The 117,012-nt window shown below is 35.4% G+C and overlaps 1 protein-coding gene across 7 annotated transcripts; it reads right to left on the bottom strand.

The window, feature by feature from the left end:
* Window positions 1-38,722: 38,722 nt before the first annotated feature.
* On the bottom strand, window positions 38,723-107,573 carry LOC110644048 (DNA (cytosine-5)-methyltransferase CMT2). 7 transcript variants are annotated; one of them, XM_058141043.1, is made up of 22 exons: window positions 107,349-107,573; window positions 106,524-107,057; window positions 100,272-100,306; window positions 100,043-100,145; window positions 74,139-74,243; window positions 73,928-74,047; window positions 73,680-73,773; window positions 69,170-69,369; window positions 68,991-69,056; window positions 68,645-68,899; window positions 45,652-45,710; window positions 45,508-45,574; window positions 45,088-45,417; window positions 44,575-44,646; window positions 44,400-44,489; window positions 44,230-44,317; window positions 43,083-43,201; window positions 42,906-43,010; window positions 41,706-41,749; window positions 41,563-41,632; window positions 41,378-41,481; window positions 38,723-39,159 (listed from the first exon to the last, which is right to left on the bottom strand). In XM_058141043.1, exons 2-22 carry the CDS (start codon window positions 107,028-107,030, stop codon window positions 38,985-38,987), a joined length of 2,808 nt encoding a protein of 935 aa, XP_057997026.1. In that variant the 5' UTR covers window positions 107,031-107,057; window positions 107,349-107,573; the 3' UTR covers window positions 38,723-38,984. The 7 variants fall into 7 exon arrangements, with proteins under 7 accessions (XP_057997026.1, XP_057997024.1, XP_057997025.1 ...); XM_058141041.1 differs by having other exon boundaries at window positions 69,164-69,369; window positions 107,349-107,572; XM_058141042.1 differs by having other exon boundaries at window positions 44,403-44,489; window positions 69,164-69,369; window positions 107,349-107,572.
* Window positions 107,574-117,012: the final 9,439 nt, after the last annotated feature.

Genomic DNA, 117,012 nt, shown 5'->3' with positions numbered 1-117,012 from the left:
TCCTTTGGAAATGCATCAGGAAATTCTCTTACCATAGGAACTAATTTTGGTCCACCTTTGTTTTCCATAACTTCTTTAACATGTGCTATAAACCCTCTACATCCTTTTTGAAGTATCTTTCTGGCTTGCATGGCTGAAATCATACCTTCTACAAGTATTACTTGATCTCCTTAGAACACTGCAATTAACCCATCTTATCCTCTAAACTCTACTATCTTGCTTTTAGAGTCTAGGGTAGCATAATTGGCTGAGAGCCAATCCATTCCTAGAATAACATCAAACTTTGTCAACTCTTGAACTACTAAGTTAGCTAGAAAACACCTCTCCTCAATCATCACTAGACAAGCGCAACAGATCATTTATGTTACCAAAGGGTCACACTTCAGTCCACTAACAAGTAACAAACATTATAAACTTGAGACTACCAATCCTAATCTTAGGTAACAAAAGAGTGTGATGCACCCGGATCAATCAAAGCATGTACATTAAAAGTACCTATGCGAAACTCACTTAACACTGCAGTGTTGGAGGTATTTGCTTCCTATTGTGTCAAGGTAAAGATCTGAGCCTATGCTATTGAATCCCTCCCTTGTGAATCTACTGTGGAGGATGAAGATCCTCATCCTCTATCTTTTCTCTTTACTAAAGAGGTAAAAGTTTGTCTCACTACCAATTGAGCCATATTGCCTGACCCTACCTGTTGAGAAGCTACCCTTTCCATATTGGTACACTTATTTGACATGTGTCCCTCCTGACCACATCTATAGCACTTAGAGGTTTTGAACCTATAAGGTCCTTGATGAGGTTTCCCACATCTAACATGACTATAAGTATCTGAACCTGAACTAGATCTACTTCCCATCTTGAGGCCTGACTTCATTCTATTCTAAAACTTATTCTTCTTTTATTTCTTGCCAAACTTTCCTCATTTTTCCCTTTTAGTCCCAAATGCAGAAATAGCCTTGGTCATGTGACTGAACCTCCTAGCATTTATAGCCTTTAGAATGGTGGACTATTCAGCATTAGTACTTTTCAAATCTAGACTCCCTTCAATGATAACCCTAGCTTCCATCTTCCTTATTGCATCTGCTATCGAATGGAAGCTATGGTTTCAATAGCTAAAATCAAGGAAGAGCATTTAGAGTACAGCCTTTGGGTGTACCTCTTAGCCTTCTTTCTATTAGTATCATACTCCTGTCTTACATACTACAGAAGATCCACAAACTTGTCTATGTGCTCATTCGTACTCATACTAACTGTCTATCTAAACTACTTAAGGTAAATTCCCCCACAAATCGAGAACAGGTCATGTTATCGACCTTATCAATAACATAAGCCTTGTACCACTCTTTTGCCTTCTTACATTTCAAGGTAAAGTTGACCATCTGAATGGCCCTACTATCACTGGCACCCAACCCATCTGCTATCATTTTTACCGCCTTCACATACTCAAAAGGATCATCTCCTTCCTTATATTTAGGTGCATCCAATGTCAAGTAATTCATCATCTTTGCCTTACCTCTAGCACTTGTCCTATTCTCTTGTGTCGGAACTGTTAGGGCTACAAGAGGTGGTGGTGGTGCTTGCTCTCCTATAACTCCTTCCATGGGGTTCTAAGTTCCCATGGTGGTTAAAGAGCTATGGGGATATTGTTAAGGAGTATACGTAGGATACAAGTTAAACTATGGAAAGTAAGGTGGGAAAGTATGAAGGAGGGATACTGGGGGTAGCCCACAAACCTGAGGTTTCCAAAACTTCCCTGTTATGGATAACCATATCCAAACCCATAGTCAACCCCTTGTTGAGGTGGGGACACAAATTCTGATTCATCTTGTCACACCTTACCCCTCTGTAAGGCATAACATGATCCCGTAAAATACCTAATGACTACCGAACTTCACCTACTGATAACTCATTAAGTACCCTATAAGGGATTTTAAAACAATTTTCTTACTTTTATAAGTGGTGAGCATTTTCTAATAGGTATCAAACATTTAATTAGAGTTTGAAAACTAGTTAAAATTTTTGTCCCATTTTATTTTTTTGCAAATTTTATAAAAATTTCGGTAGAGTGCCATTTGTATTTTGAGAAAATAGTTCTTCAAATACCTGTAAAAAGCACTTCCAATTATTTATCAATTCCACAACAATCCTCCCAACCAATTTCTACATCATTTCTCAATTTCCAAAAATTCAAATCCACAATGTAACACCCCATTTGTATAACCTGGTATATTTCATTATTCCGGTGACCGGTGTCGGTCCGGACAATTAAAGAGATTAGAACCACACTCAAGACAACTAGAGAAGCTATAAACACAAATAATTAGTAATGTCCAATTAGTTAAGTATAAACAAGAAAAACAGAACAGAAGAAGTTAAACTAGCCGAGAGTCACAGCGATGGGTGACCTTCTCGGGAATGACTGCGAAGTCATTTTATACTCAAATTTCGAACTGTAAAATGTGACGCCACGGTCCTTAGGACCCTTATGAACATAGTGAAAAAGAGAAAATCACGAAAAAGAACTGTTAAGCCAGTCAAATAATTAGGTCAGGGAGCCGAAAGAAATATTGGATTATTTGCAAACCGGGATGAACCGGCGAGGGGCAATTTGGTCAATTGACCCCGAGAGCTGACTCCTGACCTAACTGTCAAATAAAATCGAAGAAAAGAAAATTTTGAAATCGATAATTAAATTAAAGAACTAATAGAAAAATATAAAAAAAAGAGAGAAAAATGAAAAAGTAAAAAGAGTAGTGATATCATCAAGGTGACATCACCTATGAGGTCATAAATAATTTTCATTTACTTAATATTTTGACTAAGTCAATTAAAGGTTAAATATCCAAAATAAAGAAAAGAAAAAAATCATTTCCCTCATCTTCCTCAAGCTAGCCGAAACCCTCTCCCTCATCTCACCATTAGTGAAACCCCATTAAAGCTTGTTTTAAGCTTTTAAACACCCATTTGATCTTACCTTACCCCAAATTCACCCATAAAAACTTGTTTTAGTCACTTGAAAAGGAGATTGATCATCAAAGAAAGAAGAAAAGAGGAGAGAAACTAGAGAATTCAAATTCAAGTGAGGTAAGCACATCCATTTGTAAGTTTGAGATTTAGTAGCTGTGTTTATAGCTTGATTAACTTGTAATATGTTTAAAATGAAATAAAAAAAAAAATTTGTGAGGGACCAATACTGAAATTTCGGCCAGCCATGGATGTATGAGAGTTTGATGTATTTTGAATGAATTAAAGGTATTAGTAAGCTTGTATGAGTATGGTAGTAAGATGGAAATGCATAAATGTAGTTAAATACAATAATTTAGTAACTTAGGGTTTAGAGACCAAAAATGTGAGAAACTTGTAAATGGTGTCTTTGACCTAATGTGAAGTGAAAAATGGTCATTTGTGACCAAATGAGGTGTGTTAGAAGTGTTGGAATTAAAAGCCAATTCGGATTGGATAAGGTCATGCTGCCAGCAGCATTACCAAATTTCCTTTGAGGGACCAAAAGTGAAATTTTATAAGTCCATTTGGTATGAGACCAATTGGGAATGAAAATAGGCACTAAATGGCACAATTTTCATTAAGGAACCATGCCCAAAAACTGACCAAAACCTAGTGAACCAATTGACCAAAGTTGGTTAAGAGCAGTCTGCCACTGCACAAACTGACCAAATGAACAGTATTTGTTCATTTGGTCATAACTCGAGCTAGGCAGGTCAAAATGACCTGAAATTTTACCAATTATTAGATAAGATATAGATCTAAAACTTTCATGAAGAACACCAACCCAAATTATGCCATTAACCTAATCAAATTATTGAGCAAAGTTGAGTTACTAAACCTGCAAAACTGCAGAATTGCCATTTGAACAGTAAAGTTTCAATGGCTATAACTCTCTCTAGAAAACTCCGATTTAGGTGAATCTTAAACCGATGGAAACCTAAGACATAGTAGAACATTTTGTATGAAGGAAATTAGACCAAATTATGGACTTAACTTGATCAAATTATTGAACAAATTTGGATAAAAAATCTGCCAGAACCAAAATAGCAGTATGAACAGTGCACGTGAACAGTAACTGTATTTTGGCTATAACTTGAGCTACAAAACTCCAATTGGAGTGATTCAAAAAGGAGAATAAACTTAAGACAATAGGAAACATTTTCTATGAAGAAAGTTTTGCCAAATTCCAACAGTAAAATGACCAATAAAACAGTACAACTAGGGACACCAAAACTGAAAATTTGGCAATTTTGCCTAAAAGACCTAAGTTTTGAGAAAATGACCAAAACCAACAAATTTAGTGATCAAAATGTGGTATGTGGGTGAAGTTGGAATTCCCATACCTATTAAGCCTTAGAAAGTTAACAATTTGACTTGAATAGTATAGTGAATAGTAACCCCGAAACACAAAATTTCAAGAACGTCGAGTTTAGCACGTTAGAGCTAGGTAAAAGTGAAGCTAAATTTATTTTGGATTTATGTTAAGTTCTAGCACCAAAACATTATGAAATTGTGTGTTTCAGTTGAAAAAAATACCGAGAAAGAACCCGAGGAACCGAGTCAAGGCCAAGAGGCGACTCGCTTGAGGTTTGTGCACAACGTATACTTTTTATAATTATCTTCTGCATACTGTTTTGAATAATGTGAAATATTGAATTATGGCATTCTTATGATGTTTGATTTAAATTGTGAGAGTTATTGTGTATATTTGAAATGACAATGTTTAGCAAATTGTTAAGATAAGTTTTGAAACCACAGTGTCATGACCATATGTTTGAACACCTCACTAGCACGACTAGTGGGGGTAATAATTTTCGAATTTTGATTCCTTCTCTGGAAAAGTGTTGAGGTGTGCCAGTAGAAGAGGATTTGAATGGATATCCACATATTTGAGCTAGCTAGCCTTGTGATGTGATTTCTCTTTAGCCTTTGGCTATTGAGATTCTATTTGTTTCGAATGGCATGATCTGACTGTGGGTTTTATGAAATGTGATTTGATACTTCAAAATGAAATTGTTTGGGATTAAAACCTCATAAATTATGTTTTGTGTTTAACTCGCATGCTCAGTTCAAATTTTAAATAAATGTGATTTAATTTTTGCATAAAGATTATTTTAGTATGTTGTGCACCACTGAGTCCTAGTACTCAGTGATAGCTTCTATTGTTGTCGTGAATCTGAGAGACTAGAGGAGCAGCGTGAGTCACGAGGTGTGAGGAGCTATCAGCTTAAAGTCTTCGGGTATAATTTATACCCTAACTGTAAATATTTCTTTTGATGTATATATTGCACATAAATGTATGGACATGTAAAAATGGGTCTTGACCAGTTTGTATAAAGTTGTAATATATATTGTAGTTTGAAATTCTCTTAATGTAAATTTTATAATGATGTATCTAAATTGTTTTGTTTCTAATGAAATATGAATGAAATGGATTGCTAGTATTTTGATGATCATTGAATAGTGGATTTGAAGTTTGAAAGTTGACAAATGTGTTGAGAAATTGATTGAGATTGAGTATGAAATTGAAGCAGTTGTTGAGAAAATTTTTAGAAGTGCCTTTTTACAGGTATTTGAAGAATTGGTTTCTCAAAATACAGACAGAACTCTGTCAAAATTTTTATAAAATTTGCGTAAAAATAAAATGGGCCAAAAATATTAACTAGTTTTAATTTTAACTAAATGTTTTAAGTACTTATTAGAAAATGCTCACCACTTGTCAAAAATAAGAAAATTGTTTTAAAATCCGTTGTAGGGTACTTAATGAGTTATCGGTAGGTGAAGTTCGGTAGTTCATTAGGTATTCTATGAGATCATGTTATCCCTTACAGAGGGGTAAGGTGTGACATGTTTTAGTGGTATCAGAGCAAAATTTTGAAGTATGTTTTAACTTGTGAATTTGTGTTTTTCTTTGTTAAGCACAACTGCTCAATGTCCATAATTGTTACATACAGTGCATTACATCATGAATATGAACTAACGGAGGGAAATCTCCTTGTGTTACTTGTTTAGGAGATACCCTAACTTCAGCCTGAAATGGAAGAAGGGGATCGCTCAGTTGAGCAGTCTGTTGAAGCTGAGGCACAAGGGGAAGCCCCAGCTTTACCAAATTTTAGTGGGTCACAGACCCCACAAATGCCGCGATTTCTGCCGCAGTTCGCCTGAGATGGCTGCGATGTTTCAACAAATGGTAGGGTATGCTGCTCAAGCTCCACCCCAAACACCTATGGCACAACCACGCCTCGGCCGGACAATATGATAAATTATCAAGTATGGGGTTGCAGAATTTAAAGTCTGATGGACCCTTTAGAGGCGAAGCAATGGCTTGAAAGAATGGGCCAGTATTTAAAAGGCTGCCGCCAAGATGAATCAAGCTTGAGTATTCTATGTCTCTCTGCAGGGGATGCGTATGATTGGTGGAAGACCATCCCCACGGCTTATTTGAACCACGATCTTGACTTGGGATGACTTCATCGAGAGTTGGATAGAAATACATCCCGGATGCATATGTTGATCGAAGTTACAAGAGTTTCGAGTCTAAAACAAGGCAACGTAGCGGTGTGAGTATGAGAGGGAGTTCTCCCGCTTAAGTCATTATGCTGGGAGTCTCCTTACTACCAGCAAGGCAAGATGCAAGAGATTTGAGACGGGTTTGAAGCCCAGCATAAGGATGCAAGTTATGGGATTCAGACACAACAACTTCTCAGAGCTTATGTCTCAAGCACTTGAACTGGAGAGAATTGAATCAGAAGCAACCCCAGTGAAAGAGAAATCAGAAAAAGTTGAGAAATCAGAAAAAGACAAGGGGAAAAAATCAGTTGAGCAGTGCAGTGCTACCTGCGGAAAGAAAAAGAAGTTTAGTGGACCCAGAAGTCAAGGTGGAAGATTTGGTAGGGCAGATTTTTTGGACGAGACCCTAGGTCCAGTCGGTCGGCGAGGGTCCACATTCTGCCCGCCCCTGTGAGACTTGTGGCAAGATTCATGGGGAGGAATGCTATTGGGCCACTGGAGCCTGTTTTAACTGTGGAGGCAAGGGCCATCTAGCAAGAGACTGCACTAGTGCTCCGTCTCCGAGATACGGTCCAACTCCTACTACTGCCGAGGGATTTATTCAGAGTCCTGCTCCCAGAGGTTCACAGTCTGTTGGCAGAGGAAGAGGCAGAGGTAGAGGCACTTTGCTTGAGCGATCGAGGCACGATTGGTCAATCAGCACAAGGAAGTGCTTCAGCTAGAGTTTACACGATGAGACAGCGAGAAGAGGCTGAGACTTCCGATGTGGTAGCTGGTACATTCTCTATCTCTGATAAAAAAGTATTTGTATTGTTTGATCCGGGTTCAACCCATTCATATGTTAGTGCTAGCATAGTCAGTTCACTTGCTATTCCATGTGTACAAATGGGTTTTGAAGTGCTAGTAACTAGTCCATTAGGACAAGAGGTCCGGGTCAACAGAATCTATAGAGACTGTCCTTTGGTGATCCGAGGATATGTTTTCCTGTCAGACTTGATTGAAATGCCCTTCAGAGAGTATGATATTATCTTGGGCATGGATTGGTTAGCCAGGCATCATGCTATGATTGACTGTAGACTGAAGACAGTCACTTTTGGTCTCCCTTTGTATGGTGATGTGGTAATACATGGGGAGAGGCATTTACTGCCATCAAACATCATTTCGGCTGCACTAGCCAGAAGGATGATCAGAAAGGGGTGTGAAGCATACTTGGCACATGTGATAGACACCCAAGTGGGGAGTCCAGCACTAAGGGACATCCCTACTGTATGTGACTTTTCGGATGTGTTTCCTGATGAATTGCCAGGATTACCTCCAGAAAGAGAGGTGCAGTTTGAAATTGATGTTATGCCTGGTGTGGACCCAATCTCCATAACACCATATAGAATGGCACCAGCAGAATTGAAAGAGTTGAAAGTGCAGTTGCAAGAATTGCTTGACAAGGGCTTTATCCGCCCTAGTGTGTCACCTTGGGGAGCGCCAGTGTTGTTTGTAAAGAAGAAAGATGGCACTCTCCGTTTGTGTATTGATTATCGACAGTTGAATAAGGTGACAATAAAGAATAGATATCCATTGCCCCACATTGATGACTTGTTTGATCAGTTGAGGGGTGCAGCTGTGTTCTCCAAAATTGACCTGAGATCAGGTTATTATCAGCTGAAAGTACAAGAGCAGAGTATTGCTAAAACTGCCTTCAGAACCCGCTATGGCCATTATGAGTTCTTGGTCATGCCATTCGGGTTAACTAATGCTCCGGCTGCTTTTATGGATCTGATGAACACTATCTTCAAACCATACCTCGATCAGTTTGTTGTGGTATTTATTGATGATATATTGGTCTATTCGAGGAATGCAGAAGAGCATGATAAACATCTGCGGATTGTACTGCAGACTTTGAGGGAGAAACAACTATACGCCAAATTGTCGAAATGTGAATTTTGGCTGAAAGAAATATCTTTCTTGGGGCATGTAGTATCAGAAGAGAGCATCAAGGTAGATCCAAGTAAGATTGAAGCTGTCCTTAATTGGAGGCTACCCAGAAATGTCACAGAGATTTACAGTTTTCTGGGTTTAGCTGGATACTACCGTTGATTTGTGAAGGGATTCTCCATGTTGGCATTTCCATTGACCAAGCTGCTCCGAAAAGATGTGAAATTTCAGTGGACGAATAAATGACAACAAAGTTTTGATGAATTGAAAAGATGTTTGACTGAAGCTCTAGTTCTGAATTTACCTACTCCGGGTAAAGAACACACAGTATATAGTGATGCTTCTCACAATGGGTTAGGCTGTGTACTGATGCAAGATCGAAATGTCATTGCCTATGCATCACGCCAGCTAAAACCGCATGAGAGGAATTATCCGACACATGATTTGGAGCTTGCAGTTATAGTGTTTGCTCTTAAGATCTGGAGACACTATTTGTATGGAGAAAAGTGTTACATCTACACAGATCATAAGAGTTTGAAGTATTTGGGCACCCAGAAAGAGCTGAATTTGAGACAGAGGAGATGGCTAGAGTTGATAAAAGATTATGATTGTCTGATAGACTATCAGCCAGGGAAAGCTAATGTTTTGGCTGACGCCTTAAGTCGCAAGACTATGGCAAGTCTACGGATTACTCCTTTGTCTTTGGTGCATGAGTTAAGATCATTGCATGCCAGCTTAGAGATTAATGATGATGGGCAGACAGCAGTTGCCTGGCATGTACAGCCAGTGTTGATTGATCAGATCAGAATGGCTGCTCAGAATGATTAGAAATATCAGAGACTGTTGGAAGAAGTCCAGCAGGGCAAGAAACCAGAATTCTCAATAAGAGATGATGGTCTATTGCTACACCAGGGTAGAATGTGTGTTCTTAATGATGTTGATTTGAGGTAGATCATTTTGAAGGAAGCATATGAGTCTCCTTTTGCCATGCACCCTGGTGGTACAAAAATGTATAGAGGGTTAAAGGAGCATTACTGGTGGATGGGTATGAAAAGAGATGTGGCGAAGTTTGTTTTCAAATGCCTAACTTGTCAGCAAGTAAAGGCAGAGCACCAAGTACCAACTGGGTTGTTACATACACTACCAGTGGCAGAATGGAAATGGGAGAGAATAACTATGGATTTTGTGATGGGACTTCCGAGGACACAGAAGAGTCATGATGCAGTATGGGTCATTGTCGACAGACTGACTAAGTCTGCTCATTTTCTGCCAGTCTGAATGGACTACAGTTTAGACAGATTGGCCAGGTTGTACATCGATGAGATTGTGAGACTTCATGGAGTTCCAGTATCCATTGTATCAGACAGAGATCCTAGGTTCACTTCTAGATTCTGGGGTAGTCTTCAGAGAGCCCTAGGAACTAGATTGAACTTCAGTACTGCATTCCACCCATAGACAGATGGCCAGTCTGAGAGGATAATTTAGATCTTGGAGGACATGCTACGGGCTTGTGTGATTGAGTTTGAGGGCAGTTGGGATACACACTTGCCTTTGATTGAGTTTGCTTATAACAACAGCTACCAATCAAGCATTGGGATGCCTCCATATGAAGCTTTGTATGGTATAAAATGTAGAACCCCTTTGTGTTGGGATGACGTGGGTGAAAGAAAGATGATTGGACCCAAAATTGTTCAGCAGACTGAGGAGAAGATCAGGGTGATCAGAGATCGACTTAAGACTGCATCAAACCGTCAGAAGTCCTACATTGATTTGAAGAGAAGAGATATTGAGTATGCAGTGGGTGACCGAGTGTTCCTCAAGGTTTCTCCTTGGAAGAGAATTATGAGATTCGGCAGAAAGGGGAAACTAAGTCCTCGTTTTATTGGGCCATATGAGGTTCTGGAAAGAGTGAGTCCTTTGGCTTATCGTTTGGCACTACCTCCAGAGTTGGAGAAGATACATAATGTCTTCCATGTGTCTATGTTGAGGAGGTATCGATCAGACCCATCTCATGTACTACCAGTAGAAGAAATTGAAGTGAATCCAGACCTCACATATGAAGAAGAACCCATAGAGATTCTGGCTTATGAGGTGAAGCAGCTACGAAACAAGCAGATACCGTTGGTAAAAGTGCTGTGGAACCATCATTCGGGCCAGGAGGCTACTTGGGAATGAGAGGAGGACATGAGGAGACAGCACCCACAGCTGTTCAGAGATTGATACCAGGTAAAATTTCGAGACGAAATTTATTTAAGGGGGGGGGGGGAGAGAATTGTAACACCCCATTTGTATAGCCTGGTATATTTCATTATTCCGGTGACCGGTGTCGATGCGGACAATTAAAGAGATTAGAACCACACTCAAGACAACTAGAGAAGCTATAAACACAAATAATTAGTAATGTCCAATTAGTTAAGTATAAACAAGAAAAACAGAACAGAAGAAGTTAAACTAGCCGAGAGTCACAACGATGGGTGACCTTCTCAGGAATGACTGTGAAGTCATTTTAAACTCAAATTTTGAACCGTAAAATGTGACGCCGCGGTCCTTAGGACCCTTATGAACATAGTGAAAAAGAGAAAATCATGAAAAAGAACTGTTAAGCCAGTCAAATAATTAGGTCAGGGAGCCAGAAGAAATATTGGATTATTTGCAAACCGGGATGAACCGGCGAGGGGCAATTTGGTCAATTGACCCCGAGAGCTGACTCCTGACCTAACTGTCAAATAAAATTGGAGGAAAGCAAATTTCGAAATCGATAATTAAATAAAAAAACTAATAGAAAAATATGAAAAAAAAAAGAGAGAGAAATGAAAAAGTAAAAAGAGTAGTGATATCATCAAGGTGACATCACCTATGAGGTCATAAATAATTTTCATTTACTTAATATTTTGACTAAGTCAATTAAAGGTTAAATATCTAAAATAAAGAAAAGAAAAAAATCATTTCCCTCATCTTCCTCAAGCTAGCCGAAACCCTCTCCCTCATCTCACCATTAGTGAAACCCCATTAAAGCTTATTTCAAGCTTTTAAACACCCATTTGATCTTACCTTACCCCAAATTCACCCATAAAAACTTGTTTTAGTCACTTGAAAAGGAGATTGATCATCAAAGAAAGAAGAAAAGAGGAGAGAAACTAGAGAATTCAAATTCAAGTGAGGTAAGCACATCCATTTGTAAGTTTGAGATTTAGTAGCTGTGTTTATAGCTTGATTAACTTGTAATATGTTTAAAATGAAATAAAAAAAAAATTTGTGAGGGACCATTACTGAAATTTCGGCCAGCCATGGATGTATGAGAGTTTGATGTATTTTGAATGAATTAAAGGTATTAGTAAGCTTGTATGAGTATGGTAGTAAGATGGAAATGCATAAATGTAGTTAAATACAATAATTTAGTAACTTAGGGTTTAGAGACCAAAAATGTGAGAAACTTGTAAATGGTGTCTTTGACCTAATGTGAAGTGAAAAATGGTCATTTGTGACCAAATGAGGTGTGTTAGAAGTGTTGGAATTAAAAGCCAATTCGGATTGGATAAGGTCATGCTGCCAGCAGCATTACCAAATTTCCTTTGAGGGACCAAAAGTGAAATTTTATAAGTCCATTTGGTATGAGACCAATTGGGAATGAAAATAGGCACTAAATGACACAATTTTCATTAAGGAACCATGCCCAAAAACTGACCAAAACCTAGTGAACCAATTGACCAAAGTTGGTTAAGAGCAGTCTGCCACTGCACAAACTGACCAAATGAACAGTATTTGTTCATTTGGTCATAACTCGAGCTAGGCAGGTCAAAATGACCTGAAATTTTACCAATTATTAGATAAGATATAGATCTAAAACTTTCATGAAGAACACCAACCCAAATTATGCCATTAACCTAATCAAATTATTGAGCAAAGTTGAGTTACTGAACCTGCAAAACTGCAGAATTGCCATTTGAACAGTAAAGTTTCAATGGCTATAACTCTCTCTAGAAAACTCCGATTTAGGTGAATCTTAAACCGATGGAAACCTAAGACATAGTAGAACATTTTGTATGAAGGAAATTAGACCAAATTATGGACTTAACTTGATCAAATTATTGAACAAATTTGGATAAAAAATCTGCCAGAACCAAAATAGCAGTATGAACAGTGCATGTGAACAGTAACTGTATTTTGGCTATAACTTGAGCTACAAAACTCCAATTGGAGTGATTCAAAAAGGAGAATAAACTTAAGACAATAGGAAACATTTTCTATGAAGAAAGTTTTGCCAAATTCCAACAGTAAAATGATCAATGAAACAGTACAATTAGGGACACCAAAACTAAAAATTTGGCAATTTTGCCTAAAAGACCTAAGTTTTGAGAAAATGACCAAAACCAACAAATTTAGTGACCAAAATGTGGTATGTGGGTGAAGTTGGAATTCCCATACCTATTAAGCCTTAGAAAGTCAACAATTTGACTTGAATAGTGTAGTGAATAGTAACCCTGAAACACAAAATTTCAAGAACGTCGAATTTAGCATGTTAGAGCTAGGTAAAAGTGAAGCTAAATTTATTTTGGATTTATGTTAAGTTCTAGTACCGAAACATTATGAAATTGTGTGTTTCAGTTGAAAAAAATACCGGAAAAGAATCCGAGGAACCGAGTCAAGGCCAAGAGGTGACTCGCTTGAGGTTTGTGCACAACGTATACTTTTTATAATTATCTTCTGCATACTGTTTTGAATAATGTGAAATATTGAATTATGGCATTCTTATGATGTTTGATTTAAATTGTGAAAGTTATTGTGTATATTTGAAATGACAATGTTTAGCAAATTGTTAAGATAAGTTTTGAAACCATAGTGTCATGACCATATATTTGAACACCTCACTAGCACGACTAGTGGGGTAATTAGTTTCGAATTTTGATTCCTTCTCTGGAGAAGTGTTGAGGTGTGCCAGTAGAAGAGGATTTGAATGGATATCCATATATTTGAGCTAGCTAGCCTTGTGATGTGATTTCTCTTTAGCCTCTGGCTATTGAGATTCCATTTGTTTCGAATGGCATGATCTAACTGTGGGTTTTATGAAATGTGATTTGATACTTCAAAATGAAATTGTTTGGGATTAAAACCTCATAAATTATGTTTTGTGTTTAACTCGCATGCTCAGTTCAAATTTTGAATAAATGTGATTTAATTTTTGCATAAAGATTATTTTAGTATGTTGTGCACCACTGAGTCCTAGTACTCAGCGATAGCTTCTATTGCTGTCGCTGGTACAGAGACTAAAGGAGCAGCAGACTGAGCTGCTAAGGTGTGAGGAGCTATCAGCTTAAAGTCTTCGGGTATAATTTATACCCTAACTGTAAATATTTCTTTTGATGTATATATTGCACATAAATGTATGGACATGTAAAAATGGGTCTTGAGCAGTTTGTATAAAGTTGTAATATATATTGTAGTTTGAAATTCTCTTAATGTAAATTTTGTAATGATGTATCTAAATTGTTTTGTTTCTAATGAAATATGAATGAAATGGATTGCTAGTATTTTGATGATCATTGAATAGTGGATTTGAAGTTTGAAAGTTAATAAATATGTTGAGAAATTGATTGAGATTGAGTATGAAATTAAAGCAGTTGTTGAGAAAATTTTTAGAAGTGCCTTTTTACAGGTATTTGAAGAACTAGTTTCTCAAAATACAGACAGAACTCTGTCAAAATTTTTATAAAATTTGCGTAAAAATAAAATGGGCCAAAAATATTAACTAGTTTTAATTTTAACTAAATGTTTTAAGTACTTATTAGAAAATGCTCACCACTTGTCAAAAATAAGAAAATTGTTTTAAAATCCGTTGTAGGGTACTTAATGAGTTATCGGTAGGTGAAGTTCAGTAGTTCATTAGGTATTCTACGGGATCATGTTATGCCTTACAGAGGGGTAAGGTGTGACACACAATTTCCAAATCAAATGTCATCCAAAATATTACTAATTACTTTCATTCAAATTAAAATAAAATACTTCCATTCATATGTAATTAAATGTAAAACAATTTATATACATCATACTAAAAATTTATATTAGGAAAATCCAAACTAAAATTTATTACAAACTTTATACAAACTATACAAGACCAGTTTTACATGTCCTTACCTTACATACATTACATACATCAAAATAAATTTTTACAGTCAGGGTATAAAATATATCCGATAACTTCAAAGCAGGTAGCTCCTCAATCCTCAGCAGCTCAATCTGCTGCTCCTCTAATCTCTAAATCTGAGAAAGCAATAACAGCCATCGCTGAGTGCTAGGACTCAGTGGTGCACAACATACTAAAAATAAACTTTATGCGGAATTTAAATCACATTTATTCAAAATTTAATTTGAACATGAGCAATACATTCAAAACATGACTTATGAAATTTTAATCCAAACAATTTCATTTCAAAAGTCTCAAACACATTTCATAAAAATACACAGTTATATCATGCCATTCGAAACAAATATAATCTCAATAGCCAGAGGCTAAGGAGAAGTCACATCACAAGCCTAGGTAGCTCAAATATATGGGAACCCATTCTTTTTCTTCTTCTACTGGCACACACCTTAACACTTCAGCCAGAGAAGGAATCAAATTTCAAAACTGATTTCCCCCACTAGTCATGCTAGTGAGGTGTTCAAATATATGGTCATGACACTGTGGTTTCAAAACTTATCTTAACAATTTACTAAACATTTATTGCCATTTCAAATATACACAAATAAACTTTCAACAATTCAAAGCAAAAGCATAATACACGTTTCATGCACTTTGTAAATGAACTTTAAAGCATGTTGATGTTGTGCACAAACCTTAAGCGAGTCGCCTCTTGGCCTTGACTCGATCCCTCGGGTTCTTTCCCGGTGTTCTTTTCAACTGAAACACACAGTTTCACAGTATTTCAGTATAACTTATCATAAATCCAAAATAAATTCAAATTCACTTATACCTAGCCTTAACATGCTAAAATTGACGTACTTTAAAATTTGTGTTTCGGGATTACTATTCACGATACTATTCAAGTCAATTTGTTGACTTTCTAAGGCTTAATAGGTATGGGAATTCCAACTTCACCCACATACCACATTTTGGTTACTAAATTTTTTGGTTTTGGTTGTTTACTCAAATTCTAAGTCTTTTAGGCAAAATTACAAATTTTCAGTTTTGATGTCTTAAGTTGCACTGTTCCATTGGTCATTTTACTGTTAGAATTTGGCAAAATTTTCTTCATAGAAAATGTTCCCTATTGTCTTAACTTTATTCTCCTTTTTGAATCACTCCAATTGGAGTTTTTTAGCTCAAGTTATAATCATTTGAATAATGACTGCCGGATTGGACTTAACCCAGATTTCTGGGCACCAAACTGGTTCTGGCAGTTTTAGGTCACCAATTTTGGGTGGCCAAATGACTTGATTAAGGGCATAATTTGGACTTATTTTCTCCATGAAAGTTATAGGTCTATATCTCAGCTTTCCACTGGTAAAATTTCAAGTCATTTAGACCTGCCTAGCCCAAGTTATGGCTAAATGAACAAACACTATTCATTTGGTCATTTTTGTACAGGTCAGATTGCCTAATCCGGATTTGGTCAATTTGTTTACTAGGTTTTAGTCACTTTTTGGGCATGATTCCTAAATAAAAAATGTTCCATTTTGTGTCTATTTTCATTCTCAATTGGCCTCACACCAATTGGACTTGTAAATTTTCAGTTTTGGTCCCTAAAAGGGATCTTGGTCCTGCTGCCTGCAGCATGATCCTAAGCAATCCAAATTTGCATTTGGTTCCAACACTTCTAACATACTCTAATTGGTCACAAATGACCATTTCTCACCTCAAACCAAGTCCAACACACCATTTAACACATTCTCACATTTTTGTCTCCAAACCCTAGGTGCCAAAACCCTAGTTATACAATTCATCATAATTCCATGAAATTTGAGTTCACTTATCATTCTAACCATAATTACCACATTATTTAAGCTCTAATTCATGTTTAGTTTAACTAAACACTATCAAATCCAACACCCTAATAAGCTGGCGAAAATTTAACTTTGTCCCCCAACACTTGTTCTCATTTCATTTAAAGTTTATTTCCAAGTTCAATAAGTTAAAAATGCAAAAATCAAACTAAAAGTGTCAAGTTTGCTTACTAACATTTCTTAGAACTTCAAATCCTTCAATTCTCTATCTTTTGCCCTTTCTTTCCTCTTTCAATCTTCTTCTTAAGTTGAGGTAACAAGCTTTGATGAGGCGTTTATAGAAAATATTAGGGTTAAGTGAGGGAATTCAAGCTTGAGTGCAAGTTTCAATGGAGTTTTGTAATGGAGAGGGAGAGAGAGATGAGAGATGGCAAGGATGAAGATGAAGACTTTTATTTTTTTTTTCTCTCTTTTCTTTTCTTTTTTATGTCTTAGGAAGACCAAAATTTAAATAAAATAAATTTTAATTATAATAATTATTGCATCATGCATGAGGTCATGCATGATGTCATCACTTTTTACTTTTCCTTTTTCCTTTTTTTTTTCTATTTATTTTTCCCTAGTTCTTTAATTTAATTTTCACTTTTGACATTTTCGTTTCTCTGATTTTATTTGACAGTTAGGTTAGGAGTCAGCCCTCGAGGTTAATTGACCAAATTGCCCATCGTCAGTTCGACTCGGTTTGAAAATAATTCAATATTTCTTACGGATCCCTAACCTAATTATTTGACTGGATTAACAATTCTTTTTCATGATTTTCTCTTTTCCACTGTGTTCGTAATAGTCCTGAGGATTGCGGCGTCACATTTTACTGTTTGAAATTCGAGTTTAAATCGACTTCGCAATCGTTCCCGAGAAGGTCACTCATCGTTGTGACTCTCTGCTCATTTAACTTCTTGTGTTATGTTTTTCTTATTTATACTTAACTAATTAATAATTACTAATTATTTGTGTTTAGGGCTTATCTAGTTATCTTAGATATGGTTCTAATCCCCTTAATTTTTCGAACAGACACCGATCACCAGAATAGTAAAATATACCGGGCTATGCAAATAGGGGTGTTACACATCTCCTCCCTTAACAAAACTGTCTTCTCCCACTCTTCCCATGCTTGATGACTTAAGATTCTCATACTGTTGTGAAAGATCATGAGAATCCCTTCGTGCATCTACTAACATTCTAGGTGCACTGGAGGTTTCCCTACTAACCTCAAAAGACCTTCTAGGACCTTTTAAGGATTCTCCCCTTTCACTTTTGCTTGCTCTCTCCCTGGCAACAGGGTTGGTTGGTAGTGCTCTAACGCCCTCATTCTTGGGTGGGGCACTAATCAACCTAGCGGACTGTCTTGAACCTCGCATTTTCTAAAAGTAAATAAGAAGTGTTAAGCACACATAAAGTTCATATGGAGTCACATTAACACACAACATATCATCAAACATAGCATACATATAATATACAACATGTAACAAATAGGGACTCAACCATACTGGTCATGTATTTCCTTAACTGTGCTGGTGTCCATAATTCTTTTTTATACTTATCCTATCCCCTTACTAGCATCTAGCCCTACTCATCTAACCTAGAGCTTTGATACTAACTTTGTAATGACCCTAACTGGGGGTTGTTATCGGTCCAGGGATCGGGTCAGCTTGAGCCTGTGGAACCTATAGCAAGCCTAAAAACCTGTTAAACATGGACATAAGCCTCTATCTCACAATCCAAGCATACTAAAAAAAATTACACTTTAGTTTTCTCATTCATAATTAACATAAAATTGGTTCAAAATTTCAACCTTCACATATATAAAATCACTAAAGTGTGATTAGTTCATACATACATTCTCACATAAGGATTTAGCTTAAATTTAAACCATTCATAATTACATCACTTAAGATACAACATCTATCAAAACTTGAATACCAACACAGTAACTATTCCTTTATATATTACATGTCCACTAAATATACAACATATATATGAAAACTCTATAACTACTCCTACAGCTCAACTCCATGGAACACTTCTATTCCTACACTCCTGCACTTGGGGTTAGGGGAAAAGGATGAGCTTACACAAGCTCAGTGAGTAAACTAAACAACATAAATTAATTATATCATTCATTTCATACATATGCAATGCATCATCCAAATGAGTTTTCACATCATAAACATTTCACATAAGATTTTGTCACCAGTGATTCCCTAGATCCAATATGCTCGACTCATATAGAGGCTCCTCAGGACTTTCACTTAATATATCCAATGTGCTCAATTCCTACAGAGGCTTCTCAAGACTTGCACTTAAAAGTAGTGCACCAGGAGCTTATTAGGCCTCATCTCATCTTACCACCATAGATCATGCATAATCACATCATAAACATAGCATATACATAACATAGTGGGAGTCAACGGGCCATCCAAATTCCATCATGGATCAACAATAACTATGCAAAATACAACAGATTCATGTTCTAAATACATACACCCTAGCAAACCATGAAATGATGCATGTGGATGATCATGAATTATATTTAAAGAATTTTACATTTATTAGTGTTAGAGTTACTCACCTCTTATAACCTATCAACCACCTAACATGAATGGTAGCTAGCCTCAAATCTTTAGCTTTCTGAATCCCCCAAGTCCGATCCTATAAACATTATAACCTAAGGAGTTATTCGAAACTCTAGAACTCCATACACACATCAAATATCTTGCTCTAGGCCCTTAAAAACCATAAAGTCATGTTTTGGAACCTTGAAAAAGAAGGGAGAGTAAGCCTGGCAGAACCCATTTCAGCTATCGAAGTTTCAGACTTTGACTATCGAAGTCTCAGGCTTTGACTGGCCTTTTAGTTTAGTATCTACTGCAGCTACCAAAGTCTTGGACTTCGGCAGCTGAATCTAAAAATTTTCCAAATTTTCCTGAGAAACTGCATACTTTGGTTGTCGAAATAATGATTTTCAATAGCCAAACCTGAGAATTTCTAGAATTCGCAAGTTGAAAACTTATAGAATCCACTCCCATCAACACCCAAACTCACCCCAAGTTTCCAAAGCCTAATCCAAACATTCCAACATCTATTTAAGACCTTAGACAACTTGAAAACTTCTTTCAAACTAACATGCATTCAAAGGGAACCTAAATTTAAGGTTTAAGCAACTTTAACATACACAAAATCAAGAAATCCTTAGATTTAAAAAAGGAAGTTAATCATTAAAGGTCTATAAATACTTAAACTTGATAAAAATAAAGAACAATCCTTCATTTAGCATCCAAATGTCAAGACTCAACATAAAAACACAAGAGGGACTTTCGGCTGTTGGAAGTCATAGTTCTAGCTACTGGAGTCCATTCTGCCTAAAAAGATATTTGAACAGTTAAAAGGGACTTCGATTGTTGAAAGTCCATGCTTCAGTTGTCAAAGTTCATTCTGCCCAAAACATCCTTAAAAACCTTTCTTTGGTCAAAACCATTAAAACTTTTTCATTCTTAAATGCATTTTGAATACATCACACATACATAGACATATACACTTTTATCCTCATTCCCTTATCAGTGGAATCTTTGAATTTGCCATAATATTCCATCTATGACAGAAATTTCAACATTAGGAAATGGTGGGTGTTACAAGCATAATTATACGAATACATAATTTCTTAATGACTTACTGAGAACATCTTACATGAACATTCATGAACATTTATGAATCTACTAGTATTACATGAGTTACCATATAACATGCCAAAGTCCTCCAAGATTCTGGTGCATCTGCTACCTGTAAAACTTGTGTTGGTTTGGGGGAAGGGAGGGGAGGGGCAAGGCTCGGGGGTGGGGGGGTGGGGTAGGGTAGGGGGAGGCAGAGGGAGTGAGTGAGCTAGGAAGCTCAATAAGAATAAAACATTTATAATAATTATATTTTTCTTTTATCACATACACATGAGTGTAACATTCATATGAATGCAATGAATATCAAACATTTGCAAACTTGGTAGTCATGTCAGTGGTGACTCTTTTATAAACAAATGTGCCTTGCTCATATAGAAGCTCCTCGGGACTTCCTCTTACTATAATCAATGTTCTCGGCTTATATAGAAGTTCTTTAGGACTTTCTTTTTGAACATGACATGTGTCATATACCAAGAGCTTCGTATGGTCTTCACCTTTCCTTTTGGATTCGAAACATACATAATATAACATCACATGATCTCATATATTATTTAAAAGTTAGTGGGTCCATAATCTACCTCACATTATAGACATTATGCAATTACAACAAAGTATGATTCTAATGCATTACACTATAATATCAATGCATTTCATAATGCACGATTATGCTTAAAGCAATAATTTCAATAAATAAAGGCATTTGAAATTCAATTAAGTAGTTTATACTTATCTCTTGTAGAACTCATCAATATTCTTAGCCCCTGTTCTGATAGGTAGACTTTAACTTCAATGCACGTTTCCTAGAGTGCTTTGAGATCGTACTAACTTAGGGCCCAACTTCCTTAGACCTTGATCTCTAACTTTGAACAAGTGGTGAATCAACAAGACACATGAATTCTATACTTTGGATTCCTTAAAAACATATTAAGAACATTAACCTTCAATTTTAGTATATTGTAGATCATAAGAACAAGTTTTGGAGCTCTAAAAATAAGAGGAAAAGTAAGCAAGCAGAAGCAACTTTGGCTGCCAAAGTTCAAAACGTAAAATGCCCCTGAGAAATAAAAGTGACTTAGGCAGCCAAAATCCCCACTTTGGATTATCAAACTTGGAAATTTTTAGGTTCCCTAACTCAATAGTCCAGTAGTCCATCTAGCTCCAAACAACTCAAATTCAAACTCTTTTGCTCCAAAACATATTTTAACCATGTAAACACATATTCATCCTACTTATTGACTTAGTTAAACTCACTAAAAGACACATGCATCCAAGTTTTCATCATAACCCATAAGAAATTCAAATCTCATTAAAACCTAAAGCAATTGAAATCATTTAAATTCTAGTAAACAACTCAACTCTCACAAGCTATAGATATACACATGTAACCCACAAAGAAATTTCGAAAAGTCACATGCATTCATGACCTAGCAAAAGCCATGTGAAGTTTGCACATTATCCATTTTAGTTAAAACTCATATGGTACATCTCTCTTTAAAGTTGAAACAACACATTTTCATTTTCACAAATAGACATCATTTGGAATTAAATTAGAACAATCCACATAAAAACTTACATGCATGATTCACTCCATTAAACCCATATAAAATGGGGCATTTTTTATTTACATTAAAACCCATTTAACCTATTTTCATTTTAGAAATTAAAATCATGCACTTTGATTTACTCAAACACATCATTTAAAAAAAAGGGAAATTTTCATTTCAATACTATACATGCAAAAAGGAAGGTGCTTTCCTCTTGAAACTTTGACTCCGACACACTAAAACCATGAATTGTGTTATTCTAAGTCCCACTCAAATTTAGCACAAAAGGATCATTTAATTTGATCAAGATTTAATTTAAAAAGAGAAAAAATTGAAAGGGAGTAGAACTTTGGGTTCTTAACCACACCTGAACAAAGGAAATTGGAGAGTTTTTCTCAAACTTCCATTTGTTCTAGCCCATTTATACCCACGGTGAAAAAAGGACTTTGGTAGCTGAAAGTCCTACTATCCCTAAAAGAAATTCTTTGCCTTCAACTTTAATTCCAACACTCTGAACCCCTAACTTAACACTTAAAACACACTCAGCTCTTACCACCATATCTACATGTCCTTGAAACCTTAGGTTTCACTGGAATTCTTGCACACAATAGAAATTCCAACCTCTGAAACTTGGTGGATGTTACATATAAAAAGAAACACAATTCAACTATATTGAATCTTTTCAGGTTTTTATGGATTATGAAATAAAATAACAAACAAAAAAAAACAAAGAATCAAGATAAAACTTGCAAGAATCCTTTGATAAGTGTAAGACGCCACAAAGAAAACAAGCAAGCGTTGAATATGGTTGTCCTTTGATAAGTGAGATCACACCACAAAGAAGTCCTAAACTCAAGGTAGATGCCATACCTAAAGGTGATAAATCATGATAATTTTGCCACAATCAAAGAGGTTGATAAGAAATAAAATTTTACAGCATAAAGCCATTTTCATTAACATTCTCCAACTTAACTATTACCATGAAGAGTCTCTCCTATTTATACTACTTATACACTAATACTAAATAAGAAATAACTCAGAACTAATTAGGAATAAAGCAATCTAAATAGGAATAAAAGCTATAACAAATCTAGAAAATAAATAAGGAAGAAATAAAACTTGGTCAATAAGGAAGGCAAGTCAGTGCTGACCAAGTTGACTCCTAACCTAAATAAGAAGAAAAAAAAGTCAATAAAAAACACTAAAATTTCCTATATATGAGCTATTAAAAGTGAAGAAATAATAGCATATTATAGGCCATGAATTTTAAGATAGTAAATGCCCAATCTTTTCCCATTTTCCCCAGTCCTAACTTGCCAAACATGTCATATTGAACTATATTTTTATCTTCCTAAGTAATTGGCTCCCCAAATAGTGCATCATTGTTCAATGGTGTTTTAGGGTCCATCATGAGGCACATTGTTCTTGATGATGAAAAGTTTATGTCCAATCCAACTCAATAAAAATTACTTTCAACTTCCTTGGAGCATGGAATTTCCACTACTAGATGAATTGATTGGGACCTTAAAAATAGCTACTATCTCAATAGAAATTTTAGATGTTCACCATGTTACACAACAAAATATTTTAAATTTTAATTCTTATTACATTTCAGATATAGATTTTAGCTCCAAGTAATAAGATGATCATGTTGAGGAGCTTCAAAATGAGAATCTAAAACCACAAAACAATGAGACACACCTGTCACTCATGCCATATGTACCAATGATGACCAAATAGGTGATAATGTTGTTGTCTTGATGTATCCCTAGCAAGAACTATGTCCTCTTTCCTATATGAGTGCTTATGTGTGCAACCTCACTTTGGTAGATACTCCTGCTAAGCCTTAAATAGCTCTTAAGGAACTTTGCTAGATAGATGCCCTGATTAAGGAGCTCCAAGCTCTTCAAGCAATAACATTTGGCCCTTGGTGCCTCGTTTATCAAATGTTAATGCGGTTGGCTCTAAGTGGTTCTATTGGATAAAACATTATGAAGATGATTCCATCGAACAATATAAACCTTAGCTTTTTGCTCATGGTTTCACACAAGTTTCTAGTATCAACTATGATAAAACTTATAGCCTTATCATGCGTCATCCCACCATCCGCCTTGTAATTTCTCTATCCATATCTCTCAATTGGAGCATACGGTAGCTTAATATGAAAAATGTCTTTTTACGTGGCAATCTTAAGGAAACAGTGTATATGGAAACACACCTCCCCCCCCCCCCCCTCCAATTTGTTGATCCTTATAAGCCAAATCACGTGTATCTCCTTCATAAATCCCTTTATTGTCTTTAACAAGCCCTTCTTGCATGGTTTGATTAACTCTCTCACTTCTTACTACATTTTGGGCTTTATTATCGTAAGGTAAAGTCTTCCCTCATTTTTTTTTTTATCAACATTCAACTCATTTATGCTAAAGATATTTTAGTAATAAGATACAAAATATTTTTTGTCAAGACTCTTATTAAAAAATTAGGCTTTGAGTTTGTTATTGAAGACTTAAGAGCTTTATACTATTTCTTGGAGTTTGAAAATAAACTATTTAATGGAGGAGTATTTATCTCATAAGCCAAGTATATTACAAATTTGCTATCCAGAATAGGAATGATTAATAGCAAACTTTATGTAGCTCCAATGGCTTTCAAGGACAAGCTTCAAGCTTTAGATGCTATACACATGGATGCTACCCATTATAGGATTTTAGTAGGTGCTCTTCAATACCTAACCTTTGCTTGACCCAATATAACTTATGCCATGAATAAGGTGTGCCAATTTTTGGATAATCCTCCCATGGTGCATCTTAATACTCTTAGGCGGGTCCTTGGGTATCTCAAGGGTAAATGACACTAGCCTACATTTTGTCTTTAAAATTCCTCAGTCTATATATGCTTTCTCTGATACCGCCTAGTAGGGTGCCCAATAACTCAAAGGAGCACCACTGGACTTTGTGCAATTTTAAAGGCAAATTGCATCTCTCGGAATTCTAAAATGAAACCTCAAATTGCTCATTCTAAGTCAGAAGTTAAGCATCATTCTATGGCTTTTACAATAGCATAACTCACTTGGCTCACTTTAATCTTAGTACTTTACACATGTTTGCTAATCCCTTCTTTCATAACTAAACCAAGCATATTGAAACAAACTATCATTTTGTTCATAAGAAGGTTACCATGGGCTCACTTATTATTTGATATGTGCCATCTTTGCCCTAACTTACTGATCTCTTCCCCAAATCCTTACCACGAGTTCCATTCCTTTTTCTTCAAAGCAAGTTGGGACTTCATTCCCTTTCTAACTTGGGGTGGGGGGGCATGACTGGGAATTTATCTTAATAAAGGAAGACGTAGATGAATATTTTTGCCATTGTAGTAAATTTAGAATTATAGGGTCAAGCTAAAATTATGCCCATGTATTCTCATATGTTTTTTTTTTTTTTTGGCTTTAATCTCTTCTTTGTAATCTTCCGATTCATATGTTGCATCCATCATACACACGCACATATCAAACTTCTTCTAAATATTTAAAAAAAAAATGAATAATCCTAAATACAAGGTTGAACACTGCATAAAACATAATGATAAGCAGAATAATTTTATTCAATAAACACTTATACACTCACCCAGACACAAAGACACACGTAAATATACAAGAAACATCCCACTTGCTAATTTTTCTCCAACAATTATCACACAACATTATTTAATAGTTTATCTTGAACCATTATCACTACTTTAAAGATAATAGTGGACAAAACTAAGGATGCATGAAGCTTTAATTATAGTGATTTTTCTTTGCATACTTGCTAACTTTCAAGAATTGAGCAATATGATTGTTGGGAAACTATAAACCAACATTGTTACTCTTTAATGTGCTATTTTTTATTGTTGGCAAACTCAAAGATTTCCTTGTTCTAGTTATCCTCTTCTACGGTGATTACAAAGAAAATAAAAGTTAAAATTTCAAGAGAAGTTTGAAAGAATTTGAGAAGGGAAATATATTTTCACTGTGTTGAATAAAGAGCCTTTTTTTTTTAACTTGATTAACATATGATTATTATGAGCCAATCCAACATAATTTGTTGATTGATTATGTCTTATTGATTTTAGGATTGTGTTTATTTTTGTGTTTTTTTAGAAAATGGTTAGTGTCATTGATTAGAGAGAGATAAATGGTAAATAAGACAAGGTAGATGGTGAAGTTATTTTGATAATTTTTTATTTTAAAAAAAATTCTAGCTTAGCATATTAACTCGAGACTAGTTATTATAGGTAATTTCTACTCATTGTTCCTCAACTTTTAGGGTTGTTTCAATTCCATCCTTTAACTTTAATTTGTTAAAAAAAATCCTAGACTTTAATCTCATTTCATAAAAAATCTTTTTAACCTAATACAAAAGGTTTATCGGTTAAAAATAAATGAATTTACCTATATACCCTTCTCAAAACCTTTTTCATCTTATTCCTATTACTTCCTCCATTATCTTCAGCTATTCTCCCTCTTTCTCCTTTCTCTCTGTCTTGTGAAATATTCTTTATCCCTTGTGCATAGGTGTTTGCTCTATCTAAACGCCTTGCCCATATCAGTTAGTTGTCAAGCCTCCTCAATCACCTTTTCCCTCCAATCACCTTATAGCAAATATGTCCTAAATATGATACATATGGCTTTTATGTGTAACTATTTCCCCTTCTTCAAGCTTTCTATTCTTATAAAAGGAGTAGCAAATCAAATAGAGAATCAACATATGTGTAACACCCACTATTTTTCAATGTCAGAATTTCTGTCATTGATGGAATATTCTGGCAGAATTCAAGATTCCATAGATAGGAGAATGGTGGTGGAAAGTGTATGTATATGTATATATATGTTTATATGATGTGTTAAAAATATATTTAAGAATGCAAATGTTTCAAATGATTTGACCAAGAAAAGTTTTTAAGCGCTATTTTGTTTAAGCACAAGGAACTTTGATAGCTGAAGAATGAACTTTTGATAGATGAAGTCCCTTTATTATTCAAATACCCTTTCTGGCCAGAATGGACTTTGGCAATGGAAAGCTAGGCTTTCGGTAGCTGAAAGTCCCCTCGATAGTAGGGGTACAAATAATCCACTTGGTTTGATTTTTTTCAAAGAAAGTCAAATCTCCTCTCCCTCTCTGCATCACTATTGCATGCAATAGAGTGATTAAGTCTTTGGTAGGGAATTTGAGTGTTTGAAGACATGGAATCCTTGGGATACTTTAAGATTAATGGTAAATTGAAGACTTCATTCATCAATTCTCTTCTTTCTCAAGCTCAAAGAGAAAAGAGATAATTCTTCTTTTCTTTTTAATCTTTTAGAAAGAATCCAAGCATGTTTATGGGTGTTAGGTTGCAAGGCTTGAATTGCATGCAAGGTTGAGAAGTTTTAATCTTGGTATGGTTGAGTGAGAGTTAATGCATATATGCTTAGGGGTATGTTTTGCATGTTGGTTTTGGTGTTTTGATGCTAAATAAGGTGTTGTTCTTGATTTTTGTCAAGTTTAAGTGTTTATGGGTCTTAAATGGCTACTTTCCTTAGTTGAACCTAAGGATTTCTTGTTCATATTGTGTTTGAAGTTGGAAACAACTTTGAAGTCTTGTTCATGATGAATGCATGTGAACTTTGAGCATGAATTTGAGTTGTTTTAGGCCCTAGTTATGTGTTTTGATGTTGGGATTGTGTTTTAGAGCTTGGACTTAAGTTTTGGTGTGGTTAGGAGTTCAATTTTATAGGTTTTGAACTTGGAAATTCTAGAAATTCCCAGGTTTGGCTATTGAAAAACCATTATTTTGGCAGCCAAAGTCATGCATTTTTTCAAGAAAATCTAGAAAATTTTTAGGTTTTACAATCGAAGTAGCTACTACCCAAAAGGGGCAGCCAATGTTTAAGGTTTTAGCAACTAAACATAATTTTGCCACCCTTATTACTTCTTTAGTTTTAAGGCTCCAAAACATGATTTAACTGTCTAAAAGGACCTAGAATTGTCTGTTTAATATATGTATAGAGTTTTAAAGTTTCAAATAACTCTTTAGGTTCTAATGTTTATAGTATCAGACTTGAGAGATTCAAGAAGCTAAGGATCCAAGGCTAGCTACCATTCGAGTAAGGTGTCTGAGAGGCTACAAGAGGCGAGTAATACTAATCTTAATGAATGTAATTTATTTAAATTAAAATCATGATCATTCGCAGGCATCGTTTATTAGGGTGTATGTATCTATAATACGAATATGTTGCATTATTGCATATTTGTTGTTGATGCTTGATAGACCTTGGATGACTCACTGGCCTCCCCCATATTATGGATATGTTATGTATTATGATATGATCATGCATAATATGTGGTGATAAGACCAAGTGAGGCCTAATAAACCCCTAGCTCACTGTTTATTTAAGCAAAAGTCCTTAAAAGCCTCTTTATGAGCTAGGCACATTAGATATGTTACTTATTTAAGCGGATATTCTGAGAAGCTTCTATATGAGTTGGGCACATTAGATTTAGGAGACCACTGTGACAAGTCCATCTTATGTGAAATTTTTCTGATGTGAAAATTCATTTAAATGATGCATTGCATATGTATGAAATGAAAAAGATAATTTATGCATGTTTAGTTAGTTTACTCATTGAGCTTTTAGAAGTTTACCCCTTTCCCCTAACCCTAGATGCAGGGATAGATGAGTCCTTTTAGAAAGTGAACAGCAGGAGCAGATATAGAACTCCTTATGATTGTTGTATGTTAGTTTGGACATGTAAATTTTAAATGGATAGTTACTGTGTTAAACTTTAAAATAATTGTTTAATGTATTGCTTAAGTTTGAGATATGTAAGTATGATGTCCAAATCTATAAGCAGACTCATTATCTACATATGCATGTGTGATGGAATTACACTTTAATACTCATGTATGAGATTTAAAGGTTCAATTTCTGAATCAGTTTTATTATCAAATGTTTATGTAAAAATGTCAAAACTAAAGGGTAATCATTTTTTTTAGTTGCTTGGATTGTGGATTTTATGAAATAAGTTTATGTTTAACAGGTCTTTTGGCTTGCTATAAGTTCTAATAGCCTTAAAATAACCTAATCCCTAACATTAGTAACGACTCTGGTTTGGGTCTTTACAAAGTTGGTATCAGAACTCTAGGATAGATGAGTGGACCTAGATGCTAGTAAAGAGTTAGGATAAGAATGAAAAGAAAGTATGTTAACCAACAAAGTTAGGAAAATACGTGTCCATTAGGGTTGTGTCCCTGTATGCTATGTGATGTATGTATGTTTTATGCTACGTTGATGAGATGTTTTGTGTTTATGTGACTCCACTTAAATTTCATGTATGCTTACCACTTCTTATTTGCTTTCAAAAGATGTGAGGTTTTAGAAGGTCCACAAGGTTGATCGATGCCTCACTCGAGAATAAGAATATTGGAGAATTACCCACTAACCCTATTGCTAAGGAAAAAGTAGACTAAAGTGGAAGGGAAGAATCCTTGAGGGGCCCTAGAAGGTTTTTTTGAGGTCAACAGAGAGACCTCCAGTGCACCTAGAATGTCAGTATATTGATAATAGGTTTCTCATAGCTTTTCACAATAGCATGAGACCCTTGAGCCTTCTAGTATAGGAAAGATGGGAGAAGATAGTTTTGTGGAAGGAGAAGATGAGTCAGAGTTTGTATCTCCTCCTCAATAAGGATCGGAGTATGGGTTTAGGTATTATTATCCATAACAAGGAAGTTTTGGAAGTTATCCCCAATATCCTTCTTTTATGCCCTATCCACCTTATTTCCCACTGTTTAACCCATATCCCATGTATCCTCCCCAACAATACCCCTCAAGTTCTTCAACCACCATGGGAACTTAGAACCCCATGGAGGGAGTTATAGGGAAGCAAGTACCACTACCACCCCTTATAGCCCCTGTAATTCTAACATAAGAAACTGGGACAAGTGGTAGAGGTAAGGCCAAGATGATAGATTACTTTAAGTTGGATGCACCTAAATACAAAAAACGAGACGATCCTTTTGAGTATGTTAAGGTGGTCAAGATGATAATTGAGGAATTACGTGCCAGTAATAGTAGAGCCATTTAGATGGCTGGCTTTACCTTGAAATGTAAAAAGGTGAAGGAATGGCATAAGGCTCATGTTGTTAATAGGGTTGACAGCATAACCTAGTCTCAGTTTGTGATGGAATTTACCAAGTAGACTTTTCCTGAAAGTTCTAGGGATTTGAAGGTGGTGGAGTTTGAACAATTAAGGCAAACCACTAGTATGAGTATGGATGAATACACGAACAAGTTTGTGAATCTCTTACAGTATGTGAGGTAGGAGTATGATACTGATAAGAAGAAAGCCAAGAGGTACACCTAGTGGTTGCACTCTAGATATTTTTCTTTGATTTTAACTGCTGAGACCCACAGCTTCCATTCGATAATAGATATTGCAAAGAAGATGGAAGGGGGCTATCATTGAAGGAAGTCTAGATCTAAAATGTACTAAGGCTGAATAGTGCTCTCTTTCGAAAGTTATAGATGTAGGGAGGTTCAGTCACCTGACCAAGATTGTTTTCTTTCTCAGAGCTAAAAAGGAGAAAGGAGGAAAGTTTAGTAAGAAACAAAAGAAGAATAAGTTCTGAAGCAAAATCAAGTCTAGCCTTAAGATGGGAAGTAGATCTAGTTCAAGTTCAGACACTTTTAGTTGTGTTAGGTGTGGGAAACCTCACAGAGGACCTTGAGGGTTTAGAACTTAAGAGTGCTATATAGGCAAGGGAGTGTCCCAATATGGAAAGAGCAGCTTATTAAAAATAAGCAGGGTCAGGCAGTGTGGCCCCACCAGCAGTGAGAAAAACCCCTATGGGTCCCTCTTCAGGAAGGGGACAAGATAAAGGACAAGGTTCTTTTTCCTTCATGACAGGCTTACAAGGGAGGGGTTCAATGGCACTAGATCTTCACTATGACATAATAGGAAGCCAACACCTCAAACACTATGGTGTTAGGTAACCTTTATATAGGAAGCTTCAATGTGCATGCTTGGATTGATCTGAGTGCATCACACTCTTTTGTTAACCCTGATACAATCTTAAGTTTAGGCTTGATAGTTTCAAGTTTAGAATGTCTGTTGCTTGTTAAAGGACTGAAGTGTGATCCTTCAGTGATGAAAATAAACTATTACTCCTGTCTTGTGATGGTTGAGTACAAATGTTTTCCAGTTAACTGGGTGGTCCTAGAATTAATGGATTTTAATGTCATTCTAGGGATGGGTTGGCTCTCAGCCAATTATGCTACCTTAGACAGCAGGAATAAAGTTATGAAGTTTAAGGGACAGGATGGGTCAAAGGTAGTGTTCTAAGGAGATCAAGTACTAGCTATGAAGCAGATGATCTCTGCTATGCAAGCTAAAAAAATGCTCTGGAAGGGATGTAGATGGTTTTTAACACATGTTAAAGAGGTTGTTGAGAACAGAAGTGGATCGAGAACAGTTCCTATACTAAAAGTTTTCAGATGTTTTTCTAGAGGAACTACCTAAGTTGCCACTTGAGAGGGAGACAGATTTTGAAATTGATCTAGTGCCTAACACTAGACAAATATCTATCCCTCCTTACAAGATGGCTCCTATAGAGTTAAAAAGTTAAAGGAACAACTGTAGGATTTAGTGGATAAAGGGCTCATCAGACCAAGTACCTCTCCTTAGGGTGCTCCTGTGTTGTTTGTGAAGAAGAAAAATGGATCCTTAAGGCTATGCATTGACTATAGACAGTTGAATAAATTAACTACAAAGAATAAGTACCATTTTCCCCATTTTGATGACTTGTTTGATCAACTAACTGGAGCTAATTATTTTTCTAAGATAGAGTTGAGATTCGGATACTAGTAGTTGAGGATTAAGGAGTCAGACATTTTGAAAACTGCCTTCTAGACTAGATGCAGGCATTATGAGTTCTGGTGATGTTATTTTGGGTTAACTAATACACTAGCTACATTTATGGATCTCATGAATTGAGTATTTAAGCCTTATCTGAATCGCTTTATGATCGTTTTTATTGATAACATATTATTGTATTCCAGAAGTGACGAAGAACATGTGCAACATCTAAGAGTAGTCCTTCAGACCCTAAAAGAGCATCAGTTGTATGTTAAGTTTTTAAAGTGTGAGTTTTGGCTGAAGAGAATATCTTTCTTAGGGCATGTGGTGTCCGAAAATATTATCAAAGTGGACCCTAAAAAGGTGAAAGCTATAGCAAATTAGTTAAGGCCAACCACAGTGATGGAGATCAAGAGTTTCCTAGGCTTGGCTAGCTATTATAGAAGATTTATGCCTAATTTTTCAAAAATAGCTGCTTCAATGACTAGGTTAACTTAGAAGAACAAGAAGTTTGAATGGAATGATCAGTGTGAGGAGGGCTTCCAGAAGTTAAAGAGTGTCTGATCATAGCACCAATGCTGGCTTTGCCTTCAGGCAATAAACATTTAACTGTTTACTATGATGCCTCCAGAGTTTAGGGTGTGTTCTCATGCAAAATGGTAGAGTAATAGCTTATACTTTGAGGCAGTTGACAATATATGAAGCTAATTATCTCACTCATGACTTAGAGATGGCGGCTATAATCTTTGCCTTGGAGATGTAGAGACACTATCTATATAGGGCTAAATATGAAATCTTCACATACTATAAGAGTCTCCAGTACATCTTCAATCAGAAAGAGTTAAATCTTAGACAGAGGAGATGGGTAAAACTGCTCAGTGATTATAATTGTACCATCCAGTATAATCCGAAGAACACAAATATTATTGCAGATGCCCTCAGTTGGAAATCATTTGGCAGTTTGGCTCATATATTCGTAGAAAGGCAGTTTATCTTGAAGGAGATATACCAGCTAATTGGAGAGAGGTTATAATTGGAGTTATCAGCTAAGGGTATCTTGATAGCTTAGATAAAAGCGGTACCAATGTACTTGAGATAAGTGGTAAAGAAACAGAATGAAGACCCTGAATTGGTAAGGATAGCTGAAGCAGTGTAGAAGGATTAGAACCTTGATGGGATGGGAAAGAAGTGTTAAGATATGGCAGTAGGTTTTGTGTAGTAGATAACATCAGACTCAAGGGAGACATTATAAGAGAAGCACATAATACTAGGTATAGCATACACCTCAAAGCCACCAAAATGTATCAAGATCTAAAGAAGGTGTATTGGTGGCTTTCCATGAAGAAAGAGATTGCATAATTTGTGTCTACTTGTGAAATCTATCAGAGAGTGAAGCTAGAACATCAAAAGTCGATAGGAATGCTTAACCTACTATCTATTCTAGAATGGAAATGGATTACCAGTAGCCTTTAACAAACATGACTTGATGTGGGTTATAATGGATAGATTGATCAAGACTGCTCACTTAATTCCTATTAGAGCTAACTATTCTATGGTAAGTTGGCTTAGGTGTACATGGCAAATATAGTAAGATTGCATGGAGCTCTAGTGATGATAGTTTCTGATAAAGGACTGTAGTTCACATCAAGATTTGGGCACTATCTTTAGAATGAGTTAGGCACCAGGTTGGACTTCAGCACAACTTTTCATCCTCATATAGATGGGTAGTTAAAAAGAATCATACAGACCTTGGAGGATATGCTGAGACTATGTGTAATTGACTTTGGAGGGTCATAGAAAAAGTACCTTCCTTTAGTTGAGTTTGCATACAACAATAACTATCACTCTAGCATCAGAATGGCACCGTATGAAGCTTTATATGGAAGGAAATATAGGTTTCTTGTGTTTTGGGAAGAATTAGGTGAAAAGGCTTTAGTAGGGACGAAGTTGGTGGAAATCACCAATCAAGCTATGCCTCTAACCAAGGTAAGATTGAAGATAGCAACCAGTAGACAGAAGAGCTACCTAGATCTCCATAAAAGAGAAGTGGTTTTCGAGGAGAGGGATATGGTGCTTCTAAAGGTATCTCTAATTAAAGGTGTTATCTAGTTTGGGAGGAGAGGCAAACTAGCTCCGAGTTATAATGGACCATATGAAGTATTACAAAGGGTTGAAAATGTATCTTATAAGCTAGCTTTGCCACCAAAAATGGAGAGAATCCATCCGATTTTTCATATTTTTATGCTACGAAAGTTCGTGTCAGATCCAAACAAGGTTATAAGTGAACCACACATGGAAATTTTAGAGGATCTTTCTTATGTCCAACAACCTATCAGGATTGTTAGCACACAAAAAAAGAGGCTAAGAAACAATGAGATACCTATGGTTAAAATTCTGTGGAATCACCATAACATGGAAGAATGCACTTAGAAACTTATGATTCCATATTACAGCAATATCCTCACTTGTTCTAGGTATGTTTTGCTATGTTTGTCTATGATATGCTATATGCATTCATGTTGCTATATGAGTATTTTAATATTTGAGGACAAATGGTCCTAAGGGTGGAGAATGTAAAACCCATTATTTTCCAGTATTAGAATTTTTATCATCGATGGAATATTCTGGTGGAATTCAATATTCAATAGAAAAGGAATGGTGGTGGAAAGTGCATGTATATGCATATATACGTATGTATGAGGTGTTAAAAATGTATTTAAAAATGAAAATATTTTAAATGATTTGGCTAAAAAAACTTTTCAAGTGCTATTTTTTTTTGGCAGAAGGAACTTCAGCAACTGAAGAATGAACTTTCGGCAGCTGAAGTTACTATTAAAATACCCTTTTTGGACAGAATAGACTCTCGCAGCCGAAAGTTGGGCTTCCGACAGCTGAAAGTCTTCTTAACAGCAGGGGTGTAAATAGCCTACTTGGTTTGATTTTTTCAAAGAAAGTCAAATCTCTCTCCCTCTCTGCATCACTATTATATGCAATAGAGTCATTAAGTCTTTGGTAGGGAATTTGAGTTTTTGAAGACTTGGAATGCTTGGGATACTTCAAGATCAAGGGTCAATTGAAGATTTCATTCATCAATTCTCTCCTTTCTCAAGCTTAAAGGAAAAGAGGTAATTCTTTTATTCTTTTTGATATTTTAGAGAGGATCCAAGCATGTTTATGGGTGTTAGGTTGTAAGGCTTAAAGTGCATGTGAGGTTGAGAAGTTTTAATCTTGGTATAGTTGAGTGAGAGTTAATGCATACATGCTTAAAGCTATGTTTTGCATGTTGGTTTTGGTGTTTTGATGCTAAAAAAGGTGTTGTTCTTGGTTTTTATCAAGTTTAAGTGTTTATGGGCATTAAATGGCTAGTTTCCTTAGTTGAACCTAAAGATTTCTTATTGATGTTGCATTTGAAGTTGGAAACAACTTTGAATTCTTGTTCATGATGAATGCATGCAGACTTTGAGCTTGAATTCAAGTTGTTTTAGGCCCTAGTTATGTGTTTTGATATTGGGATTATGTTTTAGAGCTTGTACTTAAGTTTTGGTGAGGTTGAGAGTTTGATTATGTAGGTTTTTAACTTAAAAATTTTCAAAATTCTGAGGCTCGACTATCGAAGACCATTATTTCGGCAGCCAAAGTCATGCAGTTTCTCAAGAAAATCTAAAAATTTCTAAGTTTGGCCATCGCAGTCGCTACTGGACTAAAAGAACTTTTAAGACTCCAGACTTCGACAGCCGTAATAGCTATTGCCCGAAAGGTGGCAATCAATATTCAAGGCTTGGGCAAATGAAGTCGAAGACTTTGGCAACAGAACTTGAGTTTTCTAGCCTTATTTCTCCTTTAGTTCTAAGGCTCCAAAACATGATTTAACCATCCAAAAGGACGTAGAATTGTCTGTTTGATGTATGTATAGAGCTTTAGAGCTTCAAATAACTCCTTAGGTTTTGAAATTTATAAGATAAGACTTAAGGAATTTGGAAAGTTTAGGATCCAAGGGTAGCTACCATTTAAGTAAGGGTCTAATAGGCTACAAGAGGTGAGTAATACTAACATTAACAAATGTAATTTATTTAAATTGAAATCATGATGATCCACAAGCATCATTTCATTGTTATTAGGGTGTATGTATCTAAAACATGAATATGTTGCATTGTTGCATATGTTGTTGATGCTTGATGGACCTTGGATTACCCATTGGCCTCCCCCATGTTATGGATATGTTATATATTATGATATGAACATGCATGATATGTGGTGATAAGACCAAGTGAGATTTAATAAACCCCTAGCTCATTGTTTATCTAAGCAGAAGTCCTGAAGAACCTTTGTATGAGCCGAGCACACTAGATATGTTACTTATTTTAGCAGAAGTCCTGAGGAGCCTTTATATGAGTCGGATACATTAGATATGTTACTTATTTAAGCGGAAGTTCTGAGGAGCCTCTGTATAAGCTGGGCATATTGGATTTTGAAGATCACTGATGACAAGTCTATCTTATGTAAAATGTTTATAATGTGAAAATTCGTTTGAATGATGCATTGCATATGTATGAAATGAGAAAGATAATTTATGTATGTTTGGTTAGTTTACTCACTTAGCTTTTAAAAGCTTACCTATTTCTCCTAACCCCAGATATAGGGATGCAGGGATTGATGAGTCCTTTTGGAGAGTGAGCAGCAAGGGCGGATATAGAACTCCTTACAATTTTTGTATGTTTAGTTTGGACATAAAAAATTTTAAATAGATAGTTACTATACTGGAATTCAGAATAGCTATTTAATGTATTGTTTAAGTTTGAGAGATATATATATATATATATGATGTCCAAATTTATAAGCAGACTCATTAGCTATATATGTATGTATGATGGAATTATAATTTAATACTCATGTATGAGATTTAAAGGTTCAATTTTTGAACCAGTTTTATCATCAAATGTTTATGTACAGATATGAAAACTACAGTGTAATCATTTTTTTGAGTTGCTTGAATTGTGGATTTTATTAAATAAGTTCATGTTCAACGGGTCTTCAACCTTGCTATGAGTTCTAGCATTTTTAAACTGACCCGATCCTTAATGTCAGTAATGACCTGATTTAAGGTCATTATAATATGATAGTATAAACTCTTATTTTCCCACTTTATCTTTTTAATATTCGGTTAAATTCTCAAGCCAAAAATTTTTTCCTCATTATCTTTGGTCTCCTCAAGTTGCTAGAACTCATCCCAACACTTATAAAACAATAATCTTTTCAAACTTGGGTAGAAATTCACTACACTGAAAAGATCAATATTTTCCTTTTTTTTTATTTAATTGTTTGTATTGTTTTGATATTGAAAACTAGAATGGAGTTGGTACTGAGAGAGGCGAAGATGAGAAGGACTCGTGCACAAAGACTGTTGAAATACTTGATTTTTGATTTTTTTTTCATGATTTTTAGTTTTTAATTTATAGTAAAAAAATTTTCAATTTCAATTAAATTTCTTAAATTTTTTTTAGTGGTAAACCTTTTTCTTATAGTTTTTTTTTTTTTCAATTATTAGATTGGTTTATAAATTTAATCATTTAATTTTTCAAATAAGGTTTTGACTTAACTATGATTTTCGAAAGGGAAAGGGAGAGATAAAAAAAAATATATTATGGAAATTTCTTATTAATTTTAACGAAGAAAATTTTGTCAAAATTTAGAGATTATTTTTTAAATTATTTGATATCAAATTATTTAGTTGAATGAACCAATTAAACATTTGATGATAAGAATGTGAAAGATTAAAAAAAAAAAGATAATTTTTCTTTTAGTAATCTAGAAACTTGCTATAAAATATATTAAAGAGATTTTTTTAAATTTAGGGATAACAAGTAAAATTTACCTAAGTTTTGTACATGTGTTTCAAGTTCAGGGAATGCAGATCTTCTCCTATACCATCTCAACAGAATATTCGAGCCATTGGAAAACATTCAAAAATAGAATTAGAATATTACTTTTTTTATTCCTTAAAAAAAAGAATATTACTTTTGTTGTAAAAAATAATGCAAATTGTAGATATGCTTTCATGATATTTTGTACGGACCTGTAATGACTAGAATTCAACATATGAGTTCTTGTACCTTACCTCTATTTGTTTATGGATAAATGAATGGTATTTTTAAGGGGTTTTATAAATTTTATTCTACATTATATTTTCATTCTTAGATTTTCAAAAAATTATTTATTTATTATATTATATTTTAATTTCTAAATTTTTAAAAATTAATAATTTAATCCCTTCAACTTTGATATATAAAATAATTTACTCTCCATAATTTTAATATTTACAATAATTTTATCTATTAACATAAAAATTAAAATATTCTATATTTTAAAATACAAGAATTAAAGTATAATATAATACAAAATCTAAATACTAAAAAATTAATTTATAAAAATTCAGAAATTAAAATACAATATAATGTAAAATCTAATTAAATAATTAATTTCTCAAAATTCAAAAACTAAAATGAAACATAAAGCAATATTCAAGGATCCAATTATAAATTTCCTTATTTTTAATGTTTGAAATGAGATAAGTTTGATCACGTTTCAATGAATGGGTTAAAGAATTTCTCTTCAGGTTTGTAAAAACAAGTATGCAAAGTCCCCCTTTTTTTTCCTTAATGACGCTGCCCCCTATGGGAAGACTGGCGCTTTGTGAGGCAGCGGCAGTGCCTTACTGCCCACTAGCAGAGAAGAAGGCCAAAACTCCCATCTTAAGAATTTTTTTCTAAATTTCTGCCGCCTCCTTAACCTGGCAGTGGGATACCCATCACATGCCATTAGGCTACGCTGCTGCTTTTCTCTTGTGCTTCTTTCTTGCTGCTAACTTACCTAGTGGTGGGAAGTACAAAAACACAAATTACCTTGCATAAATATATTTTTCTGGTACAGTTAATATATTAGTGTAATTTTAATATATAAATTATTATTGAAATTTAAATAAAAATATATATTATTGTATTTGCTTTTTTATTTTATTAAAATAAATTATATAATATATATAATTTACAATAATAACTAATTAAACCTTAATCTCAAACAAATATATGTAATGGAAGGGCCAATATTTACATATATTTTTAGAAAGTCAAGGACTATGCAACTCACTTTTGAAACACAAGTATACAAACATGAATTTTGTTCAATGGTAAGAAAAAATTTTAAAAATACACCGTTGTATAAACAACAGTTTTATTATGATAATTAATCATGATAGATTCTATATGAATCCCATCATAATCAACTATCATAGTGTATTTATTCTAAATTTTGCTCAAAGAGCTTCAACAAATGAAACTAAGGAGCTGCCTCAATGACAACAGACCAGTATACAAATTTAAGAAATCAAGCAGTGACATGGTTAAGTTGAAAAAGATAAGATAAATGGTAGGCTGCATGAAGAAAATTCTAGTTAGTCTTATGGAACAGTGATTTAGTTAATTGGAGATTAGTTGAATGAGAGAACTTAGGAGGGAGTTCCATCAGTGGTTCATCCCCACTGAGTTTCTGAAATGCCATCCCCAATGCATATCCTAAGGCTCGACCTACAGGAACAGCAACAGCATTCCCAATTTGACGGTACCTGCACAAAGCATTACAAAATGACCAAAGAGAAATTAAGATACAGAGAATTTACATTCAAGTCAATAATAACAAAGAGTTTTGAAAGGGATTTTTGTACTTCCAGAATACCATTAACTCAAATGGAAATATAATATGGGTTGCAAAAATACAATCCTATCCCAGTAAATAGTACCACCATTACCCTCTCTCTCTCTCTCTCTCTCTCACGCGCGCGCGCACTATTAGTTCCTCTCATTTTTCCTTGCAAAAACTCATGTCTTCTCTTTCCATCCCAACACCAATATTGATAACTTTTACCATCCCAAATTGCTTCAAAATTGCAAGCCCAATCTCTAAAAATAAATCACAACATTTTCCACTTATTTTTCTTTTACATGCACACACAACACAACGTCCAACATTTTTTTTACTTGTTTAATTGCTAAGAAAATACAGGGAAACAAAAAAAAAGGAGGTTTGTTTGGTTAACAAAAACATAGGAGAACAAAAAAAATAAATGCTTCGTCAGAGTTGTTTAGTTACTCAGAAAATGCAAGGATGTTTGGTTAAAAACATATATATATATAGAGAGAGAGAGAGAGAGAGAGAGAGAGAGAGAGAGAGAACGAAAAAAAAAAAATTAAATGCTTTGTCAGAGTTGTTTGGTTAATGGGAAAATGTGAGAAAAAACAAAAGTTTTTTAGGTTACAAAGAAAATGAAAGAGCAAAAAATCAAGTGATAATTTTTTATTGGATTTACTTTCCAAGTATTTTTCAGTTGGTAAAGATGGGAAGAGAAGAAATTAATCTTTTGCATGAAAAAGAAGGGTAACAAAAAGAGAAAGATGGGAAGTGTGTATATTTTAGAGTTCCAATAAATACAACAAAAACAGCTAATAGAAATAGATTTTTTTTGTTTACACTTAATCGTAAATAAAATAACATAAAATAAAATACTAAAATAACAAAAATGAAAAGGTTTAGACACCAATGGTATAATTATCCCTTGATTTTCAAGTATTTTGGCGCGAGAACATAAGGTTCTATATCACATGATGGTGACAAGATAGAAGATATGTTAGAGGATGAGGCAAATATTGAGGAGGATAAGATTGAGGATTTACATAACGAAGATAATGATGATTTTTTCTCTTATTCAAAGGGTGCATTTGGATTGCGTTTAAAGAATTAGGGGGTTAACAAGAGTAATGATTAAGGGTGTAACAATTAAGGAGGTAAAAAATTATTATAGAATTAACAATTAAGTGTGTTTTATCCAAATTGAACAAAACAAGGTGAATACATATATATATATATATATATATATATATATATATATATATATATGGGCATAATTTTAGCTTGACCCTATAATTCTAGATTTACAACAATTATTGAGATATCCCAAGTCGTATAATAAGAATACAATTCCCAAGTCTAATAGGAATATACTACTCTGTATATATATCGGTAGAAGTTGAATGAAATACACATGTTTTAACTCTCAAAATCATAGTCTTTCTTCTTCTTTCTGAAACTCTTTCAACAATGGCAGAAAAAATAATTTTAAAAAGTTCAAAATTTATTTTGTAATTTGTAGTTCTTATAACTAAAGCATGTCAATTTTAACTTTTAAACTAATTTTTATACCCTCGAACTGAAATATTTAAATAGAGTTTTCTCAACATGTGGAAGTATATTATATATATTTGTTTTATTTTTTTTTTCTTACTATTTCTTCTATCATATAACATTACTACATTAGAATTTCATATCTTTCACCAAAAGCAAACTGGAATTGGTTGAATTGATCCTAATAATTTACCTATAAATTTTTTGAACTTGGTAACTTCATCATAGTTTAATATCACCTATATCTCTAATAATTTGACTTATTCTAATAAATATTTTATTAAACCTATGACACTTGACTCCACTCCCTTCTCCAATCTGATTACCAGATCAGTTTTAAATAATGAGAGGCAAACCTGCAGAACAACTTTGATTCTAAACATTGACACTATGTGTGCAATCACCTATTTGTTCATGAGTTCTAATCCTCTATAAAATTCTGGGAGAGCATGTGCTGATACTTGACAAGTCAATAGAGCAACTTTTTGCAGGAAGAAACCCTTTAAGATGCTTACTCAGTAGCCACTGTGGGGGGTGGTGTGGGGGAGAGGGAGAAGAGGAGAGGGGGGAGCAAACAATCATATTTCAGATAAGAACTTCCAAACCTTTCTTTAACTGTTCCAGAGAATCTATAGTAATCAGGAAAACCTTGCAGCCTTGCACATTCTCTTATAGTGAGGACCCTATCCTGCTCTGGATGTATCACTGCCTATAAACGATCAACAACTGACAACAATGTTCAGGACATATCACATATCATGATAATCCAAAAACAAGAGCGAGGACGGACCTGGCTGTGAAGATCTGGGTATGTCACCACAGTTGACACTGTCTCGTCCCACCATAATCTTGCATAAGGCCTACACTTTATAGATTAAATTATAAGGAAAACAAAATATGCAATACAGCAGCAGAAGGAATTATTTGACAAACCTTTTTGACTTTCCTTGTACAAAAGTGAAGGCAAAATCTGGTACCTACAAGTGAATAAAATAGAACTTAAATTGGTTTCACTTAATATAGCCTCATTTAGCATGACCAAAATATGAACAGAGCCATCTAAAATGGCCACAATTACCACCTCTTTCAACTAGTTCAACCAATTTCAATTCATTTCATTTATGCCCATCCTAACTTATTTTAGTTCATCATTTTTACTTTCTTCAGTTTTGTAAGAAACTTGATACTTTAAACTTAGTTAATACAGCAACACATTACAACTAATTTCATTGTGCTTTTGCCCCTGCACTAGCAAGGAGATGACTGAACTCCTTTTGTTTTTCAATTTCTTGTTATTTTAATAGATATTTCAAAAATGGCCGTAGATTAATATATTCCATTTAAATGATCAAATCCAAGATACCCATCTAGAAAGCAATTGCAAGTTCGGAGTCAGACATCATCTAAGATAAGGTTAAACATACAAACAGGAAAATCAAGTTCTACCGCAATTAAATAACATCCATGGACAAAAGAAGCTCAGTACACAGCAAGCATGGCACCCAAACTACACAGGTAATCCCCAGAGATAATGAGGAACATTAAAGGATGATGTCAGGTTAATGATTGTTAAAAGGGCTTACAGGTAGGTCTGCTTAGGTGACAAAGAAATGGAAGATGACATAAAAGTTGCTTCTTCCAGATTTCAATTGACAAAGTAATTATAAGGAACCTACACGTGCGTTGGTTCAAATACATATTAAAGGTGATGAGGGCCACATACAGTCTCAGGCATAAGCTTGAAGTGACTGCACTGTGTCTGGGGCTGGCTGCAAAAAGGGATAAAGGATCTATTCATTTTATTCCACCGTCATGGGCAAGATATTCCAGGACAGAATACAGCAATGCAGTCCCAATTTTTTGTTGTTAGGAAGAGTTAGCAGGTACAAAGAGGAAAATTGGTGAAGGATAGTTGTTATGACATTATTTTTAAATCTAAATACAAGGATGGTGTGGCTGGCTTGTTTCTCACACTAGAGTTAATTTCATGGCAGCAATCTTGAAGTGCAGGACCAACAAATCTGCAATTACATTGAAGCTTATATGGAGATTATAATCTCAATCTATGGCATGTTTATTTATTGAGAAAAAAACAGACAATTTTTCCTAGGTGGAATATAACAGAGCACTCACCAGTGGCTTTCCAGATGGCAACAGCACTTGCTCCTTTGTTGGATCCCGCCGGACAACATTATCTCCTCCTACAACTATGCCAGGGAGGTCCCTGAAATTCGCTCCCTGAAAATATTCTAGGTAAGAAAGAAAGCAAAGTAAAAATACTCAACATAGAAAATGTCATATCTATCCAACCTTTCTTTTAGGAATTTGGCAAACTCGAGCATAGTCATCTTCATTCAATGTGTATGGACGATGGTCATATAGTAAATTCTTTATTTTTTTAGTGCCTTCCCGTGACAAACCAGTCATCTCTAGACACACACACACACACACGCATGCACCCACAAAGCAGAACAGAAAAAGTGGTCAGTATTTGACTCCATGATCTCTCTCTCTCTCTCTCCGTCAAGTCTCAACACTTGCCTATTTTTAAAATAATTAAAAGTAGAAGTCAATCAGAATACAAGGGCCAAAATACAGAGAGCATCAGTTTTGCAAAATAGTATGAAGAAGAATGCCAAGAAGTTAATATCAAAGGATTGATATTAGTAAAGCCATTTTCTAAAAAATTATAGTAGGTAAACCTTAAGTTCTAGTATGTAATTCTGTTTTCTTTTGCTTGGAAATAAAAAATATAAGCCAACACAAATTCTAGTCTAAGCAAGCATACTACATAGGCTACAGTAACTAAGTAGCAAAGAAACTGTAATGGACATTTTTGATGACTTAACCCTTAAGGGGAAAAAAACAACTAGAAAAACAATGGATGACGGAAGTATAATGTGGCGGACATGTAGCAAGCAAGAATCGGATAAATTTGACCTAATGTCACTCACTAATGTCCACAACTGCATGGAAAGCACTCCAAGCCATAAGAACTGTTTTCCTTTAGTTCATTTTAAAAGGGATTAAACTCTATGTGAAATAAGCATTAGTTGGCCACATTAAAATCAGAACTCATGCATATGGGGACAAGAATAATTAAAAAATGATATCAAGAGCTGTATGTAACTAAAGAAAGACTCTGTAATTAAGACCAACAAAAGGAGATTTACATAACAGATGTTTGAAACTTTGTCTTTCCCTTATTATTGATAAATAATTGCACAATTTAAGCATAACCGAGGCATGGTTTGATGTGCTCAGGATCTAACAAGTGGCTCAACAGGACAACTAGAGTTTCATTAACCAAATGTAGAAAGCTGCAGTAGAAAAGGCAAGGTCTTTTTTTTAATTAACTTTTAATTTGGGACTTCTTTTTCTTTTTCTTTTAACTGAAACAAATGAAGAAATATTAGGTTTGCTAAATTTTGCAATAAAAGAAAAATAAGTCAACTACCATATTTTGTTGACCTTATAAACCTTTGAAACTCGGTTTCTGGAGGCTTTTCATAAGTTATTTCCTCACGGGTCTCATGGCTTGTGACCTATAATGTCAAGCTTGAGACTATGGTAAAATTGCATTAAAACAGTAAAAGCAATAAAACAAAGCATGGAGTATGGTCAGACTACATATGGAAGATCGGAAATGGCATCTTGAAGAACTGAGGCCTTTTCTAGTTCATGAGGTTGGTCTTCATTATAGGCAACAGTATTCCGCTGCAATACCAACATCAAACTAATCATATAGGCATATAATGCATGTTAAAATCATCTTGCAAACTTGCTTAAAGAAAATTGATACCTCAAACTCAGGTGGCGGCCAATATCTGACAATAACATCATGAGTAGGAAGTGGAAATTGGGGTAGTTTCTGCTGGAGAAAAAGATGAAACAAGGAAAAGAAAAAAGAATAGAGACTTGGGTAATCCATAAAAAGATATTCCTTTAAAGTTAACTTGTTCAACAGATGAATATTATTAATATTTGGTGAAGGTGTTAAGCATATAGTATTACTTTTTCATTCTCTCCTTTGATGAGCAGGGGGGGATGTATTAGTTAAGGGCCATAAGAGCATTGCCAAACATATACAAGTAGGAATCATTTATGAGACAAAAAGTCAACCAAGTCTGAAGCATATTGTGTATTTGAGCATATAGCATTACTTATACAACATAAAAGTCAAAGCTACTTTTCTTTTATTTTTGCATAAGAAATAGAGTTCCTAGTTAAATTTTAAAATTTTGGCACCAGAAATGGTCAAGCAGCCCCTAAAAGTTTGATTATGTTAATGGAAGCCAAGTAATTAGAAACTTGCCTCACTAGCATGAGCTCCCCATAAGAAAACACGCAACCGGAATTGTGGAAGACCATAACAGCCAGCTGCAATGGTTCCAAGCCTTGCTTGGTATTTCATATGTACCAAACGACTTAAAGCGTATCTTGCAAAAGAAGCTTTATCAAATCTAAGAATGTCGACAACATTTTCCATCAATACAAATTTAGGCTTCAAGAACTGCACTATGTCCATGAAGACAACAATCTGACGATTTCTTTCATCAGCAAGTGGAGAATTGACATTTCTGTAGCGATTATAGCCACTAATCCCTTGGCATGGAGGTCCACCACAAATTACATCAACATCACCCTGAAATAGGTCAATAACTTAGGAGAATTTTCAACAAAAATAAAAAAAAAAAGCACGCAACCTGCTTAAAACATCAATAAGAAAACTCACGGGAAATGGCAAGATCTTGGACTTGAAGCCATGCCTTACAAAATTCCTTATGCATTCTTGGCAGTGGCTAAAAAAATTTTGATGTCAATAAGTAATAGTGCAACAACTCAATAAAAAATGTTAGTAAAATTGCAGGGAGCATACCTTAAGCCTTCAATTGGTTCCCATGTATCTTCACTTGTACCATAACCCTTCCAATGAACCTAACAGACCAGCAACAAGTAAAAACTCACTTCATCAAACTACAATATCTACCAAAAAAGAATATGAATCATTTAAAATAACATAAAAGCAAACATGTTAAATTTAATTTGAGCAAGTAAATTTTTCAATATGTTAATGACCACCATAGGTCCTCTTAGGTGGTTACAATTGGCACAGGACTAACGCCCAAATGTAGTGATGGATATTGAGCTAAAGGTTATTATAAATGGTTAAGGATAATTCGTTTCATCCAGTCATGGGGGAACAGATTAATAGAGTGTGGAACTCAGCATATATGACTAACAGATATAAATAACGATTTATGCACACAATAATACTATTAGCCAGAACCACTGCCAATTGAAAGTATGGTGTTCTGGACATACACCAGCAGAAAGTACAAATTACATAAAAAAAAAAAAAAAAAAGAAAAACTAAAATACAACATGATAGTTAATTTATAAGATACATAGCATTAAATGCAAAAGCATTTGTGTGATGAGTATGCTTTATTCATGATATACAAATATTTAAAATTAATGTAGTTTATATGTTGTTTTCGGTAAATTTGTGTCTTATGGGCATGCCAAATATGTGTTGCTGTCATAAATATGCATGAGTTTGTGTTGTCTATTTACAAGCAACTACAACCTCAAGGTACCTTACCTTTGGTTAGGGTAGTCAAAGGAAAGAGCTTGGCGCAAAGACCTATGTAAGCCTTGCGAAGGTCTTCACTGAACTATAAAATCCAATGAATGCTTGTAGAACCTATGGAAGCTCTATAAAAATCTTCACTAACCTTTTTATAGGCATTATGGTACAATTCTATAAAAATCCTATACAAAGTCTAATTCGTAAAACCTATAAACAAAAACACAATAATAATTTTTCCTATGTACAATTAGAATACAATTTGGCGTAGAATTTATCTAGCTTGTCATATCCTTTCCCCGTAGCAAGACTCCTATTCCCTCATAGAATGAAAGACATTATACAACTCAACTCAACTAAGCCTTTATCCCAAGAATTTAGGGTCGGCTATATGGATTCTCTTTCTCCATTCTAAACGATTTTGGGTTAAATCCTCGGAAATGTGTAATGCTTCTAGGTCATGTTGTACTACTATTCTCCAAGTCAGCTTAGGTCTACCCCTTCTTTTCTTTCTATCCTCTAACCTAATGTGCTCTACTTGTCTAACTGGAGCCTCCGTATATCTACGCTTCACATGACCAAACCACTTCAATCTTCCTTCTCTCAACTTATCCTCAATTGGCATCACTCCTACCTTTTCTCTAATAGTCTCATTACGGACTTTATCTAGTCTAGTATGACTACTCATCCACCTTAACATTCTCATCTCCGCAACTCTTATCTTAGACACATACGACTCCTTCAGTGCCCAACACTCACTACATATAACATGGTCGGTCGTATGGATGTACGGTAAAATTTTCTTTTCAACTTATTGGGAATTTTGCGATCACATAAAACTCTCGTGGCACTTCTCCACTTTAACCATCCGGCTTTAATCCTATGACTAACATCTTCCTCACATCCCACATCTACTTGAAGGATTGAGCCAAGATATTTAAAATGATTACTTTGGGGCAGTACCACTCCATCCAAACTAACTCCTTACCTATCACCAGTTCGGCCTTCACTGAACATGCAATGCATGTATTCTGTTTTCGTTCTACTTAACTTAAAACCTTTGACTCTAGAGTACTTCTCCAAAGCTCCAACTTTCTATTGACTCCTTCTCACATCTCATCTATCAGAACTATATCATCTGCAAACATCATGCATCAAGGGATACTCTCTTATATATGTTTTGTCAATTCATCTAAAACTAATGTAAAAAGGTAAGGGCTTATAGCTGAACCTTAGTGTAATCCAATTGAGATAGGAAAATCTCTTGTGTCCCCTCCCACTATGCGCACAATAGTAGTTGCTCCTTCATACATATCTTTCAACACTTGTATGTACCTAATAGATACCCTCTTTTGTTCTAACATTCTCCATAAGACATCTCTTGGAACACTATCATAAGTCTTCTCCAAATCGATAAAAACCATGTGTAAATCTTTCTTCACATCTCTATTTTTCTCCATCAAGCTTCTAATGAGAAAGATCGCTTCCATAGTTGAACGACCATGCATGAAGTCAAATTAATTGGGAAAGATAGAAGTGTCATGACGTAGTCGATGTTCCACAACTCTCTCCCACAACTTCATAGTATGACTCATGAGTTTAATTTCCCTGTAACTTGAGCAACTCTGTATATCTCTCTTATTTTTAAAAATAGGTACTAAAATACTCCTCCATTCATCAGGCATTTTCTTTTAGTTTAAAATCTTATTAAACAATTTAGTTAACCATGCCACTCCCATATCTCCCAAACACTTCCACACTTCAATTAGTATTCCATTGGGTCCACAGGCGTTACCCACTTTCATTCTCTTATGTGCTTCCTTTACTTCTAAAGATCTAATCTTTCTAGTATAATTCACATTCTTTTCTATTGCTCTGTAGTCTATATTCACGTTATTACCACTTTGACTATTGTTAAAGAGATCATCAAAATAATTTCTCTATCTTTCTTTAATATCCTCATCTTTCATCAACATTTTTCCTTCTTTATCCTTAATGTACCTAACTTGATTGAGATCTTGATATTTCTTTTCTCTCCTCGCTAATATATATATATCTTTCTCCCCTTCTTTAGTTCTAAGTTTCTCATATAACTTTTCAAAGGCCTGCGCTCTTGCTTGACTAACTGCCTTCTTTGCCTTTTTCTTTGCTATCTTGTACTGTTCATATGTCTCATTATTATCACACTTAGGTAATTTCTTATACCATTCCCTCTTTCTCTTCACTGCCTTTTGTACTTCCTCATTCCACCACCATCTCTCTTTTGAGGGTGGTCCATGTCCTCTAGACTCTTCAAGTACTTTCTAGCTACTTCTCTAATCTTTGATGCCATCTGTATCCACATATCATTGGCCTCCACAACTAGCTTCCATGCTTCGGACTCGATAAGCTCATTTTTGAACTTCACTTGCTTTACTCCTTTCAACTCCCACCACTATATAATGAAAGACATTATATTTGAGGGATCTTTCTTTGTATTTCTTGATGATAAAAATGATATACAAGGCTCCTATTTATATACAAATAATCAAATAGGAAACTAAAAAATAAAAAGCTAATTACAATGAGCTAATTATACCCCTTATGTTGGTTCATGAATATTACACAAGCCCAACTTACAAACTAAAGTGTGAATACTTTGCTACTTAGACCCTTTGTAAATACATCAGCCAACTACTCCTTTTAAGTCACATAAGTCATAGTCAATTAAACATCTACAATCCTCTCCTTTATGAAATGCTGATTAATCTCTGTGTTAGGTTTTGTCATGTTGAACTAGATTTTGGACATATTAATAGCAGCTTTGTTGTCACAAAACAAAAATAAACTATTGGTCTCTGACAACCTCAACTTCTCCATCAACTTCCATAACCACAACACCTGACATATGCCTTGTGTGATAGCCCTATATTCTGCTTCTACACTTGATCTAACTATCACATTTTGTTTCTTACTTCTCCAAGTAACTAGATTACCACCAATAAAGGTTCAATAACCTGATGCAGACCTCCTATCATCAAGATATAAAGGCTAATCTGCATCTATAAAATCTTTTATCTAGAGATAACCATTTTTTAAAAAAAGATGTCATTTTCTATGTGCAGATTTTAGATACTTCAAAATGCAGAAAACAGCTTTTAAGTGAGGTGCTCGAGAACCATGCATATATTTACTCACTAGACTCACTACATAAGCTATGTCTGGTCCAGCTTGCAAGAGAAAAATTAATCTCCCAACCAACCTCTGATATCTTCCTAAGTCAACTAATTCTCCAACTCCTACTTTCAGTTTATGATTTCAATAATAGATTCTGCAAGTTTACAATCCAACATGCCTATTTCTTCTACGAGATCTAAAATATACTTCCTTTGAGAAATGAAGATTCTTGTGTCTGATCTGGCAACCTCTATCCCAAGGAAGTACTATTGGAATCCCTTATTTGTTATACTAGCAGATTATTAGGATTTTATTTGATTATTCTTTTCTATTGTATTATTATTTCCTATTTATTTTAATTTCCTTGTTAGGATAAATCACTTGTATACAAATAGGAGCATGTACAAAGAATTTTATATATGAAAAATATAGAAATTTCTCTTAAATACATTAGTTTCAACATGGTATCAGAGCTTTCAATTCATTAGGGTGGGCTTTAGTATTGTTCATACACACTGTTCACACGTACTATTCATGGATTTGTTTATGCGCACTGTTCACTGTAATTGTTCATTTTACTGTTCATAGCATGTGAATCTTTTCTCTCGCTTTTTCCACCGTTCCTCGTGTGTGCGCTTCTACCCAACCGTTGTCCTTAACCCGACCACAAGCAAACATGTTTAAAACAGTGGATTATTCTGAAAGAATAAATGATATTAGAATTTTTTCCAATAAAGAAATTCAATCCCTAACGCGTTTTCTATCTCGGCTTGAATCTCAATCTTCCACAATTGGCTCTTCAAATTTTATAAAATTAGGTAATACTTTTCTTGCCAATCTTGACAAATCTTATTGGGTTATAGAATCTAGAGCAAACAAATATATGACAAGCTCTTCAAATAAAATTTCCACCTATTCTCCATGCTCCGGAAAAAAAAAAAAAAGTCCATATAGTGAACGGTTCCTTAACCACAATTTCTAATACAGGTTCTATTACATACACTCCTAATATCATCTCTCTTTAGTCCTTCATGTTTCTAGCCTTTCCTATTAATCTTTTATCTGTCAGATCCATTGCCCAAACCCTTAGTTGCAAAATTGAATTTTTTCCTACTCATTGCATATTTCAAGATTTGAAAACAGGAAAACTATTAGAATCCGTTAATTAGCATAAATTAGTTGTAAATTAGAATGTAATTTGGAATCATTATATTTATTGACTATTATTAGTTTCCTATTTAATTCTAGCCTTTGTATATAAATTAGAATCAATGTAAATCAGTTTTGAGAGTGAAAAAAATATAAAAATAAATTCTCCAATTCTCTGTTTTCTATAAGGTATCAAACTTGTGCCAAAATTTTTTGGCGTAAACAATATAATTCTAGGTAGTTTTTTTTTTTTTTTTTGTGGGTCGAGCTTCTACGCCATTCTAGGGAGGGAGGTGACTGTCGCCATTCTAGGGAGGGAGGTGACTGTCACCACCCACCTGAGGAGGAATGACATCAGCAGGTCTGCCTACACCATAAGTTCCGCCGTCGCCTCGTGAAGTGTGTGAGCTCACGCTCCTCCAGAAGTTTTGCGCTGTTCCTTACACGCCGACACGTGCACCCTTTTCCCAGTCATTTTTCCAGCCGTGACCCTTGTTGATGACATTCCCTGTCCGGCGCGCCTCTGACCAACGTGTTTCCCACACCTGGTTTGCGCATTTATTTTTTGGGTACCTTCCGTTGTCCAGTTTTTTGCTTTCTGTCTCAATACCTATTGCTTTAATTGAAGATGACTGATGGAAAGAAGGAAGCTTCTGAAACAAAAGCTAGATTTGTTGGCAATAATCCCCCTTTACAAATTAGTCCTGTAAAGTTGGATGGAACTAATTATTTGGCATTTTTACAAATTAGTCCTCTTTACAATAATCCCTCGCAATCCACTACAGTTGCTCCTTCTAACTTTGTCAACTCAGGTATTGCTTTTCTTGCCCATCTTAATAATTCATTTTGAGTCATAGATTTTGGAGCAAACAAGCATATAACAGGTTCTTAAAATAAATTTATATTATATTCTCCATGTTCAAGCAAAGAAAAAGTCCGCACTACGGATGGATCTTTATCTAATGTTTCTGGAACAGGTTCTATTAAACGCACTCCTACTATAAGTTTTAGTTCTGTTTTACAAGTGCCTAGCTTTCCTATTAACCATCTGTCTATCAGTTCTATCACATAAGCTCTTAACTGCAAAATTGAATTTTTTTTCTACTCACCGTGTATTTCAAGAGTTGATAACAGGGAGAACGATTGGCAATGGTAAACTGCAAGATGGGCTATATCTAGTGAATGATTGTGTTGGTCAAGCTATGTTGGGACAGTCTATGGGTGCTGAAGAAGAAATTATCTAGTGGCATAGGAGACTTGAACATCCTTCATTTACTGCTTTAGAGAAACTTTATCGTCTTTTGTTTAAGCAATGCAAAACTAAATTGCTAGTATGTGATGCTTATGAGTTTGCCAAACATACTAGACAATCTTATCTTGCAATAAATAATTAAGCTTCAGTTTTTTTTATTACTATCTATTCTGATGTGTGGGAGCCTACTCAAACTGTGTCTTTATCGGGTTATAGATGGTTTGTTACCTTTATTGATTGTTGCAGTAAGTTAACTTCCGTATATTTGATGAAATGAAAAAATGAAGTATTTTCATATTTTCAGCAGTTTCACAAAATGATTAGCACCCAGTTTGATGCCCATATTAAAATTCTGAGAATTGATAATGACACAGAATACATGAATGGAGTCTTTCAAGAGTATTTGAAGTCACAAGAAATTTTACATCAGACTAGATGTATTAACACTAGTGCTCAAAATGGGGTGTCTGAAAAAAAAAAGCCACTTACTTGAGGCTGCTAGGTCTCTTATGTTTACAATGAATATTCTCAAACCTTACTATGGGAATGCTATTCTTGCTGTTGCATATCTTATTAACAAGATTCTACCCCGGACTTTGGAATTTAAGAGTCCTTTAGAGGTTTTGTAGGTAAAAATTCATATACTGTCCTTCCAAAGGTCTTTGGTTATGTTTGCTTTGTTCATCTGCTTAATAGTGGGAAGTTAGAACCTCGGGCCCTTAAGTGTGTCTTTGTTGGTTATTCCAGTACTCAAAAGGGGTATAGGTTTTACCACCCTCCAACACGGAAATATTTTGTGAGCATGGATGTTACCTTCAGGGAATCTGAATCTTATTTCCATCCACCTCTTCAGAGGGAGCATAGGAAGGGAGAGGTGTCTTTCCTTTCTTCTTCGTGCTCTCTCAATCTTCAACTTCGGGGAAGAATTTGAGTTTAGAACCTATACCTAACAATGATACTCAGGGGGAGTCACCTAAATCTCGAGGGAGACTGAATAGGCCAGGTTTGAGAATCCATACTTGGCGAAACAAGACAAATATAGCCATCGAGTAGGAGATTGTTGATCAACCAGAATCCTTGGATTCAATTCCTGGACATCTTGAGGTATGTGATGAGTCTCCTTTGGTTCCTTATGAGTCTAATTTTGATTCTTAGTTTATTCTTCCTTCTTCTGATAATGATTTTGATATTCCTATTGCTCTTAGAAAAGGTGCTAGAACCTGTACTAAACATCCCATCTCTAATTTCATTTCCTATGATTCTCAGTCTCCATCCTACGGAGCCTTTCTATTATCTGTTTCCTCTATTTCTATCTTAGAGGATTTGAAGAAAACATGTCTTAATCCAAAATAGAAGGCAGTCATAGTGGAGGGGATGAAAGCTCTGGCAAAGAATGAGAGATAGGAACTTATTACTCTCCCACTGGAAAAGAAGCCAATTGGATGCAAGTGGGTGTTCACTGTAAAACATAGAGCAAACGGTTCAATTGAGAGATATAAGGTCAGGCTGATAGCAAAGGGCTTCACACAAACGTATGGGGTAGATTACCAGAAAACCTTTGCTCCTATTGCTAAAATGAATGCCATCAAAATTTTACAGTTATGTGCAGCAAATCTTGAGTAAGACTTGTAGCAGTTTGATGTAAAAAATGCCTTTCTATATGGTGACTTGGAAGAAGAAGTGTATATGGAAATTCCTCCAGGGTTTGAGGATGAGAAGACTAGAGGGAAAGTTTACAGACTGAACAAAGCACTGTACGGTAAAATAGTCACCTAGGGCATGGTTTGACAGGTTCAGTAAGGCGATGGTTTCCTTTGGATACTGCTAAAGCAATGCTGATCACACCTTGTTTATAAAATCCCATAAGGGTAAGATCACACTGCTTATTATCTATGTGGATGATATTATGGTAACTGGTGAAGATAGGGAAGAAATGGCTCATCTAAAGGAACGCCAGCACAGGAGTTTGAAATCAAAGATTTGGCAGACTAAAGTACTTTCTTGGAATAGAGGTTGCCAGATCAGATAAAGGAATCTTTATTTCTCAAAATAAGTACATACTGGATCTGTTGGAGGAAACAGAAATGCTAAGTTATAAACTAGTAGAGTCTCCCATTGAGGCAAATCACAAATTGCAAGTTAGAGTTGGGGAATCAATGGATTTAGAGAGATATCGAAGGTTGGTTGCCAGACTGATTTATCTTTCACACACTAGACCAAACATAGCATCTGCAGTGGGTCAGTGAGCAAGTACATGCATAATCCTCATGAATCTTATTTGAAGACTGTTTTCTGCATCTTGCAATACTTAAAATCTGGACTTGAGAAAGAACTTATTTTCTCAAAGCATAGTCATCTTCAGATTAAGGCCATTACAGATGCAGATTAGCCTGGCTCTCTTGATAATAGGAGATCGACATCTGGATACTGTGCTTTTGTTGGTGGTAATCAAGTCACCTGTAGAAGCAAGAAACAAAATGTGATTGCTAGATCTGGAGAAGCAAGAAGCAAGAACCAAGAAGCAAGAAGTAAGAAGCAAAATCCAGAGCAATGGCTTAAGGTATTTGTGAGCTATTATGGTTACAGAAGTTGATGGAGGAATTGAAACTGCTGGAAGCTAGTGATTTATCCTTGTTCTGTGAAAACAAAGCTGCCATCAGTATAGTTCACAATCTAGTTCAGCATGAGCGGACCAAGTATATAGAGAATGACAGACACTTCATAAAAGAAAAAATTGTCAATGGTTTCTTAAGTGTCTCTTTCGTAGGTTTGAAACACCAGTTAGCTGATGTGTTCGCTAAGGGATTAAGTTGTAAGGTATTTCATACCATAATTTGCAAGTTGGGCATATGCAACATGCATGAACCAACTTGAGGGGGAGTGTTAGAATCGCTTAATTAGTGTAAATTAGCTGTAAATTAGAATGTAATTAGGAATCATTGTATTTATTGGCTATTATTAGTTTCCTATTTAGTTCTAGCCTTTGTATATAAATTAGAATCATTGTAAATCAATTTTGAGAGTGAAAAAAAAAATATATGAAGAAATTTGCCAATTCTATATTTTCGACAGAAACTGATTGGTAGTGGTAGATTGTGAGATTGTTTATATTTTCTACATGACGGTTGTAATTCCTCAAATCCCAAAGCAAACCAAGCTTTGTTAGGACAGTCTATAAGTGTTAATAAGGAGATTATTCAGTGGCATAGGAGATTAGGACATCCATCTTTTCTCGCTTTAAAAAATTTATATCCTAATTTATTTAGAAGTTGCAACTCAAATTTACTAGTTTGTGATACTTGTGAATTTCCTAAACGTACAAGACAGTCTTATCCTTCAACAGATAATAGAAGTTTGGCCCCTTTAATGATTATTCATTTTGATATATGGGACCTACCCAAATTACTTCTTTGTCTGGGGATAGATGGTTTGTCACATTTATTGACCGTTGCATCAAGTTGACATGGGTTTATTTAATGAGAGCAAAAAGTGAAGTTTTTTCTTGCTTTCAGCAGTTTCATAAAATGATTTGCATACAGTTTGATGCTAAGGTTAAAATCTTAAGAACTAATAATGGCACGGAATATGTTAAAGGTGTTTTTCATGCTTATTTGGATTGAAATAGTATATTCCATAAAGCTAGTTGTGTCAATACTAGTGATCAAAATGGGATATCTAAAAGAAAAAATTGACATTAATTAGAGGTAGCTTGATCTCTTATGTTTACTATGAATTTTCCTACACCTTATTAGGGGGATGCAATTCTTGCTGTAACATATCTTATCAATAGAATGCCTCTGAGAACACTAAACTTTAAGAGCCCTTTAGAGGTTTTACAAGGCCATATTTCTTATACTGTCCCTCCAAAAATTTTTAGATTTGTCTGTTTTGTCCACAAAACAAATATTGAGAAGTTAGAATCTAGAGCTCTTAAATGTATATGTGTAGGTTATTCTGGTACTTAAAAGGGCTATAAATGTTATCATCCTCCTGCTACGAAATATTTTATTAGTATGAATATTACCTTTAGAGAATCTAAGCCTTATTTTTCTATCAAGTCATCTCCTCAAGGGGAGCATGAGGAGGAAAAGAAAGAGGTGTTTTTTCCTAATCAGGCTATTAGGCTTAGGTCACACTTTGGTAATGAGCCATCTTACCAGAATCAACCACCTCAGATGGAGACTATTAGGCTTGAGTCACACCTTAATAATGAGTCATCTAATTAGGACTAACCACCTCCTCAAACCCCAAAAAAATTAAATAAATTGGATTTGAGAACTTACATGCATCGGAATAAAAGAGATACAGTCATTGAACTTGATACACCTAATCAACCAGCATCCCATGAATCAATTCCTAAAGAATGTGGTAAGTATCCTTTATTTCCTAAAGATCCTATTTCTATTTCTTAGTTGAATACTACTATTGATGTTCTTAATGTTCCATTGCTCTTCAAAAAATTGTCAAGGCTTTTACTAAACACTCTATTTCTAATTTTATTTTCTATGACTCATTGTCTCCTTTCTATAGAGCTTTTATCTTATCTGTTTCTATACCACAAGGTTGGAAAGAAGCATGTCTTGACCCAAAATGGAAGGTAACTATGGTAGAGGATATAAGAACTTTGGCAAAAAATAAGACATGGGATCTTGTTTCTCTTCTATTGAGAAAGAAACCAATGGGATGCAAGTGGTTGTTCATAGTTAAACATAATACAAATGGTTCCATTAAAAGGTATAAGGCCAAGTTAGTGGCTAAAGGCTTAACTCAAGACATATGCAGTGGATTATTAGGAAACTTTTTCCCCTATTACAAAAATGAATACCATCAGAATCTTGTTGTCATGTGCAGCAAATCTTGAGTGGGACCTATAGCAATTTGATGTAAAAAATGCTTTTTTGTATGGAGACTTAAAGGAGGAAGTATATATAGAAATTTATCCAGGATTTAATAATGATAAAACCAAAGGGAAAGTTTACAAGTTGAAAAAGGCATTGTATAGTCTGAAGCAGTCACCTAAAGCACGCTTTGATAGATTCAGTAAGGCCATGATATATTTTGGATATTGTCATAGCAATGCAGATCATACTCTATTTATGAAACACTATAGAGGTAAAATCACCTTATTATTTATGTTGATGACATAATTATAACAGGAAATGATAAGGAGGAAATTACTTATCTAAAGAAACTCTTGGCTTAAGAGTTTAAGATTAAAGATTTGGGTAAATTAAGATACTTCCTTGGGATAGAGGTTGCTAGATTAGACAAAGGAATCTTCATTTCTAAGAAGAAGTATATTTTAGACCTCCAAGAAGAAACAGGAATGTTGGGTTTTAAACCTACAAAATCACCTATTGAAACTAATCACAGATTTACAAGCAATAGTTGGGGAATCAGTTGACTTAGGGAAATATCAAAGGTTGGTTGGGAGATTGATTTATATCTCACATACTAGACCTAACATAGCTTATGTGGTGAGTCTATTGAGCCAGTATATGTATGATCCTAGAGAAGCTCACTTATAAGCTATTTTCCGTATTTTGAGATATATGAAATCTGCATCTGGAAAAGGACTTCTTTTTCAAGGCATAGCCATCTCCCTATAAAAATCTTTATAGATGCAGATTGAGTTGAATCTCTTGATGATAAAAGGTCTACAACGGGTTATTGAACCTTTGTTGGTGGTAACCTAGTCACTTGAAAAGTAAAAAAGTAAAATGTGACAGCTAGATCTAGTGCAAAAGCATAATACAGGGCTATAGTACAGGCATTTGTGAGTTATTATGCTTACAAAAATTGATGAAAGAAATGAAGCTATCAGAGATAAACAATTTATCCTTATTGTGTGATAACAAGGCTGCCATCAACATAGTACACAATCCAATCCAACATGATCGGTCCAAGCATATAGAGATCGATCGACACTTCATAAAAGAAAAAATAGTGTATGGAATTTTGAGAGTCTCTTTAAAAGAACAGTTGGCCAACGTGTTTACTAAGGGCTTAAGCAGTAATTTGTTTCATACTCTAGTCTGCAAGTTAGGCATGTGTGATATACATGAACCAACTTAAGGGAGAGTGTTGGAATCCCTGATTTGTTGTGATAGCAGATTATTATGATCTTATTTGACTATTCTTTCATATTATACTATTATTTTCTATTTATCTTAGTTTCCTTGTTAGGATAAATCACTTGTATAAAATAGGAGCTTGTACAGAGAATTTTATATATGAAAAACACAAAGATTTCTTTCAAATACATTAGTTTCAGTAAGTACCTTAATCTACCTAAGTCTTTAATCTCAAACTCCAGAGCAAAGAGTTCTTTTAGATGAGCAATCTCTTCCTTATCATCTCTTGTCACAAGTACGTCATCAACATAAACAATAAGCAGCATGATCTTACCTCTATAGTGTTTCATAAATAAAGTATCATGATAGTATCCAAAGGAGATCATAGCCTTATTGAATCTGTCAACCATGCTCTGGGTGAGTCCTACAAATCATACAAAGTCTTTTTAAGCCTACAAACTTTCCCTTTGGTTCTATCATCATCAAACTCTGGGTGAATTTCCATGTACACCTCCTCCTCTAAGTCTCCATGCAGGAAAGCATTCTTTACATCAAATTGTTGTAAGTCCCGTTCAAGATTTGTTGTACATGACAGCAAGATTCTGATGGTATTTATCTATGAAACAGGGGCAAAAGTCTCCTGATAATCCATCTCATATGTCTAAGTAAAACCTTTAGCCACTAACCTAACCTTATACCTTCCAATGGAACCATCTGCCTTATATTTTATTGTGAACACCCACTTGCATCCCACTGGTCTCTTTCCCAATGGAAAAGAAATAAGATCCCACATCTCATTTTTTAATAGCTATCTTCTATATTGGATCAAGGCATGCTTCCTTCTGTTATAGAAGTCTTTCCCCATAAGAAGTTGACCCTTATAGGATATCCTTATTAGAAAAGGATTCCTAATCAATGTAGAATTTCAGTCCATGTAGAACTCCACATTAGTGTAGGAGACAATTGTATATATACATATCTATGTATAACATCTTTTGAATGAAGTGAAAAACACCTTCTCTCACATGGTATCAGAGCATGGTCCGTAACCTTGTTTTCCTTGTTCCTGAGAATTTTTTTCCGTTCCCCCATTTTCTTTCAAACCACTATAACTTAGGAGAACCCACTAGGGTTACTATGGTGTCTCACAGCCAACCTCAAGAGGTGACCCAGATGTCGACCGGCCATCCCTGAAAGTCCGGTGACTGAACTTGGAGTGAATGGCCTCTACGCGCCACTTTTGGTTTCTGGTTCATGTTCCACACGTTGGCACATGACTGCGCGTGTGGTGTTCTCCAACAATGTTTGGTGGTCAGACCACTTCTCCCGACGTCACCTTAACTTGGTGGTTCCATCCCTATAGGTTGTGTTGGGTTTTGAGGCTTCGTTCCTGATGGTGCTTGAAAATCTTATTTTTCGAGTTACTGTTTCAAAGGGATCTACTAACTGGAGGCAGTTTTTGGGTTATTTGTGGACTGTGGATATTTGAAGTACAATGGCTAAGGGTGAGACCAAGTCTATAATTCCTAATTAGTTCCGATGATGACAAAAATCACCAAACACAAACTCAATGACTTGAAATACTTGGAATGGAGCAAGACAGTTCGGATTTATTTGCAAAGCATTGATAAAGATGATCATCTCACATATGATCCACCGAATGATGATGCCAAACAAGCTTGGTTGAGGGAAGATGCCCATTTGTTCTTACAGCTTTGAAATTCAATTCACGATGAGATAATGAGTCTTATTAATCATTGTGAGTATGTTAAGGAATTGATGGATTATTTAGAATTTTTATACTTTGGCAAAGGCAATATTTCTCGCATATACGATGTTTGCAAAGGATTTTATCGACCTGAGAAACAGGACAAGACTCTTACAACATATTTTATGAAATTTAAATGTATTTATGAAAAGCTTAATGTTTTATTACCATTCAGTCCTGATATGAAGGTGCAATAAGCTCAACGTGAATAAATAGCTGTTATAAGTTTTCTTGCTCGTTTACCCTTAGAATATGAGACTGTTAAATCTTAGATTATCTCTAATTCTAAGATTTTTCCTCTTGGCATGATACCTTTACACATGTCCTTTGTATAGAAAGCACTCAATTCTCACAACCCACTAATGGTGCTCTTCTTAGTAGGAATATGAGTGGGCAACAAGGAAATAAAGGAGGATATAGAGGAGGGGTTACTAACAACAGAAATAATCAATGTAATGTGGAGGCTAGTTCTAATTAGAACTCTCAATGAGTCATTTGTTATTATTGCCATAAGCCTGGACACACAAAACATAATTGTTCAAAACTTCATAGAAAAAATCAACGATCCCATGTGGTAAATATGGTAGCAGAAGATTTTACAGTGTCTTCCTCCTCTGAGAAAACTATCTCAGTGTCTGCAGAAGAATTTGTAGAGTTCTCCCAATATCAGGCATCTCTAAAGCCTACTAATTCCTCAATCTCTACTATCACTAAGTCAGGTAAATCCACTACATGCCTTATATCCTCTTCGACCAAATGAGTCATTGATTCTGGTGCTACAGATCATATGACAGGTAATTCTAATCTTTCATCTGATTTCTAATCTTTTATCTGATTTCCAATCTTTTATTCTCCCTTCTATAGTTACTTTAGTAATGGATCTACTTCGTGTGTCATGGGTTTTGGAACTACGAATCCAACATCATCCATATCCTTTACATCTATCTTATGTCTACCTAACTTCTCTTTTAATTTACTTTCTGTTAGTAAACTCACTCGAAATTTAAATTATTCTATTTCTTTTTTTCCCTGACCATTGCTTGTTTCAAGATCTTACAACAAAGAAGATTATTGCTAAAGGACGTGAGTCAGGTAGTCTCGACATCCTTTATAGACATGAGCCGTGATCTCTTGTTTGCTCTAGTATCTTAACTCCTCTTGAAGTTAATTATGGATTGAGACATCCTTCCTTATCTACCTTGAAGAAATTATGTCCTCCGTTTCAGTCTTTGTTAGTACTAAAATGTGAGTCATGTCAGTTTGCTAAGCATCATCGTTTACCTTCTATGCCTAGAGTCAATAAATGAGTTTCGTCCCCTTTTGAATTAGTTCATTTTTTATTTTTCGAGTCCTTGTTCTAGTACTTCTAAAATTAGATTTAGATATTTTGTTACTTTTGTGGTCTATTACTCTCGTGTTACATGGTTATATTTAATGAATAATCATTTTGAGTTATTTTTTATCTTTAATGCTTTCTATGTTGAAATTAAAACTCAGTTTAATACTTTTATATGCATGTTAAGAAGTGATAATGCTAAAGAGTTTTTTTTTTTTTAGCACTTTCATACCTATACGAATCAAAATGGTATTTTTCACCAGTCATCCTGTGTTGATACACCATCCCAAAATGGTGTTATCGAAAGACAAAATCTACATCTTCTTGAGGTAGCTAAGGCCCTTCTTTTCCAAATGAAGATACCTATACATATACATTTTTTGGCTAATGCAGTTTCTACAGCATGTTTTCTAATTAATCGCATGCTATCTTCTGTCCTTGATGGGAACATTCCCTATACTATTTTGTTTCCATCTAAATCGTTGTTTCCTATTGAACCCTATATTTTTTGTTGTACTTGTTTTACGTGTGATGTTCGTCCACAGGTTTCTAAATTGGATCCAAAGTCTCTTAAACGTGTTTTTGTTGGATATTCTTGGCTCTAAAAAGAATACAAGTATTTCTCTCCAACTCTTAATTGTTATATTATTTCTGCTAATATTAAGTTTTTTGAGTCTATTCTATTATTTCCTCAAACATCTGTGTATGAGAATCATGGGGAGGAAGATGATCTTTTGGTATATAATGTCAAACAGAATCCTCCTCCTCCTCCTCCTCCTTTTGTAATGTCAAACAGAATCCTCCTCCTCCTCCTCCTCCTCCTCCTCCTTCTGTACCAGTCACAGTCAGACCTCCTGTTGTTCATGTTTATTCAAGGAGATTGAAGACTTCGGACTCGGATCCTCCACCAGCTTCTTCATTGAAAGATCCAATTACTACCACAGGTCATGATCCTACTCTAGATCTTCTCATTGCTCTTCGCAAAGGTAAACGTGCATATACTTACCCTATTTCTTCTTTTGTTTCTTATGATCATTTGTCTTCTCCTTCTCGATATTTTGTTACTTCTTTAGATTCTATAAATATCCCTAAAACAATCATTAAGACATTATCTCATCCTAGGTAGTATGCCGCTATGAAAGAGGAAATGGAGGCCTTAGATACAAATGGTACATTGAAACTGATGCCTTTGCCTACTAATAAGAAAGCTATTAGTTGCAAAAAGATTTTTACAATGAAGTTGAATCCTAATGGTTCTATAGCCAGATTAAAAACAAGTCATGTAGTGGATTTACCTGACTCAGCGATCGCAGTGATAGGGGAACTGGTAGGCTTTAGAGATGCCATTAGAGATGCCTGATACTGGGAAAACTGTGCAAAATCCTCTGCAGATACCAAAACAGTTTTCTCAGAGGAAGATACTGTAGAATCCTCTGCTGCCATATTTGCCATCTGTGATCGCTGATTTTTTTTCTGAAGTTGCGGACAATTATATTTTGTATGGCCAGGTTCATGACAATAATAACAAATGACTCCTCTTGAGTCCTGATTAGAACTAGCCTCTCCATTACGCTGATTACTTCTGTTGCCTGTAATTCCTCCTCTACTTCCTCTTCTATTACCCTGTTGTCCATTTGGATTACGGCTAATAAGAGCACTACTGGCAGGCTGTGAAGATTGGGTACTCTCTGTACGAAGGACCCGTGTGAATGTTTCATGCAAAGAGGAAATCTCAGAACTGGAAAGAATCTGAGATTTAGCAGTCTCATACTCTGAAGGAAGGCCTGCAAGAAAACTCATAACAGCCAGTTGCTCCCGTTGGGCCTGCTGAACTTTCACATCAGAACTAAAAGGCAACAATACATTAAGTTCCTCATATACCCATTTAAAATCCATAAAATAAGCCGTGAGAGACTTATTCTCTTTCTCAGCACGGTAGAATGCCTTACAAACATCATAAATACGGGAGATATTCCCTTTACCAGAATACAAAAAATCTAAGTAATCCATCAATTCCTTAACAAATTCACAGTGATTAATTAAACTAATTACCTCACTGTGAATCGAGTTCCGAAGCTGCAAAAACAACCGAGCATCCTCTCTTAGCCAAGTTTGTTGTGTATCATCAGTAGGTGGATCTTTAGTAAGGTGATCATCCTTATCAATGCTACGCAAATAGACCCTAACAGTCTTACTCCACTCCAGGTAATTCGAACCATTAAGTTTGTGTTCCGTGATCTTGGTCATCATCGGAATCACATCAGAAATAACATTCTTATTGTCTGCCATTTGTTGAGACAAAGAAAACTAACCGAAACGCTAATCCAAAGTGCTGACAGCAACAAAATAATCCAAAATCACAAATCAAGCAAATACCGAAATAGGATATGAGAGCCAAACCTCAGAAGTCCTTTAATGGTGCACTGGATCAGGCAACAGCACACAGTGGTGGAATGAGGGGATTGAGGCGACGCTGGCAATGTTGATCGGAGTCGAAACGGCCGATCGGCGGCTAAGGTCTCTCCTGAGTTGGGTGGTGAGAACAAATAGTCACCCTAGAGAGATGACCTGCTCTGATACCATGTAGAAAGAGATGATTCTCATTGATTTCAATTAATCTGTACATGGGTATTTATATACAATTGATTCCTATAATTGTGTTATACTAATTAGGAAGAAATCCTAAATAAGAAATCCTAAATAGGAATACAGAATACAGAATATACACAGAAATAATATAATGATTGACTTTCCATAACAGCTACATATAATTGGCCTTTGCACCAATTAGATATCAAGAATGCTTTTTTTCATGGTAATCTTCAGGATGAGGTGTATATGGAGCAACCACCAGAATTTATTACTCAAGGAGAGTTGGGAAAAGTTTGCAGACTTCAAAAGTCTCTTTATGGCTTGAAACAAAGTCCTCGGGCTTGGTTTGGGAGATTCAGTGAAGCAATACAGGATTTTGATATGCAAAAGAGTAAGTGCGATCATTCGGTGTTCTATAAGCAATTTAAGGCTGGCCTAATTCTACTAGTAGTGTATGTTGATGATATTGTTATCAATAGGAATGACTCTGCAAGTATTTCAACCCTTAAATACTTCCTTCAGACCCAGTTTCAAACAAAAGACTTAGGCCTACTTAAGTATCTCTTAGGTATCGAAGTTATGAGAAGTAAGAAAGGCATCTTATTGTCTCAGCGAAAGTATGTTATTGATCTACTAGCAGAAACGGGGAAATTAGGTGCTAAGTCTTGCAATGCACCAATGACCCCAAATTTGTAGCTTGGAATAGAGGATAATTAAGTTGTTTGAAGATCTAGAAAAATACAGGAGTTTGATAAGTAAATTCAACTATCTTACAGTAACTCGTCCTAATATTATGCACCCAGTCAATGCGATAAGTCAGTTTATGTCTCCCCCAACCATTGCTCATTAAGAAGCTTTAGGATAAATCTTGAGTTATTTGAAGGAAGCTCTAGGGCGAGACTTATTATATAGTAATCATGGGCATTTGAATTTTGAGTGTTTTTCAGATACAAACTGGGCAAGTTCCAAGGCTGATAGATGGTCAACTATCGGATATTATGTCTTTGTTAGAGGTAATTTTGTATCTTGGAGAAGTAAGAAGCAGAGCGTAGTCTCTCGATCTAGTGCTGAATCAGAACACCGAGCTATGGCATAATCAGTGTGTGAGATAATGTGAACACTTCAATTATTAGATGAGGTTGGCCCTAAGAGCAATGAGAACATCGAAATCATTAATAGTAGAACTAGAATCAAACTCAGAAACATAATTAGAATCATCAAGAATTAAAGAAGACTCACCACATTCTACAAGAACTAATTCCAGGGATGCTGGTTGATCGGGTGTATCAAGCTCAATGGTTGTATCTACCTTATTCCGACATATGTAGGTTCTCAAATTCAATATATTCAATCTCCCTAGGGTTTGAGGAGGTAGTTGGTCTTGGTTAGATGCCTCATTACTAAGGCATGACCCAAGTCTAACAATCTCCCCTTGAAGCCCTAATAGCCTAGTTATGAAAAGGATATCTTCCTCTTTTTCCTTATACTCCCCTTGAAGAGGTGACTTGATAGGGAAATTGATAAGAATATGGAGTCTTCTAGAGTAGATGGTAACAGAAAGGATAAGGTTTGTTGAGATAATATTGGGGTGGAAGCATGCAACAGAAAAGCTGGCAAAAAGGGACACAAATTAGTATAAAGAGGAAAAGGGGGGAATGAAGGGACGCATCTGGAAATGCAACAATTTCTCTAGTTAGAGGGGCAGAGTATTCTACACAGGGATCTTCCCTAGGAGCTGATTCAGCCATTGTTCTTGTTCTTTTAGTTTCTTTTTCAGAATTTGTAAGTGAGCTAAGTAGGGAGTGAGAGAGACTGATTGTAAAGGCATTCTGTCATTTTCCCTTGCAATACTAACTACAGTTCTTCTTCTCCATTTAAGTATTTTATATTTTTATTGCTCCTAACTCTATCAATTGGTCCGACCTGCCATATACTCAAACCACCATGGAGAATAGAATAGAGAAGACAGAGAGCTGATTAGAAAAGATAAAGAGGAGAATGGTTTCCCTAGCGGAAAATCTAACAATCCTTTGTAATAAGCAAGAACAGAGATTCAACAAGATAAAGAACATGCTCACCTCTTTGATTCACGGCATCACAATAGCAGACAAACAAAAACTTTTCAATCAATCTCAACATGCCACATTGATTAGTGATGCTTCTGCCACCAGACCTACAACTAGAGCTTTGCCCTTTACTGAAACTTCATTGCCAGCAACGAAGGATTTCATTTCCAGATTCAAAGGAGTAAACCCAATGAGATGGATTGTGCATGCAAAGCACTATTTCAAAATCTTTGGTACTGAAGATTTATTTTATCTTGGTTACTGATTTTGCGGGCTTCAGCAATGAATTCCTCACCTATCATGGGAACACTTACAAAAGGACTTTCTCCAACAACTTGGGGCCTTTATAGCCATCACTTCTTATGACAATCTTAGGGATGACCATCAGATGCACTTGAAAAAGGAAATTGTTGAATATACCAACTCCAACACAAAGCAGTAAAGGGAGTTCACCATTGTACTCTCCCTACATTATTCTACGTTGGATTCACGTGAGGACCCAAGGAGAGAACTGAAATTGCATGTCAGCACAGAAGAAGAGCACACGATCAATTTCACTGAACAGATAAACCGAGACCTCCAAGGTGTTATGCAAGTGAGAGCAGTGCATTGCCTGGTGTATGGTATACTTGTGCGGATAACAAAGGATGCAGATGGTTTTGGGCTGAGAAATGATCATGGGATATGGCTTGTTGTTCTTAAAGGACAACAACTGCAAGTTGGCCACTATGCTCCAGCCCATGGCATTTTGAAGACCCTCTAATGCAGAATAGGAAGATGATATTCCTAATACAATTTAGGAATTATATTCCATGTAAAATTATGAAATTTAAGAGTTTTATTCTTTAGGAATTTTATTTATATTAAGTCTATTATTTAGGAATTTTATTATTTCGTAATTTCTTTTGGTTTAATTTAGTATTCCTAATTATAATTGAATTAAGGATATAAAATCCTAATATGATTGGGATTCCTTATTCTATAAATAAGACCTAGGGTTGCTATTGTTATTGGACAAGCTTTGTTATGACAATTGTTATGAGATCAATAATATCTTGAGAATTAGTTCTCTCTTTCAAGGATTGATCCTTGATTTTTCCTAATTCTTTATTTTTCTTTGTTTGTTCTACATCAATTTTAGTATTAGAGCCCAACTTTAATCTAAAGCTTCCACAAACATTGAAACCTTCTACTGCCACCTTCTTCACCTCGAAATTCCTTAGTTACTGTTAAAAAAAAAAAATTTACAAAACCAGAAACAGCACAACCCATCGGGCACTCCCACCCCCCACTATACACCACCATCCCGCCATCAAACCCAAGCACTGCCACCTCCAATCCACCGGCAACATCCAGGCGACACTTTCGACTCCTTTCCGATCACCAGCAACTTCCCGGAAAAGATCTGACCGGGTCAGATCTTGACCCGAATCTAGACCTGCAAGTTTTTCAGATTTCTCTAACATCTGACCCTCCTCAGCCCTCCTCCAATCACTGATCTTCCCATCTCTATTGTCGAAACTGTTGTCCGTCTTCCAACTACAAAAATCCATTGGGTTAGGTCAAGGAATCTGCTGCATTTTTTTTTTTTTCTAATGAAAATGACTCCTAAATTACTAAAATTTCAGTTTTCTTCAATGAGTTAAGCTTCCTTAATTTGAAATCATAATGTGGACTGAAAGATTACAAGATCATATTGATAATTTTAAGGTACAAGATGAGTTATGGGATGCAATTCAAAAAATACAAGACGAAATTGATGATTATTGTTATGGGATAAAAACAATCCCAAAGACATGGTTTGGAAAGTTTAATATTGTTATCCAACAATTTGGGATGACCCGAAGTGAAGCTGATCATTTACTATTTTCTCGTCACACTTCTCATCATAAGAACATCTATTTGGTGATTTATGTCGATGATATTGTCATAACAAGCAATGATTGTGATGGCATTGCTTAATTAAAACAACCCTTGTTCAGTAACTTTCAAACTAAAGACATAGGTAAATTGAAGTATTTTCTTGGAATCAAATTAGCACAATCTAGTATTGGAGCTACAATCTCACAAAGGAAATATGCGGCAGATATATTGGAGGAAACTAGTATGTTGGACTGCATACGTGTGGATGCTTCCATGAATCCAAATGTCAAACTAATTCCTAGGCAAAGGGAGCCACTGATAAATCCTAGATGATAACAAAGACTTGTTGGGAAACTCAATTATCTAACAATCACCCAACTTCTTCAAGAACTAAAGCATAGGGATATCAATTACATGAAGTTGATCTGTGAAAATTAAGTAGCTTTAACTATCACTTCTAATCTAGTTTTTTCACGAAAGGACAAAACACATAAAGGTGGATTATGACTTTATCAGATAAGATTGAGTTAGGATGTATGGCCACTAGTTTCATCAACTCAAACAACCAATTAGAAAATATCATACTACATCTCTGATATTTCATCGAATTGATTACATTTTTAACAAGCTAAGATCATATGATTTGTATAGTCTAGATTGAGGGGGAGTGTTAGACTACTGGCTGTATGATTAATGTAATCATGTGAGTGATTGTGCGCCATAATCATGTAAGTGATGGTGTGTTATGAATATGCAATTGATTGTAACCTTCTATACTTAATTTATCTCTAAGCGTATAACCCAAGATGCTTGAGCGAATAATCAAGTAATTCATTCCAATTCTCTTCCTTTTCATCTTCTTCTTCTTCTGTATTTTTACAGGAATGGCATATTGATTAGTTTAGAGACATCACTAGTGGCAAAAATAAAATAATATATTTCTCAAATCATCAAGCTTTTAAAACTTATATTTTCAATTTCACCATCTAGTAAATAGATAAAAAAATGTCATTTTTCATGAGGTACCTTAAATTTCAATCCACGTTTTCCTGTCTCATTAGGATCGCCATAACAAATATCAACAAGTCTTGAAACTTCATATTCACCGGGGGGGATATCATCATCCTTTGGAGAACTTTTATTTTCATTTTCATTGGCTATTGTCGAAGTCATTGATCTTAATCGATAGATACCTTCTACGTCCTTGACTACATATTTTTTGCATAGCTTTTCCCATTCCTTCAACAGTTCAAGAAAATCCTCAGCGGCTTCATTTCTAACCTATAAAAAAAGCATAATGCCATTTTATATAATTCCAAGCATTCAAAAAAGAAATCAAATAAACATGCAAACTTATTTTTTATATACTCACATGTGTTTCCGGATGATTTAGCTTCAAGCTTTCACATGCGGACTTATCACTATCGAGGGCCCATCTCTAAAATTAAGTGTAGAAACTAAGAAATAGGAAACTAAAGAATAAACTGGAAGTAGCTTTAAGATGAAAACCAGGAAATGAAACTTTTCATATTTCAAAGAAAGTACCGTTACAAGATCAATACAGGCAAGTTTGGCACCCAGGCATAACCCTGTTGACATTCCCCCACAACCAGAAAAAAGATCTAATAGGGCCAATTCTGCTTTGTAACTTTCACAATTGGCCATATTTTCCAATGAAGTATTACTAGATGTTTTGGAAAAAGGCTCAGCTGCATTGCGTGTCAATGAATTATGTATGTTGAACGACTCATCTGAAGACAGAGAAAATCATAAATGAATGAGTTCCAAGACACGTTGCGATATTTCCTCAAAGTTATTTGTTATGTATGCTTTCTAGAACCGATTGTAAGCTTATGAAATAACAAGACCATTCCCAAAAATGCAAAAGCAACATAAATATCATGAAGTTATAGAAAAGGGAGATTGTCAACAGATTACTTGCATTCAAGAAATAAGAGATGAAATAAATAAACTAGGCTTTTCAAATTGGGTATTATAAATTATTTCTTTCCATGTCATTTTAGGTCTCACCATTTTGCTCCTTACTCTTTCCATCACTAATTTATCACATTTTCGCATAGGAGCATTTGCTTTATGGCCATAATAATATTACTAAAACATGGATAAATATCCTAATGGTAATTTAACTTATCACTGCATTTCATTTTATTAAACAACTTTAATTTTTCATAATTAGGCCTATTTTCTTTTCAATTTTGATGCTTCACTAAACTTATTGCCCTCATTATTATGAGAAGTTCAATGACAATTAACAAATACATATGTTATTTTGATTGCCTTTAGAATTTTACCTTTTTTTTTTATTCCTACACCCTACATGAAGCATAGATCCATTGAAATCTGATGTAGTAATTATTAGAACCTTTTTCCATAACAATTTTTTTTTTCAATCATATGATGTAGGATCATCTAATGAGTTGTGCTATTTGATCAAGGACATAAATTTATATATTATCATAAAGATGTTATTTATTAGGTATTAAGTTTTTGTAAAACTATTTGAAAAGTTGATTAGCAATGACTTAAGATTTTATAACTTGTTTCATCGATCGCATACATTTTATTTTTAATCAGTTTTTGTAAGTAAATTGTCAAAAAACCACTCAACATAAAAGCTCAAACTTATAGATAAGGGCTCCAAGAATAGTTACATATCTCTAATGCACTTTGCATATGAATGCCCATTAGACATGAAACATGAATAAGCACATATTCACGGATAAATTTTGACAACTATCTCTAAACTTATCTAGTTGTAACATTGCAGTCCCTCAACCTAAAAATGTAACATAATACCCCATCAACTTTCAAATTTTGCACAGTAAAATTCCTCTAACCTCCCATTATCAGTTTTTCAGTTAGATGCTGACCTAGATAGTTCTAGCATGGAGCTTAGTCAGTATTTCTCTTTTCTCTCTCAAGCCATATGTAAATTGAATCATTCTTCTCTTTGTAGACAAAATAATTTTTCACATGTAGAGAGAATAATTTTACACTTTGCATAAGAGAGGAGAGAGAAATGTTGACTAAGCATCATGTGGGAGCTATTCACGTCAGTTTTTAACTGGACAATCAATAACTGAAAGTCAGAGGGATTTTATTGTGCAAAATTTGAAAGTTTAGAGGGTTTCATGTTACATTTTAAAGTTGAAGCACTGTGGTGTTACAACCATATAAGTTCAGAAACAGTTGTTGAAAGTTATCCACATACTCACTTTAGCTTGTGTTGAAACATTTATTTAATAAATGGAGCCAATCGGGAGTCAAACTTTAGACCTTTTGATTAGAGAGGCTCTAATTCAGTGTTGGAATTCTTGAGCCCAAGTTGGAGCACAAAACAGCCCCGCGATTATAATTGGGCTTCGACTTGGCACACCTCCACCAAAATGGCCTAAGCCAATTTTGGATTGGCTGTCTTGAACCTTATATGGCCCTTAAATTTTTTTTTTTTTTTTCCTTTTCTTGCCAATGTACAACAAGTAACATTCTAACATAAAGAAAGAAATAAAAAAACAAGAATAAAAATGAAAGAGCATAATTTAAGGAAAGGACAAAGCAAGGTGAGGTGTGGTTAGTTGAGGAATTTTGTTTCCCAATAAGGGTGAGGAGGATGGCGGAAAAATTTTATGCCCCTCTAAGGCCTAGGGTGAGGTTGAGCTGGATGCTCTAAGGAGTGGACTAGGGAAAGGAATGACAAAACCCGCCCCCACCCTCGACCTAGCCCATTACAATTCTCAAAGGTCTTATCAAACACTTTGGCGGTCTACTATAGCACTATCAAAACATTAATGCTAAAAATTTAAGGAAAAGGAACTAAAGTAGCAGTAGCAGTGAAGAAACAATGTTAGCTAAACTGATAAGAAACAAAGATCCCTATAACCTACCATAACCATTTTTTTATTGATGAAAGATAACGGTAAATCAAGTAGTGTCTATACCTCTTAAATTTTGCTATTTTATTATCTAAACTTTTATTTTAAGCAATCAAGTCTCCGAATGAAAAGTTATAGTTGACAGAATTTACCTGCTAAATACTATAATGAACCATTTTATCCTTAATAAATAACATCACTCCTATATTGTGTGTCATGGAAAAGAGGTTGTTGCAGTCATTACATAATGGTTGCAGCCTACTGTTACTGATGCAGTCAAGGAACTCAACTAGGCAAATTTTTTAGAAAATTTTGCAAAATGTATGAAACTAATAGCTATTAGTAGAATCAACTAAAAAAAGAGATTCAAGTAACTAAAAGCATAAATACATTAAATAAAAACCTTAAATCCAATGATTTATATTCTTTAATTAACAATTATCTTCACTAACTAGCATGAAACAGACTCAACTCAACTCAACTAATCCTTTATCCTAAAAATTTGGGGTCGGCTATATGGATTCGCTTTCTCCACTCTAAACGATTTTGGGTTAAATTCTCATAAATGTGTAATACTTCTAGGTCATGTTGTACTGCTCTCCTCCAAGTCAATTTAGGTCTACCCCTTTTTTTTCTTTCTATCCGCTAACCTAATGTGCTCTACTTGTCTAACTGGAGCCTCCGTATGTCTACGCTTCACATGACCAAACCATCTCAATCTCCCTTCTCTCAACTTATCTTCAATTGGCACCACTCCTACCTTTTCTCTAATACTCTCATTATGGACTTTATCTAGTCTAGTATGGCCACTCATCAACCTTAACATTAACAGATTGAGGACATAAATCTGACCTTAACTAATAACTCCTTAGTCCATTCAACAAGTTCTTTCTCTTGATCTTCAATAACATGTCAAATTACTTTGGAGTGGGTTAAAGAAATGAAAACCAATATTTAAAGGGCTATACTTAAGAAAATAGGTTGTCAATTGTTTGGGGTAGAGTGGTGATCTTTCGCTACCTCAAAAAAGGGAAAGAAAAAAAAGTTGGCATTTTTTATATGGTAACAGCTATAATGGCTTTTACTAAATAGAAAGCCTCTAGATTGTCTTACAATGCTAATGGCCAATATGATAACAAATTTTTTCCCTTTACGTAATAGAGTTAACAAAAACAGTATCCAAAAAAAACCTTTATATTACAGACTTTACAAAACATAGTCTTTATTTAAAACCATGAATTGACCTCATTTAAATCTTCTTACTTCCACTCTCTCTCCATTACATTATCAATCCTTTCCCCTTTCGAAAATTGTGTTTCAACTTTTTTAATTTTGCTATTTCAATGTCCTAAGGTTCTCTTTTTTTTTTAATTTTTTGTTTGTGTGAAAGTGTGCACAGAGAAATTTATTTCAATTATACACATTTGGCTCAATTTACTTGACCAAATATTAAGTTGAATCATTTTAGCCCCACAAATGCTACTAACCCTACTCCTCCACCACATTCATCTCTTTCAGTTCCTCTCTCTTTTAACTTCTTACCACTTTTCCCTTACAGAAATTCAATTTCTTTAATGCCTTGAATGCTGTTGGAGTCCCATACCAATTAGCTACAAAAAAATTGAAAGAGAATATAGGCAAGAGGGAGCCAAGCCCAATTGACTTAAGCCATTTTTTGTGGAGTAGTCCTAAGCTCAACAATCAAACCTTGCCGACAAACTTCAGCACTCCCTAGTAGTGTTGTTAAAGGCGCCCTGATGCGCCAAGCAAGGCAAGGCGACTCTCTAGCACCTCGCGCCTTGCCTGGCTTTGCCTGGCCATGCTTCCGGGAGGCGACCACCCCAACAACAGAGGCGTCAGGCGACGAGGCAACGCCTTAATGAAGCTAACGATAACTTTTTTTTTCTTTTAAATTGTTTTTTAAGACAACAAATTTAAAAACCATAAGACAGCAATCAAATCAAAATTGACTAAATCAAGTAGAGAACATCTTCATTTTAAATATTTTGGATTATCATTTATCATCATTTGGCTCCCACAGTCTAATCAAGATAAGACCTTTCATTAAATCAGGGAACCTCTTCCCACCTATTCCACAATCCACATACAACAACTTTCGTAAAATGAACACCTAACAACTCAGTATCATGAATGGATTAAATACTTACCAATCTGCAACGTCTGAAAAGAGGAATAGTCCACATTGTATTCCATGTCAAAATAGAAGCCAGATGGAGGAGTGGAACGAGACTTTGAACCTATCTGAAAAAAGCAACATTTTAATTCCACAATATAGGAGGCAGCATCAATTAATTGAGAGTTCCTTGAAAGTATTTTCAAAAACTTCAGAATATAAAGTGGTCAGCCAAGAAAAAATTCATTCCAAGTTAGAGAAAGAACCAAAGCTGAAACATACCATAGGTGGTATCTGTACAACACTGACTTTTGAAATAATGCAGTCTATTGGATTATCATTCATTACTGATGAATAAAATAAACGCTTCTTGTCGTGAAAAGCAGCCTCATCTTTTATAACCTGAGGAAACAAATACCCAAAAGGAATCCTCAAATAGCTTTAAACATCATAAATTGAACCAGCATATAGAGAACAATATTTATCTGCTTACTGTATCTTCAGCTCTGTAAAACCATTGAACCCTAAAATAATCTTCTCCATCTGTTGTTTTGAAAAACTCTACAATCTTGCCAACGTGCTTTTGCTCTCCTTCACCCTGCAGCAATTGATTATTACATAAATCATATCCAAGACTAGATTATTAATTGTTCCAACATGCTTTTGCCTTCTTCATCGACCCTTCCTCTAGTAATTGGGATTAGGGGGGTTGGGGAAAGGAATTCCCATCAAAGACTAATAAGTCGGAGTACTTAACCTAATGTACTGAATTACTTTGTATAGCATTGAATCTTACAATTTGTTCTTTTTAGAGAGGAATATATTCAAATACTCACTAAAATGGAGAAGGAAGATAACATCCAGAATATTTTTCTTTACGACTAAACCAGGACAAAACAATGAAGCACTCCAAAGCAACAGCAAACTTAGGATAACACATACAAGCAAATTAGCAGCAGATAAGCAAGGAGCTTACACTATTAATCAAGCCACATACACAAAAGATGGAAAATGGGGCTAGACCAAATGAAGCCAACAAAGAGTGAACACTAGGTACCAATAGTTTTCACCCATTCCTAAACTTAGCCCCTTGTAACAATAGAATCCCTAAACTTCAATTTGAAACATAAAAAATAAAAAATAAAAAAATCCCAATTTCAATTAAGTGAACAATAAAGCCAAGTTTACTTGATTCTGATCAGATCTCAAGTGAGAATCTTACATGCAACCCCAAGCTAGCTTTTGCATAATCAAGAACAGGCTAAACAATCTAGGTTGGCAATCAATTCTCCCTCATATAAGCAAGTACTTTCTCTCTTCTCCATGCAGTGAGTCTCATTCTCTCTCTCTCTCTCTCTCTCTCTCTCTCCCTCCGTTGAAATCAGAGGATTGAAAATTTCTGTGTATATTTCACACCAATCAATTGATTTACAATGATTCTAATTTATACACAAAAGTTAGAACCTAAATAGGAAAATAATAAAAGCTAACAAATACAAATATCCATAATTTATAATCTAATTTACAGCTAATGCACTAATTAAGGGATTCTAACACTCCCCCTCTAGTTGGTTCATGTATGTTGCACATGCCCAACTTGCAAACTAGGGTATGAAACATCTTACAACTTAATCCCTTAGTGAACACATCAGTTAACTGGACTTTCGAACCTACGTAAGCGACACTTAATTGTTATGGAAAGTCAATCACTATATTATTTCTCTGTATATTCTGTATTCTGTATTCCTATTTAGGATTTCTTATTTAGGATTTCTTCCTAATTAGTAGAACACAATTATAGGAATCAATTGTATATATATACCCATGTACAGATTAATTGAAATCAACGAGAATCATCTCTTTCTACATGGTATCAGAGCAGGTCATCAATCTAGGGTGACTATTTGTTCTCACTACCCAGCTCAGGAGAGACCTTGGCCGCCGATCGGCCGTTTCAACCCCGATCAACATCGCCGGCGTCGTCTCAACCCCCTCATTCCACCACTGTGTGCTGTTGCCTGATCCAGTACACCATTAAAGGACTTCTGAGGTTTGGCTCTCAGATCCTATTTCGGTATTTGCTTGATTTGTGATTTTGGATTATTTTGCTGCTATAAGCACTTTGGATTAGCGTTTCGGTTAGTTTTCTTTGTCTCAACAAATGGCAGACAATAAGAATGTTATTTCTGATGTGATTCCGGTGATGACTAAGATCACGGAACACAAACTTAATGATTAGAATTTCCTGGAGTGGAGTAAGACTGTTAGGGTCTATTTGCGTAGCATTGATAAGGATGATCACCTTACTAAAGATCCACCCACTGATGATACACGACAAACTTGGCTAAGGGAGGATGCTCGGTTGTTTTTGCAGCTTCGGAACTCGATTCACAGTGAGGTAATTAGTTTAATTAATCACTGTGAATTTGTTAAGGAATTGATGGATTACTTAGATTTTCTGTATTCTGGTAAAGGGAATATCTCCCGTATTTATGATGTTTGTAAAACACTCTACCGTGCTGAGAAAGAGGATAAGTATCTCACGGCTTATTTTATGGATTTTAAACGGGTATATGAGGAACTTAATGTATTGTTGCCTTTTAGTCCTGATGTGAAAGTTCAAAGAGCCCAACGGAGCAAATGGTCATTATGAGTTTTCTTGCACCTTCCTTCGAGTATGAGATCGCTAAATCTCGATTCTCTCCAGCTCCGAGATTTCCTCTTTGCATGAAACGTTCACACGGGTCCTTCGTACAGAGAGTACTCAATCTTCACAGCTTGTCAGTAGTGCTCTTATTAGCCGTAATCCAAATGGACAACAGGGTAATAGAAGAGGAAGTAGAGGAGGAATTACAGGCAACAGAATTAATCAGCGTAATGGAGAGGCTAGTTCTAATCAGGACTCAAGAGGAGTCATTAGTTATTATTGCCACGAGCCTGGCCATACAAAATATAATTGTCCGCAACTTCAGAAGAAAAATCAGCGATCACAGATGGCACATATGGCGTGAGAGAATTCTCTGATTCTTCCTCTGAGAAAACTATTTTGGTATCCGCATGATTTTGCACAATTTTCCCAAGATCGTGCATCTCTAAAGCCTACCAATTCCCCTCACATCGCGATCACGAGTCGTAAATCCACTACATGCCTTGTGTCTTCCTCATCCAAATGGGTTATTGATTCTCGTGCATGCATCACATGACGTAATTCTAGTCTTCTATCCGCTTTTCACCTAATCTCACTTCCAACATCATTACTTTAGCCGATGGTTCTACTTCTTGTGTCATGGGTTAGGCTGAATCACAACCCGACTTCACAATTTCTTGGTCTTCTGCTTTGTGTCTACCAAAATTCTCTTTTAATCTACTTTACATTAGTAAACTTACTCGTACCTTAAATTGTTCGATTTCCTTTTTCCTGACCGGTGTTTGTTTTAGGATCTTACGACGGCGATTATTGGTAGAGGACGCGAGTCAGTGGTCTCTACATTCGAAAATCATGTACCGCGTCGCTTGTTTGCTCCAGACCTTAACACCTCTTGAAGCTCATTGTAGATTGGGTCATCCTTCTTTGTCTACCAGAAGAAGTCGTGGCCTCAATTTCATCTTTATCGAGACTAGAATGTGAGTCGTGTCAGTTTGCAAAACATCATCGTTTGCCTTCTGTGTCTAGAGTCAATAAACGGGCTTCATCCCCTTTTGAGTTAGTTCATTCTGATGTTTGGGGTCCTTGTTCTGTTACTTCTAAAACTGGATTTCGTTATTTTGTTACTTTTGTTGATGATTACTCTCGTGTTACCTGGTTATATTTAATGAAGAATCGTTCTGAGTTGTTTTCTATCTTTTGTGCCTTTTGTAATGAAATCAAAACTCAATTTAATATTTCTGTGCGCATATTAAGAAGTGACAATGCCAAAGAATACTTTTCAGCACAATTTCAGTCTTATATGATATAAAATGGCATTCTTCATCAGTCTTCCTGTGTGGATACTCCATCCCAAAATGGTGTGGCCGAAAGAAAAAATCGGCATCTTCTTGAGCTAACTCGTGCTCTTCTTTTTCAGATGAAAGTACCTAAACACTTTTGGGCGGATGCAGTTTCTACGGCATATTTTTTGATCAATCGTATGCCGTCTTCTGTCCTTAATGGGGATATTCCTTATACTGCTTTGTTTCCTACAAAATCTTTGTTCCCTATTGAACCCCGTATTTTTGGTTGTACATGTTTTGTGCGTGATGTCCGTCCACAGGTTACTAAATTGGATCCAAAATCTCTCAAATGTGTCTTCCTTGGGTACTCTCGGCTCCAAAAAGGGTACCGTTGTTTCTCTCATACTCTTAATCGTTATCTTGTTTCTGCAGATGTCACATTTTTTGAGTCCACTCCATTTTTTCCTCCATCATCTGTGTATGAGAGTCAGGGGGAGGAGGATGATCTCTTAATATATACTATCCAACCAATGTCTAGTCCTCTCCCACAGCTTGTTCCTTCTGTCTCTAGACCTACTCGACCTCCCGTTGTTCATGTTTATTCCAGGAGATTGGAGATTCCTGACTCAGATTCTCCACCAGCTACTTCGTTGAGAGATCCTGTACTTCATCGATCCCGATTACGATCTAGACTTACCCATTGCTCTTCGTAAAGGTAAACGTTCATGTACTTACCCTATCTCTTCTTTTGTTTCTTATAATCAATTGTCTTCTTGTTCTCGGTGTTTTGTTACTTCTTTAGACTCTGTTCCTATCCCTAATACTGTTGGTGAGGCACTGTCTCATCCTGGCTGGTGTGATGCTATGAAAGAGGAAATGGAGGCTTTAGATGCTAATGGTACATAGGAACTATTGCCTTTGCCCACTGATAAGAAAGCTATTGGTTGCAAATGGGTATTTACAGTAAAGGTAAATCCTGATGGTTCTGTGGCTAGGTTAAAAGCACGCCTTGTAGCAAAAGGATATGCTCAGACATATGGGGTTGATTACTCTGATACTTTTTCTCCTGTAGCTAAACTTACTTCTATTCGCTTATTTATCTCTTTAGCAACTACATATGATTGGCCCCTGCATCAATTGGATATCAAGAATGCTTTCCTTCATGGTGATCTTCAGGAGGAGGTGTATATGGAGCAACCACCTGGGTTTGTTGCTCAGGGGGAGTTGGGTAAAGTTTGTAAGCTTCGGAAGTCTCTTTATGGCTTGAAACAAAGTCCTAGGGCATGGTTTGGGAGATTCAGTGAAGCAGTACAGGAATTTGGTATGCAAAAGAGTAAGTGTGATCACTCAGTATTTTATAGGCAATCTGAGGCTGGTCTAATTCTCTTGGTAGTCTATGTGGATGACATTGTCATCACTGGGAGTGACTCTGCAGGTATTTCATCTCTTAAAACCTTCCTCCAAACTCATTTTCAGACCAAAGACTTAGGATTGTTAAAGTATTTCTTGGGTATTGAAGTTATAAGAAGTAAGAAGGGTATTTTCTTGTTTCAAAGAAAATATGTCCTCGATCTATTGACAGAGACAGAAAAATTAGGTGCTAAGCCTTGTAGCGCACCAATGACTCCAACTTTACAATTGTTAGCAGGGGATAGTGAGTTATTTGAAGATCCAGAGAGATACAGGAGATTGGTAGGAAAATTGAACTACCTTACAGTCACTCGTCCTGATATTGATTATACCGTTAGTATGGTAAGTCAGTTTATGTCTTCCCCAACTGTTGCTCATTGGGAAGCCTTGGAACAAATCTTATGTTATCTGAAGGGCGCTCCAGGAAGAGGTTTGCTATATGGTAATCATGGGCATTTGAATATTGAATGTTTTTCAGATGCCGACTGGGCTGGATCTAAGGTTGATGTAAGGTCAACTCATCGGATATTGCGTTTTTATTGGAGGAAATTTGGTGTCTTGGAGAAGCAAGAAGCAGAGTGTAGTTTCTCGATCTAGTGCTGAATCCGAATACAGAGCCATGGCATAATCAGTATGTGAGGTAATGTGGATACTTCAATTACTAGATGAGACAGGTTTTAAGACCTCCCTGCCTGCGAAATTATGGTGTGATAATCAAGCTGCTCTTCATATTGCTTCTAATCCGGTGTTTCATGAGCGGACCAAACATATTGAGATTGATTGTCACTTTATTCGTGAAAAGATTCAACAACAGATCATCTCAACAGGACACATCAAAACTGGAGAGCAGTTAGGAGATATTTTCACAAAAGCTCTGAATGGAGCTAGGATTGACTACATTTGTAACAAGTTGGGCATGATTAACGTCTATGCTCCAACTTGAGGGGGAGTGTTATGAAAAGTCAATCACTATATTATTTCTCTGTATATTCTGTATTCTGTATTCCTATTTAGGATTTCTTGTTTAGGATTTCTTCCTAATTAGTAGAACACAATTATAGGAATCAATTGTATATATATACCCATGTACAGATTAATTGAAATCAACGAGAATCATCTCTTTCTACATTAATGAACCATCCACAATTTTTTCTTTTATGAAGTGTCTGTCAATCTCTATGTGCTTGGTCCGATCATGTTGTACTAGATTGTGAACTATACTGATGGCAGCTTTTTTATCACAAAACAAAGACAAACCACTAGCTTTCAGCAGTTTTAATTCCTCCCTCACCTTCCGCAACTACAATAATTCACAGATACCTTGAGCATTGCTCTGAATTCAGCCTATGCACTGGATCTAATCATCATATTTTGCTTCTTGCTTCCCCAAGTGACTAAATTATCAACAACAAACGTACAGTAACCTGATGTTGATCTTCTTTCATCAAGAGATCCAACCCAATCTGCATCTGTAAACGCCTTAATCTGAAGGTGACCATACTTTGAGAAAAGAAGTTATTTCCCAAGTGCAGATTTTAAGTATCGCAAGATGCGGAAAACAGCCTCCAAATGAGATTCACGAGGATCATGCATATACTTGCTCACTAAACACACTGCGTAGGCTATGTCTGGTCTAGTGTGCAAAAAATAAATCAGTCTGCCAACCAACCTCTGATATCTCCCTAAATTTACTGATTTTCCAACTCTAGCTTATAATTTATGATTTGCCTCAATGGGAGACTTTGCTGGTTTACAGCCCAACATTCTTGTTTCTTCCAACAGATCCAGAATGTACTTCTTTGAGAAACAAAAATTCTTTTACCTGATCTGGCAACCTCTATTCCAAGAAAATACTTTAGCCTTCCTAAATCTTTAATTTCAAACTCCTGTGCTAGGCGCTCCTTTAGATGAGCCATTTCTTCCTTATCATCACCAGTTACCACAATATCATCCACATAGATAATAAGTAGCGTGATTTTGCCCCTACAGTATCTCATAAATAAGGCGTGATCAGCATTGCTTTGACAGTATCCAAAGGAAATCATTGCCTTACTGAACCTGTCAAACCATGCCTTAGGTGATCGTTTTAGACTATACAAAGCCTTCTTCAATCTGCAAACTTTTCCACAGTGTCTTCTCATCCTCAAACCCTAAAGGAATTTCCATTTACACTTCTTCTTCTAAGTAACCATATAGAAATGCATTTTTTACATCAAACTGTTGCAAGTCCCACTCAAGATTTGCTGCACATGATAGCAAAATTCTAATGGTGTTCATTTTAGCAACAAGAGCAAAAGTTTCTTGGTAATCTACCCCATACGCCTGTGCGAAGCCTTTTACTATCAACCTGACCTTATACCTCTCAATTGAACCATCTACTCTATGCTTCACAGTGAACACCCATTTGCATCCAACCGGCTTCTTTTCCAGTGGGAGAGTAGCAAGTTTCCATGTCTCATTCTTTGCCAAAACTTTTATCTCCTCCACCACTGCTACCTTCTATTTTGGATCAAGACATGCTTTCTTCCAATCCTGTGGGACAGAAATAGAGGAAACAGATAATAGAAAGGCTCTGTAGGATGGAGACAAAGAATCATAGGAAATGAAAGCAAAGATGGGATATTTAGTACAGGTTCTAACACCTTTTCTGAGAGCAATAAGAATATCAAGATCATTATCAGAAAAAGGAAGAACAGACTGAGAATCAAAATTAGACTCATCAGGAACCAAAGAAAACTCATCACACACCTCAGGATGTCTAGGAATTGAATCCAGGGATTCCGATTGATCAGTAGTCTCCTACTCGATGGCTATATCTATCTTGTTCCGCCGAGTATATATTCTCAAATCTAGCCTATTCAATCTCCCTCAAAATTTAGGTGACTCTCCCTGAGTATCATTGTTAGGTATAGGCTCTAAACCCAGATTCTCCCCCTGAAGTTGAAGATTGGGAGAGGATGAAGATGAAGGGAAAGACATCTCTTCCTTCCCATGCTCCCCCTAAAGAGGTGGATGGAAATAAGATTCAGATTCCCTGAAGGTAACATCCACACTCACAAAATATTTCCGTGTAGGAGGGTGATAACACCTATACCCTTTTTGAGTACTAGAATAACCAACAAAGACACACTTGAGAGCCCGAGATTCTAATTTTTCACTATTAAGCTTATGAACAATGCAAACACACCCAAAGACCTTTGGAGGGATAGTATATGAATTTTTACCCTGCAAAACCTCTAAAGGACTCTTAAACTCCAATGTCCAAAGTGGCATCCTGTTAATAAGATATGCAGCAGAAAGAGTAGCATCCCTCCAGTAAGATTTAGGAATATTCATAGTAAATATAAGAGACCTAGCAACCTCAAGTAAGTGTCTATTTTTCCTCTCAGATACCCCATTTTGTGAACTAGTGTTGACACAACTAGTCTGATGTAAAATCCAATGTGACTTCAAATACTCCTGAAATACTTCATTCATGTATTCTATACCATTATCAGTTCTCAGTGTTTTAACATGAGCATCAAACTAGGTACTAATCATTTTGTGGAACTACTGAAAACAAGAAAAAATTTCATTTTTTCCTTTCATCAAATATACCCAAGTTAGCCTACTGCAACAATCAATAAAGGTCAAAAACCATCTTAACCTACTGCAACAATCAATAAAGGTCTCAAACTATCTATAATCTAATAAAAACACAGTTTAAGTAGGCCCCCACACATCAGAATGGAGAGTTATAAAAAGAACTGAAGTCTTATTATTTATTACAGGACAAGATTGTCTAGTATGTTTAGCAAACTCACAGGCATTACATATACATACTAACAATTCAGGTTTGCATTGCTTCAATAAAAAAGGATAAAGTTTCTCTAAAACAGTAAATGAAGGATGTCCTAGTCTCCTATGCCACTAGATAATTTCTTTCTCAACACCCATAGATTGTCCCAACATGACCTAGCCAACATGATCATTCAGCAAATATAGCCTATCTTGCAGTCTACCACTGTCAATCATTCTCCCTGACGTCAATTCCTAAAATACACAGTGAGTAGAGAAAAATTCAATTCTGCAATTAAGAGTTTTTGCAATAGAACTGACAGACAGAAGGTTAATAGAAAAGCCAGGCACATGTAAAACAGAACAGAGACTTATATTAGGAGTGCATTTAACAGAACATGTTCCAAAAACACTAGATAAGGATCTATCCGCAGTGCAGACTTTTTCTTTGCCTGAACATAAAGAATAGGATATGAATTTATTTGAAGAGCCTATCATATGCTTGTTTGCTCCAGAATCTATAACCCAAAAAAAATTATTAAAATTGACAAGAAAAACATTATCTAAGTTGACAAAGTTAAAAGAGACAACTGTAGTGGATTGCGAATCAAGCTGTGATAGCAAGCGCCTTAAAGTCTGTACCTCTTCATTGGAAAACATCCCAGTAGTAGCAGTATCATCAGAAAGATCCACAGCCTTGGATACATTAACTTGTAGTCTAGCAGAGCCCATCCTTTTTCCTCCATGCCTTTTGGTTGGGCGACCATGCAGTTTCCAACAGTGTTCCTTAATATGCCAGATTTTTCCACAATAGTCACAATGCAGCTGATCCTTATCTGATGGGCCATGCGACCATTCACGAGTGAAATTAGCAACTAGCTCCACCTTATCAACAGACATAGAATGAATCATGACACTCTTGCTCTCCTGCTATTGAACATAAGAGTAAGTCTGTCTTAAGGTAGGTAAAGGATCCTTGCCAAGTACTTGGACCCGAATCTGATCATATTCCACATTTAACCTAGTAAGAAAATCATAAATCCGCTCTTTCTCAACTAACTTCTGGAACTTAACTGCATCATCTAGACATGAGGTCTAAAAGTCCTAGTAGAAATCCAGTTCCTGCCATAGACACTCAACTCTGCATAATACTGAGCAACAGTTAGCTCACCCTGTTTCATACCATGAACCTTATTTCTAAGCTCGTACACTTGTGCATCGTTCCCAACTTGAGAATAGGTCTGAGAAACTGCACTCCAAATGGTAGTTGCACTATCCAACAGCAAATACCCATAAGCTATATGAGCCATGACATAACAAGAGAGTTCTCTTGCTCCCACTGACTATAGGTAGAACTCGCAGTTTTTGGCTTTTTCTTATTTCCAGTAATATACCCCTGTAGCCCTCTAGCCTGAATGAACAGCAAACATGATCTAGACCACGCGAAAAAATTAGTTCCATCCAACTTTACGAGACTAATTTGTAAAGAAGGATTATCACTAACAAAACCCGCCTTTATTTTCGAGATTTCCTTCTTTCCATCAGCCATTTTAGTAAAAAAAAAAAAAAAGGTACTGTAAAAACTGATACTATATTGAAGAGAGACCCAAAAGTGAAAGTGCAAACCAGGTGAGAGGAATAGGTGGGTCAGAAGTGCAAAAGTTAGGAGAGAAGGCAGCAAAAAGAAACGGCCGGAAAGATGTTCACACACCAGCGCGTGAAAGATCCGACAAAGCTTGTGACAGCGCGTGAGCTCAAAAGCTAGGCTAGACTGTGATGAGACTCCGACAGAAGACCGATCTCCGACTAGGCTCTCCACGAGTATGGGCAGTGTCAGTCACCTCCCTCCACAATGTTGCCTAAACACTTACCCACAAAAAAATCCAAACCCTAAGTCTATGTTCTTAAGAACAAACTGTCAGAAAAAGGTTGGCAAGGCTCTGATACTGTGTTGAAATCAGAGGATTGAAAATTTCTGTGTATATTTGACACCAATCAATTGATTTACAATGATTATAATTTATACACAGAGGCTAGAACTTAAATAAGAATATAATAAAAGCTAATAAATACAAATATCCCTAATTTACAATCTAATTTATAGCTAATGCACTAATTAAGGGATTCTAACACTCTCTCCCTCTCTCTCTCTTTAATTTCACTTAACATCCCTCAAACTTATACAATTATCACATTGTCATCCCTAAACTTCAAGTTCTAATACAAAACCCATTATACATTAAAGTAAAATTAAAGCCCTTCTAGAAAGATTCTGGCTGTTTTTCTAATGAGCTGTTGACATGGAATTTCACATCAACATATTTTATAATAATTTTTTTTTACATAAATGGATTAAAGTTATCTTTCTTTTCTCCCTCTCAGCATAATTTTCTATCCCCTTTCTATTTCGTCCCTTCTCTCTCTCCTTCCATAATATCGACCCCCCTCCCCTTCCCTCTTATCTCCCTTCCCCCACTTATATCTCTTTTTTCCTTTTGACTACTTAGAATCTGCCTTGGAGCTTATTTTTCTTGATCCATTTTCATTCTTTCATTACCTAGTCATACTATTTTCTACCAAACCAACAATGAGAACACAAATCCAATCTTCCCTTTCCTCAAATATAAATGCTTAGACTCGTTAAATTGAAACAAATCTAGACCTTATTACTGATTCCTTCTAGATCATGAAAACTTTCAAGAACATGTGAAGATGGACTGGTTTAACATTCAAAGTTCTATACCAAAACCATCAATAAACCTCAACAAAGAAAAATAATGCTACCTCATATAATTGCTATTTTAAAAAAACTTTAAAAGAACTAGAGAGTACTCGCTTATTTTCCTGATAAACTTTACATAAAAAATGAACCATAATCCTAACCTTCATGATCATTTGATTATGAATTGTCTTGAATTCCTTAATTGCATTAACAACAATAACAACAACTAAACCCTAATCCTAAACTAATTTGAGTCAACTACATGAATTCTTTTTTCACTATTCAGCTCTGTTAGACATTAGGTTCGCCTCCATATCCAAAACTTGTACATTTTATGTGAAGGCGAGAATTGCATAGCGGAATTATAAAATTTTTTATTTAGCCTAAATTTCATGAATCCTATGCCAAATCCATTTCATGCAAGCTATTATCAAAAACATTGAGGTTACAACTCTTGTAACCACAAGTCATCAAGCCTATTTTGCAATTTAGGAAACTTAGAAGAACAAGCTCCTAAACTAAGATTCAGGGACTTTATCGGATAGGCGCAGAATCAAACATTTCATCATAATCCAAGAAGCTAAGTCGCTAAATGTCAACCCTCTCGTACGTCCACATGAACTCAGTGATCAAGACAACTCAACACTTGAACTACAACCCTTGAATGCCCTCTCCTTGTGCCAACTAAATGACCCCAAAGGGGTTTTTGGTTCTCTCGGTTTTACTCTAGTAATTGAAGAAAAAATTCTTTCAATTTCCAATTCAAGGGTTACAAATTTTAATGTCTCTTGAATGAAATTAAAAAACTCAGGGTTCAACAATGGTGTGTTTGAGAGAAAGTCTAGGAAGAAGAAGATGAAATCTCTAAAAATCCTCCCTTTGCATGTGGGTTTTGGGATTTATACTTTACAGATATAGGAATCCCTAAAGTGGAGAGAAATCTTTAAAATTCAGGGATTTCTAATTCCTAAAGCTAATAAGTGAGTCAAAAATATTCTCCACTTTGGAAACAAGGGTGACACTTGTCATACAAGTTCATTCTTTGTCTCCCACTTACATCATCTCACGTCATCACATGTCAAGAGACAATGAAAACCCATTCACACCTTCTTAAGTTCTATTGTGTGTGACTTCTTAGGTTCATAACTAGCTGGCAATGAGAATGATATTAACTCTTTAATATCAATGTAACTGCTTCTATGCCTAGAGTGCAATTTCCAATCCACTCTTGGTTCTCATAAATCATGATTGACACCTAATATAGTATGTCATGACCACCCAACTAGTGATGAATTAAATTTATCCCTTACTTAGAACCTTGATCATGCATACCATGCAATAAAGTCTCTCCATTACAACGTCCCTGTTATGGAAAGTCAATCATTATATTATTTCTGTGTATATTCTGTATTCTGTATTCCTATTTAGGATTTCTTATTTAGGATTTCTTCCTAATTAGTATAATACAATTATAGGAATCAATTGTATATAAATACCCATGTACAGATTAATTGAAATCAATGAGAATCATCTCTTTCTACATGGTATCAGAGCAGGTCATCTCTCTAGGGTGACTATTTGTTCTCACCACCCAACTCAGGAGAGACCTTAGCCGCCGACCGGCCGTTTCGACTTCGATCAACATTGCCAGCGTCGCCTCAATCCCCTCATTCCACCATTGTGTCTTTGTTCGATCCAAAGACACCATTAAAGGACTTCTGAGGTTTGGCTCTCAGATCCTATTTCGGTATTTGCTTGATTTGTGATTTTGGATTATTTTGTTGCTGTCAGCACTTTGGATTAGCGTTTCGGTTAGTTTTCTTTGTCTCAACAAATGGCAGACAATAAGAATGTTATTTCTGATGTGATTCCGATGATGACCAAGATCACGGAACACAAACTTAATGGTTCGAATTACCTAGAGTGGAGTAAAACTGTTAGTGTCTATTTGCGTAGCATTGATAAGGATGATCACCTTACTAAAGATCCACCTACTGATGATACACAACAAACTTGGCTAAGGGAGGATGCTCGGTTGTTTTTGCAGCTTCGGAACTCGATTCACAGTGAGGTAATTAGTTTAATTAATCACTGTGAATTTGTTAAGGAATTGATGGATTACTTAGATTTTCTGTATTCTGGTAAAGGGAATATCTCCCGTATTTATGATGTTTGTAAGGCATTCTACCGTGCTGAGAAAGAGAATAAGTCTCTCACGGCTTATTTTATGGATTTTAAACGGGTATATGAGGAACTTAATGTATTGTTGCCTTTTAGTTCTGATGTGAAAGTTCAGCAGCCCAACGGAGCAACCGGTGTTATGAGTTTTCTTGCGCCTTCCTTCGAGTATGAGATCGCTAAATCTCGATTCTTTCGATTCGAGATTTTCTCTTTGCATGAAACATTCACACGGGTCCTTCGTGCAGAGTACCCAATCTTCACACCGCCAAGAGTGCTCTTATTAGCCATAATCCAAATGGACAACGGTAATAGAAGAGGAAGTAGAAGAGGAATTACAGCAATGTATAATCGACATAATGGAGAGGCTAGTTCTAATCGGGACTCAAGAGGAGTCATTTGTTATTATTGTCATGAGCACAGCCATACAAAATATAATTGTCCGCAACTTCAGAGGAAAAATCAGCGATCACAGATGGCAAATATGGCAGAGGATTCTCTGATATCTTCCTCGAGAAAAGTTTTGGTATCTGCAAAAGATTTTGCACGCTTTTCCCGATGTCGTGCATCTCTAATGGCATCTCTAAAGCCTACCGTTCCCTATCATCTGCGATCAGAGTCGAGTAAATCCACTACATGCCTTGTGTCTTCCTCATCCAAATGGGTTATTGATTACGGTGCAACAGATCACATGACAGTAATTCTAGTCTTCTATCCGCTTTTCACCTAATCCCACTTCCTCTCATTACTTTAGGCGATGGTTCTACTTCTTATGTCATGGGTTCTGGAACTGCGAATCCGACTTCGTCAATTTCTTTGTCATCTGTTTTGTGTCTACCAAATTTCTCTTTTAATCTACTTTCTGTTAGTAAACTTACTCGTACCTTAAATTGTTCTATTTCCTTTTTTTCTGATCAGTGTTTGTTTCAGGATCTTACGACGAAGCAGATTATTGGTAGAGGACGTGAATCAGGTGGTCTCTACATTCTGGAAAATCATGTACCGCGGTCGCTTGTTTGCTCCAGTACCTTAACACCTCTTGAAGCTCATTGTAGATTGGGTCATCCTTCTTTGTCTACCATGAAGAAGTTGTGTCCTCGATTTGATCTTTATCAGTACTAGAATGTGAGTCGTGTCAGTTTGCAAAACATCATCGTTTGCCTTCTGTGTCTAGAGTCAATAAACGGGCTTCATCCCCTTTTGAGTTAGTTCATTCTGATGTTTGGGGTCCTTGTTCTATTACTTCTAAAACTGGATTTCGTTATTTTGTTACTTTTGTTGATGATTATTCTCGTGTTACCTGGTTATATTTAATGAAGAATCGTTCTGAGTTGTTTTCTATCTTTTGTGCCTTTTGTAATGAAATCAAAACTCAATTTAATATTTCTGTGCGCATATTAAGAAGTGACAATGCTAAAGAATATTTTTCAGCACAATTTTAGTCTTATATGACACAAAATGGCATTCTTCATCAGTCTTCCTGTGTGGATACCCCATCCCAAAATGGCGTGGCCGAAAGAAAAAATCGGCATCTTCTTGAGGTAACTCGTGCTTTTCTTTTTCAGATGAAAGTTCCTAAACACTTTTGGACGGATGCAGTTTCTACGGCATGTTTTTTGATCAATCGTATGCCGTCTTCTGTCCTTAATGGGGATATTCCTTACACTGCTTTGTTTCCTACAAAATCTTTGTTTCCTGTTGAACCCCGTATTTTTTGTTGTACTTGTTTTGTACGTGATGTTCGTCCGCAGGTTACTAAATTGGATCCAAAGTCTCTCAAATGTGTCTTCCTTGGGTACTCCCGGATTCAAAAAGGGTATCGCTGTTTCTCTCCTACTCTTAATCGTTATCTTGTTTCTGCAGATGTCACATTTTTTGAGTCCACTCCATTTTTTTTCTCAATCATCTGTGTATGAGAGTCAGGGGGAGGAGGATGATATCTTAATATATACTGTCCAACCAATGTCTAGTCCTCTCTCACAGCCTGTTTCTTCTGTCTCTAGACCTACTCGGCCTCCCGTTGTTCATGTTTATTCCAGGAGATTGGAGATTCCTGACTCAGATCCTCCACTAGCTACTTCGTTGGGAGATCCTGCACTCATCCGATCATGATTCTGATCTAGACTTACCCATTGCTCTTCGTAAAGGTAAACGTTCATGTACTTACCCTATCTCTTCTTTTGTTTCTTATAATCAATTGTCTTCTTGTTCTCGGTGTTGTGTTACTTCTTTAGACTCTGTTCCTATCCCTAATACTGTTGGTGAGGCACTGTCTCATCTGGCCGTGTGTCTTTGCTATGAAAGAGAAAATGGAGGCTTTAGATGCTAATGGTACATGGAAACTGTTGCCTTTGCCCACCGGTAAGAAAGCTATTGGTTGCAAATGGGTATTCTGATGAGGTAAATCGATGGTTACGTGGCTAGGTTAAAAGCACGCCTTGTAGCAAAAGGATATGCTCGGACATATGGGGTTGATTACTCGACACTTTTTCTCCTGTAGCTAAACTTACTTACATTCGCTTGTTTATCTCTTTAGCACTACATATGATTGGCCCTGCACCAATTGGATATCAAGAATGCTTTCCTTCATGGTGATCTTCGGAGGAGGTGTATATGGAGCAACCACCAGGTTTGTTGCTCGGGGAGTTGGGTAAAGTTTGTAGGCTTGGAAGTCTCTTTATGGCTTGAAACAAAGTCCTAGGGCCTGGTTTGGGAGATTCGGTGAAGCGATGCAGAATTTGGTATGCAAAAGAGTAAGTGTGATCACTCGGTATTTTATAAGCAACTGAGGCTGGTCTAATTCTCCAGTAGTCTATGTGGATGACATTATCATCACTGGGAGTGACTCTGCAGGTATTTCATCTCTTAAAACCTTCCTCCAAACCCAGTTTCAGACCAAAGACTTGGGATTATTAAAGTATTTTTTGGGTATTGAAGTTATGAGAAGTAAGAAGGGTATTTTCTTGTCTCAAAGAAAATATGTCCTCGATCTATTGACAGAGACAGAAAAATTAGGTGCTAAGCCTTGTAGTGCACCAATGACTCCAAATTTACAATTGTTAGCAGGGGATAGTGAGTTGTTTGAAGATCCAGAGAGATACAGGAGATTGGTAGGAAAATTGAACTACCTTACTGTCACTCGTCCTGACATTGCTTATGCTGTTAGTGTGGTAAGTCAGTTTATGTCTTCCCCAACTGTTGCTCATTGGGAAGCCTTGGGACAAATCTTGTGCTATCTGAAGGGAGCTCCAGGAAGAGGTTTGTTATATGGTAATCATGGACATTTGAATGTTGAATGTTTTTCAGATGCCGACTGGGCTGGATCTAAGGTTGATAGGAGGTCAACTACTGGATATTGGGTTTTTGTTGGAGGAAATTTGGTGTCTTGGAAAAGCAAGAAGCAGAGTGTAGTTTCTCGATCTAGTGCTGAATCCGAATACAGAGCCATGGCACAATCGGTATGTGAGGTAATGTGGATATTTCAATTACTAGATGAGACAGGTTTTAAGATCCCCCTGCTTGCGAAATTGTAGTGTGATAATCAAGCTGCTCTCCATATTGCTTCTAATCCGATATTTCATGAGCGGACCAAACATATTGAGATTGATTGTCACTTTGTTCGTGAAAAGATTCAACAACAGATCATCTCAACAGGACATATCAAAACTGGAGAGCAGTTAGGAGATATTTTCACAAAAGCTCTGAATGGAGCTAGGATTGACTACATTTGTAACAAGTTGGGCATGATTAACATCTATGCTCCAACTTGAGGGGGAGTGTTATGGAAAGTCAATCATTATATTATTTCTGTGTATATTCTGTATTCCTATTTAGGATTTCTTATTTATGATTTCTTCCTAATTAGTATAACACAATTATAGGAATCAATTGTATATAAATACCCATGTACAGATTAATTGAAATCAATGAGAATCATCTCTTTCTACAGTCCCAATCCTAGCTAGGGTCACTTCACTTGTTAAACCCCCCAATTGCTTTGGATCATATGTCATCGTCTAAATTATAATTCTTGATTAATAAGACTTTCTATCAGAAACTCTTCCAACTAAGTCTATCAGTCCTGACCAGAAACTTTATTTATTAATAACAATTTAGATAGCATAGGCCTTTATCCCTATTTACTTAGGGTACTATATCCCATCTTAACTGAACACCTATCTCCATATATAACTAGTCGAAGCCAACACATGCCCGTATACCCATACATTGTAAAGTATATAAGCGGTATCAAACTCAAACTACCTATATACAATATAACTTTATCATCTCTGGTTAAGGGACTGTATGCACTATTATGATATAGATGACAATATATTGATAAAAGTAAACTCTATGTATATGTCATCTATGCGCCACTGGTTTGGCCAACTTATCTTATAAGTGCCCACTGTATTTGTCCCTACATCATGATGTCAAATGGTATGAGACTCACCATTTCACTTTTATTAGTATCACATACTAATCTGTGAAAACAAATAAAGGTGACAGTCTAGCCAGATAGAACATACTCAACTCAACTCAACTAAGCCTTTATCCCAAAAATTTCGGGTCGGCTCTATGGATTCGCTTTTTCCACTCTGAACGATTTTGAGTTAAATCCTCAGAAATGTGTAATGCTTCTAGGTCATGTTGTACTACTCTCCTCCAAGTCAATTTAGGTCTACCCCTTTTTCTCTTCCTATCCTCTAACCTAATGTGCTCTACTTGTCTAACTGGAGCCTCTGTATATCTACGCTTCACATGACCAAACCACCTCAATCTCCCTTCTCTCAACTTATCTTCAATTGGCACCACTTGTACCTTTTCTTTAATACTCTCATTACGGACTTTATCTAGTCTAGTATAGCCACTCATCCACCTTAACATTCTCATCTCTGCAACTCTTATCTTTGATGCGTACGACTCTTTCAGTGCCCAACACTCACTACCATTAGCCAGATAGAACATGTCCTATAAAATATCATCAATTGTGAACCATTGTTTTATATCACTTGTGACAGACAGATCTGTTGCTCATATTATCAACTCTTTGAGAATGGAACTTCCAATAAGAAACTAATGGGCTTGTTCAATTAAACATAAGCATTTTAGGTTAAATTAAAAATTAATGCCATTTGTTAGAAATTAGGTTTATAATGCACAACACAAAGGCATTGCTCTAGGGCATTCCAATAACACTATGATACTACTTTCCTCCACATCATCTTAGGCCTCCTCCTTCCCTTACTAACTTATCACACATCCATACTAAGGCATTTGATTCTCTGTGTTGTACTTGACCAAACTATCTTAAACAACTCTTTCTCATTTTATCTCAAATATATGCTACATGCATTCTCTAACGGATATGGTCATTCCTAATCTTGACCATTATCGTGTTACCTAACATGCATCTTAGCATCTGCATTTCTGCCACACTCATCTTATGGGTATATTGTACTTTAGATACCTAACATTCACTCCCATAAACATAGCTAGCCTAACCATAGTCCTATAGAACTTACTTTTCACTTTGTTAGGGATCTCCGATCACATAATACACCCATTGCACTCCTTCATTTCATCCATTTTGTATTGATCCTATGAGCTACATCCTCATCTTAAGTTCCACTCTTCTAAATGATAGAACATAGACACTTGAATTGATTATATTTTGGCACCAAAACTCCATCCAAACAAACCTCCCCTCTATTCATTCTATGAGAGCTAAACTCGCACTGTATATATTCTGTCTTACGTTTACTTAGCTTAAACCTGTGCTCTTAAGAGTCATTCTCCACAACTCTAACTTTTGGTTAACTTCTTCACTAGTTCCATCCACTAATACGATATCATTTGACAATAACATACACTAAGGGACATTATCTTGAATATAAATGGTCAGCTCATCCATAACTAAGGTAAACAGGTACGAACTCAAAGTCGAACCTTAGTGCAAACTCACTATTATGGGAAACTCATTCGTGTCCCCTCCCACTATCCTTACGCTTGCGACCACCCCTCATACATGTCCTTAATAACATTTATATACTTAAGATCTACTCCTTTCTTCTCTAAAACCCACCAAAGTACTTTTCTCGATACCCTATCATATGCCTTTTTTAGGTCAACGAATCCCATGTGGAGATTCTATTTCCTCTCCCTATATATTTCTGTCACTATTCTTAATAAAAAGATAGGCTTTGTTGGAGATGTACTAGGCATAACACTAAAATGGTTCTCCGATACCTTAGCAGTGTCCCTTTGTCTACTCTCAATTACTCTTTTCCACAACTTCATCGTGTGACTTATCAGTTTAATACCCCGATAGTTTGTACAACTTTGAATATCTCCTTTATTCTTAAATATAGGAACTCAAGTGCTCTTCCTCCACTCATTGCCACCTTTCTCGATTTTAGTACGCCATTGAATAGCTTGGTTAGCCAAGCTATTCCAACCTCCCAAAGGCACTTCCATACTTTTATGGGAACGCCATTTGAGCTGCAACTCTCACCATCTTCACATTCTTCAAGGACTCTTTAACTTCAGTAAATCTAATTTTGCAAGTGTAATTAAGATTCTTTTCTGTCGAAAGAACATTAAGGGTTGTAAAGTAATCCTCATGACTTGCATTAAAGAACTCATCAAAGCAACATCTCCATCTTTCTTTAATCTCATGATCTCCTGACAAAACTTGTTGGTTATCATCCTTCAATCACTTGGCTTGATTTAGATCTCTACTCCTCTTTTCCCTAAGCCATGCTAGCTTGTACATCTCCTTCTCCCCCTCCCATGTCCCCAACTTTTGTTACAAATTGGCTAGAGATTTACCACAAGCCTCTCTAACCACTTTTTTAGCTTCTTTCCTTGCCAACTTATATTTCTTGAAGGCTTCCACATCTTTCGCCGTTAGTAACTTTCTATACCATTCCCTTTTCATTTTGATAGCCTTTAGAACCTCCTCACTTCACCACTATGACTCTTATGGATGTAGCCTCTTACTTTTGGATTTGCCTTGCATGTCCACTACTAATTTCTTAATGCAGCCAGTCGTCGCCCTCGATGTGGTATCAACATTGTCATCTACATTCCATGCCCCTTCTTTCAATTGCTTCACTTTAAAAGCTATTTGGTTGAATAAACAAGGACATAAAAATGTTTGGAATATAATAACTTCATATTTTTTTCTATTTATTATTGAATGTGAAAAATTATTAGATAAGAAATGTTGAATAGACAACCAAGAATGACTAGTGATACTCGATAAACATTATGTTTCTAAGGTTCTTCCATATGTTCCTATTTTATGAGTTTTGAAAAAATTTTCCTCTTTTAAAAATAAGAAATATGACGTAACAATCATATTGAACGTAACATATTTTGTATAATACTTAGTAGACCATTCAAGACAATTTTTCTCTCCTTTTTCCACAAGTAAAAGACATGAAACAAAAAAAGAGTGACAGTCATTGTTTTTTCATATTTTCGTTCCTCTTAACCCTGCAATCCACATCAAAAAATTTTAAATGAATTTGATTGAATTTTAATTTTTAGTGATTTTATTGTTACAAAAATCAAAGTTTAGTATTTTGAAGAGATAAATTCAAAATTAATGATTTTGATTTTTTTTTTTTTTAGTAGTGATGTGATTTATATTAAGTTTGGTGACTTCAAGCATAATCAACCCAAAGTGAGAAAGTAGGCATCAACCATGTGAAATTTTCTCTAACCCAAAGAGTGCTAAAAACTATCAGTAAAGTCCAGTTGTTAAGTTTGAGATTGTTTTCACTAAAATGGTTTAAGCCAATTTGGCTTGGCTCCCCCTTACTGTATATTCCTTTCAATTTTTGGTTTTGGGACAATGTGGGACTCCATAAACCCTTAATCAAATATTTATAATTCCATTATCAAAAACCTACAAAAATAACTAAACTAAAATAATCCTACTACTAGGATTAGGATCCCAATACAAATTCTAATCCTGCCACTACTAGTATTATGAATCCCAAACTTTTACAATTCCAAAAGCAAACTAAATAGGATATGAAGCAAACAACTTTCCAAAATAAAAATTAATAAATAATACCAAACCCCAAAACTTCCCAAGTTAAAAAAAAAAAAAACATAATGAAGAATTAAAGTAAAATAAAACTGAAATTTGCTTTTACTTGATAGCATCATTCTCCCCCAATTAGAGAAAACTCAACCTCGATTTTTTAAATGCTAAAAAATCAACAACTGGAGCTAGAACAGATGTAGATCTTCTTGGATGGAGGAATCAAAAGCAAAAGTATGAAATTCAATCTTTTCTTCAGTGAAGTGCCCTTGATTGGATGGCATTACCTTTTTAACCTATTTTTATATTCTTGTTCATATTTTTTTAGGATAAATTTTGACAATTATCTCTGAACTTATCTAGTTGTAACATAACAGTCCCTTAACTTAAAAATGTAACATAAAACCCCATCAACTTTCAAATTTTGCACAGTAAAATCCCTATAACCTCCAATTACCAGTTTTTCAGTTAGACGCTGACCTCTACAGTCCGGCATTGAGTTTAGTCAGTATTTTTCTTTTTTTTCTCAAGCCATGTGTAAATTGAATCATTTTTCTCTTCATAAACAGAATAATTTTTCATGCGTAAAAAGAATAATTTTACACTTTGCACAAGAGAGAAAAGAGAAATGTTGACTAAGTGTCATGCTGGAGCTATTTATATCAGTTTCTAACTAAAAAATCAATAATTAAAAGTCAAAGGGATTTTACTGTGCAAAATTTGAAAGTTTATTGGGTTTTATGTTACATTTTAAAGTTAAAGAACTGCACTGTTACAACTATATAAGTTCAGGGAGAGTTATTGAAATTTATCCTATTTTTTTATTGATTTTTCTATAAGGATACCTTATCTCCACCTAAGTAGTTTGTGCTTAGCCGGTCCCAATCCCGGATAAAGGAGGAGAGTTGTGATAAGTGACAACCAGCGTAAAAATTTTATTACACCTCATGATATGGATTCAAATGATATAAACGTTAGATCGTCTTCTACTTACGCCGCACTACATTGAAGCCCTGGTGCAGTGAAAAATATGCAAGGATGTAGGGCGTTCACCGAAAGCGACGTGCTATGCCAGCGCCCAGGTGCAGTGTTAAATGAGCAAGGATTCCCACATCATGGATGGGTGAAGGTAAAGAAGTTAGTCCATAGGACAGATAGTAGAACAGAACACAAGATAGACATAGAGAACAATAAAAGATATCATAGAAGGAGATTAATTAGGAAGAAACAGGATAGGAGGAGAATCAGGATTGGCACTTGGAATATTGGATCACTTACAAGAAAATTAATGTAGCTTGTGGATACCTTGGAAAGGAGAAGGGTGAATATTGATTGCATTCAGGAGACTAAATGGGTAGGAGAGAAAAGTAAAGAAGTGGGTAATTCAGGGCACAAACTGTGGTTTACCGAAAAGGAGAGGAACAATAACGGAGTGGGCATAATCATAAACAGGACATTGAAAGATGCTGTAATAACTGTGAAAAGAGTAGGAGATAGAATTATCCTAGTAAAGCTAGTACTAGAAGGAGAAACAATAAATGTAGTTAGTACTTATGCCCCACAAATAGGAATAAATAGTAAGAGTAAACAAAGGTTTTGGGAAGATATGGACGATCTAATGCAAAGTATACCGAATGAAGAGAATGTTTTCATCGGTGGAGATTTGAATGGACATGTAGGAAGTGATAGGCAAGGTTATAAGAATGTTCATGGAGGTTTTGGTTTTGGCAGCCGAAATGAAGAGAGAAAAAGCATCATGGATTTTGCTATGGCATATGACCTTATACTAGCAAATACCTACTATATAAAAAGAGTCACATTTGGTGACTTTCAAAAGTAGGCAACATAGAAGCCAAATTGACTTCTTCTTAACTAGGAAGACAAGTAGAGCTTTATGCAAGAATTGCAAGGTCATTCCGGGAGAGACTTTAATAAGTTAACATCGGTTAGTAGTTTTGAATGTCAAGTTTAGGAATAATTCAAGTAAGGTTAGAAGAAATGGTGTAGCTCGAACAAAGTGGTGCGAGTTCAAAGGAGTAAAGCAAGTGAAGTTCAAAAATGAGCTTATCGAGTTCGAAGCATGGAAGTTGGATGTGGAGGCTAATGGTATGTGGATACAGATGGCATCAAAGATTAGAGAAGTAGCTAGAAAAGTACTTGGAGGGTCTAGAGGACATGGACCATCCTCAAAAGAGAGATGGTGGTGGAATGAGAAAGTAAAAAAGGCAGTGAAGAGAAGGAGGGAATAGTATAAGAAATTACCTAAGTGTGATAATAATGAGGCATATGAATAATACAAGATAACAAAGAAAGAGGCAAAAAATGCAGCTAGTCAAGCAAGAGCGCAGGCCTTTGAAAAGTTATATGAAAAACTTGAAACTAAAGAAGGGGAGAAAGATATTTATAGATTAGCAAGGAGGAGAGAAAAGAAATATCAAGATCTCAATCAAGTTATGTGCATTATGGATAAAGAAGGAAAAGTGTTGGTGAAAGATGAGGACATTAAAGAAAGATGGAGAAATTATTTTAATGATCTCTTTAATAATAGTCAAAGTGGTGATAGCATGAATATAGACTACAGAGCAATAGAAAAGAATGTGAATTATACTAGAAGGATTAGATCTTTAGAAGTAAAGGAAGCACTTAAGAGAATAAAAGTGGGTAAAGCCTGTGGACCCGATGGAATACCGATTGAAGTGTAGAAGTGTTTGGGAGATATAGGAGTGGCATGGTTAACTAAATTATTTAATAAGATTCTAAATTCAAATAAAATGCCTGATGAATGGAGGAGGAGTATTTTAGTACCTATTTTTAAAAATAAGGGAGACATACAGAGTTGCTTAAACTATAGGGGAATTAAACTCATGAACCATACTATGAAGTTGTGGGAGAGAGTTGTGGAACATCGACTACATCATGACACTTCTATTTCTCCCAATCAATTTGGCTTCATGTCCGGTCGTTCAACTATGGAAGCGATCTTTCTCATTAGAAGTTTGATGGAGAAATATAAAGATGTGAAGAAAGATCTACACATGGTTTTTATCGATTTGGAGAAGGCTTATGATAGTGTTCCCAGAGATGTCTTATGGAGAGTGTTAGAACAAAAGAGGGTATTTATAAGGTACATACAAGTGTTGAAAGATATGTGTGAAGGAGCAACTGCTGTTATGCGCACAGTGGGAGGGGACACAAGAGATTTTCCTATCTCAGTTGGATTACACCAAGGTTCAGTTGTAAACCCTTACCTTTTTACATTAGTTTTAGATAAATTGACGAAGCATATACAAGAGAGTATCCATTGGTGCATGATGTTTGCGGATGATATAGTTCTGATAGATGAGACACGAGAAGGAGTCAATAGAAAGCTAGAGCTTTGGAGAAGTACTCTAGAGTCAAAGGACTTTAAGTTAAGTAAAACGAAGATAGAATACATGCATTACAAGTTTAGTGAAGACCGAACTGGTGATAGAGAATGAGTTAGTTTGGACGGAGTGGTACTGCCCCAAAGTAATTACTTTAAATATCTCAACTCAATCCTTCAAGTAGATGAAGCATGTGAGGAGAATGCTAGTCATAGGATTAAAGTCGGATAGTTGAAGTGGAGACATACCATGGGAGTTTTATGCGAAAGGAAAATTTTACTGTACAGCCATACGACCGGCCATGTTATATGGTAGTGAGTGTTGAGCACTGAAGGAATCGTATGTGTCTAAGATAAGAGTTACGGAGATGAGAATGTTAAGATGGATGAGTGGCCATACTCTAGATAAAGTCCGCAATGAGAGTATTAGAGAAAAGGTAGGAGTGGTGCCAATTGAGGATAAGTTGAGAGAATGGAGATTAAAGTGGTTTGGTCATGTGAAACGTAGACATACGGAGGCTCCAGTTAGACAAGTAGAGCACATTAGGTTAGAGGATAGAAAGAAAAGAAGGAGTAGACCTAAACTGACTTGGAGGAGAATAGTACAACATGACCTAGAAGCATTACACATTTCTAAAGATTTAACCCAAAATCGTTTAGAATGAAGAAAGAGAATCCATACAGCCGACCCCAAATTTTTGAAATAAAGGCTTAGTTGAGTTTAGTTTAGTTGAGTTGAGATACCTTATCTCCACAATGTACCTCCTTCATTCTTTCTCAATATGTCTCTTACATAAATAAGTAAATTAACAAAACAACTTCAAAAGCAAATGAAAAAAGGGGAGTGAAAATTATATCCCAAAATAAGGGGTGAACTAACTAAGTAACATTAGAATAGGTAGAGAAAAAGGGAGGAAAGGTCTTTCCTTTCTAGGTTCTTATCAAGTTAAGTGCATTTACCTTTATATATGCACAATCTCCAAGATCAAAGATGGACCCACCAATTTTAGCTTGAGTGTAATGGCACTCCACATTCCAAACAATCTTATCTTCATCATCATCACTAAAACAATAACCATTTACAAAATTGATGAACAAAGAATCACTACAGGTAAGAAACCTGCTCAAAGTTGGAAAGAAAAGACAATTAAAACCAGCAAGAAAGACAGGCTCACAAATTACTACTTACTCTAATATGAGCCTTCGAGAATTAGATCTTTGACTCTGTAAATACCAAGACAGCCTTCATCAATGTTGATGAAACACGGTTAAACATTTAGACAATAAAAGCGGTAAACTAAATATAATCATCTCCGTAAATTTTTTTCGGCATGCAAACTCACTTGAGAATGAATCAAACAAAAATCATAAAAAAATCACCAAGATACCTATCAAATCAAAATTAGGTTCAACTAAAATTCCATAATCAGAAATAGTACATCCATTGTCACTTTAGTTTCCATTTTCGACTTGAAAATCCTATCAAAGTTCATCAATCCTATGGTTCTCAATTCTTGTCATTTCACTTCTACTACTTGTGAGAAGTGAAGGGCAGCGATCAATTAACCAAAATAGATCATGAATTTTACATTCTAGATTACAAAGCTTCAACCTACCAAATCATCTAAACAAACAAAATTGTTTGGAGAGCTCTGATGGCTACACTTTTGGTAATAAGCATTATTCAAAACTTCATTAATAGTCACATTCAGCGTAAACATATTTAGATTAGCGACCAAGACCAAACCATGGACATGGATCTAGATAGAGCAAAATGACACATTAGTAACCACCCCCATTTTGTTGGAACCAATCACTAGCAAACTATAAGTGTAGTGCTCTTGAGTTTGAATTCCCCATATAATAGCATAGATATCAAAGCTAGTAAATAATTTTCAAATTTCTCCATTAAAAAAATTAAAAAAAAAACCTTAAACATAGTCTTTTAGCATAATGGACTTTTGTTATTAATGCATATAGCATGTGCTTTTCATCTCGTTACTTCTACTAGAAGTCAAATGGAAGGAGCTAGTATAAAGTTTCTTAAAGGTTAAAGAACAATTCAAACCCACTCAGTGGATGTTACCTGTGAAGAGGTGAAAAAAAAACCATAAGGTGTCCAACACAACTAGCCAAAGTTACTAGAGTTGTTGCTTAATGAGTTCATTTGCCACAAATATGAGTTGTTTATTGTTATTAGTTATTACATTGATTTAAAAATTAGAAGTAGAGTGGATTACTTCGAAAAAGGAGGCAAAGTGTTGTCAATTGAAAGGGACAAGCTGTGCAAGACTCCAATCACTTTTAGCCCTTAAAATGACAAGGTAACTTGCCCTCATTCTGACTCATTGGTTAAAGATATCCAAATGAATAGGTTGATGGTCAAGAGGGCCCTAGTTGACACTAGTAATTCAATCAAATTAATCACCATAGATGTTTTTGAGAAGTTCAGGCTGCAGACGAAAGACCACTCTAAGGTCCCATACCCGCTAGCACGACTAGGCGACAAGTCTTTATCAGCTTTGTGAATCACCAACCTAGCAGCAATGATTGGAGATAAGCAATACCGAAAGGAGATCTATTCAGAGTTTGCTATAATTGACATCCCTTTTTCCGATGATTTCTCCGGCCGTGCCTCTTGCCGATGACCTTCCCTGTCTGGCGCGCCTCTGACCAATGTGTTTCCACACTTAGTTTGCACATTTATTTTTTTTTGTACCTTCCGTTGCCCAGTTTCTTGCTTTCTGCCTCAGTACCTATTCCTTTAATTGAAAAATGATTGATGGAAAGAAGGAAGACTCTGAAACAAAGGCTGAATTTGTCGGTAATAATCCCTCTTTACAAATTAGTCCTGTAAAGTTGGGTGGAACTAATTATTTGGGATGGGTCTAGATCCTGTCCACTGTTCACTCAAGCTAAAGAACTATAAGGGTATATCACTAGAGATACGAAAAAGCCAGAAAGTGCTAGTTCTACCTACATTCAGTGGGAGTCGGAGAACTCTCTTGTTATGTCATGCTCATCAATTCTATGCAACCTCTTATAGCTCGTGGGTATTTACTGTTGGACAGTGCAACCACCATTTGGAGTGTTGTTTCTCAGACTTATTCTCAAGTTGAGAATGATGCACAAGTTTATGAGCTTAAGAACAAGGTTCATGGAATGAAACAAGATGAGTTGACTGTTGCTCAGTATTATGCGGAACTGAATGGTCTATGGCAAGAGTTGGATTTCTATCAGGACTTTCAGGCTTCATGTCTGGCTGATGTAGTTAAGTTCTAGAAATTGATTGAGAAGAAATGCATATATGATTTTCTTGCTGAGCAAAATGTGAAGCATGATCAGATTCGGGTCCAAGTACTTGGCAAGGATCCTTTGTCCACCTTAAGGCAGTCATATTTTTATGTTCAGCAGGAGAAGAGCAGAAGGAGTGTCATGATCAATTCTACAGTTGTTGATAAAGCTGGGCTAACTACTAACTCCTTACAAGAACAGTTACATAATCCATCAGATAAGGATCACTTGCATTGTGACTACTGTGGGAAATCTAGACACACCAAAGAACAATGTTGGAAGCTGCATAGCCGCCCAACTAAAGGGCGTGGAGGAAAAGAGATGGGCTCTACTAGACCACATGCAAATGTATCTAAGGCTGTGGGTGTTTTTGAAGATACTGCTATCACTGGGATATTTTTCAATGAAGAGGTACCGACTCTAAAGCGATTCCTGTCACAGCATGAATCACAATCCACTATAGTTGCCTCTTCTAACTTCGTCAACTCAAGTAATGCTTTTCTTGCCAATCATAATAATTCATTTTGGGTTATAGATTCTAGAGCAAACAAACATACGACATGCTCTTCGAATAAATTCTTATCCTATTCTCCATGTTCAGTCAAAGAAAAAGTCCGCACTGAGGATAAATCCTTTTATGACTATCCATTCCGATGTGTGGGGGCCTACTCAAACTGTGTCTTTATCGGATTACAGATGGTTTGTGACCTTTATTGATTGTTACAGTAGGTTAATTTATGTATATCTGATGAAAGGGAAAAATGAAGTATTTTCATGTTTTCAACAGTTTCACAAAATGATTAGCACCCAGTTTGATGCTCATATTAAAATACTGAGAACTGATAATGGCACAGAGTATATGAATGGAGTTTTTCAGGAATATTTGAAGTCACATAGAATTTTGCATCAGACCAGTTGTGTTAACACTAGTGTTCAAAACGGAGTATCTAAGAGAAAAAATAGACACTTACTTGAGGTTGCTAGATCTCTTATGTTTACAATGAATATTCCCAAGCCTTACTGAGGGGATGCTATTCTTTCTGCTGCATATCTTATTAACAGGATGTCACTCCGGACTTTAGAGTTTAAGAGTCCTTTAGAGGATTTGCAAGGTAAAAATTCATATACTGTTCCTCCAAAGATCTTTGGTTGTATTTGCTTTGTTCATTAGCCTAATAGGGGGAAGTTAGAACCTCGAGCTCTCAAGCGTGTCTTTATTGGTTATTCCAGTACTCAGAAGGGATATAGGTGTTACCATCCTCCTACACGAAAATATTTTGTGAGCATGGATGTTACCTTTAGGGAATCTAAATATTATTTCCCTCCACCTCTTCAGGGGAAGCATAGGAAGGAAGAAGAGATGTCTTTCCCTTCTTCTTTGTCTTCTCCCAACTTTCAACTTTAAAAGGAAAATCTGGGTTTAAAGCTTACACCTAATAATGATACTCAGGATGAGTCACCTAAATCTCGAGGGAGACTAAATAGATCATATTTGAGAATCTATACTAGGCGGAACAAGACAAATATAGCCATCGAGCAGGAGACTGCTGATCAATCGGAATCTCTAGATTCAATTCCTGAACATCCTGAGGTTCGTGATGAGACACCATTGGTTCCTGAAGAGCCTAATTTTAATTCTCAGTCTACTTTTTATTCTTCTGATAATGATCTTGATATTCCTATTGCTCTCAAAAAAGGTGTTAGAACTTATGCTAAACATCTTATCTCTAAATTCATTTTCTATGATTCTTTGTCTCTATCCTATAGAGCCTTACTATTGTTGGTTTCCTCTGTTTCTATCCCACAAGATTGGAAGAAAGCATGTCTTGATCCAAAATGGAAGGGAGCCATGGTGGAGGAGATGAAAGCTCTAGCAAAGAATGAGATATGGGAACTTGTTATTCTTCCACTGGGAAAAAAACCAGTTGGATGCAATGCAAGTGGATGTTCACTGTGAAACATAGAACAGATGGTTCAATTGAAAGGTATAAGGCTAGGCTAGTAGCAACAGGCTTCACACAAACGTATAAGGTAGATTACCAGGAAACTTTTACTCCTGTTGCTAAAATGAATACCATTAGAATTTTACTATCATGTGCAGTGATAGTAAATCTTGAGTGGGATTTGCAACAGTTTAATGTAAAAAATTCATTTCTACATGGTGATTTGGAAGAAAAAGTGTACATGGAAATTCCTCCAGGATTTGAGGATGAGAAGACCAGAGGAAAAGTTTGTAAATTGAAGAAAGCACTGTATAGCTTAAAACAGTAACCTAGGGCATGGTTTGATAGGTTCAGTAAGGCTATGGTTTCCTTTGGATACTGCCAAAGCAATGCTGATCACACCTTGTTTATAAAACACTATAAGAGTAAGATCACTCTGCTTATTGTCTATGTGGATCATATTGTGGTAATTGGTGATGATAGGGAAGAAATGGCTCATCTAAATGAGCGACTAGCACAGAAGTTTGAAATCAAATATTTGGGAAAGCTAAAATACTTTCTTGGAATAGAGGTTGCCAAATCAAATAAAGGAATCTTTATTTCTCAAAGGAAGTACAAACTGGATCTGTTGGAGGAAACAGGAATGCTAGGTTGTAAACCAATAGAGTCTCCCATTGAGGCAAATCACTAATTGCAAGCTGGAGTTGGGGAATCAGTGGATATAGGGAGATATCAGAGGTTGGTTGGCAGACTGATTTATCTTTCGCATACTAGACCAGATATAGCATATGCAGTGGGTCTAGTGAGTCAGTATATGCATGATCCTCATGAACCTTATTTAGAGGTTGTCTTCCACATCTTGCGATACTTAAAATCTGCACCTGGGAAATGACTTCTTTTCTCAAAGCATGGCCATCTTCATATTAAGGCCTTTACAGATGCAGATTGGGCTGGATCTCTTGATAATAGGAGATCGACATCTGGTTACTGTACTTTTTTTGGTGGTAATCTAGTCACTTGGAGAAGCAAGAAGCAAAATGTGACAGCTAGATCTAGTGCAGAGGCTGAGTTTAGAGCAATGGCTTAAGGTATTTGTGAACTATTGTGATTACGAAAGTTGATGGAGGAATTAAAATTGCTGGAAGCTAGTGGTTTATCCTTGTTCTGTGATAACAAAGCTGCCATCAATATAGTTCACAATCTAGTTCAGGATGATCGGACCAAACATATAGAGATTGACAGACACTTCATAAAAGAAAAAGTTATCAATGGTTCCTTGAGTATATCTTATGTAGGGTCGAAAGACCAGTTAGCTAATGTATTCACTATGCGATTAAGTTGTAAGGGGTTTCATACCCTAGTTTGCAAGTTGGGCATGTGCAACATACATGAACTAACTTGAGGGGGAGTGTTAGAATCCCTTAATTAGTGTAAATCCCTTAATTAGTGTAAATTAGCTGTAAATTAGAATATAATTAGGAATCATTGTATTTATTAATTTCCTATTTAGTCCTAATCTTTGTATATAAATTAGAATTCTTGTAAATCATTTTTGTATGAAGAAATATAAAAGAAATTCTCTAAATTATCTGTCTTCTACAAAAAATAATGAGGGAAGAGGAAATAAGAGAGAGACAAGCAACTCTAGTGAAGTTTTTAAATTGTATTATATACATCTTTATACACACACACACACATTGAAAAAAAAAAAAAAAAAAACTATAACCAAAATAATATTATTGCGTTAAATCCTCTTTGAATTATATTGGATCTTTATCAATCAGTTTCAGAAATTTAACTCTTAAAAATCAACAAAAGTTTTGAGGGAGAAGAAGAAGAAGCAAAAAAAAAAAAAAAAAAAAAACTCTGCCACTCACTTTGTTTACAATCTTAATCTGGTGAAATTGATTCAAAAACTTACACATATGAATGAAGGACACTTTCTACTGAATATTCAACACCTTCATACTTGAGGAAACACTTTAGTCTTAGATACTTAAGGAAACACATGAGTCCTCCCATGTCCAACACTTATAGACAATAACATAAAAAAAAATGCAAAATAAAATGAAAACATAATAACAATTATTAAATAGAATCCCCAAAATCAACCTAGTAGTGGCAAGTAAAACAGTATGCTTAAAGAGTCCAACTGTCTAAAGCAAAAGCAAAGAAAATAAAATCATAGCAGAAACGTTGATCACCTTCATTTCATACCGCCAACGCCATCTTTCTTGTACTTCGTCATTTGGGACAGGATCTCCAATTAGGGAACAGATGATGTTTTGTTTCTTCTCTGAACACAAGTGCTTAATCTTCTCTAGAGAGCGCAGTTTACCTAACTTGTTCTCTGGAGGGTGCTTCCCATCTGATTTAGGCAACTCAATCAAACTACTCTTTGTTTTGCCCTTTTCAACCCCAAAATCAGAGTTGGTGATTCTGGGAGACAACAAGTCATCCTCCAACATTTCCAAATCAGAATTCTCTGAAAAGGTCTTAACCCTCTTAAAGGGTTGTTCATCCAACGAATCAGACAATCCACAGCAATCATCACCATGCCATGAAAGTAAGGGCTTGGCTCCCAATTCTACCGATGCCCTTAATTGGGAAGAATGATTTTGCAATGTGGGTTTTGATTTTGAACAGCTGCTTTCAGTTCCAACTACAGATGAGGACAGTCTAGGAGATCTCCGCAACACCTTCTCCTCCATTGTCAAGCTTTGACTTTTACATTGACTCTGCAGTGATGCATGACTGACATTTAGAAACTCTTCTAACTTCAAAAAGGAAAAAGAAACCCTTTTTTAACTGCTTTTCACCAACAACCAAACAGGCATTGTACTCATTCACAAATGCATTTGGCAAAACAAATTTTAAAAAGAAAAAAGAACCCATTTTTAACTGCTTTTCCAAAAGCAACCGAACAGGGCCTTGAAATAATCACAAATGCAGCAACTAAAACAAGCAAATGCATCAAAGCAGAAAACGGGGAAGACAAAACAAGAAGCTCCGAAATTTTAGTCACGTACCTTAATCACCTAAGCGTATGGAGGAGTTCTTGGATGAACGGCAAGAGAATCTCGGAGATCTCCTGTTAGATTTCAGATTTATTGAGCCCACATTGTGGGCTCGAGGACTGCGACTGAATTTTGGGATCTCCTCAAGCGAAAATAGGGGTTACGAATCTTGTAGATGGACTGGTTGCGTTTAAATTTCAACAAAGAGAGAGTTAAAAGACTTTTTTTTATTTTTTAATTATTCTTTTTTCTGGTAATTTTTGTTTTTCCGCAGTGAGACGGTTGAAATAGCCTTTTTTAGAAGTATACTAAAATAAATATTAATTCATTATGTCCTTTTTTAGCCGCATATCTCTTTGAAGCAGACATTTCCACCAAAATAAAATTTCATTGATTTATGATTTTAAGTTTCTGATTATTATGTGAAAAAAAAAAAGAATTTTAATAATTTTATTAAAATATAAAAATATATATTATATATTAATTTAATATTTTAATTAAATAATAAAAAATATTTTCATAAAAAAATTTAAATTATAATTTTAATTATAAATATTTTTCATATATAAATTATTTTTTTATCAAATAAACATATAGTTACTTTTAGATTAATTATTCAAATCATCAAATTTTAAAATTATTTTTTGTATAAACAAGTTTAACTGTGACTCGAATTCAAGACCTCAAGTCCTATAAATCACCCTAATATGAATAAATTAAAACTTATTAGTTTTGAAGATATTTTAATTATACAAATTTTTTAATTTTAAAAATATTTTAATCAAAATTAAAATTTAAGTTGGAAAAATTTTATTATTTTTCGTATTATTACAGTTCTTCTTTCAGGATTCATAAATGTCCTTTAATAATGCATTTTCTAATAATTGAACATGAATTCTCTTCTTATTAGACCAATTGCACCTAACATTAATTGGCAAAAAATTTAAATTTTGATCATGAAGATTTTATAAAATAAGATCTAAAAGTGTTTCATTAAGAATTCATAAATACATAGCTCAATTGTGATGTTATCAATCAATTCATTTTTAATTTTAGCTAATTTTGTTTAAAATTAATTGATTTGAATAATTAATTCAAAATTAAAACATTAGAATAAAATTAAAAATTAGTACAAATATTTTTTTTTATTCAATTGACCTTTACAATAACAAAACCTTGTACTCAGTTATCAGAATGCAAAATGAAATGAAGTGTTTTTTATTTTATAAAATTTTATTTTAAAAGTAATATATAAAAGTAATAATTTTTAAAATCTATTTAAAAATAATATAATTTCAGCCAAATTTATATTGTTTAATTTACTAATTATCTTTTATACATTAAATTAAAGAACTTATTTCAAGAATCATCTTCCATTTTATTTTAGAGCAACCAAGTTTAGTCTTAATTTCTTTTTCCTTTTCATTCAAGTTATTTATTTAAAATTATATGCAATGGATACAGCCAATAAAAAATTCAGCCCACAAGATAACTAGCTTTTAGGCAAAAAAATAATATTAATCTATCTTAATAATTAATTTTACCAATTCTTTTTAATTAATTATATAAAATTAGTAGTCCAACACCACTATTAGATATAAGTAATTTAATATAATTATATTCATTAATAGAATTAATTTGAATTTAGATTTGATATAAAAACAATTTATCCATATGCATCACAAACGGAAAACAAAGACATAATATAATCAATAATTACAAAAATTGTGCCTGAACACAAAGAGCTAGTGACAAAGAGTAAAACCAGTAGGAGCGAGGGCAAGAAAAATGGAGAGCCGCCGATAGAAAGAGAGGGTACAACAATTGCGCCAAGGGCGGTAAGTGAGAGAGAAAGAGAGAGAGGAGTAACTATAAGTTGATATATAGCTCGGCAACAGAGAAATTGAGATATTAGAATTATAGGATTTAAAATAATAATACTAATAATGTTATTTCAAACACCCAATTTTTGGGCCTCTAAAGCAAAGGATTTGGCCCTAATCCATTAAAACAAAAAATAGTTATAAAATTATATTTCTTAATAGAATTGAATTTATATTTAAAAAGGAAATTAATCTAATCAATTAAATTAAAAGTTTTTTAAATAATAATAATAATAATAATAATAAATTCCTTTATTATTTTTAACCAATCAAAATAAAGAGTAATTTTTAATTATTAAATATAAACATGTCTCTCTTTTTACATCACATTATTCTCTTTTCTTCTTACTTTTATATATACTATAATCCCATTATTCTCTTTCCTTCTTACTTTTATATATATTATAAATTATAAATGAATATATAGATATTTATTTTTAGGTACATCTAATCAGAACCTCATTCATTAGCAAAGGGCTTATTCTCGAAATATCATTTAGCATAGCCTTATTTTAATGATATAGTCTAGTCTCAAAAAACCGAATCCAACAGATTGGGTCAACCAAGCCCATTTTTTGAGTTATCATGGATCTGAACTAAGTGATAAGATTAGTTAAAGGCGATCTCTAACAGGAAAGTTGTCTCCATAAGTTCGAAATAAAATACACCAATAAGGAGAATGGCATCCTTGATTAGAGATCGAAATGACCGGAGATCACGTTGGAGATCATGATTGAGATCAAGCACGATAATCAATGTGCATGTCGTTATATGCAAATAAGGAAAAGGTAAATATTCAGCCAGGATTTCTGATTACTATCCTTCATCTCTACATAAATAGGTTTCAAAGGTTAACCTAGGTATGTCTTTACATTTTGGGCAAAAAAGCTAGTCATTCAATTATCTTCTTAAAAAAAACTCCATTATTGACTTGAGCACCAAAGTGGCTATTGAATAACCACCATACCTCACCTTTCTTATTGTTGACAGGCAACCTAAATATCCAACAACCAAGGATCCAGAAAGTCACAGCAACATTAGTTAGCACTGTTTATGGAAACTCTATTGGCTATTTCTTCAATATTTTTCACCTCTAAAATTTTTTCTTCATTTCCATGCTTTTTATGGATCTTTGTTTCATGACTTTACATTAAACTTTTAATGGCTGATACAAGTTCAAATCTTAAGTCCCTTCAGATATCTTAGGTGACAATATAGGCACATTTGCAGGCATAGGAGACTTGTAAATAGTAGCTCCAACTTAGAAGATCCAGCTAATAGGGACATTTGATCCCTCGCAAGACCTAATGTTTTTGAACATAAAAGAAATAGAGGCCATATTAGAGCCATTAAAAAAGGATTATGAGTAAACCACAAAAAGCAGTACACCAAGCACTTTGGCAATAGTATCACCTCCACCTCCACCTCCACCTCCACCTCCACCTCCACTTCCAATGGTTACAATACCATCGAGAGAGCCAACAAGAGAGGTCAAATCTAGCAATAGTAAAGGGAAAGCAAAAAGATAAAATTCTAATGAAGAGGAATCCAACTCAGAAGAGAGTGCATTAAGCCAGAAAATTGCTAGAGCAATTAAGAAGTATCAGAAGCACTCTTAGGATGATGATTATGGGATGGGCGATGGCTCACCACTGAGTGATGGGATCTTATCCAAAGTATTTCCTTCAAAGTTCAAGCTCCCATTCCTAGATAAATATGATGGAACTACTGATGCCAGGAACCACTTGCCAAGTTTTTGCACTACTATGCTTTTATAAAATGTTAATAATTTTATTCAATGTAGGGCTTTCCCCATAACTCTCACCGGACTTGCACAAAAATAGTACTAGAGGCTACTAGTTCATTCAATAGAAAATTTCAAGCAGTTAGTGAGCTCATTCAAATAGAAGTTTGTTAGTTGCATTTTGCCAAAGAAGTTGTCATCCAATCTTGGAAAATTTCGATAAATTGAGGAAGAATCTCTTAGGGATTACGTGTCCAGATTCAATACGAAGGCCATACAGATTGAAAACCTCAATCATGAGACTACTTGTGAGGCAAAGAAAAAGGGCTCTAAAAATACGAAGTTCATGGATTCTCTTATTAAAAACCCTATGTGGGACTATGAACAGTTGACAGAGAGAGCCCAAAAGTATATTAGGCTGGATGATGAGAAAACAGTGTTAAAAGAAGAAAGACGGATAGACAGAGTTTGGATAAGAGATCTGAAAAAAGAAATAATGATAGGAGACGCTATGGCCATGATCGAGGAACACCAAAGAAAGATCGGTGCAGTAATTACACACCTTTGAATGAGTCTAGAGCTCGATGTTGATATGGATACAAAAGAACATTCAAGAAATCAGGTGGCTAAGGAAGATGAAGTAGGAGATTGCTAATCAAAGAGATAGGAACAAGTATTATCGTTTCCATGATAATCATGGTGACACAATAGACGAATGCAGACAACTTAAAGATGAAATTGAGAGGCTCATTCGATAAAGGAGCTTGAGAAAGTTTGCTAAGGACAGTCAATGTGGCAACGTAAGAAAGGAGGACAGCTCAGGAAGTAGAGACCAAGGAAAGACTAACCTAGAACAGCTAGTTGGAGTCATCAATGACCTAGAGGAGCCAGTTGGAATCATCAATGTCATTGTAAGAGGGCCTAATAGCCATAAAACTAAAGGTAAAAAGAGTAGTAAAACCAACTAGTTCAAAAAATGTGCTCTCAGTTGAAAGGGACAACTTATGTAAAAACCTGATCACTTTTGGATCCAAGGATTATAACAATATTAAAATACCACATTTAACTCTTTAGTAGTTAATGCTTTGCTAAACAGGTACATGGTTCGTAGAGTTCTCATCGACATAAGGAGCTTAGTTAATTTGGTTACTTTGGAAATCTATAAGAAGCTCAGATTGAAAAGAAATGACCTTACTAAAGTGACGTTCCCATTAGTTGGGTTGGGAGACAAAATAATACTAGTGGCTGGAACCACCAACTTGACAATTGCACTTGGCAATGAAGTATTTAAGTGGTCCATTTATGCTAAGTTTATCATAGCGGATACTCCACTATCGTATAATGTAATTTTGGGAAGACTAATCTTAAATGATAATAACATTTTAATTAATGTGGATTGTTTGTGTATGAAACTTCTAGCTCCAGGTGGAATAGCTATGGTAAGAAAAAGTCAAAAGTCAACTCAGGAATGCTACAAATATTCCATAAAAGCAGTAGCTAAAGTAACCCTTTCGATCAATCTCTTAAAGAAACTACAAAGTAACATTTCTTCGAAGCCAGCATATTAAATTGAAGAAATCGAGCTTTTCAAAGGAAAGAGAGTTAAGGTTGGTGCAACACTTCAGGGATTGAACAAACAAGAGTTGGTCAAATTTTTAATTGAGAGATTATCTACTTTCGCTTAGAACTCAGAGGAAGTTACCGAAATGGACTCAAGATTTATGGTGCACAGTTTAAATGTTGATCAAAGCATAAAACCAGTGCAGCAAAAGAAAAGGAAGTCGCCATAGACAGACAATAGATCATTCAGACGAGGTCCAAAAACTCCTAAATGCAAAACTCATCAGGGAAGTAAGGTATCCCACATGGCTAGCAAACATGGTCCTAGTTAAAAAATCAAATGGCAAGTGGAGGATGTGTGTTGACTTCACTGATCTCAACAGAGCTTGCCCAAAAGATCACTTCCCATTGCCAACCATTAATAGGTTAGTTGATTCTACAACAACTCATGTGGTATGTTTTTTGGTCGATGCCATCTCTGAATACCATCAGATAAAAATGGGCCCAAAAAATGAGGAGAAAACAATGTTTATAATTGATTCAGGGGTTTAATGTTATAATGTGATGCCATTTAGATTAAAGAACAAAAGTGCCACCTACTAGAGATTCATAAATAAGATGTTTGCAAAACTAATGGGCAACACAGTGGAAGTGTATGTCAATGATATGATCATAAAGAATAAGAAACTAGAGGATCATGCAATAGACATATCAGAGGCTTTCAATATTTTGGACAAAGTTAGAATAAAGCTTAACCCAGAAAAATGCACCTTCAAAGATAAAAGCAGGCAAGTTTTTATGATATTTGATCTTGGAAAGAGGAATAAAAGTTAATCCAGAAAAAATCTGAGCCATTTTAGAGATGCAACCACTAAAAAGTATAAAAAAAGTCCAAAGATTGAATAGGAGAATTACCGCTCTTGGAAGATTGATGTTCTGTTTGCTAAGAAAGTGTTTACCTTTCTACAAAGCACTCAAAGCTTGAAGAAGTTTCAAGTGGGATGGCGATTGTCAGGTAGTATTTGATGAGCTTTAGAATTTTTTGACTAACTCTCCTTTATTGGACTCACCTAAACAAGGCAAAATCCTATATCTTTATCATACAGTAGCTGAAGAAACAGTGAGCTTCATTTTGCCTTAGGAAGAAAAGGGCAAATAGAGGCCAATCTATTATATTAGTAAAGTGCTTAAGGCTACCGAACTCAATTATCTAGTTTTAGAGAAGTTAGCATTTGTGGTTTTATTTGTAGCAACCAAGTTTAAACCGTATTTTGAGTCTCATACTATTGAGGTGTGAACTAATTATCCACTAAGGAAGATTTTGCAAAGGCTAGACATGTTAGGATGTCTCACCATTTGGTCAATTATCTTAGGGGCTTACGACATCAGGTATGTTCCTAGAGTGGCTTTAAAGGCCCAAGTCTTGGTGGCATTTATTGCCGAGTTGATGCCAATAATAGAGCCGGAGAGCAAACAGAAGGTGACATGGAACGTGTAGGCCAACAGGGCAGTAGGTTCCGTTAGATCTAGTACAAGCATCATTTTAAAAGGACGTCATAACATAAAACTTAAATACATTGCTTGCCTAAATTTCTGAGCCATAAATAATACAGTCGAATACGAAGCTTTGCTGATAGCCCTATGCATCATCACAAAGGGAATAACTCTAAACATTATTGCATATTATGACTCATAAATAGTGGTGAACCAATAACAGGGTAACTTCTAAGTATGAGATCTAAACTTGAGTAAGTACGAAGTAATGATTCAGAAGGTAGTAGCAAAAATCCAATCTAACTTGGAAGATATTACAATTGTTCAAGTTCCCAGGGGGGAGAATGGCAATGTTGACACCTTGGCAAAGATGGCAGTGGCTAAAGAGTAGCACTTGTCTTAGCTAATTTACTTGGAGGAGATTGACCAACCAACAGTCGATTAGGAAGAAGTTTTGCCAATATAAATCAATTCTACTTGGATATCTCTAATTTTCTCATACTTGGAAGATAGAACGCCCCTTGATAACCCTATAAAGGCAAAAAAAATAGTGCAGAAGTCTTTAAGTTACAGTGTTTTCAATGGGTGGCTTTACAAAAAATCTTTTATGAAGCCATGGCTCAAATGCATATCTCTAAATGAAGCTATGACAATTCTGATCAACATTCATGAAGGTCTGTATGAACGCCATGAAGGATCTTAAACAATTGTTAAAAAGGCCTTCAGATAAGGTTTCTTTTGGCCCACAGTAGTAAACGATGCCAAAAGTCTAGTACAAAAGTGTAGGAAGTACTAGGAACATTGTTTCATTCCCTAGATTCCAGTAAAAAAACTCTTAGCTCTCAGAAGCCCTTGGCCTTTCTATCAATGGGGAATTGGCATACTTGGTCCATTCCCTCATCACCATTAAAGCTATCTCATTTATGAAATAGAACATCTTCTGCGAAAGTGGTGTACTCAAAGTCAACATAACTGATAATGGCACTCGGTTTGAAGGTCACAAGTTTAAGACTTTTTGTCTAGAATAGGGCATCAATCTTAGACTTGCATCAACATATCACCCTCAGACCAATGGCATGATTGAGGTAACAAATCGCACTATTCTCTATGGGTTGAAAAAAATGGCTAAATAAGGCAAAAGGCAGATGGCCGAAAGAACTTTTGCATGCCCTTTGGGCATTCCAAACCACCCTAAGATCAACAACAGGTGAAACCTTATTTTCGCTTGCCTACAGTTCTGAGGCTATGATACCTGCTAAAATCAGGGCTCTAAGCTCTCAAACCGATAACCCAAAAGCCACCATGAATGACAAAGATCTCAAATTCAACTTGGACCTAGTAGAAACCTTGATAGATCGCGCTTTCATCAGAATGGCTGAATATCGCCAAAAGATGATGAGGATGTACAACCAAAATGTTAAATGCCGATCTTTCATAGTAGGAGACTTGGTAATCAAAAGAATTAATATCTCAGATAGGGCTGAGCATTCGGTTCAAACCGAATTGAACCGAACCAAATCAAAATATGTGAAAAACCAAATAGAACCAAACCGAATTATTTCAGTTTGGTTTGATTTGGTTTAGTCAGTTTTGGGCTTCAATGGGCTTTTTAATTTGGACCTGATTTTTACTTTTTATTTGGACCTAATTGTTCTCTCTCTTATAACAAATAATTATTCTTTCAATAAATATGAATTATCATAGATATTGATCAAATATATATAAACTATTTATATATAGCAAGCATTTTGCAAAAATTCATTTTATATTCTTAACAATTAATTAAAAATGTTAACATATTATAAATTTTGATTGGTATAAATAGAATTTAAAAACAAGAAAAAACAAATAGATAGGTTCACTTATTTAGTATTTGTCGCTTTCAAAATTCTTAGTATTTGTCACTTCATGATTAATCCTCTAATAATTCTTAGTATTGAGCTCCATGAAGCTGCAGTCTTAATTGACAACAATTCGAAAATCTTTTGAGCATAGTTCAAACAATCACATTCACAGTACATGTCAATAAGAGAATTAGGAACTGATACTTAACAATCTGACCCATTCTTATCACATGAGCATGCATTTCTTTGCCCAATTCAATAGATTTCAACTGCCTAATGGAGGAAACAGCAGGAAGTGTAGTAAAAATATCAGCTCTGGCCATAGATTTTGCCATATATCTCACTAAATCTATGGATCTCTTAGGATAACCATTTTGAGAATATGCAGATATCATAATGTTCCACATGACATGACACAGTCCTTCTCAAGCATTTTCTCAAATATTAAACTTGCATCAGCTAAACTCCTCAACTTTGAGTACATTGTTAGCAGGGCAGTGTTCACAGATAAATCTTTACATAAACCACACACAACAACCACACAATGAATAGCCCTTCCTGCCCTTAATGAGCCCATTTTAATGGTTGACCTTAAAAACTTAACAACAGTCACAAAGAGGGACTCAGTTTTCTCCATGCTCATTCTTTCATAAAACCATAAAATCCATATATCAATTTCAACTAAAATGAAATCCCTAAATCAATTTCAACTGAAATGAAATCCCTAAATCAATTTCAACTGAAATGAAATCGCTAAATCAAAGTCAAATAAAAATCCCTAAATCTATAGCTAGATTTTTAATTAACTTACCAAATAATGAAGAGATTATTGATGATTAAAGCAAGATTTGAGGAGGTCTTCACATATAAATTGCAAGCAAGAAGGAAGATGGTCGACAAGGACTTGAGTTGATGAAAGGTTTTACTGATGATCAATGAAGGCGTGAAGTAAGAGTGAGCGAGAGAAAGGCATTGTGAATGCGAATTGATGGCTTTGAGCAAGGAGCAAGAGAGCCAGAAGAGAGTCAAAACTTGAGATAGAAGGGAGCGGGAGTTATTAGTAGTATGCCCTAGAGCATATCATTTAGTATGTATCTTGTACATGTTTTTATTAATAAAAGGCATTTCCACTTTTTCGTTTACATAAGATA

Source organism: Hevea brasiliensis, chromosome 18 (genome assembly GCF_030052815.1).
Source record: "Hevea brasiliensis isolate MT/VB/25A 57/8 chromosome 18, ASM3005281v1, whole genome shotgun sequence".
Taxonomy (NCBI): Eukaryota; Viridiplantae; Streptophyta; class Magnoliopsida; order Malpighiales; family Euphorbiaceae; genus Hevea; species Hevea brasiliensis.
The sequence above is the reverse complement of the archived record's forward strand: the minus strand, read 5'-3'. Positions and strand labels throughout refer to the sequence as shown.

What these genes read in the sequence shown, in the direction of transcription:
- LOC110644048 (XM_058141041.1), bottom strand. Translation starts at nt 107,030, where the DNA reads ATGGAGGAGAAGGTGTTGCGGAGATCTCCTAGACTGTCCTCATCTGTA. An exon ending in GAGATTGTGCATATATAAAG is followed by an intron (nt 74,244 to 100,042) that starts GTAAATGCACTT and finishes CAATTGCTGCAG; the next exon opens with GGTGAAGGAGAGCAAAAGCA. An exon ending in TTGTACAGATACCACCTATG is followed by an intron (nt 73,774 to 73,927) that starts GTATGTTTCAGC and finishes TGCTTTTTTCAG; the next exon opens with ATAGGTTCAAAGTCTCGTTC.